Source organism: Mus caroli, unplaced genomic scaffold, assembly GCF_978045245.1.
Source record: "Mus caroli unplaced genomic scaffold, Mus_caroli_1 scaffold_14, whole genome shotgun sequence".
Classification (NCBI taxonomy): Eukaryota; Metazoa; Chordata; class Mammalia; order Rodentia; family Muridae; genus Mus; species Mus caroli.
In genome coordinates, this window is record NW_028227269.1 from 18,322,734 (window position 1) to 18,466,912 (window position 144,179).

The window sequence follows — 144,179 nt, forward strand, 5'->3', positions numbered from 1 at the left end:
ACCCCAGCAGTCAGCAGACACTTGAGTGGAGCAAAGCCATACATGCAAGCAAGACACCCATCCACAAAAAAATAAATAAAATCTATGTAAATTTTTATCCCTCAGGTACAGTTAGAGCAGTGGCTCTCAACCTTCCTAATGCTGCCATCCTTAAATATAGTTCATCCCTTAAATACAGTTCCTTATATGGTGGTGACTCCCAACTATATTTGTTACGATTTCATAAATAATTTTTTCTACTGTTCCAAATTGTAGTGTAAATATTTTTGGAGATAGAGGTTTGCCAAATGGGTAATGACCTGACCCACAAGTTGAGACCTGCTACTCTAGATAGACACTGCATCTTGCTGCCTGGTTGTCCCCACAGAGATATCCTCTATGTGACCCTGTCAAGTCTCTAACCCTTTCTGAGCCCTGGTTCTTCCTTTGGGAGGCTAGGAAACTTGGTTGTACAACACACAGAACTGTGTTGTACATATAGTAAATGTTTCATAAGGGGACTCAGGATTATCTATTATACTGGTACAGAAAGTGATTTGCCTAGAAGCACAGCAGACTGTAGACACAGCATCTTTTCTAAATAGCCCTGGGAAAGCTCTTTCCCTTTCCCACCAGGGCCAGGCTCTTTACCACCCACCCTCACTCTGGGCCCAGGACCATGACACAAGATGCTAATGGGAAGATCAACTGGGAGCTTTGGGTGTGTTTCCCCTCATTGGCTTAAGTTAGATGGGCTGATGGCTGTTTGAGAACATAACAGCTGCATTCTTCATGTGTTTTCCCCATCAAAACACGTCTGTTTCTTTCTCTTTTAAAGGACACCCATGAGTCATTTAACAGGAACAAAGATGTCTCAGTCTGCGAATTCCCAGGCGATTAACCTTCAACAGTGTGTGTGCATAGAATCTTTTAAGATTTGAAAACATGCCCCAGAGATTCCCACAGGCACCTGAGAGCAGGGGATGTCCTAACAGACCATTACAAAGGTGACATCAGAATTCTCAGCATCCTTTACTCACAGATGTTGTCTGGCAGGGAAGCAGTCACAGGCAGCCTGCTTATTCTGTCAGGGAAGAAAGACAGACACAATGTGTTTCCCCAGGCTAGCTTGCTGGGTAAATGTATTAAGCCGGGCAGTGGTGGCACACACCTTTAATCCTACTACTGGGGAGGCAGAGGCATGCTGATTTCTGAGTTCAAGGCCAGCCTGGTCTACAAAGTGAGTTGTAGGACAGCCTGGACTATACAGCAAAACCCTGTCTCAAAAAAAAAAAAAAAAAAAGGACACAATGTGTTTCCCCAGGCTAGCTCACTGTTGGAGCATCATGCTCTCAGGATGGTCTCCACTCTTTTGGGGGAAAACTCTCCACTCAGTCCCCAGGATTAATAAAGACACCTAAGGCAGATGGAATGAGAGGAGATAGAATAAAATCCAGACTGTTCCCTGGGCCTCTGATACCTTCACCCTATATATCTCAAGCAGGCTTCCAGTTGAGGGTTCCCTGGACACCTGTTCCATACTCCACTCGATCATGTATTGGCTGGGAGAGCCCAGAGGTCAAGAGCACAAGTTGGATGCTGGTTTTCCTCACTGACCTTATGATCAGACCCCGTTTCAGGGTTTCAAGAAAAGCACGGTCCCTTATCTGATACAGAAGAACCTCAGAACAGAGGTTACATGCTGTTCTCAAGAGCATGTTGTCCTGACTGCCTCTAACACCACCACCACCAACAACAACACCATCAACACCACTAACACCACCACCAACACCCAAGTTCTTCCTCCTCTTCTCAGCAATTGGAACTCATTCTCTGCTCCCTAAGGTCATGTGTATGCTGGTGACCTTATGTCAACTTGACACAGGGTAGAGTCATCCTTGGGCATGGGGTAACCTCCATTGAGAAAATGCCTCCATCTGTAAGGCAGTTTCTTAATTAATGATTGATAGAGAAGGGCCCAGCCCATTGTAAGTGGTAGCTTTCCCACAAGCTGGTGGTCTTGGGATCTATAAGAAAGCAGGCTGAGCAAGCCATGAGAAGCAAGCAAGAAAGCAGCATTCTTTCATGGCTGCTGCATCAGGCCCTGCCTCCAGGGTCCAGATTGGTTTTTGAGTTCCTGTCTTGAATTCCTCTGATGATGAACTAACTACATGTGCAAGTGTAAGCCAAACAAACTCTTTCCTCCCCAAATTGCTTTTAGTCATGGTGTCCTAACCAGGACCATGTGTGATCTCATCTCCCTAAAACCATCACGACAATAACACAAGCGTCTGTGCATGGCTTACTGCACCTTCTATTCTCTGACCCACTTGCTCATTCTTTCACTTACTTACACATTTGTTCACAAAACTCCAGAACACGGTGAGGCACTGTGTTCATCCAAGGCAACAGAGCTATAGAATGTCCCTATCTGCCTCTTCGAGCTGAGGTGACACATTCTAAAGAACAAACTGTTATCAGTAGGATAGGTGATGGAGGGAGCAGGGCAGTAACCAGCAAAAGGGACCTGGATGGAGACTGAGCCTGGATCCCAGGAATCTCCTAGAGAGTGTCCTGAAGTTCTGCGGATGCCCATTGACTCCCTCAATCTTCTATACCTTATCCAAGGACTAAAGAACTATAATCTGTGCTCTTTATTTGGCACAAGCATCTTCCCTATTGAATCTTGCTGGCTCTTCCAGCCTCCCTGGCCTTTGCTCCTTCATACTCACCATGGTCCATGCCCTCTGAAGCTCACCAAACCTACTCTAGAATCTTTCATTGCTTGCTTCCTTATGTTTCCTTGGTCCCTTGTCTGTCTCCACCAGACTATGAAATCCCTGGGGGAAGGGACTGTCTCACTGGTGTCTGGATCCTGATAGCTATACAGCCATTGTAAGGAGAGTTCTGTTCTCAGGAATTACTGACCCAATGGCTAAGTGGTCTGGGGGCAACAAGATTATTCACTGCAGGTTACACAGTTTGTTCTGGCTAAACCTAATTTTAAAGAGCAAATAATACAGTCTTGGACTCAGTTTTTGTTAATGTCCCTGGATCCCTCTTGAGAAATGAAGTATGTTGGGGATTTGTTGTTAGGCAAACCAGTGTGATTTTCTAACTATTCTGTAGCCAGGAAGCCTAGGCACAAATACCTCAATGAACAAGTCCTGATGAGAAAGGGACTTCTGGAATCACCTCTATTTGAAGATATATCTGCAGTCAATCCTAGTATGGTGGATTGAATGAAAATGGCTCCTATAGTCTCATATATTTAAATTCTGGGGCTCCAATTGATGTAACTGCTTGGGAAGGATTAGGAGGTGTGGATTTGTTGGATGAACTGTGTTTATGGGGTTGGTCTTAAAGCTTCAGAAGTCTCCTGCCATTCCCAGTGTTTCTTCTCTGCCTCTTACTTGCAAAATCAAGATGCAATCTTCCAGCAGCTGTCTCAGTGTCCTGTTGCCATTCCTTCACTCTACCAGCATAGCTTCCAACCCTCTATTAGTTGTCTTGGTCATGGTATTTAGCACAGTGATAGAAAGGTAACTAAGGCCCTTTAACAGCCAGCAGTGACATGGCTGCCAGGCCCAGTGACTTGCACCTGCAGACTCAAAACTTGGGAACCTGAAGCAGAAACATTGTCACAAGTTGAACGCCAGCCTAGGCTACATGAGGAAGTCCCACACCAGCCTAGCCTGGCTGCAGAGTGTAACTGTCTCAAGCAAAAACAAAAAGATGAAGCCTGGAGATTCTGTTGGTATTGATGAGACACTGCACAAATTCTGGGGCCTCTCTGCTTTCATCTCTGCAGAATAGGAGGCCCCAGCGAAGGATAAAATCTAAAATTAACTAAAGATCCTAGGAATCCTTGCCCACCACATATCCCTGTGCTCTGGAGCCACACACTTCACATTTTGGCATTTCCCCAGTCTAGGGTACGCTTGTTATGCCAACTACACGGGATGCTGATGCAGGAGGATTGCAATTTCAAGGCATGTCTAGGCAACATAGTGAGCCTTATTTGTCTTATTTATCTCAAGATAAATAAAAATGAGCACAAGGGTATAGCTCAGGGGTAGTGTACTTGCAGAGTGCACATGAGGCCATGCGTTCATTTCCTGATACCACCAAAAGACAAACAGTGCCTGGATTTCAATTTCCTTTTCTGTAGCATGGATCAAGAGTCCTTTGAAGTGAGAGAAATCATCCATGCAAAGTGTATGTAATGACAACAGCTTGCTTTCCCTTGGGCTGCTGTGGCAGACAGGCCCTGGTTCCTCTAGCAAATGGCCTGTTCCCCAGGCTACTGTCACTCAGCTACTGAGAGCCGAGCATGGTGCTCACCAAGGGTCTCTGCTTACTCTAAGCCACTTTACATCCTCGTGATTATGACTGTAAGTCCATGATTTGATTATGTATCTGGAGGCAGTAAACCCGTGGTGTAAATAGTGTTATACAGAAGCAGGAAATTCATCTTAGAGCAGAGGTTCTCAATGCTGCGACCCTTTGATGCAGCTCCTCACATTGCAGTGACCCCCCACCCACCCACCATCAAATTATTTTGTTGCTGCTTCATAATTGTTATTTTGCTATGTTATGAGTTTGTTTGTTTGTTTGTTTGTTTGTTTGTTTGTTTCGAGACAGGGTTTCTTTGTATAGCCCTGGCTGTCCTGGAACTAACTTTGTAGACCAGGCTGGCCTGGCACTCAGAAATCAGACTGCCTCTGCCTCCTAAGTGCTGGGATTAAAGGCATGCGCCACCATGCCTGGCTTATGTTATGAATCTTGATGCAAGTATCTGATAGGCAGGATATCTGATTGGGGGTCATGACCCACAGTTTGAGCACCACTGCCTTAGATGAAAGAATGTGGACAGCTGCCTTTGAGCACTGATCAACCCAGCCACCTCTCCAGCCATCTCTCAAGCCGTATCTCCATCCACCTCTTCAGCCATCTCCCCCTGTTCTTAGACATTTATTTTAACTGTAAATGCACATTTACTCATCTGGTCAGTGTATTACCATGGCACTAGCAAAGTAACTATGGCACTGTCTTCTTCCCACAAGTGGTCATGGCCCTGGTTCCCCATTCGAAACTCCAGAGTGCTCACAGTGAGGAACACTTCCTTTTTGTCCCTACGAGGGATTCTCCTATGCTGACAACATTCAGATGACTGAGATGAGAGTATACTTTTGAAGTGAAAGATAATGTTGAAGACAGGTAGAGAGGACTGGAGCTATGGCTTAGCAGTGAGAAGACATTTTTTTTTTCTGCTCTTGTAGAGGAACCAGGTTCAGTTCCCACATCCATATGGCAGCTCACAACTATTGGCCATTCCAGCTTCGATGAGCAGATGTACTCTTCTGGCCTCCACAGGCACCAAGCACACACATGGTGCACATACATACATGTATCAAGACACACAGACACATAAAGGATTTTTCCTTTAAAAGAGAGAGAGAGAAGAAAAGAAAATTAGCAGCTTCAGTCTCATATTTTTGTCTCTGTCTTCCATTGAGGAAACACACTAGGGAACAAAGCATGGCTCCACCAGTATCCAGATGCTAACTAGATGCTAACTAGCTGTCATGGCTGGCCTAATACAGTGTATGCACTTGGCTACTGATGAGTCATATGTCTCTTGGGGTATCTGCATGGCTGCAGTATGGAAGCCCATCCTCCCCAATGCTGAATTAAGAGCTCCAAGATGGATCTAGGTCCTATTTATCCATGGCAGGTTTTCAATTAGTTTCCATTTTTGAAAAATGGTCATAGCAGCTTGGGTCATTATCTTGATATGAAGCTTCAGAACACTTCCTTTCTAAAAGGAAGACTTGTCAAAGGAAAGTATCTGTGAAGATGGTTATGGATGTTGTCAGCATAGGAGAGTCCTTTGTGGGGAGGAGAAGGAAGTGGTCTTCAACTGGAGTGTCAAATGATGGAAAGATGTCATGACCTAAGAAGACAATGTCTGAGTTACATTTCCATTGCTGTGATAAAACATGGAACAAAAACAACTTAGGGAGGAAAGGGTTCATCCAGTCTACCGTTTATTCTCCATCTTGAAGGGCAGTCAGGGCAAGAACTCAAGGCAGGAACTTGGGGGAAGAACTGAAGTGGAGTCCATGGAGGAATGATGTTACTGACATTCTCCCTTTGGTGGTAGTTTGCCTTCTTATACACCCCAGGGCCCTCTGTCTAGGGATGGGACTGTGGGGCCTTCCAATCAGTCACCAATCAAGAAAATGCCCCACAGACTTGCCACAGTTAATCTGATGTGGGCATCATGTCAACTGAGGTGCTGCTTCCCAGATAACTCTATCTTATGTCAATCAGAAAATTTGGCCCCTGTCAACTTGATACACCAACACACCACCATTAAGCCAGAACTCTTCCTTCCTTGTTTATCCTCAATATTTCATATATTAATGTCAATATTACAACATGACTAACTTTAAAAGTCCCACCATCTTTAACTTTTCCAAGACTTTTAGTCCAAAGTCTTTTTAAAAATACAGCATTTTTTAAAAGTTCAATGTCTTTAAACTGTAGACTCCTATGAAACAAAAAAAAATAATAATATTTTGTCATTTCATGAGGGAAGACCAAGTGTGTAGCCACAGTCTGATCAAAGCAAAGCTAAACTCCAACCATGCAAATAACTCATGATCTTCTGGGCTCAAGAGATCCTATGCAACTCCACTTCTTGGGTTCTGACATTTCTAACACACACAATTCAACTCAACTTATAGGCTCAGGCCAGCTCCACTCTACAGCCTCTGCTCTTACAGGCAGGGCCTAACCTTCCTTACATATCCATCTGCTGGGGCCTCCAAAAGCTGCAACTTCACATAGCCTCCTGGTCTCTCTTCAGGGACCCTGACCCTGACATATGGAGCCAAGCCTCAGACTCCCTCCATGGCTCCTTCAGTCTTTGTGTTCCCCCCATAGCTGAGGCTTCACTTTCACAGATGACCTCTGCTGGCCTCTCAGAGTGCCAAGCTTCAGCTGTTTCCATGACCACACTGTGTCTTCAAATCCAGTTAGATGTGAGAGACTCTGAATCATTACTGAGTTTGGCTAGCAGCATGACCTAAGGGCTTGGCTCCCTCTCAACAACAGCTTTAGTGTGCTTACTCTAAGGAAACACTCCCAAACCTCACCTCAACGATGATGGTCTCTTCTTAATCACCACTAATTTCTCAGTTCCAGCTACTTTTGTTCAGTTCTCTATTTTCCCAGTAAAGCAAAAGTTTCAGTTTAGTGGTACTGGTTTCTTATTAATCACACCAGATTTTTCAACTCCAATTGACAAGACCCACAGATTCATGAATGAAATATATCATACAAACTACTCTGATAGAATCTTCAAGGGATTCTCAAATATCTCTCTGAAACCCCACAAGCCAGGCCTCCATTGTCTGCATTGCTCTCAGTATTCCCTTCCAAGCTCCCACAGGACATCTCACTAAGTCCCTACTACTTGATGGCTCTATTAAAAATACATTTTTATACATTTATTATTAGTGCAAGATGTGTGATAGAAACCCTGCCTGCTGTTTGTTTTTCATCTACTTGACACAAGCTAGAGTCTTCTTGAGAAGAGGGAACTTCAACTGAAAAAAAATGCCTCTATCAGACTGCCTATAAGCAAGACCATCGAGCATGTGCTTGATTTCAATTGATGTGATGCTGGGGGATATAAAGAAGAAAACTGAGCGACCCAGGGGGAGCAAGCCAGGAAGCAGTCCACAAACCCCAGGTTCCTGCCTTGGGTTGGTGGCCTGACTTCCCTTCCAGATGGCCCATAAACTGTAAGCTGAAATAAACACTCTGTCTTCACATTGGTTTTGGTCAGTGTTTTATCACACTAACAGAAAAGTAACTAAGATAGAAACTGAAATTGGTATCAGAGTAGGGTATTGTTAAGAACTGGCCCCAAGTTTTGGGAAGGATTGTGGAAGGATTTTGAAACACTGGGATAGAAAAGCTACTGGGTATGTAATGGGGCTTACTGAGCTGTTATCTGGGACCTGTTATGTGAGATAGAGAATGGTCCTGGGCTGGGATCATTCACTGATTGAGCTTGGATGACATGTACTGCTGCTTCTCATGGTTGTCACACCAGAACTCTGAGGCTGGGTCTCCTCTCCCTGCTTAATGTTTCTATGTTTTGCCTTAAGAAAATAAATGGCCCTGTAGAGCCTGTGAGACTTCCCAGAGATAAAGATACTTGCTGCACAGACCTGACACCCGAGTTCCATCTCAGAACTCACATGGTAGAAGGAGGGAACCTACTCCTGAAAGTTGTCCTCTTACTTCAATGTACCATAGTACATGCATACACACATGTGCACATGCATGCAAAATGAAAACAAACAAACAAACACACAAATAGTAATAAAACAAATTTTTAAATGGCCTTGAAAACTCAGAGGTAGGGAAAGGATGCTCATTTGATACTTTTTTTTTCTTTCCGAGACAGGTTTCTCTTTCCAAGACAGACTTCTCTATGTAGCCCTGGCTGTCCTGGAGCTCACTGTGAAATCCAGGCTGGCTTTGACCTCACAATATGGCTGCCTCTGCCTCCCAAGTGCTGTTATTAAAGGCATGCGCCACCAGTGCCCGGCTCATTTGATAATTATTGATAATAATAGAAACATTCACATATTTTAAATTCAATTCTTGGGCCACATATCATGACATGTGCTTTTAATCCCAGCACTTGAGAAGCAGACACAGGCAGATTTCTGTGAGTTCCAGGCTAGTCAATGTTCTATAGAGAGAACCTGTCTCAGAAAGAAATAAAATCAATTATTGAAAGGGAGTCAGGGTGTAGCTCAATGGAGTGAATGCTAAGCATACCTGAGGCCCTGACCTCTACCCTCAGCACTGTATCTATAAGGCATAGTGGCCAGACTGGGTTATATAGACCCTGTCTCACTATAGATAGATAGATAGATAGATAGATAGATAGATAGATAGATAGATAGATAGATAGATGGATGGATGGATGGATGGATGGATGGATGGATGGATGGATGGATGGATGGATAGATAGATAGATAGATAGATAGATAGATAGATAGATAGATAGATAGATAGATAGATAGATAGATAGTTGGATATATACCTGCCACCTGTGTCTCCTACACAAACTCTAGGAAACCTTCAACTCAGAAGACAGTAACCAACAACCAGTGAGTGCAGGTCCCGGTTCCCCTTGTCAGCAGCTTGTTCAAACAGTACAGAGCTGAAACTTAGAACCTAGGCTGGTCACTGTAATCCTGGACTCCCTGCATGCACTCTGTGCTTACACCCGGAAATCATTTAACATCCTGTATTCCCCAGAGAAGAGCTATGAAGAAGTTGGCCCCAGTGCCTCAGTGTGTGGCCTTATTTAGAAATAAGATCTTGGCTGAAGTGAGCACCGTGTGTCTGTCCTAATAGTATCCGTGCCTTTCTGAGAAGAAAAATTTGCCTTTCTTCTTTTTCATTTTCAGTTTTGTTTAAAAGCCATTTCAATCAAGGACTTCTAAAAATTAGTTTTTAATGAATGAGGCGGGGGTTATCTCACTGAAGTTGGTGCTAGGCAGGTGGACCGTGCTCTCAGTGATCCTCCTGTCTCCACCCACCACAGTGCTGGGCTTACAGGGCCACTCCTGGCTTCTTATGCTGGTCCTGGGAAAAGAATCACTGACCTTAAGCTCCCACACCAAGCATTCCGTCCACCATGTCATCACTTCAGCCTGCTCCATTTGTTTCATAGGAAAGGCAATTTGGACTCAGAAGCAAATAGGGATAGAAGAAGGAAGACACAGGAAGATGGCTAAACACAAGCCAAAGAAAGGCTTAGGCAGTTTGGCCTCCAGGCTTGTCTTAGTTAGGGTTTCTATTCCTGCCCAAAACGTCATGACCAAGAAGCAAGTTGGGGAGTTCAGGGTTTATTCAGCTTACACTTCCACATTGCTGTTCATCACCAAGGAAGTTAGGACTGGAACTCAAGCAGGTCAGGAAGCAGGAGTTGATGCAGAGGCCATGGAGGGGTGGTACTTACTGGCTTGCTTCCATGGCTTGCTCAGCTTCCTTTCTTATAGAACCCGAGACCAACAGCCCAGGGATGGCATCACCCACAGTGGATCCTCTCAACTTGATCCTCAACTGAGAAAATGCCACACAGCTGGATCTCATGGAGGCACTTTCCCAAGTGAATCTCCTTTCTCTGTGATAACCCTAGCCAAGTTGACAACACAAAACCAGCCAGTACATGGCCTCACATGGAATCAACCCCTTCAGCACATTGCTCTTGGCCCTTAGCGTCTAGAATGCTAAGATGATACATTACCATGTGAGTCATCCTAACTGTTGACATTATTTTTCTTTTTTTTAAAATAGCCGCAGGAAGTGAAGAAGACACTGATGAATGGTACAGTCATCTTAAACTAACTACTGTTCTGGGAGACGCTGGGGCTTTGTGTTTGTTTTTTGTATTTGAAACAGAGTCTTATGCATCCCAGGCTGGTCTGATATAAAGATAATCTTGAGCTGGACAGTGATGGTGCAGGACTTTAATCCCAACACTCAGGAGGCAGAGGCAGCTGAATCTCTGATTTGCAGGCCAGCCTGGTCTACAGAGTGAGTTCCAGGATAGCCATTGCTACATAGAGAAACCTTGTCTTGAAAAACAAACAATAACAAACTGCTTGCAAGTACTAGCATCACAGGCATGTCCCTCCAAACCCATTTTATATGGTGCTGGAACCCAGGGCTAAGCAAGAAGGACAGCAGAGTCTGGCTGTTCCCCACAAGCGTGACTACCAGCAAGGCCATTGCAAGAACAAGGTCCCTTGACTGCACGTCCAGTGCTCCCACTAACGAGGATCACCACCTACTCACTGATGGCTCTGTGACGGTGGATAATGATTGTCAACTTGATGGAATCTAGAATTGCCTAGACTATAAACCTGTGGACACATCTGCAGGAGAATTTCTAGGTAGCACCATATAAAAGGAAAAACTCACCCTAAGTGTTGGTAGCACCCTTCTGAGGTTTGGATTCTTGGGCTGAATAAAATGGAGAAAGCAACTGAGCACCAGGATACATCTCTCTCTGCTCCTGACTACAGATGGGTTTAGGTTTGGAGGTCATGGTCAAGATTCAGCCCGTGGTCGACCCATCCTTGTCTCTTCTCAGCACACAACCCTTCCCCATATTTGTCCTGCAGTCTGGCAGCACTAGAGACAGAGTCCTGTTCTGGCTAGTGTCAGGGTCCCAGCACTTTCCCTATGTCGACTTGAAATTCCTGGTGAAAATTCCAGTTCTTTGGGGGTCCATTGTCACAGTCCTCAGAAAGCTGAAGGGAGGGCACAAGTGTGTCTTTAGAACAACCTTGGTATTGCCACGACAGTCACAGTTTCTTCCTGGTTTCCAATCTGATAACTCCCACAGAGTTTGCATCTCCAACCTGCCCTATCTACACAATGAACTCTGTGCTTTTCTAGTGGGGTGCAATCTAGAGTAATTGCGGTGGGCTCCCTCTTCTCAGAACAATGCTCCTGTCCTCTAGTATCCTATGGTCTCCACTCCCATCCTCACAAATCAATGGCTCTTGAAAAACCACTTGGCTATCCAGCTTCAGTTTTCTCATTGAAAAATGAATTTTTTTATGTTGGGAGACTTCAGTCTCTTTTCATTAGGAGAGCCCTGCCTACTCAAGGACTGCTCTAGGCTTGCATTGAAGGCTAAGACCAGGGCTCTCAAGATTCAGCTCCCAAAGGAATTGCCGCAGGATTGCTGTAGGAATCCAGGTGCCACTCCAGTACTGTGATGCTGTGGCCTGGGGCCAGGCCCAAGGAGCTCCATTCCAGGAGATCCAACCTCAGGCACATTGCTGCCTCTCTGGCTACTGAAGACTGACAAGCCTACAGGCCAGGAGATGGCTTGAAGAACACCCAGAACTGTAAGGAGCCGTCCTCACATTCGCCATTACAAGATGGCACTGATGGCACTGACACCCGTGTTCTAAATAGTAAACAAGCAAGCTGCGCATGTGCCGGGGTAGCTTTCCACGCCATGTGCTCTGCCTTTCCCATGACGACAACTCCGGCCGATGGGCTGCAGCCAATCAGGGAGCGACACATCCGAGGCGCAGGACAGTCCTCCATAAAAGGGAGAGGGCTCCGCCATTTCTCTCTCTCTCTCTGGCTCTCTCTCTGGCTCTCTTCTCCACTGGCTCCTGATGGGGTAAGCAATAAAGCTTGTGCTGCAGAAGATTCCGGTTGCCCTGAGCGTGTTCTTACCAGGGGGAACAAAAGCTCGCAATAAATGGCACCGAAACCCGCGAGCTACTGCATCACGGGGAAGGAGCAGTTAATGAAGTGTTCCCGCAAAACAGACTGTTGAGAAGGATCCGGTGTGGATTCAGAACTCTTCAGCTGGGGAACTGTGGTAATGAAGTGTTCCCACAAAAGAGACTGTTGAGAAGGATCCGGCGTGGGTTCAGAACTCTTCAGCTGGGGAACGGAGCAGAACCAGAACTGTGGGGATGGGACGCGCGTTACAGCTTTACAAGGTATGTCTGGTCTTGAACTTTCTCTAGTGTTAAAAGTCCTTTTATTTCTTTTCACATGTCAACAAGTGGTTAAGGCAGGGTGGAGAATTCTGGACAAAATTCAAGACAGTCTATCGGAAGTAAAGCGGAGAGAGAGAGCAGGAGCAAAGAGGAAACATGGTGCACCAAATAAGTATACAGGCCTTTCCACGGGTCTTGAACCCAAGGAAAAGTTAATGTCAGGGAAAAATACCTGGGGAGAGATTAGAAGGAAAGAGGAGAAAAGAGATGAGTTTAAAGAGCCAGTTCTTAGTAGCTGTAAATCAGATAAAGAAATTAGCTCTTTTGAGAAAACAGACTTGGAGGAGGGAGCAGCTCGTTATGAGAGAGAAATGCGAGCTTATAGGTCAAGAAAAAAGCCAAAAGCGGCTGGCAAAGGCCAGCTTGCTGCTCGGCCTCAGGGCAGTCAGCTTCAAGGTCATAGTGCACCTCCACCCTATGCGGAGTCCCCGCCCTTCGTAGTGTGTCAGCCCTGCACAGAGAGGCAGTGCACAGACTCGTTCATTTCAAGAGAGGAACAAAGGAAGATGCAACAGGCATTTCCGGTCTTTGAAGGAGCCAAGGGTGGGCATGTTCATGCTCCGGTAGAGTACAGGTTTGCTGGCATGGCACTAACTCCTGCCGACTGGCAAATGATTGCAAAAGCCGCTCTCCCCAATATGGGCAAATATACGGAATGGAGAGCTCTATGGCAAGAGGCTGCACAAACGCAGGCCCGAGCAAACGCTGCTGCTTTGACTCTAGAGCAGAGAGATTGGACTTTTGACAGGTTCAAACCTTGGCAGCCACATCCAATGATTGGGCAGTTTTAGTTACCTCCTTTTCAGGACAAATAGATAACCATTATCCAAAATATCCAATTTTACAGTTCGCCCAAAATCAATCTGTTGTGTTTCCACAAATAACAGTAAGAAACCCACTTAAAAATGGGGTTGTGGTATATACTGATGGATCAAAAACTGGCATAGGTGCCTATGTGGCTAATGGTAAAGTAGTATCCAAACAACATAATGAAAATTCACCTCAAGTGGTAGAATGTTTAGTGGTTTTAAAAGTTTTAAAAACCTTTTTAGAACCCATTAATTTTTTAGAAATGGCTGGAGTGATTAAGCCTTCCAGTTGCCAATATTTTTCAGTAGATACAATTAGTTTTGTTTGCCTCTCCTTTAACCGGAGAAAAGGCCTCACATGTGATTCAACATTGCCTTGAGGCATGGAGTGCTTGGGGGAAACCCAAACTCCTTAAGACTGATAATGGACCAGCTTATACATCTCAAAAATTCCAACAGTTCTGCCGTCAGATGGATGTGATCCACCTGACTGGACTTCCATCTAATAAAACAGAAAGGGGGAGTCAAGGAGGCTCTACCCCGAGTACCAAGAGTGTCTGTGTCTATGGCACTCTTTACACTCAATTTTTTAAATCTTGATGCTCATGGCCATACAGCGGCTGAACGACATTGTTCAGAGCCAGATAGGCTCAAAGAAATGGTTAAATGGAAAGATGTTTTAAGTAACAAATGGAAAGGCCCGGATCCTATTTTGATGAGATCCAGGGGAGCTGTTTGTGTTTTTTCACAGAATGAAGACAACCCATTTTGGATACCAGAAAGACTCACCCGAAAAATCCAGACTGACCAAGGGAATACTGATGTCCCTCATCTTGGTGATGTCCAGGGCGACAACAACAAAGGGAGAGCAGCGTTGGGAGATACAAAATTGGACGGCTAAATTTGAACAGACCCTTCGAAAATTGAGACTTGCCCCATGCACTTGGACCTGTCCCTGACCTAAGGACTATCTTCTCAACATTTTCCTTTAAAGAATGGGTGGGGGTGAGATTATTTGGAGCTGTTCTTTGCTGTGGATTAGTGTTGCTTCTCTGATTGGTCTGTAAGCTTAAGGCCCAAACTAGGAGAGACAAGGTGGTTATTTCCCAGGTGCTTACAGCACTAGAACATGGTGCTTCCCCTGATATATGGTTATCTATGCTTAAGCAATAGGTCGCTGGCCACTCAGCTCTTGCACCCCACGAGGCTAGTCTCATTGCACAGGATAGAGTGAGTGTGCTTCAGCAGCCCGAGAGAGTTGCACGGCTAAGCACTGCAGTAGAAGGGCTCTGTGGCATATATGAGCCTATTCTAGGGAGACATGTCATCTTTCAAGAAGGTTGAGTGTCCAAGTGTCCTTCCCCCAGGAAAAACGACACGGGAGCGGACCAAGACCCCTTCGGGTGATGAGCCTGGGAGGAGGTTTTGTGTAAAGCCCCTATTTTACACACTGGGGATTTGACCTCTATCTCCACTCTCATTAAAATGGGTGGCCTATTGCTCTTAAATAAAAGAAAAGGGGGAGATGTAAGGAGCCGTCCTCACATTCGCCATTACAAGATGGCGCTGATGGCACTGACACCCGTGTTCTAAGTAGTAAACAAGCAAGCTGCACATGTGCCGGGGTAGCTTTCCACGCCATGTGCTCTGCCTTTCCTGTGACGACAACTCCGGCCGATGGGCTGCAGCCAATCAGGGAGCGACACGTCCGAGGCGGAGGACAGTCCTCCATAAAAGGGAGAGGGCTCCGCCATTTCTCTCTCTCTCTCTGGCTCTCTTCTCTACTGGCTCCTGATGGGGTAAGCAATAAAGCTTGTGCTGCAGAAGATTCCGGTTGCCCTGAGCGTGTTCTTAACAGGGGGAACAAAAGCACGGGCAATACAGAACCCTCCCTAGATCTGAGCATGCTCTTAAGACTGGCTGGTCCCATGAAGGACAAGTGTTTTGTTTTGCTTTGTTATTTTGCTGCTTCCTCTGACTTCACAGCCAACGGGCTCTCTGTTTCAAGGAAGCAGCATCCTTTTTGGCTAATGGAAGTAGTATGGGAGTTTATTTGTGAGGTCTGGGTGACTCCCAGATCTCCAGAGGGGCCCAGACTAGGTCAGACACTACACAGCCAGAACCACGTGTCCACTGTGTACAGAGGTGTTTGTCCTCTCAGGACCCTGCTGCCCAGCTGTGGCTTCTGAACATTCTCTGATGGTAGACGGGGGTAGTTAAATCTTTCTGCAGATGTCTGCCACCCCAGGGAGGATTCTTGCCTCCTTTTTACAATAAAATCCCAGTTCAGGACCAGTGCCAAGACCTAGGCACTGTACAAGGTGGCTGGGCCCGTAGTTCTGGGATTCCAGTCTAAAACCCAGAAGGGTTTTTGCTTGAAGAAAGAATCAGTGGCAGACAGATACAGGTACAGAAACGTCTGCTTTATAGGGCAGAAGAAAGCTTGTCACTAGCCCTGCTGCCTCCCTTGACAGCAGAATCTACCTTCCAGAGTCCAGGCCCCCCTGCTCAGGGGGAAGACATGAGCACACCATCCAAGAACAGACTTAGGGTCTCTAGGAGACCAGGGAGGAGTGTTGTGCAGTGCCTGTGGCTCCTCCCAGCTCTCCCAGCATCCCTCAGTACTTATGGCTCCTCCCAGCTCTCCTAGCATCCCTCAGTACCTATGGCTCCTCCCAGATCTCCCAGCATCTCTCAGTACCTATGGTTCCTCCTAGCACTTCTCATCTCATCCCCTACCCTAAACTTCTCTTTCCTGGAAGCTAGACCTTAGAATCCCTTCCCCAAGCCTGATTCCTGTATAACTCAGCCATTTGGTTTATGCTGTTCTCTTGGCCCTGGCCACCTCTCTTGGTCAGTGATTCTCTCTCTCTCTCTCTCTCTCTCTCTCTCTCTCTCTCTCTCTCTCTCTCTCTCTCTCTCTCTCTCTCCTCACATGGTTTAGTCTGTCGGCAAGTTCACTCTGTCCTCTTTCCTCTGTCTTCTTTCTTCCTTATAGCTACAATAAAAACCTTCCCAATGCTTTAGGAGTCATTAGGCCCCCTATACTATTTAATTTTTCATTCAGATTGTGAAGTTGATTTTCATCCTTGAAGCCATACTAGAATTACCCAGATGATTTAAACATTCCCAGCATGTGGGGATTGGACCAGAACCTTGGGACCTGGAACCTGCCCACGGTTATGTCTTTTTTTTTTTTTAACATTTTGCTTATGTATTTGTATACATGGGTGGTGTGCATGGTCAGAGGACATCTTGCTAGAGTCCGTTCTTTCTTTCCTGTACATTTGTCCACAGGATCAATTAAGCTTGGTAATAAGCTCCTTTGCCCACTAAAGCCATCTTGCCAGGCCTCATGAATATTCTTCAACATTCTACTTAACTGATCTTAGCTCACATCAGGGCTGGGAGTCATGTGTCTGAGTGTGAAAATCTATGTTGACTGTGTTCACTAGGGAAGGAAGATTAGAAAAGTAAGGGACTGGGGAGCAATGCTCCAGAGTTAGAAGGAAGAAAACAGCTGGGTAGGGCACCTGAGAAGGGGCATTGGGGTGGGCCTGTCTTTGCATTCCTATGCCCGAGCCCCAGGTCCAAATAGGCGCCAGTGAGAGCTATTTAGTTTCCCACTAGGTGGATCTGACTCAGCTTACAGAGTTTATACATCCTCAGGCACAGGGAACAGTCAAAGGTTTTAACTTGTTTGACAGAGACAGATTCAGTCTGGATACTCAAATCAGTGATCAGAGAGAGTCCTTGTAGCCTGAAAGAAACTTGTGATTTGCACCTTAGAAAGGGTGGCCAGATAGACCGGACAGACAACTGGACAGATAGAAGACATCAGCTGTACAACAGACACACATTCTGGGATTCTGACATCCATCGATATTTAGTCTGTGGTGAGTTGCAACACCCTGTATGGGTTCCAGCTTGCTCACCTGTAAAACAAGACGGATTCTCTTACCTATTCGATAGGGGGTATGCTGGTTAGTGGTTTTGACAGCTTAACATGTGTTAGAGTCATCTAAGAATCAAGAACTTGAATTAAGAAAATGCCTTTATCAGATGTCCTGTAGGCAAGTCTGTGAGACATTCTACTGATTAATGGTTGATGTGTGGGAAGGCCCAGCCACTGTGATTAGTGGGCCTGGCTTGTATAAAAAAATGCTATCTGAGGAGATGGAGAGATGGCTCAGTGGTTAACACTGGCTGCTCCTCTAAAGGACCAGGTTTCAACTCCCAGAATCCACACAATCTAACCTGAAATGGTGGCTCACAAAGATTTGTTGTTCCAGTTTCAGGGGATCTGGAGACCTCTCATGGCTGCTTTGGACATAGCATGTACATCTTATGCAGAGAAGCAATAAGTAAGTAAATAAATAAATAAATAAATGCGCTAAAATAAATAAGTCTCAAAAAAAAAAAAAAAAAGCAAGCTGAGCACATTGTGAGGAGCAAGACCATAAGCAGCCCTCCTCCATGGTCTCTGCTTCAGTTCCTGCCTCTTGGTCCCCGCCTTGTTTGAGTTTCTGCCTTCTTTTCCTTCATAATGGACTGTGAGCTGCCAAATGAAATGAAATTATGCCTCCCCATGTTGCTTCTGATCATAGCGTTTAACGCAGCAACACTAAGAAAAGTAGTTCAGTGAGTTAGATGTTGCTTTTATTGGCATTTGGGGACCATGAAGAGCTGTGTTCAGTTAATACTGGAGGGAGGTTATCCTCCGTAGATCCACACATGACTGTGTGAGTGTCAGGGAGATCAGCAATAACTCGAGGAGGTGGGGAGGAGATGAACAGAGATGGTTTAGTTTTATCATGAATCAACTGAAAAATGTCTTGCATTGGCAGGGCTTTACACCCGGCACCTCAGGAGACTGGACCCTAAAGACAGAAAGTTAAGTCTAACCTGAAAACGAAAGAACCTAAAGAAAACTAAATAAACTAAGAAAACTAAAGAATGCACCTGAGCATGCAGATAAAAGACAAGCTTTTTCAGCCAGGCTGTGGTGATGGTTGTGGCTGCCCTCTCACCTTTATTCCTAGTACTTGGAGTGTGGGGAAGAGGCAGACAGATCTCTGAGTTCACGGCCAGCCTGGTCTACAGAGCGAGTTTCAAGACAGCCAGGGCTACACAGAAAAACCCTGTGGATTTTGAAAAACCAAAATCCAACCAACTAACCACACACACAACCAAAAAACAAACACAAAAACTACCACAAGAAATCCAGACAAACATACAAAAACCAACAAGCTCTCCAGGACAAGAGAGATGGATCAATGAAAGTCCTTGTTTTTCTTACAGAGGACCCAGGTTTGATTCCCAGCACCTGCTCATAACCACAGTAACTCCAGTTCCAGATGAGGGGGGTGGGGTTTATGCTCTCTTCTGACCTCCACAGGCAGCAGACACACATGCACTGTACACCTCTAGCATGAATGCATAAAAAGTGTTTCCCTGGACACTTTACATCAGTGAATGTTTTATTTAAATTTTCCCCGATATTTAATTATGTAGAGATGTGTGTTTGTGTGTGTGTTTGTGTGTGTGTGTGTGTGTGTGTGTGTGTGTGTGTGTGTGTGCGCGCGCGTGTGTGTAGATGCACGCAATTGAATGGAGTGAATGGAAGGTAAAGAGGCAGTTGGTTTCCTGGAGCTGGCCTTACACTTGGTTGGGAGCTACCTGATGGAGGTGTTGGGAACTGAACTCCTGTCCTCTGGAAGAGCATAAAATGCTGTTAACCACTGAGCCATCTCTCTAGCCCCTTCTCTTTATATTTAATCAAATAAAGCCCATAGTGAACTATCATTGCTTATCTGTCAAAATGGTTAAAATAAAAACAGTGACACACCAAACACTGGCAAAGGTTCACAGTGACTGAATTTCGCATAAATTGTGGGTGTGGATGTACAATGTCTCAGCTACCTGTAATGGCAACTTTTGGTTGTCAACTTGACTTCATCTGGAATGAAATAAAACCCAAGCTGCTGGGAACATCTATGAGAACTTTTTTTCTTTTGAAGTGGGAAGTCCCTCTTTTAATTCAGGTTTTCCAAGGTGGGAAGACCAACCTGTACTCTAGATCCTTTGAGATGGGAAGGTCCACCTTTAATCTGGCTACGCCTTCCCGTGGCAGCCTATAGAAAGAACATGGAAAAGGGAAGCTTTTGCTCTTTGCCTGCTTACCCTTGCTCTCACTGTCAAGCTCATTCCTTCACTGGCTTTCTATGTCTTTGGGATTCCAGGGTCTACTGAAGACCAGCAGAGATGCCCATCTTCATGAACTGGAAAACTACTGGATTCCTGGACCGGTAGACAGCCATTGTTGGACTAACTAGACCACAGCCTGGAAGACACTATAATAAATCCCCCTTTTATGTCTCTGTATAGATTCGCTATCTGTTCAGGTCTCCTAATTCACCTTCCTAGAAAACAGTTCAGCTGTTTTGTAAGAAACAAAACATAGCACACTGCTGTTACTAAAGGTGGACAAGAGAAGGAGGGGAAAGTGAGGGAGTGAGTAAGAGATGTGAGAGAGAGAGAGAGAGAGAGAGAGAGAGAGAGAGAGAGAGAGAGAGAGAGAGAGAGAGAGAGAGGAGAGGAGAGGAGAGGAGAGGAGAGGAGAGGAGAGGAGAGGAGAGGAGAGGAGAGGAGAGGAGAGGAGAGGAGAGGAGAGGAGAGGAGAGGAGAGGAGAGGAGAGGAGAGGAGAGGAGAGGAGAGGAGAGAGTAAGTGTAAGGGGAGTAAGAGCAAGAGAGCAAGAGAATGGGGAAGGGCCAAATAGCCCCTCTTATGGTATGCTGTTATCTTTACTGTTGCTAGGTAACTGGGGAGGAGTTTAACCTAAAGGTCAGAAGCTTGGGGCATTGCCTATGTGACTAAAGCCATGCTTCTTTTTTGAGGGCTGTGGGGGTGGTAACTTTGAAAGGATCCAGAGTTCCAGGAGACATGAGAGAACTTCTGTCCCATGTAGGTGAATTATCACCACTGGGTCCCGGGGTTACACCTCAGCTTGACTGGAGACCAGACTGTCTGTGTATAGCCCAATGTCCAACAGCACACAGGCTGGTAAGATGGCTAAGTGGGTAATGGTGCTTGATAACCTGAGGCTAAAACCCAGGATCAATGTAGCAAAACTGACTCCTTCAATTTGTCTTCTGACCTCCACATTCATACACTCCACATATGAAAGAAGTAAATGAATAAAATTTTAAAACAAACAATTGAGCTGAGCATACAATTGCTGTGAGGTCCAACCATCGTGCTCCCAGGCAGTTATCCCAGAGACATGGAAACTCGTGTTCACAGATACACCTTTTTGTAAGTGTTCAAAATGACTGTGTGTAATGGCCATCTTTCAATAGTGACTTGGTAATTCAGCTGCCATGCACTGGTGCTGTGGAATGGAGCTTAGCCATAAAGGGTCTCTAGGGAATTCTATGGAGTGAAAAAATATCCCAAAAAGGAAGTGAGGAAGAGGGAGAGGGAGAGAGAGAGGTATATGATTATTAAAAAGCAATGGGAGGCTCCTGAGGGGGTTGGAACCATCTGGAGAATTTTTTTGGAGTGGGGGGGTTGAGACAGGGTTTCTCTGTATAGCTCTGGCTATCCTGGAACTCACTCTGAAGACCAGGCTGGCCTAAAACTCAGAAATCCACCTTCCTCTGCCTCCCAAGTTCTGGGATTCAAGGTGTGAACCACTACTGCTTGGCTTATTTGAATTTTTACAAGTGTCATTTGTTTGTTTGTTTGTTTGTTTGTTTGTTTCCAGGATTGGGTGTATATAGCCCAAAGTGGACCCAAGCTTCATGCTTGCTGTTCAGAGGATGACGATGACCTTAAATTTATGATCCTCCTGCCTCCACCTCTGAGTTCTGGGACTATAGATGTGTGCAACCATACCTAGTTTTATGTAGCACTGAGCACCCAACCCAGAGTGTCATGAAAGTTAGGCAAGCCCTTGACCAACTTTGCTACATGCAAACCTAAATATGATTTATTTTTGTAGCTACAAGGGAGATTTTGTTTTAAAAATAAATCTCTTCATATTAGTAGCAGTTGCTTAAGCCTTGCTAAGCTGGAGCCTGAAGTACTTTCTTGGGCTGCTGAGGGATGGTGAGAAGGCAGACACTACTATTACAAATGAAGACTTCTTAATTTCTACCCAACAACTTCCATCTCCACCTGGGTTGGTGACACATGTTTTCTGAGAGTCAGCCTCAAAAGCTCCAAGGATGCCGGTACCTCACGAACCATAGGCACTGGTTCTTGTTCTTTGCCCTCACCTCTTTCTGAAATCCCTGGCTGCTGGAAGATGTATTAACTGCTGGAAGATGTATCAGTTCCTTACAGATATATCTGCTGCTGGTGTTCCTGTTCATACCCATCTACAGGTCTCTTTATTATCTTCTCTGTCACTCTCCTATTTAAAACATCCTCTTTGGCTCTTTCAGGGCCAGGTCTCTCCTTGCTGCATAAGCATGCCATGTTTGTTCTTCAGAGGTTGCCTTTCCTGAGTATTGTAACCAGCTCCCTCAGGAAGGATAGGACCCATCTCATTGCTAACAGTTTTCCCTCTGAATTCCCATGAGCATGTCTGTTCTGCCCAGGACTGAGCTGTATCTGTGAGTAAGGAAGAGAGTTAGTTAATACTTAGTTGAACTCAGGCTCTTGGGTGAGGCTCTGTGGGGCTTGTGTCTTCTGGGGCAAAGTCAAGAAGCAGCCCCACAAGACAGTGTCTACACATGCTGCCATGAGTGTGCTTTGAAATTCTATTCATCAGTCTAGCCTAGACAGACAGTACCTACTCTCCTGCCTCCTCACTTGGAAAATGTCACTGAGATCGCTTTGTGGGGAAAGCAGGAGCTGGGAATTTCCTAGGTCTGTGCCACTTTGTGCGGTTGAAGGGGACCTGGCTCTTTTCTTATGATGGCAATAAGGACATGTTGCTGTCTTGGATTACTCACTTCTGGGTCTTGTTACTATGGAAGAAAGGTTCTTTCTCAGCTGCAAGTGAGTATCTCAAAAGAGAAAACTGTCCAACAGAAACCCCCAAAAGGAGGAAGGAGAGGACACTCAGGACTTAATATGGAGGTGCCAATTGCGCTGTGGAAGACAGGTGATGAAAGTGCTTCACATCAATTCTGGTTTCTGTTTTAAAACATTTGGTTTGTTGCTATGAAAACAAATATATAGAAAGAATGCAGGTCGGTGACACGAAAGTCATTTCTTCTTCCTAACTTCAGATGCTGTTTCCCTCTACCCTTTGACAAGTCGCTGACCAGCAGAGGAGACAGACGTGGGAAGGGCAGCCAATGCTCTTTCTGGAGAAGTGGCCTCAGCCCAAGCTCACAAGGTGTGTGTGGGTGGGTTGGGTGCAATTTGAAACTAATTGATGAACTGCTGTGGGGACTCTATTCATTAAAACACACTCTTGGTACTGATGAAACCCTAAGCTACAGGGGCCAGTAGGAGGCATGGAGATGCTGGCCAAGGGGATAGTGTTCATGGTTCTGTGTGACTCACCAAGTTGTCTTCTGGAGACAGGGGACAGCACTGTCTTGGTGGCAGGGAGAGTCTCACTGTGACTGGCCGTCTATTTAAAGCTCATGAGGAAACACAAAGAGGAAACAATTGTCCCATAGGATAGTCTTCTGTAATGTCACTGCTACAGACCCTTCTACATGGGACTCATTAAAGGTCTGGCTCTGAGGACCAAAATGGGGCAAGGGGGTCTGGGATGGAGTAGAAGTGCAGGAACAGCGTGGCCCTTCTAAGTCCCTCCCTTGGTAAAGAGAAGGTTTAACTTACATTGATGTATTAGGTCTATATTTTGCTATGAGAAAAGATATCCCATACAAATCAGAGACCTTTTAAAGCAGGTGAACTGTGGGTTAGACTCTCCTAGGTTCCAAACTGGCCTCAGATCACAAAGCAGAGGGTCAACTGCAGTCCCAGGTGAGCTCCCTAAGGGCTCTCTCCCCACCCTGAGGGAGGTGACTTCCTCATAGTCCCTGCCATGATGGGAACCCACCCCACCCCACCGCACCCCACCCCAGTACTCCTAGCAATGCCATCCTTTCTGAGACCAAAAGTTTCTCTTTTCTCATACAAAACCATAGACAGTCAATTGCTGTGCTTCCTCTACTGATTCCAGCTCTCAGATGGGCAGGTCAACCTCACTAACAAATCTGGAGTAGGCGAGTGGGCAGAGGAGGCAGTGAGATGTACTCGTGTGTGTGTGTGTGTGTGTGTTTGTGTGAGTGTGTGAGAGAGACAGAGACAGACAGACAAACAGACAGAGAGCTGAGAGCACTGAGCACCTATCTCAGTGTGTCTTGAGAAACTCTTGGGACTGATTCTCCCTCTGTTACTTGTTGACCAGTCTGTGTTGGAGACCAGCAGTTGGCATGGTGGGAAATAGGATGGGATGAGTGGGCCATTTCTTTACTTAAGCCCAATGCTTTCTCCCTCCCTCTCCCTCCTCCCCTCCCTCCTCCCTCTCCCTCCCTCCTCCCTCTCCCTCCCTCCTCCCTCTCCCTCTCCCTCTCCCTCTCCCTCTCCCTCTCCCTCTCCCTCTCCCTCGCCCTCGCCCTCGCCCTCTCCCTCGCCCTCGCCCTCTCTCTCTGTCTCTCTCTCTCTCTCTGTCTCTCTCTCTCTCTCTCTCTCTCTCTCAAAACGCAGACCAGGTCTCTCTATTATGTAACTTTGGCTGACCTAGAACTCGCTATGTAGATACAGGCTGTCGTCGATCAGGCTGTATCTTTGTGTGCTGGGATTAAAGGTATATGCCACCGTGCCTGGCTTCTGCTTTTTTTTTTTTTTAAGGGGTTGTTTAATATTATGTGTATAAGCATTGGTCCGCATGTATGTAGGTGTGCCACATGAGTGCAGTACCTCTGAAAGGCACAAGAGGGAGTCACTGGAGAAACTGACAGTTGTGAGGTTCTGTGTGAGTGCTGGGAACCAAATGGGTTGTCTGAAAGAGCAGCCAGTGCTCTGAATCACTGAGCCATCTCTCCAGCCTGTTTTATTTTTGTTTTAAATGTTGTCTGTAACTGTTGAAGAGCTCTTAGTGACTGTCAGCAGCCCAGGACTTCTCAGGAAGCAGTCACATTCCCCACAGGTCCCCACTGGTGTGCCTTCAGACAGTGGACCTCCTCCCAAGCTTACCCTTAAACTCATGTTTGCTCTCCCAGCATTCCTGTCGCTCAGGAACGCAGTTGATCAGCTGGCCCAGAATCTGGGCTGTGGCCAGGGCAGCTTTCTCTGTGTGTTTTCAGGTGGCAGCTGGCAGGCCCTGGTTCTTGTGGGCTGTTGCTACCTGGGCCCTCTATATAGGGCTCCTAACACTGGCAGGTAGCCTCCCTCCTCATAATGAGTGGGCAATAAGTTGATAGAGACCAACTCAGGGGCCTGTTTTATCACCAGATCTTAGAAGTCACCTGTAGCTTGAGGTTGGAACTCTTGGGGACCCCTAAAGAGGTTGCCTCTCATCTCTCTCCTATATTTCTATTATTTATTTATTTATTTATTTATTTATTTATTTATTTATTTATTCATTTATTTATTTGAGATAGGCTTTCTCTGGATAGCCTTGGCTGTTTGGGAACTCAGTCTGTAGCCAGGCTGGCCTCAAACTCAGAGATTCAGCTATTGCTGCCTCCTGTTGGGATTAAAGCCATGCTCCACTACTGCCTGGTGCCTTATTCTTATATACAGAAGCATGCCAAGCTTTTTCATGTCGCTATTTAGATATATCTTAGTCTTGTGAATGTATGTACCTATGTCTGTGTATCACACATTCTGCATACTGCTCTCCATACCCCAAAATTGCTTGACTGCATCTCTCGGGATTGATGTTCAGTTCTTATGACAAAGAATGCTCTAGGGAGTGTTTGCCAGTCATGTCTGTGTGGCTGAGGGAGAAAGCTCTGATGTCAGTCTAGTCTCCTTCCTTCCTCCCTCTGACCTCTAACTGACCTGCACCCTGGCTCATCTCATAGCTTCTTAACAAGTACCAGCAAGGCCCAGGCAGTTGTCTCTCCTCCCCTCTCCTCTCCTCCCCTCCTCTCCCCTCCCCTCCCTTCTCCCTCCCCTCTCTCTCCCCTCCCCTCTCCCTCCCCTCTCCCTGTTTTCCCCTTCCCTCCTCTCTTCCTAACCTTCCCCTCCCCTTTCCCTCCCCTTCTCTCCCCTACCTTCCCACTGATCATCTTTCCTCTATCTTATGCTTTTGTTCTTCCCCAGGTGTCCCTGCTTGCAGCCTAAGCTCCATAACTCCCCTTACCAGCTTCAGGTAACCTGTATGAACATTCCAGGTCAGACTAGGCATCTCTCCTCCAGGTCCCACAGTGAGCTAAGCAGGGTTCCATTCAGAACTTGGAGGCTACCTCAGGACTATCTGGCATGTCTGTCTTTCTGGGCCTGGGAGATCTCCACTAGCAGGTATCAGCTGAAACTCCAAATGGAAGCCTTGTACAGTCCTGGCCTTAGCTGCCACGCTCTGACAGCTAGTGCAGGAATAATGGATTAACCACACCTTGAACATGAACACCATTGTTAACAGAGTTGCCTTTCAAGGCTGGAGACAAACATAGGGAACAGTCAGTTCTAAGTACTTGTGCAGTGTAATTGCATCTCTGGACTGTTGCTCTCTGATCTCCATTCCTTCCATGCAGCCCTGAGCATGATAGAATTTTCTTCTTCCTTTGATCCTCTGACATTGATTTCTGCTCAGCCCCAAGACCTGAAGGGGCCTTCATCTCCATGCTGAGTTACAGTGCCTAATGTTGGCCTTTTTCACTCCAAGGCCCCTGACAAGCCATGCTCACAGTGGTTACTGGAGGTCAGGAAAGGCATTTTTATCTCCCTGTCGTTAGTCTGTGCCCACTGGGGAGACACATTGGTGGCAACTTTTCTTCTACCCAAATTATAAGAATCAGCTCAGTGAGACTCAGTGGGCCAGGTATGGATGGATTTCCATTGGAAGAGATTTGTGATTGACCCTCTGTGGTTGCTTAATATTCATTGTTAATTTGACAGGATCTAGAGTAGCGATTCTCTTCTCATCGTTCCTAACACTGCAATCCTTTGATACAGTTCCTTGTGCTGTGGTGACCAGAACCACAAAGTTATTTGTTGCTACTTCAAAACTTTATGTTTCTACTGTTATAAATCGGATTGTAAATATCTGATAGATGACCCCACCCCACCCCCAAAGGGGTTGAGAACCACAGGTCGAGACCCACTGACCTAGAATCACCATAGAGATATGCCTCAGGGTATGTCTTCAGGGGATTATCTGTCAGGTTAATTGAAATGGGAAGAGCCACCTACCTTAAATATGGGCAGCAGTATTCCCCCAGCTAGCGTTCCAGAGAGCATAAAAAGAAGAAAGCCATCTGAGTCCCAGTATTCATCTCTCTTTGCTTCCTGCTGCTATGATAGACTGCATCCTTTTAAACCATCTGCCATAGAAACCCTTTCTCCCATGAGTTGATTTTTGAAGATATTTGGTCACAGACACCAGAGAAGAAACCAGCACACCCTGCCAGCTCTGGCTGCATTGCTCAGCCACTCTGAGCTGAGGAACTGTCTCTAAGAGATCTGCCCTAGGTGATGTCAGATGTGGCTCAGTGAAGGACTGAGTGTGAAGTCTCCATTAGAGTGAGGGGCCCACCCCAATGCATCATTCCTCAAGACTTTGTTCTACCCCTTCAGAGACCATATCCCCACAGGCTATAGTTTCATATTACAGCCGACCCCCAATATCCATTTCCAAAGTGGAGCCTGAAATCCTGACAAGAGCCACCATTGTGACACGGATCTGGCCCCTGAGCACAGTGTCTGTTGAATGGACTGACTGTCTTCACTGCTGACCTCCTACCCAAGCTCCGTGCCACAGTTAACCCTCACTGTGCACCTCTTCCATGCCAGCACCGTTCCAGGCTTAACAAAATCCATCCTAGTTAGTATCCAACTGGCCCCAGTGAAGAAAGTGCTGCCCAGCCTCTCTTTACCCCCATAACCACTGATCTTGGCCAGTTATCTTGACTGTATCTGGCATCAATTAAAATCCAAACTTGTTGGCTATCTCTGTGCACCAGTAGATTATACAACTGCAAACACAGATGAGAGGAGTTAGGGTGTGGTTGGTCCCTGCTTGTTCTTTATCTCCTGCATCCTAGCAGGCACATCTGTGGGTTTGAGGTAGACTGCCCCATCCTGGCTTAAACAAACACCCTCCAAGATGGCCAGGACATCTGGGAAGACTAGGGGCGGGGCTCCGTCATCCATATGGCTATGGAGAAGAACTGGTCCCTGCAAGATAAAGGCTTTCTATGAGCAGCCTTTTGGGTGAGGAGCACCCACACTACTGCAAACACCTCCACCTTATGTTCTCTATGGAAGCTCAATAAACTCATTGGTTTTACAGAATGAACTTTGGCAAATCTTGTTTCCGTTTGATGTTGAGACCTTAGAGGGAACTGTACCATTTTGTCTCCCCAGAGGAGGAATTTTAGTACTGCATGTGTTTAGTTAGTCTCTCTTCACAAAGGAAGGAGCAGAGGTTTGGGAAGTTGTGTGACTTGTGGGCTCACACATATGTCACACAGGTCCTAGTTGTGGGTGAGAAGAGCAGCTGAGGTACAAAATGTCCTTAAACTCCAAACTCCCCTATCACATGGCCAACTGCTCCCTTGGAAGTTGCTCCAGGCCTCTTGTCTGGTGCCTAATGCCTGAGAGGTGCTGAGTGGACTTTTGGAGCCAGCCCTGGCTCTGGAACTAGGGGATCAGATTTGGCTAGTTGGTTCTGACCAGATAGAACCTGGTCTCTCTAGAGACTGCTTGTCTTTCAGCCTGAAACTCTCCTTAAATCTTCATGTCTTTTGCTTCAGACACTGAGTTTATCTAAAATTTCCATAAAGAGGAGGACATTATCTACGAAGACAAACCTTGTGTCCACCATAGGGCTACCCTGTAAGGCAGGTACCCAGCCCACAGGGTACAATGCCAGGTGACTTTTGTGCTGGGAAAGGCTCCTGGACAGGGTGATGGGTCTGGACTTTGGGTCTATTCTCAGTGTCAATTGCTCAAGATGAAAATTGTCAAGAGCCTGAACTCTTGTCACGTCTAAAGATGGAGAAACAAGCCCCAACTGCAGCAAGGCAAATTTATTAGTTCTCCACCTGAGGGTTATGACCTTTTTGTCACACCTCTATCTCCAAAAATATTTATATTCGAATTCATAATAGCAGCAAAATTACAGTTATGAAGTAGCAAGTTAAATAATTTTTTTTGGCTGGAGGTCACCACAACATGAGGAACTGTATTAAAGGGTGGCAGCATTTGGAAGGTTGAGAATCATTGTTTTAAGTGGACATAGAAGGAGATGCTAAGGAGGACCCCAGTTTCTAGCATGGAGTGGCCCTGGAATTCAGGACCACTGCAGTGATGGGTTTCCTTCAGGCCAAGCTAGTTTGAGAAAGCTGGGTGATATGTAGAGAGGAAAGGGCCGGATTTACAAACCTCAGGTGAGGTCAGAAGAATGGACTGGTCACAGACACACGGGCCTACAGATTTCTTTACATTTCTGATTTTAATGTTTTTGCATGTGTATGCATATGCACTGTGCATGTGTGTTTCCATATGTATAGGCACATGTGCATGTGTGGACAGCTCAAGGTAGACATTGGGTGTCTCCCTACCCCACTCTCCACTGTATTTATTGCGGCCAGGTCTCCTGAACTGTAGCTTGCTGATTCCAGGTAAGCTGGCCAGACAGCTGGCCCTGATGATGTCCCGTCTGTCTCTCAGATGCTGGGATTACAGGTAACTGCCATACCTGCCCAGCTATTACATGCTTCTAGAGATCTGCATTCCGGTCTTCATGCCTAAACTGTGCATATTTTATGCACTAAGCCATTGTCTCCCCACAGCCCTGTTTAAAAAATAAAATAAAACTTTTGATATTTGAGTAATGACAGACCCAAGGGAAGCTGCAGCTGGGTAAAAAATAAAATAAAAGTTTTGATGTTTGAGTAATGACAGACCCAAGGGAAGCTGCAGCTGGGTCCATGCATCTGTCCTTCAGGTTCAGCCCCTGGTCCTGTCCTGCACAGCTACAGTGACATTAAAGTCAGGGATAGGGACACTGCTACCATCCACACAGCTTTGTCATATCGTGTGTGTGTGTGTGTGTGTGTGTGTGTGTGTGTGTGCGCGCGCGCGTGCGCGAGTGCCCGCAGGCATGTACATGCTGTGTGCATGGTATCTGATGCAGTTTCAGGGCATGTGTAGATCTGCATTGTCACTGTCACTGATGGCTCTTCCTATGGTTAGAAAATTGCAGAGAAGATTCTGTGGGGAGGCGATCCTAGGGTCTCCTAATAATGAACCTTCCTGCCCCATCCTGGACTCTGTACCCTTCTTTCCTGACCCATCCTCGGCTCTGCATCCTTCCTTCCTGCCCCATCCTCTGCTGTGCACGCTTCTTTCCTGCGCCATCCTCGGCTCTGTACCCTTCCTTCCTGCCCCATCCTCCTCTCTGTACCCTTTGTCCAGGCGGCTTTCTGCTCATGCTCACTTCTGAGTACCCTCCCGCTGTGGTCCATCCTGTGGTAAATAACCAGCTTAGAAAGGACAATGGACTAGTTTCTAGGCTGCATTTCCAAAAAAGGCTACATGTCTCGAAGACTTTGTAGGGCCTTGTGTTAATTTTAGATTGAATCAAAGAAAATACACTTTCATGACTTGTCGATTACATTTAACAGCTACAGGTGACGCTGGAGTGACCCTGAAGTCTGTGTCATGAGTTTAAAGCATAGCTTTGTGCACAAGTGACACTTTTGGGGGTGCTTCTGTTTTTTGGCTAAATTCTACACTTTGAGGGGTCTTTCCTTACTGAGACAGTCTCTGGGAAACCTAGCAAGTGAACTCCCATGGAAACAAGGGGGAGGGAAACACCCTATCTTCTTGATATCAATTTTCTGCTCCACATATTTTCGGTCACTCACTTGCATATGAATTCTTCCATCTATGAACTCTGATGTTGGAGGTCTGTGAACAGAAGTCCCAGACTCATCCAGTAGAAAAATAGTCCTTCAGGCTGCAGAAGCAGCAATTGAGTAGTGTGCCACTGCCATCTAGGGCTCACATTTAGTGTTGCACCATAGGGTGGCTCTTGAGTATCTTGGAATTGAGCCTTGTTAGTCTGTTCCTTGGCCTTCCAATGGGAACAATTTAGTCAACTTCAATGGCTCCCAGAAAAAAGAAGTCTAGTGTAGAGAAGCTGGGTGTCAAGGGGACCCTGAGATGAAGCTGACAAGGCTTCCCACACCCTTTGGAAGGGGACAGAGCCAAGCAGTGGTGACAGTATCTAGGAGATCTGGGTCAGGCAGAACAGGGTTTGAGTCCTGAATCTGTCATTTGTCAGGTACTGGACCTAGAACAAGCTACTTAGGCCTCTTCATTCATTCTATGAGACAGGGCGGTCCTGGGGAGGCAAACATGGACTCAAATTTGAGATTCTTCTGCCTTAGCTCCTCTAGTGCTAGGATTGGAAGGGTGAACCATCATGACTGGACCACTTAAACTTTTGGAGACTGGTGTTTTTAATACATAGTGGGAAACAGTACTAGTGATCTGACCCTAATTAGGCCAGCATGGCCATTAAAAATATGTGAACCAGCCGGGCGTGGTGGCGCACGCCTTTAATCCCAGCACTTGGAAGGCAGAGGCAGGCGGATTTCTGAGTTTGAGGCCAGCCTGGTCTACAAAGTGAGTTCCAGGACAGCCAGGGCTATACAGAGAAACCCTGTCTCGAAAAACAAAACAAACAAAAAAAATGTGAACCACGAGGAACATAATAGAGCCTCCAAATGGAAGGTATATATAGTTCTTACTGACTGGTCGCTAGTGAGACTAAGAAGGACGTATGGGGGACAGGGAAGGCTACACAAATGAGACAGAGAGACAAGGTTTCACAGGGTCAGTAGGCGTTTTCCATTCAAAGAGGGGAAGGGCAGTCCAGATGCAGGAACTGTGTGTACAAAGGCATTTTAGTAAGAATTGTCCCACGTGCTGAGTGCATTTCATTGAGTTTGGCCTGGTCTAAGCTCAAAGTGGATGAGGTGTGGCTGGAGAGAAGCTCAATGGTTAGAGCACTTACCGCTTCTGCTGGGATCAGAGTTTGGTTCCCAGCACCCATGTACCAGGGCTTACAACTGCCAGTAACTCCAGCTTCAGGAGATCCAATATCTTGCTCTGGGCCTCCACAGGTCTGTGTATGTGTCTGTGTGTATGTATGTGCCTGAGTGTGTGTTTCTGTGTGTTTGTCTGTGTGTCTGTGTATGTGCCTGTGTGTGTCAGTGTGGGTGTCTGTGTCTGTTTGTGTGTGTCTCTGTGTGTCTGTCTGTGTGTATATGTGTCTATGTGTACATGTCTGTGTGTGTGTGTCTTGTGTGTCTGTGTGTGTATGTGTGTCTCTGTGTGTGTGTGTCTGTGTGTGTTTGTCTGTGTGTGTGTGTCTGTGTGTGTGTGTCTGTGGGTGTGTTTGACACATTGATCGTTTGACTGGTACTATATTATGTCAAGGAAAAACACTACTTTCTTTTAACTTCCCAAGGCATCACAGAGACCAGGTTTCCAAAAATAAAACCTTGAGAAGTTACAGGGAATATTCTTCAATTTCAGAGAAGAACAAAAGGACTTATAGGTGGGAAGAGGGGCAGAGAGATCAGAAAATTCCCTTGTGAAGGAGAGCCTGTACTATAACACAATACCCTCGAGTTATACATGCTGAGATAGGTGTGTCCCTGAGACACTAAATGGAAGGATGTTCACAACGGTGGAAAGTGGCAGAGAGTTGCAGAGTTTTGGGTTTTACAGTTTATTGCCTAATGCAGGAATAAAAGCTACCCAGTGACACAGCTATTTTTGAAGGCTGAACTTATTCACAGGCAGTGCTGGTAAAATACCAGAAGCCATACATAATGTCTGACCCCAGCTGCCACCTCATACAGCAGATTTGTACATGGGAGCCTTAAAAAGATTGACTGGTCTACTGTCCTATGGCAGCAGGAGACCACTTTTATTTCCCATGTTGGGTTTACAATGTCCCTCACATTCCCTCCTTTTCAGACACACAAAAGGTTTTTGTAAAGTTTCTCTAGGCTGTGTTGTTGGCAGTAGCAGCAACCATGCCTCTTGCCTCGGGGAGTTAGAGGGTGTGATTTTTGACTAGTGTCTTCAGAACCTCTGGGTTTTTAAAATACAGCTGAGAATTTCTGAATGAGATATAGATGAAAATGTCCTAATTCAGATGATTTATTGGCCCAGTTTTGTCTGTGATCAGTCAGCTGTGGGTTGGAGTACTCTCTGAGAACCATCAGGTACAATACCCCCCCCCCCCATGCTCTACCTCTGGTTCTCTTTGGGTATCCCCCACTTCGCACAGCACATCAGTGCATTCTATGATTTTTCTCAGGGTGAAGCCTGCCCTACCACCCTAAAACTGTCTTCAAGTAACTGGGAGTGTCCCTAATTGTAGAAGCTTAGGGAACACGATGCTTACTAGGGGTTGGAGTATTCTTCCAAGTTGAAGGTCATGGGTTTGAATTCCCAGGCTGCTTGTACCATGGTCAACTCCCTATGCAAAATACCTGCCTTTACCCCTGGCTCCTTAAGGCTGTGAGAAGGTGCACACACAGAACATGGGTAATATCGCTAGAGGTCATGGCGGGTGCGAGGTGGAAGTCCGGCACTGCAGCCCAGGAGAGGGCGCGCCCTCAAACCACAGCATGTAGATAAGGGAGACACAATGCGGCGGCCCACAGGCATGGACAGTCCCGGAGCACACTTCGCCCTCTGTCCTGCGGGCTCCGCTTCCGGACTGCGAGGTCGCGGCGAGCGCCCCGATTGGCGGCCAGGCCTTTGCCCCGCCCCGCCTGGCCGGCCACCGCCCCCTCCCAAGCGCGTCCCGCCCCACTCCGCAGAAGGCGCCGGGGCAAGCGGCAGGTTGGCGCGCAGTTCCAGCTGGCTGTGCGCGGTAGCGTCAGAGCTCGATCGTAGAGGACGCGGCAGCCTCAGCTCCCGGAGAACAGCAGGCAGAGCTGCGGGCTGCACGCGCCCCTGCAGCCACCGGGCGTCCCGCGGAGGCTCCCGCGCCCTGCGGCGACTTCTGCGCCCGCGCTCCCCTTTGTCCGAGTCCCCAAGCGGCGGCGGCGGCGGGGTCGGAGCCCGCGCCGTGGGCGACCTAGGCGGCGGCAGTCCGCGCCCTGGCGCCCCGGCGATGCCGGACCAGATCTCCGTGTCGGAATTCGTGGCCGAGACCCATGAGGACTACAAGGCGCCCACCGCCTCTAGCTTCACCACGCGCACGGCCCAGTGCCGGAACACCGTGGCGGCCATCGAGGAGGTGAGCGGTAGCTTCGCCGGCGCGGGGCGGGAGGCTAGGGCCGCGGGGATCGCGCTGCGCCCTGGGGACCCGCTAGGCTTCCGCGCCTGGTGCCAGATACCCAGTGCCCTCCGCCTGCGCCTTCACCCGGGAAAAGTTTCTGGTCCCCCAAAGCCGGACGCAGCCGGACCAGCAGTGCCCGACACAGAAGCCCTTTGTTCCCTGCTCTAGGGAGAGGCTGCTTGGCCACCTTGGGGCTTTTTGGGGAACGCTCCTGTCTGTTCCCATTTTCCTCGCAGGGTTTCAGGTTCTTTGCTCCCATCCTCAGAGAGGTCAACTTCGGCTGCAGAATCCGTGGCGGATGCGAGCCGGGGACCCCTGCGAGCTCCGCGGTCCCGGAGTGATGGGTCTCCCTGCGCGGACCTCTCCGACTCGTTCCAGAAGTAGCCTGGCGGGGGCAGCTATGCTTTCTGAGCCAACATGCAGAGCAGATCCAGGGGAACCCAAGCTGCTTAGGCAGGGGTGCCCATCCCATCTTGGGAGGCCTGGCAGTTCCCACTACGTGCAGCAGAGGAGGACCGGCCCTTTGAGGTCCAAAAGGTCTTTGGTGGCCACTTCTGGACTACCTGTGTGGTGCCTGTTGATAGTATGGTCAGCTCCTTTGCACGGTGCATGGTGATTGTATTGAGTGGCTAAGCAGCGAGCTCGCCAGATCCTGGGGAAGAGGGACTGCGAGAAGGAAGCAGTTTGGGTTGAAAATTGAAGCAGGCTTGGAAGAGGCTGTGTGAGTCCAGAGACCGCGGCTGTCCATAGCTTGGGAAAGCCTCACTTACATCATTTTCTTTACCTCCCCAATAGAATTTAGAGTTTCGTGTTTTCGGCTCTGTGGGCTTTGTGCGTCCAGCCGGACTCACAATAGGTAGCTGGAGAACGACACACACACGTGTAGCAGTAGTGAACCGATTACTACATTTCCTTTGCTCAGAATTTTAAGATGTGGTAGATATTTTAAAATACTTGTGCTGGAGGTTGGTATTCAGAGAGCTTTTAAATTAAGCTATGTCATTACATCCTTTCCCCTTGCTTGAACAAAGCATTCGCTATTAGGTTTCGCCTGGAAAAAAAAAAAAAACAAGACTATTTTTCGTTCGTGTAAAATATTTGTCAGTGTAGACTTACACAGTCAGGACTAGACTCAATGAAAAATACTAGGTTCAGCATCCTGCTCTTGGAAGTGAGCTAGGGTATCGGTTCTTCTCCTTCATTCCCCCCCCACCCCCCTTTCTTTTCTCTCACCTCTCTTCCAAAAGATCTTGTAAATCTTTTCTAGGGAGTTCAGTGAGAGCAGATTGCTTTAGTCCACTTTTCTCAGCCTGGCCTTTAGGTGCCACTGATGCCTTTAATGAGGCAGGTGGGGGATGAGGGGGATGAGAGCCCCTCCCCCATGAGGGCCCTTGAAAAGCACTAGGAAGATCGTCACAGTGTTTCTAAAATACATCATTAATGCTTATGAAAATGAATGCATACAAAAGGGTAGGATTCCCTCTGTAAAGAACACTTGTGTGTGATGTCCTTAAAAGAAAGCCCATGTTTATAAAGTTAGGACGCTTCTCTCATTGTATTGAATCAGTTAGGTATCAGTAATACTGGCAGATGTTGGAAAGCCAGGAAAATACAAGTTGCAATTAAAGTAGGCATGGCCTCTCTCTGATTAATTTTAGTTTATTTTGGATGAACCCAAAGCTGCTTTTCCATGCAGTGCAGGAGATTACCCAAGAGCTCAGTTACTGGGTAGATTAAAGAGAGACTGGATTTGGTCATTCTGTTAAATTGCAGGCTGGCTTCACTCAGCCTCCTAAGCAGAAAATGGATTTGAGTTGGAAACAGGGAAAACCTGAACTCTTTGCAGGCTTATCTCATTTTAAGTAAAGCCAGCACCGCTCTAAGATAATAGTGTATATGAACTAATTTGAAGGGTGAAAGGACTCAGTGTGGATTACTTAAAATAATGCTTTCTTTCTCCTCCTACATTATTTAATGTTCACTTCCAATACAAAATGTTGTTCTCTCTCTAGTGTAGTAAGTAACACACCATGTTCACAATACTTGGACTTTAAGCAAATGTCTTTTTATGGTCAGATGAGACATTAGAGTAGATTTTGTGACATACAAAATGTTATGAATTTCATAGAAATACGACTAAATAAACTAGTCCCTGGTCTTCTACTTAAATGAGTTATGGAATTAGTAAACTTATCTGATTAACTTTGGCAAACCTGATTGCTCCCAATGGAGGATATGTCTAGCCGTTGTAATTTTTCTGACTGAAATAGGCTTTCTTGGCTTGCACACCTGTAGCTAGAATGTCAGTGGTTCGCCAGTGCCTGGCCTGTATTACAGGTATCAGACTGTTGTGTTTAATATCTATCCCTGATGTGCAGATGAGGAATTTGAGGCTAAGAGATTAGTTCAGGTTATAGACACAGCAAGTGGAGTTTGAACTTGGCTGGATGCTGCATACTCAAACTGCATGGCTTTTTCTAATGCTTAGTGATGGTGCATTCTCAAAACTGCCCATTGCTAGATCAGCCACCTCCAAGTCAGGCTCCATCACTTTCCAGGTGTATGAATTGGGATGAGACCCTCCCTGCCCACACACACTTTTACCGTTTTCAGTCCAGTTCACAATCTAGATAATCATGTCTATTTCTGAAGGTTCTGGTACAGTACCCAGTAGACTTAATAAATGGTAGCTGCTTTGCCAGATTTCACTGTAGTTAATATATAGATCTTGGAATGAGAATGGAGCAGGGGAGAAGGAAATGGATGAATGGATAAAGGTGTGTATATAAATGGAAATTGTCCCTTCCCCTAGATGTGCCTCTGTGTGTGTGTGTGTGTGTGTGTGTGTGTGTGTGTGTGTGTGTGTGTGTGTGTGAGATGGCTCCTGTGCTGACTGAGCACAGAGGCTGAACTTGCGAAGCTTTCCTGAATCAGTTCCCCACTGCCTGTTTCTGCTTCCCCTGAATTCTGGGGATCCCCATGCAGGTTCACAAGCTTGTGTAGCAAGCACCAGACCCCCTAAGCTGCCTTCCCAGCCCCCATGCAATCTCTCTAAGGAGCTTATTGTCTTGGTAACAGGTGAGAGTGTAGCTGGTTTGAAACTTTTCACTTCCTGATGACTTTCTCTGGGTGACTTACTTTGCACAGTTTGCAAAGTGCAGAAGCGCAACTGGTGTCAGCTTTGTGCTTTGGAAATAAGGGAGAAAATAAGTAGTTGTGGCATAAATCTGAAAACTGAGCTGCGCCACCCTCCACTTCCCAGCTTTGACTTTTGTATCTTAGTTTATTTAAGCCTCTGGTTACTTCAAAATACTCTGGAAATAGAGAAACATTGTGTGCATTCTTGGGACACTCCTGCTGTTAGGGCTTCTTCATAGCTCTATTCATTCCTACCCTGCTTATTTGGCATTGATGTAGTTTTAAAAATAAAATTGACATTGACTCTTAAGTATTAAAATTTAACTTTTTCCTTCCATGGCCATGAGTCTCTTCTTCTGTTGTCCTTGGTTACCTTGGAAATCGCTTTGCTGTTTTAACTGCAAAAGGAGAATGAACATCTAGACTGTACAGACTCCCAGGGGATGCTGTTCATGGGGCCAGGCTGCGCCCAGCAGTTCCAGTGGGAACTGGCCTTGCATTTGATTCTGAGTTGTAGTCCTTTGTGACTTGTTTGTAAACCAGTTCCTTCAGAATCCCAGGCTAACAGATTTTGAATCTATGGTCAGAAGGATGCCCCCTTTTTCTCAGTGTATCCTTGGAAGGGAGTAGGTTAACAGGCCATCATTTTATGCTGCCCTGAAATCTGAATTGGTGTCTCTGGAATGTCTTGAATCAGTTAGGGTGGAATTGGTTTCCCTCCAGCTGAATTCAGTTTCTCTTTTATGATTAGTAGTGCAGTTACTATACCACTCCTTGTGCATCCCAGCTCTTGCTGTGGTTCATTTGGGACCTGCTGCTGTGTGTTAGGTGAAGGGATTAGACATCTCTTCTCTTTGAAAGAATCTGTGGTTCCGTGGGGAGAAACCAGTTCTCCAGGCAGATCAGTGACGTGAGGCCATGTCTGCCAGAGCATCTATGGCGATGATGTAGAGAACAGGAAGACTGGGACCACTTACATGTGATCAGAGCATCTATGGCAATGATATAGAGAACAGGAAGACCGGGACTGTTTACATGTGGTCAGGGATGTGGATCAAAGGGTCTTGAATGGAAGCCTGGTGTAAGAGGCTCCAAGGTGGTTTAATCCAGTCTTCCATATCTGTGTCCCTACCTTAGGGAAATATTTATCCACTCTTGGGCTGGTGATCAACTAGGCCTTTGGTGGAATTTTCCTATCCATCCAGGCTGTAGAAGGCTGCTTAGGCCAAGAATTTACAGAGGCCTTTCATGGTGGGGAACAGCGCTTTTGGCTTTTGGTCAGAGTTGTAGCCCAAGAATGAAGTCAGCTCTTTGCTAACATTACTATGTCTCAGATGCTTGGTGGCCACATGGGTTGGTGTCCACTCTGTTGCATGATGTTGATTCAGGACTTTATTCTACATACTTGTAGGAAGTCCTGTTGATGTGCACAGTTTTAGGCCCTTGCAACTGCAAAATGCTTCACCTAACAGCACCAGTCAGTGTGGTGTGGAACTTGCAGAGCCTCAGGTTCCATGGCAGAGCTGTGGAAATAGAGTGTGCATTTTAACAGCACTCTCACGAGTAGTGTGTGCACCAGGGTTTGAAAGTACTGTTGTAGGCTGCCCTGAGTCCTGGCTGTGTTTAGAGTTGTCTGGTGGGGGAGGGGGTGTCTGTGAACTGGAAGAACCTGGTTCTGCTCTCCTGAATTCTGGATTTGGGTGAGGTCTGGAGCTTTTATATTTGTAAAAAGCTCCTCCCTAGTTGATAATCACTGATAGACAGGTGATTATGTCATGTTGTGTGCCAGGTAGTGATAAGTCAAGGTTATGCATAACTTGGGGATAGGATGTGGTTTTGGAAGGGAGGAAACTGAAGTCAAGACAGGCATCTCTGCAGAGGTGACCTTTGAGCAGTCTGGAATGTAGAGGCTGCCTGCTTGCAAAGACCTAGGCATAGAGGAGTCCTGGAAATGGGCTGAGATGTGAGTGTCAGGGCAGACAGAAGGCCTGTGATCAGAGGTGAGGGAGAGCAATGGGGCCTGTGTGGAGGGGTGGCTTAGGTCCAGATAGCACTGGGCTTTACCTTGGGGAGAGAATTTGCACTTTGGCTGTGGAGTGGTGCAAAGCTGTTAGAGGGTTTGGGGCTCAGACTCCCATGGTCTGATTTCCTCTTTAGGATTTACTTTTTATTGATTTGTATCTGTGTGTGACACTCGGAGTGCAGATGCCCTTAGAGCTTATGTAGCCAGAGTTGTACGCAGCTGTGAATTGCTTGGTTGTGGGTGCTCGAATGAAACTTGGAACCTCCAGAAGAGCAGGAAGTTCTCTTACAATAAACCATTTCTCCAGCCACTGCTTCACAGTTTAAAGACATTTCAGTGCTTGTTCCTAGGCCTAGGAGAAAAGTGGGGAGACCAGCAAAGGAGTAGGGGTTCATTTGGGTGCTTCGGTGGTGGCAGTGCAGAAGTGTTCTTTGAACTGGGGGTCATTCCCTGATACTTGACGCATGGGTCTCCTATCATCCCCAAGTTAAAAGTGGCACTGTCCACCATGTCTTATTGGTAGAGACCAGGTTAAGATTGTCTGGCTGCAGTCTTTTTTTTTGTTTGTTTTTGTTTGTTTGTTTCCAGACAGGGTTTCTCGGTATAGCCCTGCTGTCCTGGAACTCACTTTGTAGACCAGGCTGGCCTCGAACCCAGAAATCTGCCTGCCTCTCCTCCCAAGTGCTGGTATTAAAGGCGTGCACCACCACCCAGCTGAAAGCAGTCTAATTGCAGACTCTGAGCAAGGTATGGATGGCCTTTTCTGCTGCTGTCCTTTTGGGTAGATGTTAACTGGTGATACTTGTTCCTTGGCGCATGCTCTTCTTTACAGCTCCCCAAACTCTCCTCTCTGTACTGAAATGAGATGAGCTCATATAGACAGGATTCCCTAATTTGATTCCTTGACTGGGGCTTCAAAGTAGACGGCTTGCTGCTTTTCTGCCTGTGTGGTTTTAGCGTGTCTGTGATGCTGCGGGATAAAGGGATCACCGCTCTGAACTGGAATGCTGAGCCAGTGTCTTTATGATGGTGCTTGTTCTTCCAAAAGAATTTGGGTGACTCTTTCTCTTCATATATATATTTAGGTACCTGTCATGTAGTATCCCTGTCAAGTGCCTGGGCTGTGAAAGAGGACAGGCCTGCTGAAGACTGACCCGCAGGTTGTGTATGAGTTTTAACTTTTTCTATTCTGTGCATGGACCTCTTTGACAACATACCTCTTTTTAGAAGGACTGTGTACTTCTCTTGTTCTTTCCGTCAGCTTGCCATGTAGCCCAGGCTGGCCTTTGGTGCTCCCTTTCCCTCTGAGCGCTGGGAGTATTATTCCAGGTACCCGGCAGAAAGAGGTTAACATGTAGAATAAAGATTTCAAATGGAACCAATTATGCTGAATTCAGTTTGTAAAACATTAAAAGGAGATATGCATACTGATATGTCAGTTTTTAAAAATGATGCCAGGATTTATTATTGGGTTGGATAGGTACTTCAGTTGTGGAGTACTATGAGTGTAAATAATACGGTGTGACATTGCTAATAATTACAATGTAGGGCTGTGGCACCTTTTATCTGAGGCCCGGATAACAGTAACACTATTTGGGATGTGCTGCTTTCATTCCCAGTTGAAGAAAGGCTGGATTTCAGTTAGATGCTAATGATGTGTCCACACATCCATTTCCCCCCTCATCCAAGTAGTATATGGACCTCCTAAATTCACGCTAAAGATTCCAGGTTTGATGGGACGATGTCTCGAATTTGGATGGCTAGTTCTTTGCAAACTCCATAAACCAGACCGTATAACTATCGTCACTGTCATGAACTGGTTCTAGGAGTCTAGCTGAGAACAGTCACAGGCTGAGCCAGTGTTACCTGGTGACATAGTAGAGGTGTTTAGAAGAGCTCTAGGGGAGTGGGGCACTGCCTAACTTTGATGTCACCAGGAACTCACTTTGTAGATCAGGCTGGCCTAGAACTCAGAAATCCATCTGCCTCTGCCTCCCAAGTGCTGGGATTAAAGGCGTGCACCACCACGCTCAGCTATAACCAGTATTTTTGTGAGGTTTAATTCTACGTTAAGAAAATGTGCTTTTGCCAGTTGGTTGCCTAATACCAAATGGTCAGCACCGAAGCCAGACATATAAATAATTTTATACAGATTGTGCAGGCTGTGTTTATATGTTTACGGAATATACATATATGTATAAAATAACAAATTAAAAGAGAGGTTATGAATTTGAAAGAGAGCAAGCAGGGATATGTGGGTTGGTTTGGAGGATAGAAACAATGAGATTATATTACAATTTCAAAAAATAAAGAAAAGTAATTGTAAAGTAAGAAAGCATTAAATGGGCTTATTTAAGGTTATTTCTTTTTGAGAGAGGTCATATAGGCACCATGGAGTCATGTGACTCTGGGTTTCAGCAGTTGACAAAACAGGAGTTCTGACCACTCTGGTTGGTTCTTCTATGTCCTTTCACTGTACAGAGGTGGGTTTCCTTAGTGCAAGCTAGTGTCCATTGAGTCTTTGCAGGCCAGCTTCCATTGTTGTCAACTTAGAGGAGCCAAGACTGACAAATCCATTGATATCAAGTGCTAACCCCTGGGGAGACAGGTAGCATTAGAGGCCCTTTTTTAGAGGCTTTTCTTTTCTTGTTTTACTTTTGAGTCAGGGCCTCAGGGTGGCCTTTAACTCTATGTACCAAATATAACTTTGGATTTCAGATCCTCCTGCCTCTGCCTCCACCTTTGAAGGCTGAAATTACAGCATGGTAACACATGCTTATTTTATGTGGTGCCAGGGATCAAACCCTGGGCCTCTTGAATGCCAGGCAAGCATTCTACCAACTGAGCTGCCTCTGTAACCTCTAGAGGCGTTTACTGAGAGGCCTTCACTGCCACAGAGTGAGTTGTCTAATAATACACCTGGTCCCTTAGGGCTGTGGGTTCCAGAAAACCATCTGGGTTGTGTACATAAAGGTCTCATAGTGAACGGACTCAGGGTGTGTCTTCGAGGCCAGGAGATCTGTGTGTGGTGGCTGCTGCTTCTTAGAGGGGCACAAGCTAAACCATGCCAATTAAGGTAACTGTTAGGAACAGACCTTCCAATTAGGGCTGTCCTAATCATCAGGATACATTCTTCTCAGATCAAAGAAAAAGTCTCCAAAACTAATACCCACAGGAACATGGCAGAAGAGGGAGTACAAAGAGCATCAAGGGACAAATTTGGTAAACACTTGCTTTCTGGATATAATGTGACCATTGCACCCTGGGCAGTGCCATTCCATTTATATGCACAAGATCCAGCCTAACAGATATTGAGTAATATTCCATCAGGAAGCACAAAGTGACCTTAGTAATGATGGTGATGGTGATGAAGAAGAAGAAAGAGAAGAAGAAGGAGGAGAAGGAAGAGGGGGATGAGCGATGGAGGGGGAGGAGAAATGTGGAAAGTAGGAGGAAAAAGAAGACACAATGAAGACACGAATGTGGAAGTGTGAGAAAGCATGTAGGTAGGGGGAGGAACGAGAGATAGAAACAATCAAGATATTGTGTATGCACATATGAAATTGTCAAAGAATAAATTAATGACAAATAAATAATAAACCTTCCAGTCCAGCTCACCCCCGCTTCCTGACCATTGCCTTGCCTCTAACAACCCTAACACTAAGAACCCTAATCTTAACCATAACCCTCTAATAGCCTAACCCTAAGTCTAACCCTGCTTACTGTGAGGGAAATGTGTTCATTATACCATTTGAAGTGAGAAAACATTTCTTAATCTTGATCTTTTGAGATCGTCAGATCCACCTTTAATCTAGGCAGTAGATTCTTTTGGCATCCCAAATACATAAAAGACAATGAACAGGGTTATATTTTCATTTTTTTATACTTGCCCTATTTTTGTATTTTAGAAAAGGCGATTTGCTTGTTTGAGTTTTAAAATTGGCATTGGAAAGTACTTATTTCTTCAGAATTCTGGTACATACTGAATATCAGCTGCAATATCCTGCAACATGAGATAACCCGTCCTTGATTTTTCTAAGTTCCCTTGGCCGAGAGCCTTTCTACAATAGTCACTAGAGAGAGATTCTATTAAATTTCCTTTCTGTATCCCCAGAGAAATTCATTCTGATTTGAGATATGTTTACCTAGAGAACCTGTCCTAATACAACTGTGGCTTTTCTCTACTTTGCCACTGATGGCGATGTGCTGGCTACCAAGAAGGCTCAACAGTGTTTCCCTTACATTTCTGGCTTTCCTCCCAGGGTTGTTTGGTATCATCTGTTGAAAGGGAGCTGCAGTCTCCCTGAGCCCAGCACTGAGCCACAAACAAAACTCTTGTTTCCGAAAATCCCTCTTTAATGTTCATTGCCTGAGCTCCCTCCCACTCAGATTGATAACCCCACTGCACCTTGGGTAATGGGCTATGAAAGCTCTTCTCCTGGATTTCAGGAAGAGGAAGGCAAGTGCTGTGAGGCAAGCTCAGGCAAGGTCTGAAGTCAGGTCCTGGTAATGCAGGATCATTGCTCACAGAGGGCAGGACAGGCAGCTGACGCCTGAGCTGGAATGTGTTGGGAACTAAAAGGGGGCCCTGGGGAAGAAAGGAAAGGGGGGAAGGCCCACGCCCTGCCAGAGTTCCACCTATGCTCTGGACAGAGATGTGGGAGAGCTGCCATACACTCTTTGCTCAGCCCCGGGTGTGCATCTAAGCCTTTGACCCACTCTTCAGGTCTGAACAAGGGGCAGCCCAACCTGGGAACCCCGGGGCTACTTTCCTAAAGCCCTGGGGTTATGGGAGAGAGGAATGAGGGATGAGAGGTTCCCACACCTGTGAGAGTGAGCACAGTGGATCTGGAGTGGAGCCCATGAAGGCCTTCCATGGGGAGATTAGAAAGGGCTCATTAGGAGAAAGCCGATCCCATCCTCCAATTGCAGTGGGCCTTGATGAGCAGAGACATTCTATGGTTTTAGAGCTTTATTATAGAAAGGCAGGGAGAAAGACAGAAGGTAGAAGAGAGAGAGAGAGCCCCCCCCCAGAAGGCTAGAAGGGGGAAGGCTAGATAGAAAGAGAGTAAGAGGGAGAGAGGAGAGGAGAGGAGAGGAGAGGAGAGGAGAGGAGAGGAGAGGAGAGGAGAGGAGAGGAGAGGAGAGGAGAGGAGAGGAGAGGAGAGGAGAGGAGAGGAGAGGTCAAAGAGAAAGGAAAGAGGAGAGAGGAGTGTAAGAAGTGAGAGGTAAGAGATCAAAGGAGTGAGAGCAAGAGAGATAGGCGGGGCTGAACATCCCTTTTTATGGTCTTTACTGTTGCTAGGTAACTGGGGAGGAGTTTAGCCTGAAGGTCAGAAGCTTGGGACTTTGCCTACATGACTTTTAGCCAGGCTTCTCTTGTGGTGGCTGGGGTGGGGGTGGGGGACTGTAACTTAGGCAGGAGCCTGAGTTCCAGAAGCATGAGGGAATTGATGCCTTCCTTGTCAAGTAAGTGAATTATCACCCTTCAGGTGTTCAGACCTCTGGTCAACTGGAGACCACCCTGTCCATGCTTAGCCCAGTGCCCCACATGAATGTTGAGTTCTCCCCCAGGGCTGGGAGGGGTGAGTCCTCTTGGGGACTGGCTCAAATGCTAATGTAGTGCAAACCACACCTGAGATCTGGAAAAGGTGTGGCCATGGACATGAAGCACACTTTAACCTTGAGGAAGGGTGAGGCCCACTGGCCAATCAAGGTCTCCACAGGCAGGCCAGCTAGTCAGTCAGGAGGCGGGATCTTATGGGTGCCTTTCCCCAAGTTCACTGTGGCTGTGCAGGCTTGAATGGTTCTCTGTGTCCTGTTCTGAGCTCTGCTGTTGGGTGCTGTGAGAGGACCTCAGGGAAGCTCTGAATTCCAGGCATGGTGAGCACAGGGTTACTGCCCACAGAGGGTAGGGGCAGGGTGCTGAGCATTGGAAGCTGGGGTGGTGAGTCCTCTCTGGGGCTGGATGGGAAGTATAAGCCATATGTGAGCACCTGTGAGGTCTCTCGTGTTGCTCCTCACTTGCTCCATCGTGGGTGTCCTCTAATAACTTCCCCATCATTGCCCAAATCGTTGGACCTTAGTTAGGCTGGCTTGTGAAAACAAGGGTGGTTTCTTTGAGTCTGTAGCACACATGTCCAAACCCCTTTGTCTTTTAGTATACATTAAGAAAACAGATAAAAATCTAATAGGTCTGATTTCATACATTATACTTGTTTTTATTTTGTTTAGGTTTTGTTAATTTTTTTCTGTTGCAGTTTTTTCATATTTTTTTTTGTTTTTTCGAGACAGGGTTTCTCTGTATAGCCCTGGCTGTCCTGGAACTCACTTTTTAGACCAGGCTGGCCTCGAACTCAGAAATCCGCCTGCCTCTGCCTCCCAAGTGCTGGGATTAAAGGCGTGTGCCACCACCGCCCGGCTAGTTTTTGTCATATTTTTTACTTCATATGTTTAGTGATTTGGTTATTATTTGGCAAAGCGCTTTAATAATTTCAGAATTTTTTTATGGTTTTATTGAAAAATGATAGACCTCTGAGAGGATATTCTTCTATTCCAATCGTTTGTAATTTTCGCCTGCACATATTTTGCTGAAGTCCCGGTTGTTTATTGCCATGAACTTTTTAGAATCCACATTTTTTGACTGAGATATCAATTTTTTCTCTTCATCTTGAATCCCTGAGTTCTGTCTTCCTTTCCTGTTCTGTGGGTGAACCCTGCCTCTGTAGTTGTGAGTGTACACGTCCTGCTCTTAGGGACTTAGCAACGCTTATGTCATTTCCTGCCTCCATCCCCTGTGTCTGTTGTCAGGGGTGCTTTATATACATGGACCACCAGCTATAGCAGCTCTCTATTTTTGTTCCCTGTCTCTGTTCTCTGCACATGCACACTCTCTGTCATCTCTCCGCTCATGGCTCTCTTTCTCCTCCCTGTCTGTGTGTCTGTCTGCAGGTCCTCTTGTGTATTTCTATCCCTTCCCCAGGTTCTCACTCCTCTCCCTTCCCCCAAACAACCTCTTTTGCACTTTATCTGTTGCATGCTTTAATTTCTCAGACCTGCTGTGATGGGATAGCTTGGATTTCTTGGTTGCAATTGTTCCTGGCTGTTACTCTCTATGTTGCTATGCTGGTGTGTAGCCATCTCTGTTTGGGTGATTATTGACCTAGGTACTGTCCTCTGGGTTTGTCTTTTTGGTGGGAGTTTTTTTCCTGGGTTACTGTTTGATGCATGGATTTGAAGAGAGTGTTCACTGACAGTTTCCTATTTTACTGACCTGTTTGGTGGGTATGGTCAATGAAGGAGGAAAATTACTGACCACCTGAACTCTTCACCTCAGAGTCCTACCCCTCCCATCTGGAGATTGTTCCCGGAACACACCTGAACTCTTCACCCCAGAGTACATTCCTGAACTCTTCAACTCAGAGTTCGATCCCCTCCCAACTGAGGACTGTTCCAAGAACATTTTTGAGATAGGGGCTTCCTGGAACAACCCCCAGAACATTTTTGAGATAAGGGCCTCCTGGAACCACCTCAAAATGTTCCAATAGATCGGGTACATGGCCAAAAATATAGGACACGACCCCTTGGTTACGTAAAGACCCTTGGCAAAACCCCTCAATTACGTAAATTTGTACTTTCCCCACCCTACTCCTCTACTTGGCTTTTTTCCTATAAAAGCCTGTGAAAAATTCTGGGCTGTAGTCGATTCTCCTCTACACCATGCTGGGTGTATGAGTTTCGACCCCAGAGCTCTGGTTTATGTGCTTTTTATGTGCTTTCTTGTTGTTGCTTTATTAAATCTTACTCTCTACATCTTAAGTTCGGTCTCAGTGTCTTCTTGGGTACGCGGCTGTCCCGAGGCTTGAGTGAGTGTCTCCCTTTGGGAGTCTTAGAGTCTTTCATTTGGTGCATTGGCCGGGAATCATCGCGACCACCCAGAAGTCCTGGACCCACTCAGAGGTAAGATTTTCTGTTCTGTCTTGGTCTGGTGTCTGTGTTCTGTTTCTGGAGGCCAGGAAGGCCATTCTGTATCTGGTGCGATCGCAGTTTCGGTTTTGCGGACGTACCGCGCTCCGAGAGGGAGCGCTGGGACCGCGCTCCGGGAGGGAGCGCGGGGTGGATAGGGATAGACGTGTCCGGTGTCCACCGTCCGCTCGCCCTGGGAGACGTCCCAGGAGGAACAGGGGAGGACTGGGGACGCCTGGTGAACCCCTCTGAGGGCCAAGAGACCATCACTTTGGTGGAAGGTCTCAGTCGGCCGGCCTTGGAGAGGCCATCTGATTCTGTAAGTTGCCTGTGGTCGACGGGAAGTCGCAGCTGTTTTTGGTTTCTTTTTTGTCTCAGTCTCGTGTCCGCTCTTGTTGTGTCTACTAGGGAGTCGATGTGGAATCCGACCCGTCAGAAAATAGCGTTTGGCTGGTTGTGTAAGTCCAGGCGTAGACGAGTGTGCTTGTTTGTGGCCACGTGACAGACTCTGTGTGTCTGTGTGTGTGTGTGTGTGTGTGTGTGTGTGTGTGTGTGTATGTTAACCCTTTGTTGACTGTAGACTTGGACTGATGTCAGGACAGAATTTGTCAGCAATGGTTTAAAAAAAAAAAAAAAAAACTCAGTGCTGGTGAGTCCCGGACTGCTCAAAAGAGCTCTGAGATGCAGAGCTGGGCTAAAAACTTCCGGCTTTGGCGGCGCAGTTAGGGCTTTGATAGCAGCAGTGGCACTGAGGTTCTGGGTTCTGCAGGCACGGCCCCGGGAGCGAGTTGTGAGATGCTGGTGGCGAGTGCGGCGGCCTGCCGGTCCCGCCTGGCGCCCTGGAGTGGCCGTGAAGCCTGCCACAGCTGGGGAGGGGCCAACTGCGGCCGCCGTCCCTCCTTTGGCTTCCCCCCTGGAGTCTGCCCGCACTCCCTTGTGTCTGCCTGGCTACTTGCTCCCTCACCAAGGACAGTGCAGAGAGCACGGGGGTGTCTCAAGTGGTTGAGTTGCCCCTCATTTGGCTCCTCCCAGAGTCTGCGCACAGGTGTCTGCCCGCACTCCCTTTTGTCCGCCTGGCCCACCGCCGCCTCCAAGGGCTCAAGCCATGCGGGAAGACAGTGCAGAGAGCACCGGGTGTCTATCAAGTGGTTAAATTGCTGCCTCTGCCACCTTCCCCCCTCCCTGCCAGTGTTTGTTTGCCACTCCCAGGAGTTTACGCCACATTTTCCGCGCCGCGGCGTGCGGCGGAGATTCGGAGCTTGGCTCTTCCCTGTTCACTCGCCGTTACTGAGAGAATCCTGGTTAGTTTCTTTTCCTCCACTGACTAATATGCTTAAATTCAGCGGGTCGCCACGTCTGATCTGAGGTCGCCACAAGGTTCCCTGGTTGCTTCTCATTCCCCTGTCCCCTGTATCCTGTCTCTTGTTAACAGAAAAAAAATTGCGTTCATTTTGAGATATCAGTGGTCTGGTGCAGCCAGATGTGAGAGCTGCACTCCCTTCTCTGCCCCACGTGTTTTCTCTTCTCAGGCACCGCCCTGACCTGCTGGCAGTGAGTCTGTTCTAAGCTCTGGTGAGGGAGACATCCACCTACTTGGGACTTCTTCTGTCCAAGGTAAGGAGCACCTGCGAGTCTAACTGCCAGGCTCTGATGAGGGTCTCGTCTCTGTGGGACTAGAAAGTGCCCCAACAATCTGACCGAGGTAATAGAAAGTTACAAAAGTTAAAAATAGAAATAAAAGAAATTAGAGAGGCCTGAAATGAGAGAGATACTCTAAATAAAAAATATTTAAAAGAGGAACCAGTAAAATGAGGCTGACAAGTACAGAGACCAGAGTCAGAATCAGAAATGTGCTGTAAGACAGAAAGATAAACCAGGGTAGAGGCAAACTATGAAAAAAAATATATAAATGTGATAATTAAATAACATTCAAAGAAAGCAAAGACAAGGAAGAGGAACAAAAAGATATATGTAAAAAATAGAGAGCCAGAAAAAATTTTTTTGAACAAAAAGATAAGAAAAATGAAATGCTGGCCACAAAAGTCAGGGAAACTAGAAAACTTAGTACCTGGCAACATAAAAAAGCTTTTGGCTAAAGATCAAAGTGTTTACTGTTAAAAAAGAGCACTGGGTGAGAGACTGTCCTAACAAAAAGAAGAGGAGCCCCCCTCATGACCAAACCCTTCACCTGTTTGTGGCTAAAAGTAAAGAGACCGGTGGCCTACCTGTTGAAGCAGCTAAAAAGAAACTGTGTTTCATATTCCTCCACTGACCAGTGCAAAGCAAGTTTAAAAGGTTCCTGGACACTGCGGGCCTTTGCAGACTGTGGATTCCAGGTTTTGCTGAATTAAAAAGATAAACAGCCCTTCGTATAAGAAATAAAGAACAACCTTGGAGAGTCTTCACCTACCTAAGACAGCATAAAGGCAGCCCTGCTTGCAGCCCCCCGCTCTGGCCTTGCCAGATTTGACTAAGCCTTTTACCCTATATGTTGATGAGCGGGCTAGAATAGCCCGTGGGGTTTTGACTCAGACTCTGGGGCCCTGGAAGCGGCCAGTGGCCTACCTATCTAAAAAGCTTGACCCAGTTGCCAACAGTTGGCCCTCCTGCCTGAAAGCCATTACTGCAGTAGCCCTGCTTGTTAAAGACGCTGACAAGCTTACTCTGGGTCAGCATGTGACTGTAATCGCCCCCCCATGTTCTCTAGAGTATTGTACGTCAGCCCCCTGACCGGTGGATGACTAATGCCCGGATGACCCACTACCAGAGTTTGTTGCTAAATGATCGAGTAACTTTTGCTCCACCTGCCATCCTCAATCCTGCCACCCTCCTCCCCTTGGCGGATGACTCCACTCCTGTACATCAATGTGCTGATGTCCTGGCTGAAAAAACTGGAACAAGGAGGGATCTGACTGATCAGCCTTGGCCAGGTGTGCCTGCCTGGTACACAGATGGTAGCAGCTTTGTGGTAGAGGGAAAAAGAAGAGCAGGAGCGGCAGTGGTAGATGGAAAACAATTTGGGCGAGTGGTCTTCCAAAAGGAACTTTGGCTCAGAAGGCTAAACTCCTGGCGCTAACCCAAGCCCTGCGGTTGGCTGAAGGTAAGGCAATCAACATTTACACTGACAGCCACTATGCTTTCGCTACAGCTCATATCCATGGGGCCATCTACCAACAGAGGGGGCTACTTACCTCGGCAGGTAAAGATCAAATCAGCCTTGGCCTGAAAGTTTGAACTGGTACATGGATGGCAGTGGCCTCATGGTTAAAGGTAAGCGGAAGGCGGGGACAGCAGTGCAGCGGTAGACAAAAAGCAAGTGATCCAGGCCAGCAGCCTCCCTAAAGGGACTTCAGCCCAGAAAGCTAAACTTGTGGTTTTGATACAAGCTCTATAAATGACAAAAAAAAAAAAAAAAAAAAAAAAAAAGTCTACACTGACAGTAGGTATGCTTTTGCCACTGTATGGAACAATATACAGACAAAAAAAGCTGTTGACATCTGCAAAAAAAGACCTAAGATGCTGTGAACAAAAGAAATCAGATGACAGATCTAACCGCCAAACAGGCATCCCAAAGAGCAATAATCCTGGCAGTCTGAAGACTAAACTGAAAAAAGAAAACTAGTCCTCCCTTGGAAAGACAGACCTGACATCAACTGAAAAATAGACTTTACTGAGAAAAAATATGTGTATGAATACCTTCTGGTTTTTGTGAACGTTCTCAAAATGGATAAAAGCTTTTCCCTGTAAAAATGAGACTGCTCACATAGTCATCAAGAAAATTATTAAAGAAAAATTTTCCAAGGTTCAGAGTGCCAAAAGCAATAGTGTCAGATAATGGCTCTGCCTTTGTTGCCCAGGTAAGTCAGGGTGTGGCCAAGTATTTAGAGGTCAAATAAAAATTACATTGTGTGTACAGACCTCAGAGCTCAGGACAGATAAAAAAATTAGTTTAAAACTCTAAAACAGACCTTGACAAAATTAATCGTGGAGACTGGCATAGACTTGGTGTTCCTTCCCTATGCCCTATTTAAACGTACTAGAAAATACTCCCTCTTGATTCAGTTTTACTCTTTTTAAGATCCTTTATGAGACTCCTATGCCCATCATAGTCTCAAATAATGTGTTTAAACCTATGTTGTTATAATAATGATCTGTATGCTAAGTTAAAAGGCTTGCAGGTGGTCTGGTCACAACTGGAAAGGATCGGACTGAGTACGCGGACGACATCGCGCCAGGGATCCCAACAGCCGAGACAGTGAACGAGCTGGGTACCCCAAGGACATCTCACCAGTTCCAGCCAGAGATCTGATCTACGTGCACCTACATCATGCCCAGACCCTCAAGCCTCGCTAAAAGGGCCCCTGCCTAGTTCTGTTTACTAATGCTTCTTATTCTGTTTTTGTTCCCATGTTAAAAATAGAGTAAATACAGTATTCTCCGCATAAAAATATAGACTTCTGAAATTCTAAGATTAGAATTACTCACTAGAAGGAGTGGGGAATGAAGGAGGAAAATTACTGACCACCTGAACTCTTCACCTCAGAGTCCTACCCCTCCCATCTGGAGATTGTTCCCGGAACACACCTGAACTCTTCACCCCAGAGTACATTCCTGAACTCTTCAACTCAGAGTTCGATCCCCTCCCAACTGAGGACTGTTCCAAGAACATTTTTGAGATAGGGGCTTCCTGGAACAACCCCCAGAACATTTTTGAGATAAGGGCCTCCTGGAACCACCTCAAAATGTTCCAATAGATCGGGTACATGGCCAAAAATATAGGACACGACCCCTTGGTTACGTAAAGACCCTTGGCAAAACCCCACAATTACGTAAATTTGTACTTTCCCCACCCTACTCCTCTACTTGGCTTTTTTCCTATAAAAGCCTGTGAAAAATTCTGGGCTGTAGTCGATTCTCCTCTACACCATGCTGGGTGTATGAGTTTCGACCCCAGAGCTCTGGTTTATGTGCTTTTTATGTGCTTTCTTGTTGTTGCTTTATTAAATCTTACTCTCTACATCTTAAGTTCGGTCTCAGTGTCTTCTTGGGTACGCGGCTGTCCCGAGGCTTGAGTGAGTGTCTCCCTTTGGGAGTCTTAGAGTCTTTCAGTCAACATGGGATGCTTTGTGATATAAAAGCTGTTAGAAGAGACTGGCAGGAACAGAAGATCTTAGTAATCCACAAAGAGACATAGTTAGGAGAGAGGTCAAGCAGCCCATGGTGTTTAATACAATGTTGGAACAACTGGGATAATTGAATCTGGGGTAAGAAATCAATCATGAAGTTGATCTATGGAAGCTTACCTGGTGTCCTTTCAGGCATGGAATGTGGTTGAACAGGGAGTATCTGCCCAAGTGGGGGCTGAGACACAGGGATGAGGCAGGAATGGATGGGCAGGTGGGGATTGTCTATGGTGTCTATAGGAGGCTTGCACAGGAGGAGAGGAAATTTCCAGTGGTATTCTGTTCCAGTGGTAAGGGCAGCTGATATTAGTGTCTGCAATAACAGATAGTGAGGTAGGTCTTTGGACAAAGTCTAGTCTACAGACAGGCATGGTTGTGGTTAACCATGAGTTTCTGTCGATAATCAGGGGCTCAGGAACAGAGATGAGTTTGTAAAGCCCAAACAGTTTGCTTTTTAAGAATGTACATTTGTACATTCCATCCAAAATCCCATGACAAAATCCCCTTATCAACAGCCAGTTAAGGTACATCAGCAGGGTCAAGCTACCTAGAGATAACTAAGACCTCCTATAGAAAACAAAAACAGAAACAGCTTACCCATCATGGTTGTCAGATTTTTTTTTTTTTTTGCCCCCCTTGCTTGGTTTCTGCACATTATACCAGATATACAGTTTTTAAAATATTACAATGCGGATTTCTTTGCAAGGTAATTTCATGTCCTGCTCTTTGGGACTTAGCAACTGCTTATGTCATTTCCTGCCTCCATCCCCTGTCTGTTGTCAGGTGTGCTGTATATACATGGACCACCAGCTATAGCAGCTGTCTATTTTTGTAAACCTCCCAATGTTGGTGTAACTACAATAAATACTCAAAACCTCTAGACTTGATCTCTCAGTTTGTACCTAATGGGAGTTTGACTGCTGAGAGTCCATGTTACTGAGCTCATAAAAAAAAGGCCTCTGTGTGTTTGCATTGCAATAGGCTCTGTGCTGGTCATTGCAGTTTCTGTGAGTTGGGCATAAAATCTTGATGCTTTGACTGGAACCCCAAGACCCTCAGGACTCCCATCTGAAGGGTTGAAAGACCGCTGTTAGGATGTGTCATTGCTGTTCTTTGTGTCAGTGACCTGTCTGTCAGAAATGTGTCTGTGTACCTTGGTTTTTTTATTTTTCTTGAGTACTCATGGAGGGAGATGAACAAAGCGAATGTGTAACTCCATTAAAGTGGAAATGCTGGAGAGTCATGACAAGAAAGGGCTAGGAAGATGTTCCAGGGCCTGGAACAGGGGTCGAGTGCCCCTGGTCTTAATTTGTGGGATGTTACAGCAGTCTTGGAACCCTGCTCCATGACTCACAGCAGCCATCCTGTTTTCATTTTCTCCCCTGTACAAGTGGAAGGAACTGCTGGGTAGCCTTCACCGCCCCTTCGTGGCCCTCTATTATGTGTGTGGCACTTTAGTATTCTGTGACTGAGAGATGAAATGAGACTGTTTCCATCCCAATTGATATAGTTAGTCACCCTCCACCTTGGGTTAAATCCCTCTTATCAAGAGGACCTGTACCCATTAAATTGCCCCTGACAGAGAGCTCTTTATGACCACATTCAGGGTAAAATCAGACTCTGCAAAACAGGGTGGAAAGGTCAAAGACCTCATTTTGCCCCCTTCTAAACAACCCTGTTCTCAGTCTATATGTGACTCTGCAGTTTTGAACTTGGAGCTGTCAGTATATGGGAGGTTGTTTTTCATCCCTTCCAGCAAATTTAGCATATCTTCCTTTGACCAGCAGTCTTATTTCTAGGTCTGTGGGGCAATCTGCTCCTCTATTCACCTTCCAGCTGTTTGGCCACCTCTTTGGCCTCCCTGGTCTGGGAATCCAGGGTTAAGGACACCTCACCTCAGGGCAGTGCAGCCTCTCTTCTCCCCATTCCACCATATCCTTCCATGCTCTGAGCCAGGAGCCCTTCCCATTTTATCCTGGCTCAGACACTACTCCAACTCCCTGATGTGGTGGCAGGGGTCCTGTAATGAGATGGTTAGATCATTGGTTTTGGAATTTTACAACTCTCTCATTTATTATTGTCTCTGTGTCGTAGTTGTTTTAACTCAACATTTCAGACTACAGTCATCTGAAGGAGCCTCAGTTGCAGGTGTGCCCTCATCAGAATGGCTGGTTTCTATGTCTCTGAGAGATAGTGTTGATAATTGATATAGGAAGACTCTTCCAGGAAGGGTGGCAATATTGGGAAGCAAGTGGTCGTGGGTTGGATGAGAGAGCTAGGTGAGCATTGTAGCCACCTGAGGCTATGTGAACTGGGTTCCCCTGAAAGGCAGCCCGGGGCTGAAAGAGATCAGACAGAAAGAACAAGGCCAAGACAAACCTTTCTGTTCAAAGCCTCTGAAGTTTACTGAGTGTCCATGCTTATAAAGAGGGTAGGCCCATTCCCCAACAGCCCATTCTTGGTGCCTGGAGCCAGTCCATAGGCGATCTACAGGGCTTGTCTCCAGAACATCTAAAGGACCTTTCAACAGTAAGTAGAGTCTTGGAGAAGAGCAAATAGAGCCATCAAGGTCAGAAGGCTCTACCCTAGGTGTACTGGCTGGTTTTATGTGTCAACTTGACCAGCTGGAGTTATCACAGAGAAAGGACCTTCAGATGAGGAATTGCCTCCATGAGATCCAACTGTAAGGCATTTTCTCAATTAATGATCAAGGAGGAAAGGCCCCTTGTGGGTGGGACCATCTCTGGGCTGGTAGTCTTGATTCTATAAGAGAGCAGGCTGAGCAAGGCAGGGGAGGCAAGCCAGTAATGAACAAACCGCCATGGCCTCTGCATCAGCTCCTGCTTTCTGACCTGCTTGAGTTCTAGTCCTGACTTCCTTGGTGATGAACAGCAGTATGGAAGTGTAAGTTGAATAAACCGTTGCCTCCCCAACTTGCTTCTTGGTCATGATGTTTGTTTAGGAATAGAAATCCTGACTAAGACACTAGGTAATATCCTTCTTAGTGGCAGCAAGGTCAAAGTCTGGATCAGCCTGCGTCAAGGCTGAGGGAGGCTACAGAGCATGAGAGAGTGACCAAGCAAAAAAGCAAAGCAGGAAGTAGTGTTTGTCAAATGTTTTTGCCTTCATTTTCTAGCTTCAGTTTCTAGTCTGAACTCCAAGTAGGATGGGCTGTGATCTGACAGAACCGTGTAAAACAAACATTTATTACCTGAGATGCTTCTGCTCAGAGGAAACCATCACAGCAGCAGAGTTGCAAGGTAGAACAACAACAACAACAACAGAAACAACAACAACAACAGCAACAACAGCAATTATTTCAAAAGCTGATTTTGCTGCTGGACAGAATGTATGGTCTCTTTTGAAGGAATATGGAAAATATCAGAAATTGACATGGCAAAAGTCATAGAAAGCTGTAGATGGAGCTTAATCGGTTGTTCCCGTAGGGTCTGGAAGATTGGAGTGTTGACAGTAATGCAGCCACAAGAAGTTGAGGTCATACTATTTCAGTGGAAAATAGACTGAAAAACTTCAGGAAGAGGTCATTTGTGTGATATTTTGGCCAGAAAAAAAAAATCTTTTGTACTTGGCCTATGCCCTGAGATATTGAGTATTGAGTAAAAATTATTGCCTGATTTGTATACTTTTATTCTATTGTTCAATCTTCCTATTTCTTTATTCAAGTTACATTCTAATCGGTACACCCATCCCATTCCACCTTCCACAGTCCTTCATCACTGACTCCCTTTTATCTCCCCAGGGAGGCTGGGAACCACTGGATAACCCCCAACTATGGCATGCCAAGTCTCTGCAGGGTTAGGTACATCCTTTCCCACTGAGGTCAGACAAGGCAGCCCAGTTAGGGAAACAGTTTGCACAGACAGAAACAGCTTAAGGGACATGTCCCGCTCTGGATGTTGGGACCCCATGAAGGCTGAGCAGCACATCCACTACATGTATGGTGTGGGCCTCCGTCCTGCCACGCACACTCCGGTGAAGTCTGCTTGGCAGGCCGAGAGGCCTGGAAGCACTCACGAGGCAAAGAGTACCATGGAAGCTCACCTCCTGGAGTTTTGGCGTTCTCATTAACCCATATACTCATACCCTATTCCCGAGTTAGTCTGGTGTATGGATCCACGTGCTCTCTTTTAGTATTATCTTATTATAAGTGCCTTTAAAGATTGAATTCTGACATAGCTAAGCCTTCACCAGTGTTCCAATGTCCTAGAAAGTCCTTGAGCTGACCATGGGCTTGGAATTCAGTAAGAATGTTGCCTATTCAGTGACATTCAGAATTACCTCTGGTATTACACTATCACTTAGAATAAAAGCCAAGTCGCTCCCATATACAGGAATTTACAATGGTTTAGGAAGTAGATCAGGCTGTGGTTTTAGAGTATTGCATTATTCATGAGATGGTTAGCTAGAACGGAACTCCCTAATTAGAACCATGACTTGGGTGTGAAAGCCCTTGCCCCTGATCTCACACCTGGCTTCTAAGACTATAGCTGACCTTAGATAGGGCTGACTTTGTCTGTTATTTTATTGCCCAGTTCCTGCCAGTATTTGTGTTTACATTCCTCTGTTTTGTGTAAGAGTCATTAAGCATCCAGTAACCTCATTTGCACCTTGCAGATGTGTCACGCAACTTCCCTATTTTCTTCTGTATAAAAAGTTTGATACTCAATTTGACAAATTACATTCAGATTCTCACAACCTTTCCTGTGTGAATCTGTCTGTCATTCAATTCCTGCCAACTCCTTGCCCACCTGTGACCAGAGACCCGTTCCACGCAGACAAAGGGACCCAGAGGGTCTGCGGGTGGCTCCATCTCTGAGAATCTCCTAGGTTCTGGGTTAGTTGACTCTGAGGGTCTTCTCATGGACTTCCTATTCCTTCAGAGGCTGTCAATTATTTCCCCAACTCTTTTAAAATACTCCCTGAGCCCTGTCCAATGTTAGGCTGTGGGTCTCTGCATATGTTTCAGTCAGATGCTGGATGGAGATGTTCAGAGGACAATGATGCTAAGCTACTATCTGCAAGTATAACAAATTATCCTCAGTAATGCCAGCCTTGGTGCTTGCCCATGGGATGGGTTACCAGTTGGGCAGGGTATAGTTTGGCCATTCCTTCAGTCTCTGTTTCTGCCTGCCTTACTTGCAGACAGAACAAATTTTGGGAGGAAAGGTATTTGGTTTTCTTGGTGTACTGAACACTTCACTGGTGGTTCTGCCTGACTGCAAGATGCCACTTCTTCTGGTCCATAACTCAATGCCATCTATCTCAGTTAAGATCACCTCCCTAGCCACATTTGTGCCCTCCCATTCATAGTCTCAGGCACATTCTACAGATGTTCCCACCCTAGCCCTGCTCCCTCCCAGCATGTGCTGATTTCATTTCATTTTCCTGGCTCTCTGGCCTTCTCTTGTCTCTTACCACACCTGTTCCTAACACTCCCCTTCTTCTTTCTTAACGACTATCCCATCCAGTTCTCTCCCTTCCATCTGCCTCTTCTGTGTCTTTCATACCCCCTTCTGAGTGAGATTCAACCATGCTCATTTGTACCTTGTCTTTTTTAGTGTCTTTCGGTCTATGAAGTGCACTGTGGATATTCTGTACTTTATGGTTATTATTCACTTGTAAGTGAGTACGTACATGCATGTCCTTTTGGGCCTGAGTTACCTCATTCCAGATATTAGTTTCTAATTGTACCCATTTCTTTGCAAAATTCATGATGTCCTTGCTTTTTATACCTGAATAGCATCCCATTTTGTAAATGAAACATGGTTTTTGTGTCCACATTTCAGTTGAGGAACATCTGCATTCTTTCCTGTTTCTAACTGTTATAAATAAAGTGGCTATGAACTTAGTGGAGCAAATGCCCTTGTGGGTATGTGCCTACAAAGGTACCCTAAGTAATTCCTCCTGCTTGTATGTTTTAAATTAATGGAAGGAGTATTAAAAGTTTTTTCTCATCCCAAGATGGAACCTTAAACAAAACCTGCTGCAAATGTGGTCCAAGCGAGGCAGGGTCCATTAATTTAGAAGCCAAACTTCACAGGATCATCCGCATTGTGCCGCTTCTGGAAACTGAAAGATGAAAATACCATCGTCATAGATTCTTTCTCTATGGTTTAAGTTTAGCACCACTCCAGCCATCTTTTGACAAAGTCAGGATCCCAGGGAAGATTCTGTGAGAGTTCCTTGCCTTTAAGTGGTGAGGTTGATCCCTGAGTTGCATTTTGTGACCACAGATTGTGGAGAAAACTAACGCATTGAGAAATCTGCCTTGGAGAGATGCTACAGGGAGATGAAGTACCCAAACTGAGAGATGTATGAGAAGTTACTGGAAGAGCACCATCTATGCCTTTAGGAATAGAAGTCCAATGTGTTTGAGACAAAACTAGGATTTGTTGTTTGCCCTGCTGTTTTTCTTGCCTTTGTCCAAATTCTCTCCCTATGTGCACATTCCTATCGATTGGAATGGGAAGGCGTATTCAGTGCCATTTTATGTTGGAAAGATATAACTTGCTTTCTGATTTTGTAAGATTTGGCTGTCAAGATATTGTCTGGAGTGTCAGCAGAGACTTTAGACATTTGAACAGTGCAGGAGCCTTTCTAGATTCATCTTGGGGAAGATGAAAGTGTATATTCACTCAAAAGTTTCCTTTTTCTTTCTTTCCTTTTTTTTTTTTTGTTTATCTTATATTTTAGATATTCATTATCACCTTAATCACTGTCTCTACTCTAGGTCCCTGCCCTCACAGACTCCCTCCTCCCAATCTCTTCTGTTTCTCCTTTGAGCAGGGTTGGGGCCCTCTGTCTACCCCCTGGGCACATAGGTTATAGTCTGTTTTTTAGCATGGCATATGCTCATGACATCAATACTGCCTGAGGCTTCAGAGTCATTGGATTCTGGGTGTTGATGTTTCCCCAAACTCTTGTGTTTGTTTTGAAATTTTTGAATAAATAGGAGTGTTTTGCTTGTGTGTGTGAATATGAATATCATGTGTGCCACATCGTTAGTGTTGTTGGAAGGTGGACTCAGAACTCCTGTTCATAAAGCCATGTGTCAAGTGAATGCTAGTAATTGACCACTGTTATCTGGAAGACCAGCAACGCTTTCCTCGGCTGAGTTATCGCTCTCTCCTGCCTTATGCTGCTTTTTATGTTCAAAACTTATATTAATAATATTTTCATCTGACCATTGGTCCACTAAATGTGCTTTGATTGCCAGTAAAGTTTTACTAATGGTGCAGTTTAAAGCGGTACACTTCTTGTTTCTGCTAGATGAGTACAGAAGTGCAGGGAATGTATACTTCTTTGTAGGAACTGTAGTAAACAACTGAGTTCTTTCTATCATTTTTGTCTCCGTGGTTGATTTTTGCAGTGGAGTAAGGGTCTTAATATGTAACCTTTGCTGCCCTGGAATGTGTTACATAGAACAGACTAGGATCCAGCTCAATGACGTATACCTGCCCGTGACTCTGGGATTAAAGACATGAACACATACACCCTGCTTGTCCGTGATTTTTCTCGTTAGTGATTCTTCTTTGAATTTCTGGGATGTGTCCTCAGAACTGTTGATCTGTTTCACCCTACATCTCCCTCTCATTGGAATTCTGCTCGAAAGACTTTACACTATTTATTTAAAATTTTCATAAGCAACACAAATGAACCTTCAACTCAATTTCCTTTAAAATGTTATGGTACTTAGATTATAACTTCTGTGTCTGGAAGTCAGTGGAGGAAACACCAGAATTACATAAATATATGATCAAGGAAGCATACATTTACTTTACAGTGATGTCAGTACCATGCTTTGTGATGTACACATGTATGGGATATTTTAGGATGCAGTGACTTATGATGATGTGCACGTGAACTTCACTGGGGAAGAGTGGAATTTTCTGGATCCTTCCCAGAAGAGTCTCTACAAAGATGTGATGCTGGAGACCTACTGGAACCTCACTGTTATAGGTATGACTGTGAGTTTTCTTTTGCTTTTCAAAATAGTGGGCAGACATATCTCTTGGTTAGTGATGGTGCTCAGTTATTTCAATTGAGAACAAGGAAGACTGAGCTGAATAAATAGTGTCCAGTGATGTGAAAATTCACAGTACCTTGAATTTTGCCTTATTTCCAATACTGTATCATTCATTTTTCTGGTACTGTCTTTTAGGCTACACTTGGGAAAATCATCATATTGAAGGACATTGTCAAAGTTCAAGAAGAAATGAAAGGTAATTTTCATGTGCAAGCTGATGCAATTATGCCTCTGAAGAAATTTTACTATGTTATGGAAGCTCTAAAGAAAAGCAGGAGTGTAAAATGTCAATGCTTCAAGTGTAACTATAATTACAATATTCTTTTTTTTTTAAGATTTATCTATTTATTATATGTAAGTACACTCTAGCTGTCCTCAGATTCTCCAGAAGAGGGCATCAGATTTTGTTATGGATGGTTGTGAGCCACCATGTGGTTGACAGGATTTGAACTCAGGACCTTCGGAACAGCCTTCTCTGCTCTTAACCACTGAACCATTTTGCTGGCCCTAATTATAATATTCTTAAAAAAATGTTCTGCCTCAATGTAGTTATCTGATTTATCTATCAAAGCATTCGTCAAGATGAGGAAACATTGTCTTAAGAGATACCTTTATTCAATTTGTAGCTCTATTAGACCTATACTGATCTGACAATGTGTATAGACTTACAAGACTTAGATATTGCACATCGAATAGTGATAAATATATATCCCAAACCTTCAGATAAGCAAATAATCCATGGGAAAGTTGGTGATACTCATATTCTTATAGTGAAATTGATCATTGTTTAGGGTACAGTTTATGAGAGTCAAGAGTATTGTCATAGGAGAAACCTTAATTCATATATTACATGTCTATGAGGAACAAAAAGTCAAACAGTGTGAATGCAATGTGGAAACCTTTCATCTGTTATTTTTCTTTTAATGTATATATCATGTGTCACAATGGATGAAAGCCATGTGAGCATAGGGATATTGAAAGAAGCAATGTACTGCTTTCTATCCCAGAGCAGTGAGAAAATATGTCAGATTCTGCCTTTGGTAGACATTCTGAATATGATAAACGTTTGCAATCAATTGGTTTTCTAATTTTACTGGGAATTTCTCCAAGCTCACACTGTACAAAATCTTTATGGGTACTAGGAATTTGGAAATTCTTTTGTTTGTCCTGGTTCACAGTCAAATGTGGTATAATTACGCTACAGGAAAAATTATGAAAGCAATTAGTGTTATAAAGCTTTGAGTTGTTCCATTTTCCTCATATAGATGAAATACATCATGTAAATATCCCATATAAAAAGGATGTTATAAATATCAGCCATGTAATAACCATCACAGATATCTCGAAAGATGCAAAACAACCCATAATGAGGGAAAACACCATGAACATATGAAGTGATAAAACCAGATGATCTGGTCCACCTTTATCCTTAGACCAATTTGTAAAATTTATTCATCTTGATGAAATGATTGAACAGGGAAATTAATGTAGTAAACATATCACATGTGTCAATTTTCATTGCAGGTATGTAAGTAATCATAGTGGAGAGAAACTCTATGAATGTAATGAACGTTCTAAAGCCTTTTCATGTCCCAGTCATCTCCAATGTCATAAAAGAAGACAAATTGGAGAGAAAACACATGAACATAACCAATGTGGTAAAGCCTTTCCAACACTCAGTCATCTTCAATATCATAAAAGAACCCATACTGGAGAGAAACCATATGAATGCCATCAATGTGGTCAAGCCTTTAAAAAATGCAGTCATCTCCAATGTCATAAAAGAACACATACTCGAGAGAAACCTCATGAATGTCATCAATGTGGTCAAGCCTTTAAAAAATGCAGTCATCTCCAACATTATAAAAAAACACGTACTGGAGAGAATTCTTATGAATGTCATCAATGTGGTAAAGCGTTTTCAAAACACAGTCTTCTCCAACGTCATAAAAGAACACATACTGGAGAGAAACCCTATGAATGTAATCAATGTGGTAAAGCCTTTTCAAAACACAGTCATCTCCAATATCATAAAAGAACACATACTGGGGAGAAACCCTATGAATGTAATCAATGTGGTAAAGCGTTTTCACAACTCAGTACTCTCCAACGTCATAAAAGAACACATACTGGAGAGAAACCCTATGAATGTAATCAATGTGGTAAAGCGTTTTCACAACACAGTATTCTCCAACGTCATCACAGAACACATACTGGAGAGAAACCCTATGAATGTAATCAATGTGGTAAAGCTTTTGCACTACTCAGTAGTCTCCAATATCATAAAAGAACACATACTGGAGAGAAACCCTATGAATGTAATCAATGTGGTAAAGCCTTTGCACGTCACAGTTATCTCCAATGTCATCAAAGAACACATACTGGAGAGAAACCCTATGAATGTAATCAATGTGGTAAAGCCTTTGCAGGTCACAGTCATCTCCAATATCATAAAAGAACACATACTTTCCTGATATAGCTGTCTCTTGTTAGGCTATTCCAATACCTGGCAAACACAGAAGTGGATGCTCACAGTCATCCATTGGATGGAACACAGGGCCCTCAATGGAGGAGCCTGAGAAAGTACCCAAGGAGCTGAAGGTGTCTACAACACTGTAGGCAGAACAATAATATAAACTAACCAGTATCCCCCAGAGCGCATGTCTCTAGCTGAATATGTAGCAGAAGATGGCCTAGTCTGCCATCATTGGGAAGAGAGGCCCCTTGGTCTTGCAAACTCTATAAGCCCCAGTACAGGGGAATGTCAGGGCTCAGAAGTGGGAGTGGGTGGGTAGTGGATCAGTGCTGGGGGAGTATATAGGGGGACTTTCGGGATAGCTTTTTAAATGTAAATGAAGAAAATATCTAATAAATTTAAATGTAAAAAAAAACCATACTGGATAGAAACTCTATGAATTTAATCAATGTGGTAAAGCCTTTTCACAATTCAGTCATCTCCTATATCATAAAAGTACACATACTGGAGAGAAACCCTATGAGTGTAATCAATGTGGTAAAACCTTTGCACAAAGTTATTGTCTCTATAATCATAAAGGTGGCACACGCCTTTAATCCCAGCACTCGGGAGGCAGAGGCAGGCGGATTTCTGAGTTCGAGGCCAGCCTGGTCTATAGAGTGAGTTCCAGGACAGCCAGGGCTACACAGAAACCCTGTCTCGGGAAAAAAAAAAAAAAAAAAGAACCCATATTCGATAGAAACCTCATGAATGTAGTCAGTGTGCTAAAGCCTGTGCATATCCCACTCGTCTTCAAAACGTAAAAGATTCCACACTGGAAAGAAACCTCATAAAAGCAATCAATGTGGTAAAGACTCTTTACAACTCTATAGTCTCCATTATTTTTAAAGAACACATAGAAGACAGAAACCTTAGGAAGGTAATCAGTTTTATAAAGCATTTGATGTCATGGTCCTCTACAATGACATAAAAGGTCACATACAAGTGAGAACCCATGTGAATTTTATGAACGTAGTAAAGCCTTTGTCATAGTTCTTTAGGCATACACAAGACAAACCGCATGGCAGAGAAACCCCAATTTAAATGTTTGCTTTTCTCAGAGTTTGTTCGGTCATGAGATCTGTTCCTAGCCATTGAAAGGCTGAGGGAGAAACCCTCTGAGTACAGTTACTGTGGCAAAGCCTTAGCACAATTTTTTAGTCATCTTCATCATGGAAGAATTTGACCTGGGTCGAAACATTGTGAATCTATTTAGTATGGTAAAGCTTTTTAATTGAGCTTCTTTTTATGTATATTCTTCTTTTTATGAGACTATTCATACTGGAGACAGATGCTATGAATGTCAGCAGTGTGGTAAAGCCTTTAAGTTGTTGGGAACACTGAGGTTCAACACAACTCACACTCCAGGACAATGCAAAGGATAAGAATTTATTGGGCTGGTGATGGTGGTGCACTCCTTTAATCCTAGCACTCGGGAGTCAGATGCAGGCAGATTGCTGAGTTAGATGCCCAACTAGTCTACAGTGTGTTCCAGGACAGCCAGGGCTACATAGAGAAACCTTGTCTGGGGAAAAAAAAAGGAAAAAAAATAAGAATTTATTGGGATTAAGTCACTACTGATCAGTGAGAATCACAAAAGTATACTCAGAAGTTTATCTTCAAACCCTCACCGCCCACACCCAACCTGAGACAGAAAGTTGTATAGCTTTCAAACACAAAAACCTCAAAGTCCTGGGCCAACTTAACAACTACATTTTCTCCCAAATCAAAACTTATTTCTATTGAATGAGTCAATAAATGGTGATTGCTAACTCCTTGTATTTTGTTGTTGTTGTTGCAGCTGCGGGTGGTGTTGGTTTGGGCTGTGTGTGTGCTTTCCATTCTTTTGTAGACAGTAGATTATTTACTACCCATGTTTTCATGTGTATCCTTAACTTCCTCGGGTTAGATTCTACCTCTATCTCTTTGTGTAGGTCTGTATGTTTGCTTAAATTTGAGTTTATCGTGGACTATCTTAATTTTTTCCATTTACGGTGTAGTCATTTTTTTTACATATCAAAATCCAGACATCTGTTGTTTCTGTGGCACGTGTGTACAAACCCTTCTGGCATCTACAGACTCCAAGGAGAAGACATCTGTGATCTTAATAGATCTTCCTTTATGTTTTTCCTGGCTTTTTACCTTTGCAGCTCTTAGTATTCTTTCCTTGAACTGTATGTTTTGATTATTACACAGGGAAGAGACTTTATTCTTTTGGTCCCTTCTGTTTGGTGTTTTGATGATTCTTGTGCTTTCTTTAGGTTAGGAAGTTTTTCTTCTAGGATTTGGTTGTCAATACTTTCTGAGACTTTGAGGAGGATTTTCCTTCCTCTCTTCCTAAGTATTCTTATGTTTAGTCCTTTTACAGTGTCCTGGATTTCCATGATATTTTATATCAGGAAGATTTAGACTTAACATTTTCACTGTCTGATTTACCCATTCCTTCTATTGCTTATTCAATGATTGAGATATTTCTTCCATGTCTGTGTTCTGTGGGTGAACCTTACCTCTGTAGTTCCTTTTTGCAGTCCTAAATTTTATTTCCACTATTTCCTAAGTTTTAGTTTTCTTTTTTGCTTCTATTTCCACTTTTATGTATTGAATAGTTTTGTTTACTTCACCCGTTGGTGTGTTCTTTCTTGGCTTTATTTATAGGAATTTTGGCTTCCTCTACTTTTTGGTTTGTGTTATCCTGGCCTTCTTTTTGGCATTCATTGATTTTTCTACATTTTTTTTTGTGTGTTTTCCTGGATTTCTCTAAGTGATTTGGTCATTTCCTCTTTAAGGAACTCTGTCATCTCCATACATTTGGGGTTAGAGTGTTTTTCTTGTAATTTAGCTTTGTTGGAATATTTAAGACCTTCTTTGACAATATAAATGAGCTCAGAGTCATTAGCCAGAGAGTGATAAATGTTGGTCCTTATTACATTATTGAGTACCAACGTCATGGAATGGAATGGCGCTATATAAGCTAAGTATTCAGCTTAGATTTAACCCGATGTGTGATTTATCCCAAGGTTGTTCTTTCTCCTTACACTGGACGGGTAGCCAAGTGAGGCACTTTTTGTGAGACACCTGGTTTTTTTTTTTTTTTTTGGTTTTTTTTTTTGTTTTTTTTGTTTTTCGAGACAGGGTTTCTCTGTGTAGCTCTGGCTGTCCTGGAACTCACTTTGTAGACCAGGCTGGCCTCGAACTCAGAGATCCGCCTGCCTCTGCCTCCCAAGTGCTGGGATTAAAGGCATGCGCCACCATGCCCGGCTGAGACACCTGTTATCACTAACCTTGGAGTCACCATTAAAAAAAAAGACCTGATGGTGATAGGGTAAGCGACTTTGTAATTTTCCAGCATGTATTTATTCATGTTTTCTGAATGAAGACAGACCAGATTGATAGATATGTAAATTGGGGACTTTAGCTTGGCCCAAGCAATATTGAATTTCTTACTTTGGAGATATGTCCAATGCTCTTTCAGGGTTTAGTCAGCTCAGATGATTGTGACACAGGCCATTGGCTGTAGTTGTGTGTCATGTTACAGATCACAGCAACTGATATTGCACACAGGAGCAAGGTCAAAGAGTAATGTATTAATGCCATTTTTTTTCTGCCAGATAACATATATATATATATATGTATGTATATTCAATTACGTTTCATTTTTCCTTCTTTAATTAATTAATTAATTTATTATTATTATTTATTATTATTTATTATTATTAATAATAATATTTATTATTATTAAGTACATTCTGCTTCTGTCCCATTGTGGACAGAGAGACAAGGCAGTCCTCTGCTACATATGTGCCTGGGGCAATGAGCCAGACTCTGGATGCTCCTTGGTTTTTGGCTGGGATGTCTGAAGTGTCCAGGTTAGCTCACAGTTTTGTTCTTATTGGGTTGCCATCTTCCTCACTCCCTTAAGTCAGTACAGTGACCTGTCCTTATGTAACATTTCAACCTACAACAATATATTGATATATCGATCTACATATTTTTATATCTATTCATCTATATATGTATATACCATCTATATATCTTAATCAGTACAGTCAATACAGTGACCTGTCCTTATGTAACATTTCAACCTACAACAATATATCGATATAGCGATCTACATATTTCTATATCTATCTATTCATCTATATATCCATATAACATCTATATATCTTCAATCTATACATCTATATATCTCTATATCACCTATTAATCTACATAAGTACATATCTATATGTATATATCTATACACCTATACATCTATCTATATATCAATAAATATATATATCAATATATTATCTATAAATCTATATATCTATAAATCTTTATATAAAATGTATATTTCTAAAATTTATATATATATACATAGTATTATTATTTCATTTTATTTCTTATTATTAGATTATTATCATTTATTTTTCTCTTATTCATATTATTATTATTTCATACATCTATAATTTATGTGGTGGTAAGAAATCCACAAGTAATATTTACCACAACAAGTTGGCTGTAAAAACGCTTGTGCCCAATGACTGAAATGCAATTGAAAGTAAGATGTGGTTTTACACACTTGTAACCTCAGAACCCAACAGACAAAACAGAAACATGGCCAACAGTCATTTTCTTGGGATACAGGAAGAACGTCCTCTTGGGTCTCTGCTAATAAGGTCACACATACTACATAAGTACATTAACACATACACACACACCACACATATAAACATACATGTACCACACATACACCAAGCACACACACATAAACACAATATACACACCATACACATGCCCCCACAAAAACACGCACACGCACATAATACCATATACTTATATTCACACACATACACCACACATACACATGCACACACACCATGTACAATAACACACATACACACACCACACATACCCCCACACAGTCACATACATACCACATAGATACATTCACACATATACACATACACCACACATACACATGCACACATACCACATACTTACAATCACACACATACACACACACACACATACACCACACAGCACATGCACACACACACCATATACATACATTCACAGGCATACATACAAACACACCACACATACCTCCCTTTTTGATTCTGCTTCATTTTGCTTAACAATGATTTCTAGTTCCTTCTGTTTCTGTGCAAGTATCATGATTTCACTTTTCTTCCTGACTGCATGAAATCATGTCATGTGTACTCTGTAATCAATTTGGTTAACAAGGGTTAACACATAAAGCAGGGCCTGGGCTGAGGAATTTGCATTGTGGGTGTTCCACTTAGCCAAGAGTGACATGGCATGTTCCAGAGTCTCTTCTCCCTCAGTGAGCCCCTTGGAGCATGGCTCTTGACCAAGGTTGTGGGGAAGGCAGGATGAGGAAATCAGTAGCTGACATTGTTTGTATACCTACTTGTCTGGTGATTTCTGCTGCAACCACCAGGTTGTGTGTCTGATGACCTTCCACAGGTTCCACCATCTGCCTGCACTTTGACCCCATGAATGTCAAATCAAAACTCCTGGAACCTATTGAATCTGGGGGCTTTGAAACACTTTGAGAAAATATGGACAAGGTGGAGCACGGGGTATCTGAGGTCAGTGAAGCTGGTCTGTATACATTGTAGAAGACATGCATCTGTGAACCCAGAACATGCAGCTCAAAGCATGAATGCTGTGTAGGCTGTAGACCGAGTGAGGACAATGATTGTCCATGCTACAGATGCCCCATTCTGGTGGAGGGTGTTGACCAGATGGGCCCAGGGAATGTCTCTGTGCCTGTCTCTCAATGTTTCTATGAACCTAAAACTGCTCTAAAATAAAGTCAGTTAAAAATACATATGGGACCCAAGGAGCTGAAGGGGTTTGAAGCCCCATAGGAGAAACACCAATATGAACCAACCAGTACCCCCCAGAGCTCCCTGGGACTAAACCACCAACCAAAAAGAATCCCAAGGCTCCAGTTGCATATGTAGCAGAGGATGGCCTAGTCAGTCATCAATGGGAGGAGAGGCCCTTGGTCCTGTGATGGTGCTATGCCCTAGTATAGGGGAATGCCTGGACCAGGAAGCTGGAGTGTGTAGGTGGGGAGCATAGGGAGTAGGGGAAGTGATAGGTGATTTTCAAAGGGGAAACGTGAAAGGTGATAATATTTGAAATGTAAATAGTGAAAATATCTAATAAAAAATACATATGGGGACTGGTGTGGTGGCTCCGTGCTTAAGTGTTCTTACTGTTCTTTGAGCAGACCCTAGTTCAGTTCCTCCCATGTTGAGAGGATCACAATCACTGATAACTCCAGCTCTGGGGGATCGGGTGCCCTCTTCAGGCCTCCACGGGTACCTGTACTAACGTGCATATTCCCACCCTAATGTGCACATATCTGTTAGGGAAGTGCATGGCTTTTCTAGTCTAGATCTTGGATTTTTGGTCTGAGTCTGAATTCAGGGGTAGTCCTTTGTAAAGCACTGAGTATTGAGTGCCTGCTTTGTTTATAGCTCCTGGCTACGCATTGATGCGAGGTAATGAATGAAGTGATGCCCTCTTGACTTCATGGTGTCCAGTCAACCTGGCTGGGTGGGAGGAGGGCAGACACAGTCCCCACCCCTACCCCCAGTCTGCAGAGCAAGGGAAGTCCTAGGTCCTCCTGCTCTTTAGAACAGGCTCTGGGGCAAACCAGTGCTTGGTTCAGTAAGAACATTGCAAGTATGATCATTGCTGTGAATGGAGAGACTCTGCACCATAAGGAGAAACTGAGACAGTGCTGTAGCCTAGGAAGAGAAGTTGTGCTCGGGTGACAGGACTTTCAGGTCCCATACTGACTTCCACTTAGCTCTTGAGTCAATTACTAGCCTCCCTGTGAGCCCCATTTTCCCTCTCAAGGAAATGGAGGTAACAGAGGGCCTCCTTCCTTGGTCTGTCCTCAGGATCTCAGGGGACAATAACAGTTCTGAGTAAGGTACAAGACTATTTAGGAACAGTCCCATAATACTGTTCACTGGGAAGAGGCCTCCAGTCCCCATGTGGGCAGCAGACAGGGATGTAAGAGATGGCCTTCAGAGCTGGCTCTACAGGGGGCTAAGTTATATTCATGATGCTGACTGTGTGTATCTTTGCCCAGATTGGTGATGGCTTGTGTGCTGTCTGTGTTGGGATATATTTTTACTCCATGTGTACATTTTCTATGTGCCATTTTCTGAGCCAGGGAAGCATGTCTGGACAATATGGGCTTTGAGGAAAAGGTCTGGCTGGGATCAGCCCCAGTAAGGTCCAGAGCAGGACCTTGGATGCTCCTTGGAGTCTTCCCAAGCCCAGCCAGGATGCTCCACCAAGTTTCCTAATGACCAGAAGGAAAAAAGGTCCAGGAGTCACACACAGCTGCATCTGGATAGCCCAGTCACCAGTTGAGTTTTAATTAATGTTATGAGTCCAGAGAGCCATGGCTATGACCGTCACCCACACTGGCTTTGTGACAATGTTATTGCAGCTGAGGGTGACCAGTATCTCACCAGTCTTCTGTTAATGGGGGATCATAGGAATTATATGCACACACACACACATAGAACATGCATACACAAATGCACACATGGTACACACGTGCATACACATGTAAACACACACACAATCAGCTTTGTTTGGGTACTTGGGACAAGTGAAGGGATGTTGTGAGCTCATCCAGGTGCCAGTGCCCTATGTGACCTGTGGTCTTCTTTTCCACGGGCATGGTCTAACAGCTTGTCGAGCCTGTGCATCATCCCCCAGTGGTTCTGATCCCTGTTCTGCCTTGGCCTCCACTTGACCCTAGATAAGTCACCTCAAAGCCAATAGGCCTGCAGAGCATTAGAGCTATGGATTAAAGGGATTCCATTTGTAGATACTGTGGGGACAGCCTCTTCAGTGATCTCAGAGGAGGTCTGGAAACTGAGGCTGAGAGGTAAGAAGAACCCTGTAAGTACCAGGATGAACCATGAGGCCAGCATCACCACCATTGTTTCAGAGATTGTGCATGTGTCATGGTTCTTTCTAATCCTAATGGCTACTACCTCAAGAGGTCTGCAAGATGCAGAGGCAAATGCCAAGCAGTACTTCTCTCCCTGGCTTCTGGTAAATGCAGCTAATTCCCTAGAGACTTAGACCAGCAGTTCCCAGCAGACTGGGAGTGGCTGGGTCTCCCTCACCCCTACCCCCAGCCCAAGACACCCAAGCTCCTACAGCATTCATAGAGGGAATTTCATGGCACAGGGTGTCCTCAGGACTTCCTGTGGGTGGAGTTCCTTTCTGGCCTTCATCTCCTGGAGGGAGAGGATATCTCCTGCTGCCTTTTTCTTCACTCCCCCACATTCCATAGACACTCTGTCCAGGTTGTCAGGGAGTCTGAAGGAGATACCCAGAAAGAGGCCCTTGTCCTTGGAAAGAGGGTCTTTGGGTCTCCTCAATCAAAAATAGACACAATGGAATATCGTGTGCAGTGCTGGGGATAAAGAGAGCAGTTCCTGAGTCTATATGACTGAATGTCACCTGCATACATGCCTCCAGGCCCCAGGGTCCTCGACTCCAGATGCCATCCATGCACAAGTGTATGGTAGGGTCCATTCAAGCCTGGAAACTGATGTCTGGAAGCTGGAGCAGACAAAGAGGTCAGAGGAGTACAAGGTCTAGCCTATAGTGCCTCTTCTCATCCTGAGGCCCTTGGATGCTTTGGTGTACACAAAGTGACTCCTCTGTAGCCACACACACCTCGGCACTGAATGAGGAGAGTCTGGGTCAGACAGTTCTTAATCTTATGTCAGAACTTTGCTATGGGGTCAGAAGTCAGAGGATGATCAGTAGAAAGATCTCTCTGATGATGGGCACCTCCTCTATTCCCACCCACCTGCCTGTGCATGAAAGCATGTATAAGTCTGGGGCACAGCCTTCCTGCTAGCTGTCTACCTCGGCAGGCAGTATGGCTGTGCTCAGCATGTATTGAGAATATGCTCTGTCCCCAGTGAGCTTGAGGGCTCTGGCTTCTAATGGCAAAGAAAAGCAAAGTAAAGCCTGGGCCTTGAACTCATTATAATATTGGGAAAAGTAAAGCTGGAGAGAGGTTAGGCTTAGAAGGTTGTGTGTAGAGGCTTCCCTTTTTGACAAAGTATTCCAGGAGGTAAGAGATGTGAGCTCGGAGAGAGCCTGAAGAAGGTGTGGGAGCAAAGGCCCAGTGGCAGCCATCAGGATGGAAACAGAAGCAGTGGAGATATTCGTAGCCAGAGAAGATGGGAAGATGGGTCAGACTGATGGGGTTGCAATGAGTCACAGCCTATAGCTCACAGCTCAGCATATACTGAGTGACAACTCAGTGGTTGTAGGTAATGACCTGTTCCCTCCCTAATTTCCCCACATGTTCCTGCTCTCTCTGTGTCATAGTGACTCACCTCTGAGCACACTGAGGCTTCCTCTGAGCATCCATCTTTCCTGTCCACCAGTCAGCATCTTCTCCATCTGCCCAAGGTTAGGGTCATTCGCTCAGCACACCTTCAGGCCAAGTCCATGCATAGTTGGTAAAGGTGGCTGGATGGATGAATGAGCAAAGGACTCATATTCCTGTGTGTAAGAATAGCGAGCTCCCAGTGGGGATATCTACCGGAGTCCTATGTGGTACTCTAAGGAGTCCTCCTTCTAACAGCTTTTCCTCCTGGGCTCTCACTGGAGCCAGGAGGGATGGGAGCCTCTGAGTAGTCAGTGAGGTAACACATCTCTGTGTTGGGGGAGGGTTCTTGGTGTGTGTGTGTCTGTAAACTTTGCAATATGTATGGTATGAAGTGTGAGCCACTGCCTGAGGGTCCCTAACCCTCACACTCCTATTCCCAAACAGTAGGCATGGACTTCCCAGGATACCTGCTGCCATGAGAGAAGGGGCCTTCCTCCTCCTGAAACCCAACCCCTGTGTCTGGCAAGCCCTTGGTTCTTGGACCCCTGTACTAGACCTGCCCCTCAGAAACAGGAGCCTCTGTGCTCCCTGCCCTGATGTTTGCCTGGCTACATCCTTCCTTCCCTCCCCTCATTTCCTCTTTGAAGTATAGGAGTAAGACATCACTGGTCCTACCCAGGGATGCTTCCAGATCACAGTGACCCTAGGCTCTTTACCAGCGCAGAACACGGTTTTTAATGCCACTGCGCTAGGTGTGACCTGCAAGAGAAGCCTTTCAGGTCATTGGCTTCCCTCCTCACAGGGTGCTGTACTCAGATGGAGCTCATTGAGAAAGCCTGTGGTCTTAAACAATAAAAGTCCTCCAATGTGCCCACCGAGCATTTGCCTGGTGGTTCAGTTTGTCTCTGTCTCCTCATAGCTTCTGTTTCCCTTCCTTTCATAGAAATAGGCTGTAAACGCCACACACAGGGACCTTCACTCTTGGTTTACAGCTAAGGAGACAGGACTCAAAGAAATCAAGGTAGCAAGAACATATGGCTAGAAGGGAAGGCTGTAGGCAGGGATTGACCCAGGGACCACCAAATCTGCATGTCCCATTGAAGCCTGACACAGTAAACTACAGCTCCTTTTAGAGAGGGACACACATAGGCTCAGTCAGGAGCATTGAGAGATATTCTACCCTGTTCTATGCTAGGCCTGGCTCATCACCTTGGGTTACTGCTGGACCCTCCAAGGAGTGTTGGGTGCTGGCCACTGGCCAGGGCAGCCTGAGTCATTGACCACGCAGAACCAGTCCTAGAGGCCCCATGCCATTCCCCTGGCTACTGTGGGAAAGGCCATTCCTGGCTTCTTGGCCTGCAGCATCAGAACACAGTTGATATGACCTGTCATCCCAGCCAATCAGGAGTCCATGTGTGAGTCATTTCATAGCTGTCTCAGGGATCCCAAAAAACCTGCTGCATCAAGCCTGGGGCCAATGTGCTAACCTGAGCCTGGGTGCTGAGCAGCAAGGCAGAGAAGCCTATTCTGACTCCATCCCACCAGGACTGACTGCACAAGACGTCCATCTGTAGAGGGACTTGGGGAACGAATTGGAGGCCTCTGCCCTCTCCTGCTTGTAGCAATGTCTTACATATCCTTCAAAAGAGCACTTAAGGCATGCTGTGCTCCAGTAATTTCAGCAGACTGAGGAGTGTCTTGAGTTCAAGGCTGGCCTGGGCTGAATAGAAAGACTCTATCATAGGTGGTGAGGCTCTCCTTTAATCCCAGTACTCATGAGGCAGAGGTAGATGGATCTGTGTGAGTTCCAAGCCAGCCTGGTCTACAGAGCAAGTTTCAGGACAGCCAGGGCTACACAGAAAAACCTTGTTTCAAAAAGAAAAAGACTCTGTCACAGGAAAACGGGAGGGGGAGGGAGAGGAGGGAAGATAGGCTGGAGTTGGCTACAACTGTTGGTAGAATGCTTGCCAAAGATTCACTGAAGTCTAAAGTCTATCCCTAAGTGCACCACAAAATGCATGCAGTGGTGCATGGCTCTAACCCCAGCCCTTGGGAAACCGAGGCAGGAGGATCAGGAGTTCAAGTCATCGTCCTTTACATAATGAGTTCAGTGTTCAGCCTGGGATACATGAGACCCTGTCTCAAAACCACAGGGTGTGGACTCAGCCCACAGGAAGAAGACTATTTGTATAACACAGGTGTCTGTTCCTCTGGATCAGCCTTGAGCTTCTACTGTGAAGTCGAGCATCGATTGTGTCCTGAGATTTTTGACTTGCTAATTCCTCAAGATTTCCGTAAAGCTGGACATTAGGTGAGGACCGTGAGGGCCTGGATCTGCCCTGCCTTTCATGTCTTTCCAGCTATCCCCATTGCCACTTCCTAGTCTGCTTGGGTTGGTCATCTTGGTTGTGCTCCATGTTAGCTGGCCCACCTCTGTCCCTGTGGGGATACTATCACTTCGTCATTGGGCAGCTGTTGTGTGCTGCAGGGCAGTGAGTTCTCCTTAGCTCTGGCCCTGGCACAAACCCACACATTGCTTTTTGTTTTCCCCTCCTCCACCACAGGGAACTAGCTGCACAGATGTCCTGCTGGTCCCATACAGATGCAGAGGCCTGTAAAAGGTCTGGTCTGGTGATGAGCATCTTTGATGATAATGACCTCTTGGGAAGGAACAAGAAGCCTTACTTGGGACCCCATAGCTGGTTTGTTGTCCAAAAGGAGGGACATCAGCATCTGGGAAGTGAACAGCCCCTAGTGTGACACATTCCTGCGTGTCCATTCTACTGTCACTATTGTGCCAGAATGGAGCTTTCTAGAAGACTAATTCACCCATATCCATCACATTCCTTCCTGAGTCCCTAACCCTGGAGGTCACAAAGTGTTTGAATCTTCAGGATAGGAAGAGTCTCTTGGGCCTCATGCTGAGCCTCTGAAATGTCATGCAGCCCTGACTCACAGTTATAAACAGTGTGTGTACCCTGCCTTGTTTGGGGGCACTGTGGGGGTTCATGGTGGCAAAGTATTAAATATAGAAATGCAGTGCCCAACAGTCTGAGAGGTGGAGTGTTCCCTGTGTGTAAGTATGAGGACCTGGGTTCAGATCCCCAGCATCCAAGTAAAGAGACACATATGTCCTTGTTTGCTGTGACCCTGGCACTGTGGGATAGAGACAACAGGAACCAATTCTAGGGTAGTTCTGGCTGGCTAGTCTACACAAAATGGTGAATAGTACTCTCTGGGTTCATTGAGAGGCCCTGACTCAAAAACAGGGGCAGGACTCTGAGGCCTGTAGACCTGGCTCTGCGCTTACAAACAAGTAGTACTGTGAATTCACTTCACAGCGCCCACATCTGGTTCTGTGAGTCACCAGTAACTTCAGTTGCAGAGCCCTGACTTCTTCCCACCTCTCTAAGCATACATACACACAGACATACAAGTGAATAGAAATTTAAAAATCTTTTTTAAAACGAAAATATAGCTGGGCAGTGGCAGCACACAATTTCAATCACAGCATTCATGAAGCAGAGGCAGGTGGGTCTCTGTGAGTTTGAGGCCAGCCTTGTCTACAGAGTGAGTTCCAGGATAGCCAGGGCTACACAGAGAAACCCTGTCTTGGGAGAAGTGCAGAGTAAAGAAAAGCAAAAAGAAGGAAAAAACATTCTCTTGTCAACCTCTGTATCCTGCATGGGAAAGCATGCATGTGTGTATGTGTATAAGGGTGCATGTGTATGTGTATAAAGGTGCATATGTGTGTGTGCATGAGGGTGCATGTGTGTGTGCATGAGGGTGTGTGTGATGGTTTGTATATGCTCAGCCCAGGGATTGGCACTATTAGAAGGTGTGGCACTTTTGGAGTAAGTGTGGCCTTGTGGGAGTAGGCATGTCACTGTGGGTGTGGGCTTTAAGACCCTCGTCCTAGCTGCCTGGAAGTCAGTATTCTGCTAGCAGCTTTCAGATGAAGATGTAGAACTCTCAGTTCCTCCTGCGCCATGCCTGCCTGGATGATGCCATGTTCCCTCCTTGATGATAATGGACTGAACCTCTGAACCTGTAAGCTAGCCCCAATGAAATGCTGTTCTTTGTAAGAGTTGCCGTGCTCATGGTGTCTGTTCATAGCAGGAAAAATCTAACTAATATAGTTTGTAACATACACACACACATGCCTGCACACACACACACACACACACACACACACACACACACACACACAAGAGAAGAGAAGAGAAGAAAAGAAAAGAGAAGAAAAGAGAAAAAAAGAGAAAAAAAGAGAAGAAAAGAGAAGAGGAGAAGGGAATTCAGTACCTGGTCTGAGAAAGTGCTCTAAACAAAACAGGACCAGAGTCTGAAGGTAGATGAGAATTGATGCTAATCCTAGAGGCCTCTTCCAAGAGAAGCACATACACCCAAGGACTGACCCTCTCTGAAACAGACAGCAAGAAGGGCTGAGAGGTGGAGGATCTGCAGATGCAGAGACCCTGGGGCTGAAACATATTTACCAGGGCCCAAAGAGGGGAAAAACACAGTAATGATGTCCCAAAAGTGTAAGTCTTAAGAGAAGGTCAGAAATTCCATTCGGGATGTTGGGGAGAGTGACCATGGAGTCTGGGAAATCCACCCCCAAGGAGTGGTGGGATGTTTGTGTCTGAGTAGCCTGCAGGGTGTGAGTAGGAGCTTCCTGGGTGACTGGAGTTGGTGTGACCCAGATGAGCCTAGCTTGGTGAGGAGAGTCACCCACATGGCTCCCATCCTGTTACAGTAGCTTTTTCTGTTAATAAAAAGTTCTTGGGGATTTCCTGTTCTTTTCTCCACCTTCTCTGGTTCCCCAACTCTTGTGGGGCCTCTCGTGCTTGGGAAAGAGCAGAGGGAGAGAGGTCTGTCAGTGTAGGGTGAGGCTTTCCATGCAGCCTTGCCAGCTGCCCCTCTTTCTCCTTTTACATTGCACTTTTACCTTGTTGCTTAAGTTTTATGCATATGGATTAGTTTGTGTGTGGTGGGCAAGTGATCCAGTGAATGTAGGTCAGAGGACACAACCTCTGGGATTCAGTTCTCTCCTCCTACCACGTGAGTTCTCAGGCTTAAACTCAAGTCATCAGGCTTGGTGCCTGGTGCCTTTTCCCAGGGAGTTATTTCAATGGCTCTGCTGCCTTTTTTTTTAAACAGTCATTTAGGCTCTGGGGAATTGGGAGTGTGCGCTCCTGGAATGTGGCTTGGGAGTCAGGATGGTTTTGCAGTGACTAGTACTGTGACATGGGATCTATGGTTCAGATGGCAGGCTGAGGTTGCAGTAACACTCTAGTCTCCCTCCCATAGATCTCACTGGGTGGCTGGCTGTTGTCCCACTCAGAAGAGGAGAGTACCTCTCTCACTGTAGCCTCTGCCTCCCTGGCTGGACTCAGGCTTCTGGTCCCTTATAGCTGGCTTCTCCAGAGAGGTCCAAGGTAGCCCTTGCAGGATAGGTCTGTGGACCTGAGGAGGACTGTGGGATGGGAACACATTATCTCTTTCTCCTGGTATCAGTGAGTAAAGTGATGTCATAGGATGCTAATTGCTGTGAATAGGATCCCTGTGTGGTGGCATCAGCTCCAGAGTCCTTGGTATTGCCCAGCGCTGTCCAAGAAATATGATGACAGTCATATATAATATGAGATTTTCCTACAACCACATGGAAAGAGATAAGAGAAACGGGGTGAACAATGTCCACAGCCTTTGAATTTAACCCATTGTATTCCAAGCAGGCCCAATAACTGTGTATTTTACCCTAAGGACTTACTTAGTTTGGACTAGTGGTTCTCAAACTTCTAATGCTGTGACCCTTTAATGCAGTTCCTCATGTCATGGTCACCCCACCCAAAAAATTATTTTTATTGCTACTTCATAACTGTAAATTTTGTTATTGTTACAAATTGTAATATAGATATGTGCTTTCTGATAGTTTTAGGCAACCCCTATGAAGAGTCCTGCAATCCCCAAGGAGTTGGGACCCACCCATTGAGAAGCTCTGGTTTAGACCTACTATGGTTTCTTGCCTAGTTTAGAAATTGAAAGGGGTGTGTGCAGAGGGCTAGGGAATCTGCCAGCCTTTGCCCTCTAGTGTCTGTCCAGCCTCAGTGCAGCTTGTGTGGCTCCAGGTGCATCTCCTTCAGGTGATGGCCTTCTGCAGAGGGCTGCACTGAAGTGGAGGCTAAGGCTGTTTGAGTTTCACCTACAGCAGGGTGGAGGAGGACGAGGACAAGGAAGACGAAAATGAGGATGAGGAGGACGAGGAAGAGGAACAATATTCTGCCGGTCACTGTAAGGAAGAGCACAGTTGAGGCTGATTTTCCCCTGCCACCTTCCGTTCCACCTGACATGGAACAGGCTCTCCATAAGCCAAGTCCAGATGGTCTGTTGAAGTTCAACTTCAGAGAGGATGCGCCCAGTCTCTCCTGAGTCCAGGACTTCATAGGGTTTTGGTACCCACGTCTCCCATCACCTTCCCTCCAGGGTCTATGTCTAGCAGTCCTTGCAGTTTGGCAGTCTGACTGATGAGATTGCTGTGTGGTGGGATGAACTGTACCATGCGTGTTTCTAGCCAGCACTGAGCTGTCGTTAATGGGACATTGGAGCTCCCAAGAGCCTTTCCCAGCGACAGAACAACTGTGCTGTTAGCAAAGCTTTTTACTAGCAGTACAATGCTCAGGTTAAATATTTTCACAGAGTTTCCCAGGTACTTGTTTGCTCTTTCCTTAATTTACAATTCAGTGTGTTAAGGACAATAAGAGCATAACAGACCCTGGGAGAAGGGGTAGGAGCTGTTAGCTCCCTTCCCCAATTCCCATTACTGTGAAATAACATGTCCTTGATGCTCCAAGGCTGTTGTATGTCAGATGTAATCCCTGCTAGAATGTGAAGTGCTTTAAACAAGTGGGAGGTAGCTGTGTGATCCATGGACCCTCATTCCTCCCCCATAAAAAGATGAAAGTAGGGCTGTCTGATCAATGAAGCCTGGGTTAGTTTCATGGCCAGGGCTAGGTAGGTATTTCTTCAGGGGAGCTGGCACAGTGATTTTTCTGTAACTGCATTCCTTTTTTTGGTCAGGTTTTTTTTCCCCCAGACAAATAAACATCACTAAGGCTGGCTCAGTTGCTTAATGAATGACAGAGGGATAATGGGGTGTGTACCACTGAGTCCATCACACATCTTTGCTGCTGTCTCAGTGCCTCCAGGAGAGCTAAAATGAGGTCCCTCATATTAAATATTTTATCCAGGTCTCTGTTAGGCATCTATGGCCAAGTGCCAGGAAGCATCTATGAGGCCGCCAGCATTTGTGGGCTCCACTTAGCAGGTTCATGAAAGTGAGCATTAAGAGATCATGGCTTTGACAGCCACAGTATTGGCCAGGAGCTTCTTTGGGTACCAGATAAACGTACCTTGGAAACTCATTGCCTCTCAGGATGTTAGCAGGGAAGGGGCCCAGGATAGATCAAAACCCAAAGGACAGAGCCCAGCTCTAACCTAGGTCTTTTCTTTCTCGATGAGACTCATTCTGCTAACTCCTAGCTGAACCACGTGAGACCGCTTACCACTCCCTGGAGGCTCTGTCTTCTTCCAACATCCCCTCCGGGCCTACAGTTTTGACTCTAAATTCCATCTATTGGCCAGAGCACCTAGTTCTCCTGCCTAGAAATGTGCCATTGTAGTGCAGGGCATTTGAGAGTAGGGACCACAATCCAGCATGACTCAAGCATCTATACTTCAAGAACCCAAGAGACTGGAAAACACTGGAGCAGGTCCTGACTGCCTGCTCAAGTATGGGCTTCTCTGGTGATCTATTCTCCCAGGTGACGGAGTGTATCTGTCAAGAAGGAGGCTAAGGTGGGGGTGGGGGGCTTTCTGCTGCTGGGAGCCTGCTTTCTTGTCCTCCCTGGGGGTTCTTTGGCTAGATTGCTCTATGACTGTTGGTTCTCTGTCCCAAGCATCTGTACTGAATCCTTGTCCCCTTTGGAGAGGAAGGGGGTTCACTGTCACTGACTGCACTGTCTGAGAGTTCCTATGGCTCAGGGATAGCTGCTGGATATTCAAGAGTCTCAGCAGCACTTAGCATTGTATAGGTGTGTTTTCCCATCTGGGTGTAGTGGAACGTGGCAGGGCAGGAGGACTATGCTCCATGGAGTCCCTCCAGGACTGAGGCTTCTTTACATAGAGCCCTTCTTTTTTTTTTTTTTTTTTTTTTTTTGAGACAGGGTTTCTCTGTATAGTCCTGGCTGTCCTGGAACTCACTTTGTAGACCAGGCTGGCCTCGAACTCAGAAATCCGCCTGCCTCTGCCTCCCGGGTGCTGGGATTAAAGGTGTGCGCCACCACGTCCGGCCATAGAGCCCTTCTTTACTGGAGTTTCAGAAAAGGGTCAATCCTACTCTCTCTTCCTCCTTATCTCATACTTCTTATGCCATTGGTCCCAGGTGCTTAAGATGGCCAGACACATTCCTATTGTCACCACCCTTTGTTTGAATGACATTGCATGCAGGAACAGATCTTCAAGCCATTGCTCCTCAGAACCAGGTCCTGAGGCTCAGACCCTTCCTTTTCCCTTTTCTACATCCCATGAACCCCCACACCTCGGGGGTAGCCGTGAAACATGGATTGAAGGTTCCCGGGTGGTCTCCATCCTCCTGATGCTTATGCCTTGTACTTTGCATCCACAGAGAGTCACTCGGGATCTGCTTGGATGCTAGCTATGTCAAAGTTCTTCCTGCCTCCAAATTAGTATTAGTACATCCTGAGAACAAGGCCATCTGTGTGTGTGTGTGTGTGTGTGTGTGTGTGTACTATAACCACAACAGCAAGAATGCCATAAACAGATGCAAAGCATGCATTCTAATTAGCAGCCTGATACCAGGGAGGAGGCAAAGGCTGGGCAGAGGCACAGCCCTGTGTTCTGTAGCTCCCTCCTTTGAAATATTTGGTAATGAGCAGATCTTCAAGCCATTGGGAAGGGAATGGGAAATAAGGGAAATGAAGCCTCTCCTCCAACACCTCCAAGGCTGTCTGCACTGCAGCCTCCTCCCTGCAGATATCTGCAGAGCAGGTACAAGGAGTTTGGCATTCTAGTAGCATCCGTTAGATGATAAATCACAGACACAGCAGTGATGTGTGTTCAATGAGGTGAGTGGATGCTGCATGTGTGAGCTGGAAACCAAGGGTCTGTGGCAAGGCTGTGGGGTGCAGGGCTGTTGATCATGAAGAGGAGCTACAAGCACAGGGCTAGCTATGGTGGCAATGCAGCTGTTTCCACATTGCCCTCTCTGGGACTGTCATACCAGTACAATCCCATAGCCGGGTAACCTGGAGTCAGGTCCTGGCTCACTTAGGAGAGGTTCTGCAGCACTCTGATGGTCAGTTCTCTGGTTAGCAAGATATATCTGATGGGTGACATTTCTAAGTGAACTACAGGCCAGAGACATGTTGTAAGTTTGCCTGTGTGAATGGTTCAGTGGTGAGGGCCTTGGAGCTACATGGCTTCACCGGGTCTAGGTCTTTTCTCTCCAATACTACCACCCCAAATTCTGCCCTCTTTTCTGGGGTTTCTTGCTCACCTTGTTTCACAGTTTTTTCTCCTGCCTGAGGGCCTCCTGAGGGCCTGCCTCTGACAGTAACATCCTAGTAGCCACATCCTGGGCGCAGCTCATTGTCCCTTCCTCTAGGTTCTCCAGTTCCCTTCTCCTTCCCCTGGCCTCCTTTTCCCTCTCCCTCATTTCTTCCTTCCTTCATTCCTTCCTTCCTTCCTTCCTTCCTTCCTTCCTTCCTTCCTCCCTCCCTCCCTCCCTCCCTCCCTCCTTCCCTCCCTTCCTCCTTCCTTCTTCATTCCTTCCTTCCTCCTCCCCTCCTTTCTCCCTTCCTTCTCCATCAATATTACTGGATTGTCCCCAGACATCTCTTTTTGCATCTCCTGTCCTTCTCTACTAAGGGATTCTTTGGACCAAACATGACCAGGTGTACCACCTTCCCACTGTTGGCTACCCTATTCTTACCTCCACTTCCGTGTTCCCAGTGGGGCTTCAATTTTAAATGTGTCTTGTTAATTGAGTTTCCAAAATGAATTACCTACAATAAAACTAGGGTATTTATATCCCTTCCCAAAGAGTCATGATATGCTCCTACGCTGTGTTGGGGTGTGAATTAGAGCCCTGGGTAGTGGGCTCCATGGAGAGCTCTTCATCTGTGTGCTTATCCTAGGCCTGTGGTGACCCCTCAGCCACCAGCAGTCGCATTTGTCCTCTTAGGGCAGACTCTGTGGCTGGAGAAGTTTTCAAGACACTAAACCTTGGTAGAAGCAAGGCTGTGAGGTAGGAAGTGCGTGTAGCAAGAAAAGAGAGGATCTGGCAGTCCGTCATCACTGGGGGGGGGGGGCAGTCTTGAGAGGGCCTGCATCCCTCTATGCAGGCCCTCCAGGACCGTAGTTCTGCCTTTTCAGTTTTGTTTCTTGTTTTTGAGGCAGGGTACTCTTTCTGTAGACAGGGCTGGCCTGGAGCTCAAAGTTATTTGGTTGCCAATGCCTTCTGACTGCTGGGATGAGAGCTATGTGCCAGGGCCAAGGCTTGTTTCCATTTCTTGTTCCTGAAGCCCCTCCCAGACAGGGCTTAGCCTATAGTGTTCTATCAACTCAGAGGTTCTTAGACATGCCACCAGTCAAGAGATTGAGGCTGGACCACTGTGAATTGGGGATGCTTCTTCTTTGAGTAGAAAATAAAATCTAAGGGGACTGGGATCCTGGAGAGAGGGCTCTTGCTGTTCTTGCAGAGGACCTCAGTTCAGTCCTGTTCCCTACACCCACATGGTGGCTCACAACTTCTGTAACTCCAGTTCCAGGGATCTGACATACTATTCAGGCCTCTGCAGGTACCAGGCAATCTCACAATGTATTATATAAGAAGAAAAACATTTGTTACATACTATATAAATAAATATTCTTAAAGCTTTGAAAGAGAAAAAAGGAAAAGAACACATGGACAATTTTTGACATTTTTAAACTGCAAATGACCTTTAATCCCAGCACTGGGGAGGAAGACTCAGGAGAATTTCTGAGTTCGAGGCCAGCCTGGTCTACAAAGTGAGTTCCAGGACAGCCAGGGCTACACAGAGAAACCCTGTCTCTAAAACAACAACAACAACAACAACAAAAAGCCTGCAGATGAGCCAGGCTTTGTGGCTCACACCTGTGACTGCTAGACAGGGGAGGCAGGAAGGTAAGGGTGCAGGTCGTCCTCAGCTACATAGTAAGTTTGAAGCCAGCCTGAGCTACATGAGACCCTATCTCAGAAAACAAATAAATAAAATTACAAAGGAAAACAAGACAAAAGGTCCTACAAGGTACCTGTCCATCCAGCCAATTCCCCACTTCAGTCAACTTTACCTTTCCAGTAAGTTCTTCCACGGGAGGCCTCCACTCACAAACCCATCTGACCTGCTCTAACAGATGGCAGCAATCACCACATGCCCTTGTGCATAATCTTCTATCATTTGTAGATCTCTCTGTGTCTCTCTCTGTCTCTATCTCTCTCAGTCTCTCTGTGTGTGTGTGTGTGTCTGTGTGTATGTCTATTAGAGAGAGACAGGGTTTCTATGTGTAGTCCTGGCTATCCTACAACTTGCTCTGTAGCCCAGGGTAGCCTTCCTTGAACTCCTATCTGTCTTCACTGTCACTGAGTGCTGGGGTTAAAGGCATGCACCACTACTGGCCTTCCTGCTCTCTCTTTTGATATAACTTTTTTAGACAGGGTCTCATGTAGCTCAGGCTGGCCATGAACTTGCTATATAGTCATAGATGACCTTGAACTCCTGATAATCCTGCCTCCACCCTCCGGTTCTGGAATTACAGATGTGTGGCACCCAGCTACCTGAGTTGATGATTATTTCTGATCAAGATACTGTGGACATTTGAGTTGGTTGTTTGTACAGGGGAGGACGTGTTTAGATAAGTAAATGTGTGCATTGAAAGGCAATATCAAGCTGCCATATGTCTGTGTTGGACAAGGAACTTTAAATATCTCCTAGTCGTGTAGATAAGTAAATAAAATCTGTACATAGAAAGCTAACAGCCTGGAAAAGAGGTGAAGAAGACAGGGGCGGTAGCAGGTAATACTGAGTGCATATCTCATCTTCCTTAACAGGACCTAGCACCTAGTGCATAGAATTCATAAGCCTCTGAGAAGTTCAGAGTGATTTCCTTTGGGACTTGGATAGAGGAGACTCACCCACACTAGTTCTTCTACACATTTCAAAAATAACTGAGCTATGCAGGTGTGTTACTGTGAAAGAAAGAAACCAAATTGAGGTAGCGAAGTGAACGAGTACTAATGTCCAGTGGCCAATCACTGCAGGATCCCACACTTGGGCCTTGCAGTGGGGTGTGCTGGCCAGTGAAGCACAGTCCTGAATTTCCATGGGGGCTGTTTCGGCTGTTAACATTCACATGGACATTCACCAACCAATTGATGCCAATTCTAGATCTCCCTGGCAGAACAATATCTCATAGGCATAATAAAGAGTGGGGACTCTCATAATGTTCTCAGGTGTCTCTTCTAGGGTTAAAACAGCATGGCACGTGCTTGTAACTTGTCCCAGTATTATATGGAGGGGGACAGGGAGGTCTTGGGGGGGTCTAAAAGCCTACTGTCAACATGCTTCAAAGCTTTAATACCTGGGTCCCCATGAAACCCTACTTACCCAGATTAACCCAGAAATCTTGGTAGGAATGGGGTTTTTAAATGTCATTTATAAAATTAGGGTTGCATGAAGTTGAACTTTGAAGGGCCAAAGCCATGTTTCCGTTTTCTGGTATCATTCCTGAGTCCACTCAGGATGGGTGTCAACCTAGTTCCAAATTTACCCTAGCTGTGTTAGGTAGGAATGTGAACCACTAACATCTGTCTATGCAGGCAGGATTTATTTACTATGCAGCATCAGCAATTGTATCTGTGTAAAGGAAACAAACGCACCGGGTCCCCCACGAGAAAAAGAACGAGCTGTTCAAAGTGAAGAGTCAGGATTGGGTCCATGAGACCCCTTTGCCCCAAGCTTATGAGCTCAGGGTTTGTCTCAATCCTGCCTCTTGTTTAACCCTTACAGGACATTTGACAAAGCTTCCTTCCATTGATTTTAGCTTGCCTCTCCCTGTCCCCTTATACTATGATTCTGCATGCATGCTCCAAGTAGACTGTATTTAGCCATAAAAAGATATCCTTTCTGTCTTTCCTAGAGTGTTCTGGGCTTTGCCCTGTTATATAGAACCATTTTGTACCTCCTGAGGAGAGCCATCCTGGAAATGCTAAAAGTCAGAACTTGCACTATCATGGTCTTGAGTTCTTCTGGCCCAGAAGATCTCAACCTGTGTTATCATAACACCTTTGAGGATCAAATGGCACTTTCACAGGGAGTCACCTAAGACCCTCTGGCATATCAGATATTTACATTATAATTCATAACTATAGCAAAATTACATTTTTGAATTAGCAACGAAAATGACTTTATAACTTGGGTTTCACCACAACATGAGGAACTATATTAAGGGGTTGCAGCTTTAGGAAGGCTGAGAACCACTGCTGTAATGGAAGTCACTGGACATACAGAGGATATTGCTTAGCCAGCATGGTCGTAGGGTGTGATAGGAAGCCAGACTTGGGTTTCAGGTACTCACAGCTCACTTTGTGTCTTGACCTTGCAGGTTTTGTCTCCACTGCCAGCTGCCATGGGCAAGCAGAACAGCAAGCTGGGTCCTGAGGTGCTGCAGGACCTGCGGAAACACAGGGAGTTCACCGACCATGAGCCTCAAGAGTGGTACAAGGACTTCCTCAATGACTGTCCCACTGGCCACCTGACCGTGGACAATTTCAAGATCTAGGCCAACTTCTTCCCCTACAGAGAAGCCTCCAAGTTCGCTGAACATGTCTTCCACACCTGTGACACCAACAGTGACAGCTCCATCGACTTCCGAGTATTCATCATTGCTCTGAGCATGACCTCTCGGGGCAAGCTGGAACAGAAGCTCAAGTGGGCCTTCAGCATGTACGACCTAGACAGCAATGGCTACATGAGCTGCAGCGAAATGCTGGAGATAGTGCAGGTACCTGCACTTGACAGGGCCTGACGCATGGGGAGTGCAGGCATCCAGGACCCGCATCCATGGCCCCATACACCAGGTCATTCCTCTGCCCACTTGCTACCTGGTGTACTAAAAAACTGCATCTTTGCAGAGAGTAACAATAAAAACCAAGCATCTATTGATTGCTTGCTGGACATCAGGCCCCAGCTGAGCTTATCCATCAGGTTTATTCACACAATTCTATAAAACGGGTCTTTTTTTATTTTCAACCTCTAATGAGATCTGAGGCTCAGATAGGTGATTAAGAATTGTCAAAGCAAGAACTGGGAAAATGGCTCAGTGGAGAAGAACACTTGATACCCACCATGAGGACATGAGTTCTGATCCCAATACCCATGGAAAAGTCAGGAGTGGCTGAGCATGCCTGAATCCCTAGAACTAGGGGACAAGTAAGTCCCAGAAGCTTGCTGAGCAGGCAGCCTAGCTACAGTGGTAAGCCCTGGCCGGGTTCAGTGAGAGAGAAAAGGGAATCTTGTGAACACCGGTATTCCTGTTTGGCCTTTGCACGGGTGGGTGTTCATCTGCACACACATGTATAACATACACACACATTAGCTGTCTATAGGGCTTCCTATAGAAATCAGAATGACACACTAAAGGATGAGTCAGCAGTCAATTCTTTACAGGAGTGATGCTTATGTGCACCCTGCATCAGTCCTGCTCCATGCTCTAAACCATCTCTGTATTTGGTCCAGTGAGCTGACTCTGTGGGTAAAGGTGCTTGCTACCAAGCCTGGCAGCCTGGGTTTGATCCCTAAGACCCACATGGTAGGAAAAGAGAACCAGCTTCCACAAGTTGTCCACTGGATTCCACATGAGATCACCTCCCCCAAATAAATAATTACATACATCCATAAAATAAGTAAAGTAGTTATATACAGTGCCTAATACAATGGCTATAGATGTTAATAATAATTTGTATTATTTGGGAAATAACAAGAAACTGTCTGTGTACCTCCAGTTTCATTTTCTAGACTATTTCCCACCTGTAGTTTTTTGAATCTGCAAATTCAGGACCCATGGGTGGGCAGGGCTCAATGTATTTCCCCTTTGACCTTCCCTCCAGGATTTCCCAGATCCCCACCAAAGATCCTCCTTTCAGACAGATGCTTTGCCACACAACCTCCCCTCTACTCTGAACCAAGGAGCCCTCCATTCTTCCACGCCCCAGCTGTATCCTGTGCTCTTGAAAGTCACTTAAACTTTCCTGGCTCCCTTTGCCTAGCACCTTGTCTGTGAGACTTGTTCTGATGAGAGAAGGGTCCTGACTCTGCCCTGTCCATGCTCCTTGGTTAGCTGAGCGAGGACCATAACCCACCTTCCATCCTCCAGAGCACAGTCACAGATGCCCCTTTGCAGGCCATCTACAAGATGGTGTCCTCCGTGATGAAGATGCCTGAGGACGAGTTCACGACAGAGAAGCAAACAGACAAGATACTCAGGCAGATGGACACAAACTATGAAGGTAGGAAACATGGCAGAAGTTAGAGTGTGGGGTGGGAGGAGGGGATTAGGAGAGGGGGTCGTGGTGGGGAGAGGGGAGTAGATGAGCCTGTGAAACTGTTGATGGCACAGAGGTGTTTGGGATATACCCTCAACCCTATTCAGTCCTGCCCTTTTCTAGCCCACTTCATTCAGCTTTGATTGAGGGAGGGAGAATAGAATTCAGGGTCAGGTAAACCTAGCCTGCATCCTGCACCCTTCCTAGGGTTCTATAACCATGGGCATGTCAGTAGACCCTCTGAGCTGTAGGCTTCATCCCTGTTGTCTGAGTTAGGGTTTCCATTGCTCTGATGACACACCATGGCCAAAAGCAACTTGGGGAGGAAAGGGTTTATTCACTCATAGTTTCCACATAACAGTTCATCATCAAAAGCAGTGAGGGCAGGACTCAAACAGGGCAGGAACCTGAAGGCAGGAGCTGATATAGAGATGATGAAAGGGTTGCTACCTCCTGGCTTGCTCCCCATGGCTTGCTTGGCCTACTTTCTTATAGAACTCAGGATCACTAGCCCAGAGTTGTACCACCTACAATGGGCTGGACTCTGCTCCATCAATCACTAGTTAAGAAAATACCCTCTGGTCAGGCATGGTGGCACATGTCTTTAATCGGAGCTCATAGGAGACAGGAGGCTCTCTGTGAGTTCAAGGCTAACTTGGTCTAAAAAATGAGTTCTAGGACAGCCAGGGCTGTTACACAGAGAAACCTTGTTTCAATAAACAAAACAAAACAAAAGGGAGGAAAGGAGGGAGAGAGGGAGAGATGTAGTAAGACAGAGAGAGAGAGAGAGAGAGAGAGAGAGAGAAACGCCCTACAGGTTTTCCAGCAGACACGTTCGCAACTGAGGCTCCCTCTTTCCTGATAACTATAACTTGTATCAAGCTGACATAAAATTAGCCAGCACACATGTTGACAGAAACAGTGGTCTTACTATTTCCACAAGTATATATGCGGAGGGGAGGAAGGTCATACTGGTGGCTGAGAGGTGAGACACTGAATCAAGTGGCATTGAGTCTTGGGATTCTGAGAGGCCGTCCAGGCCATCATCCTGAGATGTGAGGCACCCTGGATACTCATGGGGCTCATCAAACATAGAAGCCACTGAGCCTCATCTTACCTAGGACTCTGAGGTCTCAGGAGGAGGTGACGTGGTGAGAGGTCCTGCTGTGCCTTGGCTGAGTTTCTCACAGGACCTCAGCAAGGGTGAGGTAGCTGCATGCTGAGTTAATTCTGCCCCTCTGTGGCTTTGTAGAGCCAAGACTGGTTGGGTTTTGTTCCAACAGGAAATGCAGCATTAAGGCATGAAAGGCTCCCCAGGTCGCACTGAGATTGAATGTAAGCTAATGCATAGGGAAGAGCAGTGAACAGCCTCCAGTGCTCTGTGCAGGTGAGCTGAGGACCAGGCTCAGTGGGACTCAAGGCTCCAGGGAACTGTAGACAGCAAAAACTTTCCAGACAGCAAGGAAATGCTTTCAAAACATGTCCACACACAAAGCAATGCAGCCTATTGCCTGGTGCTGCCTTTCAGCCATTTTCTAAAGTGTTCTTACTCTCTGTGTACTATGACGCGGAGGCTTGTGTTCCAACAGACCAAACTGGGGCTTGCCCACTTCCCAGGTTTGGCTTTCTTCTCCGTGAAATGGGGATAAGCCCACTGGTGTGGATGTGAGTCTAAAGTAGCACTATGTTGGTGGCACACGTAACATGGAGGGCCATTGTTTCTGATTGTCAAAGCCAGGACCTTCACCAGTTTCAGAGTGGAGACCGTGTCCCCACTGTGCACTTGTCCAATTGTTTGTGTCTCACAATGGAGGCCACTGAGTGCATACTCTGCCCTGTAAGCCAGGGGCCACTTGCTAGCACTCAAGAGATGAGAAGTCTGGGCTGTCAGAGAAACTGGTACAGAATAGGACAAGAATAGGACAGCAAAGGTGGATAGCTCTCAACATCCGAAGCTGACAAGAGTCTACACTAGGGGGCGCTGTGATAGTTTTAACTGTCAACCTGACTCAGTTTAGAATCACCTCAGAATTCTTTTTTTTTTAATGATTTTAATTTTTATTTTATTTTAGATTTAGTATTTATTTTCTACATGAGCGTTTACCTGAATGTATGTTTGTGTAATATGTTAGAGGCCAGAAAAGGGCACTGGGTCGCCCTGGAACTGGAGTTACAAATGATTGGGAACCGCCCTATGGATGCTCTGGACTTTATCCAGGACCCTCTGAAAAAGCAGCAACTGCTCTTAACTGCTGAGCCATCTCCCAGCGCTAGAGGAGTCTTTTTTTGCTTGTCGATTTGTTTTTTAGAGTCAGGGTTTCTCTGTGTAGCCCTGGCTGTGATGGAACTTGCTGTTTAGACCATGTTGGATTTGAACCCAGAGATCCACTGGCCTCTGCCACCTGAGTACTGGGATTAAAGATGTGTGCCACCACTGCTCAGCTCAGAAGATTCTTTTTTTTTTTTTTTGATATCTCTTTTTTTCTTATTACGTATTTTCCTCAATTACATTTCCAATGCTGTCCCAAAAGTCCCCCATACCCCCCCCCACTTCCCTACCCACCCATTCCCATTCTTTTGGCCCTGGCATTCCCCTGTATTGGGGCATATAAAGTTTGCATGTCCAATGGGCCTTTCATTCCAGTGATGGCCGACTAGGCCATCTTTAGATACATATGCATCTAGAGACAAGAGCTCCGGGGTACTGGTTAGTTCATCATGTTGTTCCCCCTATAGGGTTGCATATCCCTTTAACTCCTTGGGTAATTTCTCTAGCTTCTCCATTGGGAGCCCTGTGATCCATCCAATAGCTGACAGTGAGCATCCACTTTTGTGTTTGTTTGGCCCCAGCATAGTTTCCAGAAGATTCTTAATGAATTATCTAAATCAGTGATTCTCAACCTACGGGTTCCAACCCCTTTGGGGGATCAAATGAACTTTCCCCAGAGGTGGCCTAAGACCAACAGAAAACACAAATTTTCCTATTCAGATTCATAACAATAGTGTAATCACAGTTATGAAGTAGCAGTGAAAATAATCTTATGGTTGAGGGTCACTACAACACAAGGAACTGCATTAAAGGGTCACAGCATTAGGAAGGCTGAGAACCACTCATCTAGATCATGGCAGTCTATGAGCATGCCTGTTGGGGGTTGTGCTGGTGGTTAATTGATGCGGGAAACCCCATTACTATTCTCTAGACAGGGGCCCTGAACAGTGTAATAAAGGGAAAAGAAGAGTATCAGAAAAGAAGTGCAGAGTCTCATTATGAGCCAGGTGCTCATACCTCTATTCTTTCTGCCCTGTGAGGTTTTAAAGCCTTGACTTCCTGAAGTGATGAATTGTAACCTAGAAGTAAACCAAGGAAAACTTCCTCCCTTAAGTTGCTTTTAGTCAGGGGATTTTTATCACAGTAACAGAAATGTAATTTGACCTGCAGCCATAATTTGTCCTGTCTCCCAGTTGCCCCAGATCGTGGTGGCTCTCCAGGCCTCTAGGTGGGGCTATCAGCTTACATCAGGCCCCAGAGTTCATTACCAAACCTAACCTCATGACTAGTGCTCAGTCCCCACTACCTATACCTTGAAAGGAGACCCAGCTCTTACAAGTTGTCCTCTGACCACATGTGTGCCTGAAAATGACATATGTCCCCATATGTGTGTGTGTGTGTGTGTGTGTGTGTGGCGGTGGTTGTGGAGACTAGACATTGTCCATTTTCCAGAGGGTTCCAGACTTTAACCAGAGCACTGGCTAATCCTAAGTCTCCCTCTTCCATTCCTCAGGCAAAATGTCCCTGGAAGAATTCGACAAAGGTGCCAAGAGTGACCATCCATTGTCCAGTTGCTGCAGTGTGATCCCAGCAGTGCTAGCCAGTTCTGAGGGGAATGGGCTTTACACAGTTATGAGAAACACAGGCTTGACCTGCCATCTTCAGCTTTGCTTGCAAAAGTGGATTTCTCCGTGATTTCTCCTGCTCTCTCGGGACCTGGGTCCAGGCAGCACATCACACTCACCTGGTCTGGCTGGATGCAGCTCCCTCCTCTATCAGATTTGATAGATGTCTCTCCCCATCCAGTCCAGGCTGGTTCCTTCCAAGGTTTCAAGTGTTCTCAGCTGTAGGGCTCCTTTCCTGCCCACAGAGGGCCTGGAGGCCCTTAAGGACACCAGACAGGACAATTCAGTATCTTACCGAGACCAGCTGATTTTGTGAGGATGAAGAACATGGAGAGCAGACAGGTAAGCCCTTCCTGTGCATGGCTCCACCTCCCTTGTTTACTTTCTCTGACCAAAGTTGCTTGCATGTATATACCATGGTATCCTTACTTTTAATATATATGTTTTGTATAAAGTGAGAAGGTTCAGCCCCTGTATTTAAAGCCTCTGACTGACCTTAAAGCATGGTCCTCTGTGGCTTGTGATTCTCCCCACCCCCAAGTCTGGCTGTGCTGTGGTATTTATGTATTCATTTGCCTAATTACACAGGAGATGCATGCATGCCCAGGGCTGTGGACATCTGCCCTCCGTCCTGCAAACACAGGTGTTCCTGTGTGCTCCGTCCTTCCTTTAGATTGGTCTGACATATTAAAATGATCAAATAAACCAAGGTCTGTTAGTGTCCTGTGTTTCCCCAAGCACCCTGTTTATGGTTCACTCTCCAGTGAGTGTGGGGATAAAGCAGATAAGTGGTAGACATGGGGAAAGTCCTTAAATGTCTGGAACAGCGAGAATTTAAGTCAGAGAGGAGTCCATGCCAGCCTTTCTCCACTCAGTGGGCTCCACACACAGCAAGGCCATTGGCCCTCCTGCTTAAAGCCACAGAACCTGTAGACTTAGCCCCAGACCGTCTGATGATGTTCAGGAAGCACCCACTGAGCACCTGTCCTGGGTGAGCACTGGAGACTCTGAGATTGGCCAGACATTGTCTTTGCTCCCACCTCACCTCAAGGAGAAAGGTGCTGTTGGCTATAAGGTGTTTTAGATATTAGACAGAAACAGTCCCTCAGGACAAAAAAGGGCATGTGCCTTGGTTAATGTCACCCAGCAATCTTGCAAGCCATCCAGCGGCTCACATGGACGGGGTACACCTGAGTGGCAGGCCAGCAATTAAGGAAAGGGAAACTAGGCGGATGAGAGAGAAATGGAGCCAAGACAGTGTTCTGATCAAGGCTCAAATATTTAATTGCGAATGCACTTATAAAGGTGGAGTGGGGGAGGCCCATTCCTGCCATTTCATCCTTGGAGGCTGGAACCAGCTGCAGGTGATTATGTGCAGGATAGGGCATACTCTCCAGAATAGCTCTGGGGTCTCCCAGCAAGTAGCAGTATCTTTTTAAAACATTTTTATTAGGTATTTTCCCTAATTACATTTCCAATGCTATCCCAAAAGTACCCCATACCCTCCCCTCCACTCCCCTAACCACCTACTCCCACGTTTTGGCCCTGGTGTTCCCCTGTACTGGGGCATATAAAGTTTGCATGTCCAATGGGCCTCTCTGTCCAGTTATGGCCGATTAGGCCATTTTTTGATACATATGCTGCTAGAGTCAAGAGCTCCGGGGTACTGGTTAGTTCATAATGTTGTTGCACCTATAGGGTTGCAGATCCCTTTAGCTCCTTGGATACTCTCTCTAGCTCCTCCATTGGGGGCCCTGTGATCCATCCAATGGCTGACTGTGAGCATCCATTTAAGTGTTTGCTAGGCCCCGGCATAGTCTCACAAGAGACAGCTATATATCAGGGTCCTTTCAGCAAAATCTTGCTAGTGTATGCAGTGGTGTCATCGTTTGGAGGCTGATTATGGGATGGATCCCTGGATATGGCAGTCTCTAGATGGTCCATCCTTTTGTCTCAGCTCCAAACTTTGTCTCTGTAATGCCTTCCATGGGTGTTTTGTTCCCAATTCTAAGAAGGGGCAAAGTGTCCACACTTTGGTCTTCGTTCTTCTTCAGTTTCATGTGTTTTGCAAATTGTATCTTATATCTCAGGCATACTAACTTTCTGGGCTAATATCCACTTATCAGTGAATACATATCATTTGAGTTCTTTTGTTATTGGGTTACCTCACTCAGGATGGTGCCCTCCAGGTCCAACCATTTGCTTAGGAATTTCATAAATTCATTGTTTTTAATAGCTGAGTAGTATTCCATTGTGTAAATGTACCACATTTTCTGTATCCATTTCTCTGTTGAGGGGCATCTGGGCTCTTTCCAGCTTCTGGCTATTATAAACAAGACTGCTATGAACATAGTGGATCATGTGTCCTTCTTACCTGTTGGAACATCTTCTGGATATATGCCCAGGAGAGGTATTGCGGGATGCTCTGGTAGTACTATGTCCAATTTTCTGAGGAACCGCCAGATTGATTTCCACAGTGGTTGTACAAGCTTGCAATTCCACCAACAATGGAGGAGTGTTCCTCTTTCTCCACATCCTCTCCAGCATCTGCTGTCACCTGAATTTTTGATCTTAGCCATTCTGACTGGTGTGAGATGGAATCTCAGGGTTGTTTTTATTTGCATTTCCCTGATGATTAAGGATGCTGAACATTTTTTCAGGTGCTTCTCAGCCATTCAGTATTCCTCAGGTGAGAATTCTTTGTTCAGCTCTGAGCCCCATTTTTTTAATGGGGTTATTTGATTTTCTGGAGTCCATATTCTTGCGTTCTTTATATATATTGGATATTAGTCCCCTACCTGATTTAGGATAGGTAAAGATCCTTTCCCAATCTGTTGGTGGCCTTTTTGTCTTATTGACGGTATCTTTTGCCTTACAGAAGCTTTACAGTTTCACGAGGTCCCATTTGTCAATTCTCGATCTTACAGCACAAGCCATTGCTGTTCTATTCAGGAATTTTCCCCCCTGTGCCCATATCTTTGAGGCTTTTCCCCACTTTCTCCTCTATAAGTTTCAGTGTCTCTTGTTTAATGTGGAGTTCATTGATCCATTTAGATTTGACTTAGTACAAGGAGATAGGAATGGATCAATTCGATTTCTTCTACATGATAACCACCAGTTGTGCCAGCACCATTTGTTGAAAATGCTGTCTTTTTTCCACTGGATGGTTTTAGCTCCCTTGTCGAAGATCAAGTGACCATAGGTGTGTGGGTTCATTTCTGGGTCTTCAATTCTATTCCATTGGTCTACTTGTCTGTCACTATACCAGTACCATGCAGTTTTTATCACAATTGCTCTGTAGTAAAGCTTTAGGTCAGGCATGGTGATTCCACCAGAGGTTCTTTTATCCTTGAGAAGAATTTTTGCTATCCTAGGGTTTTTGTTATTCCAGATGAATTTGCAAAAGGTCACAGCAAGAGTGAGGATCATCTCTACATGACAGGAGAGCCAGAAGGAGAGCAAACACTGAGCCTCCCCTCAGTTCCCTGGAGAGGGCACAAGCCAGGCTGTTGAAGGAGCCAAATACACTTGTGTGAGCACGGCATAGGTATGCAAGTTTGTGGGCCTCAGAGCCATGGAGATTCAGCATGAAAGAGCCTAGAACTGCAGAATTATTCAGAGACATATTTCCAGTTAGTGCTCCTTAAATCATGGCCAGTGTCACAGTAAGAGCATCACTGTGTGTGCCACACCAGAGCAGGTTGAAACATGAAACACACACCAGGCAGGGGTCCCCACTGGTTGGGAGCCAAGCTGTCCACATAGATTCATTCTGACTGTCTTCAACACATCATGGATGTTTCTATGGTTTGCAGCCTCTAGCCAGGCCCTTACTGCTACAGTTCTGTTATACCCAATCTTCATCTCTGGACCATAGTCATGGCCACATCTACCAGGATGCAAGGGCCGAGCCCAGGTGGGAACTGTAAGCCTCACTGCCAGGGTAAAAATGGGGGTAGGATGTGTGTAACTCCTGTTTCTGTAAGGGGGACTAGGCAGGCATTGCAGACAAAGGGGCCAATAATAAGAAATAGGACTTTTGCTAGTACTGGAATCTGGCTTTATTTATTCTGGTGAGATCACACCTTAGTGCTGTCTCTCAAAGGAGGAAAGGGTTTCCAGGCAACATAGCTGTTAAGAGACAGGCCTCAGTAACTCAAATGAGATCCCTGGCTTCTTGCTTTATACCATCTCTGACCCTTTCTCCTGTTTGTCCTCTGAGCTCAGCCATAGGAAGAAGGATGTCACAGGGAGAGATGGCCTTCTCAGACTGCATCTTAAGTGTCACCAAAGAGTCAAGCAAGTAAATGTAGTCATTCCAGATGGGAGGGAGTGACCAGTGAATAGGCCTGATGTTTAGTGTCTATGGTGGTTTGAATAAAATCAATCCCGATGGAGATTTTTGAATACTTAGTCACTAGACAGTGGCACTATTTGAAGGGATTAGAGGATTAATAGGTGTTGGAGGAAGTATGTTACTGGGGTTGGCTTTGAGGTTTCAAAACTCATGGCAAGCCAAGGATATCTCTCTAGACCAGTGGATCAGGATGGCCAGTGGAAAGCTGGGTGTGGTGGCGCACTCCTTTAATCCCAGCACTTGGGAGGCAGAGGCAGGCAGATTTCTGAGTTTGAGGTCAGCCTGATCTACAAAGTGAGTTCCAGGACAGCCAGGGCTATACAGAAAAACCCTGTCTTGAAAAACCAAAAAAAAAAAAAAAAAGGATGGCCAGTGGATCAGGACATAAATTTTCAGCTATTGCTCTGGTGTCACATCTGCCTGTGTGCTCTGTGTGCTGTTATGCTTCACCCCCTCCCTCCCCATCCTCCAATGATGATAATGGAGTAAACCTCTGAAGCTGTTAAATGCTTTCTTCTATAAGAGCTGCCTTGGTCATGGTGTCAATTCACAGCAATAGAACAATGACTAAGACAGCATTGATTATCAATGTGCTGTAATCTAGAATCACCTATACACAAACCTCTGGGCATATCTGTGAGGGGGTTTCTAGTTTTTGTTAATCTAGTGTGGGAAGACCCTAAAAGTGAACAGTAGCATTCTCTTTCTTCCTGATAAGAAACAGTGCCACCGGCTGTCTCATGCCTGTCACCAAGTCAGACTCTCAGACTATGAGCCAAAACAAATACTCCCTGCAGATGCTTTTGTCAAGTATTTGATCATAGCTAAGAGAAAAGTAACTGGGGCTGGGTGGTGGTTGCTGCGGCTGGGTGGTGGTTGCTGCGGCTGCAACACAGGCCTTTTATCCCATCACTCAGGAGGCAGAGGCAGAGGCAGGTGGATCTCTTTGTGGGTTTGGTGCCAGCCTGGTCTACAGAGCAAGTTCTACACAGAGAAACTTTGTCACAAAAAAAAAAAAAGAAAGAAAGAAAGAAAGAAAGAAAGAAAGAAAGAAAGAAAGAAAGAAAGAAAAGAAAAAGAAGCTTTTACCCTAGGTAACTTGGTGATTTTGTTGTTGTTTGTTTTGTGGTTGTTATTTTTGTTGTTTTAACTTGGTCTTTATTTTGTTGTAGCCTCCCCCTCACCCAGCCTGGAACCTGTTTGCTCAGGGGTGGAGCTTCCTGCTCATTCGTCCTGCCTCGCCTACTGCTGGACCGTGCGCTTTTTTTGTTTGGAGCGACACACGTGCTCACTCTGCTACTGGACCCTGAGATTGCTTGGCGGGAATCGGGTCCCCTCACCCTTCCTTTATAACTGAGTGTCTGAACAAGTAAAATAGAGCTTTGATCAGAACCTGTCTTGGCTCCGTTTCTTCTTTCTCCCCGTCTAGTTTCCTCTCTTTTCAGCTCGAGCTGCCATCTCAGTTGAACCGTTCACGTTGCGGGCTGCTGGCCAGCCCCCAACAGTTTGGCGCCAGAACTGGGACCTGAAGAATGGCAGAGGGATGCTAAGAGAAACGCTGCTGGTGTGGAGCTCCACAGGAAAGGATCTTCATATTGGGCACCAGAACAACAGACAGGTACATATGCTAGCGCTAGCTTAAAATTTCAGTTTTGTAAAGTGTTGCCTAGGATGCGGTAGGATACGAATTAAGCTTGGATCAGTGCTAACCCAATGCTGGTTCTGCTTGGGTCAGCAGTGTGTTAATCGGAACTAGAAATGGAAACAGGTGGTGTGCCGCAGCTTTTTAGGAAGCTGCTTAGGTGGAAGAAGAAAGGGTTTAAAGTTATGGATCAGGCGGATTGCCCCAGTTTAAAAATGTAAAAGAAAAAAAAATGCATCATGAGGGAGGAAAATGTCCCAAAAGGCAGAGAGAAATTTCAGGAGTGCCATACTTTGTTCTCTCTGGGCTTTATAGCAAGAGTACTGTGTCCCCTTTTGTGTCTTGCCTAATGTCTGGTGCACCAATCTGTTCTCGTGTTCAATTCATGTATGTTCGTGTCCAGTCTGTATGAATGAATGTTCTATGTTTTATGTTGGATAATAAAGATGGTATAAAAAACTTTATCTGCAAAGCCGAGAGCTGCCACGTGCTTCAGCCAGGAACCAGACACGTGGCAGGAGGGCCCCTGCTGGAAAAACTGTTCGTTTTAAGAAAAAGGAGCGAGTGCACAGCCTCTTAGTTTCGGAGTAAAAAATCTGATAAATGGTTCATGATTAATGTGTTTGACAATGGTAAAGTGCTTTTTTATTCTATGATTGTAGCTACAAAAATTAATATTCTCTGATTGGTTTAAAATTAACTGCTTCATTTGGTTCTTTTTTATTGATAATGTGCTCTACATGTTTTCACATTCAGCTCATAAGTTGTTGGTTAAGATTAATAATTGTTACATTGCTATGTAGAGATGGTTAGTATTAAATTTGATAACTCAAGTTTAGAGTCCTTCCGACACGTGGCCTAAGCCAGGCCAAGAGGCTGGGTCTCTAAAGATATTTCTAGTTTAGAAAATAATTAATGTGGTTCCTATCCTAAATAGTAAAATTTAAGATAAGATTTAAGGCAATGCCTCTTTATTGATTTTAAAAATGATAAATTGTTTTAAACTTAGGTTTTGCTTTCCCAAAGTTGTAGGTATTATCCTAACCTTGCACAAAAAACTTAAAAATTATGGTTAAAATTGCCATTGTTCCATTGACTACAGCTTGCAGTTTGATTGCAAATTTAAGATTGATGCTCAGATTAAAAAGTATTTTACGTTTGAGTCAATACAGGGCTCTGGGCAGCCCCAGAGCGGCTTGTGGCTTTCTTGTGTTTTGCAAACAGTGCCCGAGAAAGTTTTTCCCTGTGTTCAAGAAAATTTCCTTTTAACAGTGTTGCAGATCTATTCAGATGTTTAATAATGCTTAAATTCAAAGATTTTTGCTTCTAGTAAACTGGCAATCACTAGAAAATTTTGCCTCTAGGTATGGCTAATATAACTTTACATAATGTAAGAAAAATTTTTATTGTTTCTGCTTCTATACAAGAAGCCAAGAGTTTTAATCTTTCAGTGTATATTGTTTCCTAAGTGGAAAGTATTTTATTATTAACTAATGCTTCTCAAGGGAAGTTTACCTTAAATCCTTGCTCTCACCCAAAAGATTCAGAGACAATATCCTTTTATTACTTAGTGTTTTAGTTTACTACAAAAGATTTTACAAAAAATAAAGAAAGCTTTTATAATTGTTGTTAATTGGTAATTTAAAATTAGTTGTGCCCAAGACAATTCTTTGGCCAGAAAAAACATTATTGTAAAGTCATTTTTCTCATCCTCCCAGCTGATCGTTGGCCCACATGGGCCCAACTAGCTGCTGTGGGGCGGAGTCTTAAGACACACAGTTTCCCCTGTTCCAGCACAAATAATCTAGTTGTGTGCTGTAGATGGTGCTTTAAAATACTAACAATCAAACCTTAATTTGTATATTAATAGTCAATGCCATATCTCTGAACTCACAATTGCTTAAAATTGTTCATCCCTCAGATACTATTAATTCTCAAATTTGCAATTGCTTATGCGTATACAACTCATAGAAAAAATGCTGTCCTTTTAAGAAGGTAGTTTTTAGACATGTATTGAATTGTCCTAATTGCCTGGACATTTTTAATACAATGCCAAGATAAATTTATATCAGACAGTCCAAAGGTCATCCATATAAATAGGTTGGATATATAACCTCGTTCTTTATAGATTCATAACAGTTATGGTTTAAGATAATATTTTAGTATTCTTAAAGATTGTGCATGTATAATTCCTTTTAGTGTCCTCAGTTACTACTTGTTTCCACATAATGGTGTTAATTCTTGACGACTTTTTACTTAATAATTTGCTACAAATAAATGCTCTTATTTCTAGTTAATAAATAAATTATGCACATGTGACTCTTAATAACTTTTCAAGCTTTCTAGTTACAACCGTTCCTTAAGAAAAATGATTGAAAGTGCAATTAGTCACTGCCCCTTTACAGCCAAGTATTTAAAATGTTTTGTCCAACAAGTTATTAATTCAAAAGGTTAGATATTGTGAAATTTTAAAACTTTAAACTTCTTAAAAGACAAAAGAGAGAAACTGTATCCCCATATATACTATTTAGTGCATTCCTATGCACACTATTTAAATCATACCTTTATTTTCAAAATTTGAGATTAAAATGTCAAATTTAATAAATGCTTTTTAGTATCTTAAAAGAATCTACTTATCGGCTTATAGATTGATCCTAAAACAGCTACCTTATTAGGAAAGGGAAAAACAGGTTCTCTCCACAGAATGCTGCAGAAGGATATTAGTAATTCGTGTGCCGAGCTGGCAGGTAAGTTAACTCAGTGTCCTGATAGAAATAACTAAAAAACTAAATTAAATTCATGTCTTAGATCCATCCTTGCTTGTCATTTTTCCAGTATAGACTAGCTTCTAGCCTTTTAACTTTATGGCAATAGTTCATCAGAGACTGTATATTCAGACTTAGTAAAATTAGTCATTTAATAGAGTCATAATGATTTTTCTCTTTTCTTCAGTGTGACCAGCCATCCTAACTCAATCTTAGACTGGTCTAATATTCAGTCCAATATTAGAGATTCCTATATTCTAAATTACCTAGCAAAGTTAATTCAGAGCACATCCCCCACTTCCAGAGAGTCTCTGGCCTTTTTCCTATTCTAAAACCAGCCCAGAGACTGAGCTTGTGCCTTGTTAATTTGCAACTGAATAAAGTACCTGGACTTCTCCAAAAAGAAAATTTACATTGCTGCTTTCTCATTGTCTAGATCTCTTTCTTTTTTCAAGCAGGTCAATCTACATTCTCCAGCCGGACCAGCAGGCGTACTTTCCCCTCCCCCAAGAGCACACAGGTGGCAACTACTATCTTCCTTCCAAGGACATTCCAGCACGTGGCTTTTAGTATGAGTTAGAAATTGGCTTACCAAGAGGGCTAGGGAAGTAGAAATTTCAAATATTAATAGAGATTAGTTTTTATTTTGATAGAGACGGGCTTAGTCCCTTAGCTGGCCTCTGGCTTTTCACCCTTGCTGTTACTGCAAGGTGTCATTAGTTCCTCAGGCTATGGGAATAACAGGGATGAGGAGGAAAGACTTCCAGCTCCTATTTTAGCCACAAATCGTGGTGTTACTAATGACATAATTCTTGCCTAGGCCTTGCTAAATCTGAGGTTGACAATTCTCCTTTAGGAGCTGCACAGTACTCAGAACTGTGCATACTGGTTCGTGATCATATGAATACAGTATAGGTATCGCTTGGTGCAGAGAATTACTGCAGGGGAAGGTCCAGCTTGACTGTTTCTGAGTTCCCTGTGTGATATACTCGGTTTAAAATGGAGGTTGGTATCTATCTATCTATATCTATATCTAGCTATATCTATATCTCTCTATATATATATTTAAGGCTCTGCCTCCCCCTCCCCAAAAGGTACCAAGAGCCACAGGTGTGGGTCGTGATAGCACCCACAAGAGGAATCGGGTCAATATCCACCCAAGCCAAGGTTAAAAGCCCACTCATCTACGGATGAGAAAATCATTTGATCACCTCAGTTAAGCGTTGCCTTATTAAACTTAATTAATAGGGGGGAAAGAGGTTGGAGACCATACTGTTGAAAGGGCAAGCCCTTCACAGCCTCCCACCCTATAAATAAAAAAGCCAATTGGCCTTGTACTACAGAGCCGGTTGTCACCCCCTTTCTCCCTGTTTCCCACCTGTCATCCAAAATGCAGAGAAATATCAACTCAGTGTTATTCTTAATAGAGTACAGTTCAATTTTGTTTAGCCAGGGTTCCAACGCCCTACTTAAAAATTCAACTAGGAAGTTACCTATTCAGCACTAATTAGCATTATAAGTCAGACCCTACTGCTCAAGGCCTTTCTGTTGTTTACTAGGATAGAAAGGACAGTCTTAGCCAGATACAGTTTACCATTAGAAAGGTTAGGGAATCCCACGGAAACAGGTTTTTTTCTTTAGCCCTAAGAATTCAGGCAGAACTATTGAGCATAGATAAATTTTTTGCCTCAGGACAGCCTTTTCTCTTTTTTATTTTTATTTTTGTTAACAAAAGGGCAGAGATGTAGCCTTCCCCTCACCCAGCCTGGAACCTGTTTGCTCGGGGGTGGAGCTTCCTGCTCATTCGTCCTGCCTTGCCTACTGCTGGACCGTGCGCTTTTTTGTTTGGAGCGACACACGTGCTCACTCTGCTACTGGACCCTGAGATTGCTTGGCGGGAATCGGGTCCCCTCCCCCTTCCTTTAAAACTGAGTGTCTGAAGCCGGGCGTGGTGACACACGCCTTTAATCCCAGCACTTGGGAGGCAGAGGCAGGCGGATTTCTGAGTTCGAGGCCATCCTGGTCTACGAAGTGAGTTCCAGGACAGCCAGAGCTATACAGAGAAACCCTGTCTCGAAAAACCAAAAAAAAAAAGAAAAAAAAAAAAAACTGAGTGTCTGAACAAGTAAAATAGAGCTTTGATCAGAACCTGTCTTGGCTCCGTTTCTTTTTTCTCCCCGTCTAGTTTCCTCTCTTTTCAGCTTGAGCTGCCATCTCAGTTGAACCGTTCATGTTGCGGGCTGCTGGTCGGCCCCCAACATTTTGTCAGGACAGATTTTCTTTATTTGTAGTCCTGGGTGTCCTGGAACTTAAGCTGTAGACCAGGCTAGCCTTGAACTCACAGAGATCTGTCTACCTCTGCCTCCTGAGGGCTAGGAATTAAAGACACGTGCCACCATCACCCGGCTCTAACTTGTCTTTTAATCGGCTTATTGAGGATGGATATCTGACCCTGACTTGGAGCACTGATTGTGACCCTCAAGTTCAATAACACTGTCTCGAAAACAAACAAACAAACAAACAAACAATTTTAAAAAATGTTTTTAAACAGCAGACTCCTCCTCGTGCAGCCCTCATGGAATATAAAAAGAGAAGTGTACAGGAGAACATGGAAATCCTGTTTCAGGACACATTTCCTTTGGGATTTAAATACGCAGTATGTAGAGGAAGGGAACCAGCCCTGTATGCTAGACCTCAAAGCCAAAGCTGCCTTGCTTTCTACACAGGCACATGCATTTTTGGCAATAAAGGATGTGATAGGCCCCAGGGAGGCAGTGTTCCTGTTGATAGCTGTTTCCATGGTAACAACAGGCCTGGCTACAAATAGGTAGAAAAGGCTGATGTTACTAACCTTGGAACTCACCGGGAAGCTGATTATGTTCCCTCAGACTTGCAGGCTAGAGGGAGAAGCTTTATTCTCCTGACACAATTGACCTTCAAAGCTGCTCTGTTGGACTAGAGACTTAAGGTCTGGCTCTCCTGGCTGCACTGACATTATCGTGGTCTTCCTCAGGGATATCGAAAGAGGTTTCCCAGCTGCAATTGGAAGGGTTCATGGGAATCATGGGAAAGCCTTTCCAGGGCATCATATCGTGTCGTTCAGAGGGCTACTTGAGTATTCAGTTTACTTTGAGCCTTTTTCCCCCCAAAGGTGTTTGTGTGTGTGGGACTTTCATTTGGTGGGGTGCTTGCCTGGCATGCATAAAGCCATGTGTTCCATCCCTAGTACTGCATAAATGCAGCTGAGTGTGGGGCACAGTACTTGTTAGGTGAGATCAGGAGGGTCAGATACTCAAGGTCATTACTTCTGCATGTAGAGACTGAGGACAGCTTGGGCTGAGTCAGCAGACAGAAGGCATGAAAGTGTGGTGATCTCAGTTTGACCCCCAGAGCCCATGTAAAGGTGGAAGGAGAGAGCTAGCTCCACAGGGGTTGTCCTCTGACCTCTATCTACACAGGCTCTGTGGCCTGTGCAACCAACCACATATGCGGGCGCACGCTCAAGGGTGCTCTCTCTCTCTCTCTCTCTCTCTCTCACACACACACACACACACACACACACACACACACACACACACGTAAAATAAAGAGAAACCCATTACTTTGTATTTAATTAAAAAAAAAAAAACAGTAATACTGTTCTCTGTGTATCCCTGGATGTCCTGGAACTTACTCTGTAGACCAGGTTGGAATCTTTTTTTTTTTTTTTTTAAGTAAAAATATCATCTTGGTAAACACTAGCAAAATTCCTTCTGGTAAAGCGAAGGACAGCCTTTGTTTGAGAAAAGCCCCTGACTGCTGGTATGAGTGGCAGGCCAAGCCACCTAGGCACTTAGAGGGCTTTAAGAGGGACCTGGAAGTTACTCTTTGCTCAAAGGGGGCACTTATTATTTTATTCCTAATCAGAGGAGGGGAAAGGCAGCCTGATAAGCTTGGGGGCAGGGCAGAGTGAAAGGCTCCGGGCAGGGAATTCAAGAAAGTAAATGGAGGCAGCCGAATGGAAGACTGGAAACCCCCTTGATGCTGGGGGTGGCTGTGTCCACTCTCTGCTGTGCCAGGTCCATGCTACCCCAGGGAGTTTGCTTACTAGAGAGAGTTCCACACAGCAGCACATATTTGCACAGGGGTGGAATTCCCCAGGGCATGGGATCCCAGAAGTCTTGCAAACACAGATCTTAGATAAACCCTTCAGCTTCCCCAGGTCTTGGAGCAAAGCAGCCTGGTAAAGATGCCACCAAGGCTTTGAGAACATGGAAGGTCATCTGGCATCTGAGTCACACATGAAACTGTGGTGCTATCCCAGTGTCTGGGCTTGCCAAAGGATCATCCTTTCACAGAAGTTGCAGGAGGGACACTTTAGCCTGCTTTCAGGATATGTGGGGCATGGGGGAGCTGTTGATTTGTCCCACAAAGGGAAATCTGGCCCTCACCTGGGCACCTCCAGAGTGGAGGAGCAGGCCCACCTTCCACCAGAGGATTTCCTAGCTCTTCTGAGCCAGAGACTTAATTGATCATCTAGACTAGTGATTCTCAACCTTCTAAGGCAGTTCCTGATATTGTGGTGACCCCGAATCATAAAATTATTTTTGTGGCTACTTCATTACTGTAACCTTGCCACTGTTATGAGTCATAATATAAAAATCTGTGTTTTCCTGATAGTTTTAGGTGACCCCTGTGGAAGGGTTGTTTGACCCCCAGAGGGGTCATGACCTACAGCTTGAGAACCAGAACAGCACAAGTGTACTGAACTCAAAATAAACTTGCTGAAGGATGGTCGGAGCCTCCTCAGCTAAAAATAACCAGAACAGAGCAACAGGGGACCTGGGGGCCACTCATCCCACTCTGGGATAATACCTTAGAAGAGGTGGCAGTGGCTCAGAGAGGTTGACCAGCCAGCCCACAGCAAGGAGCAGCCGAGCTCAGGCTCCATCCTGAGAAGTCTGGCCCACTCCACTGTCCCAGATGACACCTGTTCTACTGGGAAAGTAGTGAGAGCTAAGCCCTTTGCCTCCAAGAAAGATCATAGCTGAAATGGCAGGGTTATATAAGAATGAGAAGCTGAGGGAAGGGAAGCCCATGAGCTGGAGAAGCTTAGGATGGGGGCAGGGCAAGAAGAGCTGAGAGGAGCCAGGATACTAGCATGGGCTCTGTGACAGATACCTGTGATACTGAGAGAGCCTTGGGGGCAAGCATGGGCTTTGGAATACTGTTTCCTTGGGACCTGACATGCAGGTTCTCATGTGCATGCCGGTGGAGGACAGAGGTCAGCCTCATGTGTCTTTCCTCAGGAGCCATCCACCTTGCTTTGTGGGATAGGCCTCTCACTGGTTGAAGCTCACTAAGTAGGTTAGGCTAGATGGCCAGTGAGCCCCAGGGGTTTGCCTGTCTCTGCCTCACAGGAATTACAAGTGTGCACTCCCATGACCAGCTTTTTTCCACACACATTTGGGGCATTGAACTCAAGTCCTCACATTCCTGTGGCAAGCACTTTACCAAACTGAGCAATCTCCCCATTTCCGCATTTGCTTTTCTTGAAGTTCTTAGATCCCAGACCTTCTCATTCTAGGCCCACACAGAGTCAGTCTCCTGATAAATGCAGGCAAATAAACATTTCTACAAGATTTCCCCGCGTAGACAGGGATGGAGCCCAGGACAATGAGGAATGACCTTCCAAGATGGAGCTGCCTCAGGATGCCTTCCTGTCTAATTGCAGCTATGATGACCAAGAACAAGTTTGGAGGAGATAGCCTTGGTCCAGCCCATCAGGTGGACCTCTAGTGGCCAGCCAAGACCAAGGTTAAAACTCTGCTTTTTAGCTTCTGAGTAAAACGATCTATAATAATCAAAACAGCCACAATCATCTACAGCTATTTAAAAATTACCACCCCATTGTAGTCAATCCTGTGATTTTTGTGGATTAGAAACTCAGGTGGGAATCAGTTGAGAAGCTTCAAGTAACTCAGCCTGTGACCAGGCCAGCAGGAGGATCCCAGACAGCTTCCTTCACAGCTGGCACCCTGCAGGGCGCCAATGTCACCAGACCCTTCTCCTCTTCATGGGCTCTTGTTGCCTTTCCACACTTGGTGGTTGGACTTGGCTTGGCCTTGGACTGATGTCTCTGGTTTTCATCAAATCTAACCCCAGGACTGGCACAGTGACTTTTGCCATCTGGATAAATCACAGCAACCCAGGCAAACCCCCCCACAAAACAAAAAACAAAAAAAACTAGACCCCCCACCTCCTAAGGCATATGTCACCCCCTTTGGACAGCTCAGAGACATGGGCCTTAGAAAAGATGAGACAGAACCAAGATTGGCCAGGACTACAGCTTGGAGCCCGAGTGTAAAGCCAGCACTCTCCCCACCCCTAACCCACCCCGCCTCAGCTGCTTCAGTACAAGTGGTAGCAGAGAGGACAAGGCAGGAACAGATGAGCCAGCCTCAACCTAGATCCCAGCTGAGGTGCATATTCCTTTGTGTAGCTGTGGCCCACAGTGCTTCCACTCCCTGCTTGCAGGGGGCAACTTTCCTCATTCATTAGACTCTGTTATTTTTAGGAGTTTGTAGGTGATTTTTCACTGTAGCCACAAGCCAGGACCCCTGATTTCAACCCAAAAGCAACAGTTCCCTTGCTTGTTCCTGCCTACTCCCTTATTGGCTGAGAGCATCTCACTCTGGGCCTTCCCCTACCCCCTTCCTCAGTCACTTAGGAGGGAGCACTGACCCCATCATGGGGGTTTCCCAGGCTGAGATAGAACACAGGGTGCTGGAGACAGATATTTCCTTTTTAGCTCCACCACTTATGGCCTGAGAACCCTTACGCTCCAGTTTTCTGATCCATAAAGCATGGCTTATAACCACCATGATACTCCACAGATGGTTTTTAGGACTTACAGAGGGAAAATGTATAAAATGCAAAGCTTTCGGGGTGGGGGTGGGGAGAATTGCTCAGTCAGTTAACACACTTGGAAGATGAGCACAAGGACCTGCTTCTGATGCCCAGTACCCACATAAAGAGCCAGGCACAGTGGCACACATTTGTAACCCCAGTGCAGACGTAGAGACAGGAGTGTTCCTGGCATTCACTAACCAGCCAACCTCGCCAGTCTGCCAAGTGCCAGATCCTATGAGAGACCCTGACTCAGAAGTCAAGGTGAACAGCTCCTGAAGGATGATACTTGAAGCTGATATGTGGCCTCCAAATGCTTGTGCACACACATGTACCTGAGAGTGTGCACACAGACATGCATGCACACACATGTACATGGAAGAGCCAAAAACATCATTGATGGAAATTAAGTAAATACCTAAACTAATAAAAATACATCTTGCCGGGCAGTGGTGGCACACACCTTTAATCCCAGCACTTGGGAGGCAGAGGCAGGCAGATTTCTGAGTTTGAGGCCATCCTGGTCTACAGAGTGAGTTCCAGGACAGCCAGGGATACTCACAGAAACCCTGTCTCGGAAAAAAAAAAAAAAAGACAACTTTTGTTCATGGATTGGATGATCTAGTACCATGAGGGGTTTATCCGTTTTTTAAAACCAAATTTATTTTATTTATTTAAGTACATAGTAGCTGTTTTCAGCCATACAAGAAGAGGGCATTGGATCCCATTACAGATGGTTGTAAGCCACCATGTGGTTGCAGGGAATTGAACTCAGGAACTCTGGAAGAACAGTGAGTACTCTTTGACCACTGAGCCATCATCTCTTCATTCTCGGTTTTATCCATTTTTTAAAAGTTCACTCTCTTTTTTTCTTTTCAAGACAGGAGTTCTCTGTGTAGCACTGGCTATCCTGGAACTTGCACTGTAGACCAGGCTAGCCTCAAACTCACAGATATCTGCCTGCCTCTGACTTCCTAGGACTGGCATTAAAGGCATGTGCCATCATTGCACAGCTAAAAAATACTCTTATTTATTATTATTTTTAATGACCATGAGTGTTTTGCTTACATGTATGTCTATGCCACGCAGAAGATTGCAAGCTTGTACTACCACTCTGGAAATTAGTCTGGCGGTTCCTCAGAAAATTGGACATAGTACTATCTGAGGATCCAGCTATACCACTGCTAGACCTATTTCCAATAGATGCTTCAATGTGTAACAAGGACACATGCTCCACTATGTTCATAGTAGCCTTATTTATAATAGCCAGAAGCTGGAAAGAACCCAGATGTCTTTCATCAGAGGAATGGATACAGAGCATGTGGTAAATTTACACAATGGAATAATACTGAGCTAGTAAAAACAATGGCTTGCATGGAGGTCAGAAGATGGGGTGTTGGATCTAGTCCTAGAACTGGACTTGCAGGAGATTGTGAGCCACCATGTGGGTACTGATACTAGGTCCTCTGTGAGCCACTGCATGGGTACTGATACTAGGTCCTCTGCAAGAATTACACATGCTCTTAACTATTGAGTCATCTGTAGCCCCAGGGCTTTAATGTCATCAATACACTCAAATTGTGACAGGGTCTCACTGCTGAGGCCTTCCCACGAGTAGAGGACTGTATTCTCCCAGGATCTCATCCCCTCTCCATTCCCAGGTCTTCCATAGACTTTTCCAAGGGTCTGTCTTCCTGACCTAGGGGCAGCATATATGGAGAATGAGCCAGTATAGCTTGTATACGTGCCTGATGTGCAAAGTGTAGGAGGTGTGTGTGTGTGCGTGCTGCATGTATGTATTATGTATGCACATACATATGTATGCATACATGCATATGTCCTCCTGGTATCTAACAATGTAGAGATGGGAAGAGACAGGGAACACATAGGAGCTGGCCACCCCCCACATCGCTATGGTACAGTGAAGAACATCCAGGAATCCAAATTCTAAACCCTAACCAGGTTCTCCAGTCCCCTTTGAAGATATATTTGTCAAGAAAAAAGATTGGAGCATATTTATTTCATAGTTTGAGTTTGATGTATCACTTTCAAATATTCAGACACACAGCATGTCAGCCTTGAACTATATGCTTGCTCCAAACCCTTGTCTCAGGAAGGATAACTATATTCTCACAAACTTCCTTCTTCCAAGGACACCCCATATGTCTACCTTCCTCAAATTCGGCTGAGATTCCCAATTTCCCTGGACAGATATAGGCCCTATAGTGCCTTCTTAACTCCATTACCCAGCAGGAACCAAGGGCTCCTTGGAGGCTCTGAGCTTCCCAGACTTGCTCCAGTCTCCCTTCAATGTTCCGCTATGAGGATGGAACTGGGTTGGCTTACACCCAAGGGTACCCAGTAAAGTACTGGGACCGATGGATACGCACTTCCAGATATGGCCACTAGGGGGCAGGAACACACAGCACCTGGAGTAGCTATTCTGCAGAAGAAGGTGGGGCTTTGTAGTCACTGGAGCATCTAGTTCCAGTGCATGTGTGGGCCAGGAGGAGAAGAGAAAGGAGTAGAGGACTCTGGTAGCTTCTGCAGGCCCCATGAGGCTCCAACTTGAGCCTGAGAGTACTTCTTTCTTCTTGCCTTTCTATGCCTTTCCCGTCTTCTTCCCTTCCTGCTGTTCAGAGGCTGAGATCTAGGTTCAATCTTGACTTTGCTAGTCTAGGATACCTTTTCTCTCAAACCTTAGATACCCATCTACAAAGTGGGAAGAATAATATATCCAATTTAGTGCACATTCCCTTTACCTTTTCCTTGGGGGGGGGGCATTTTATATAGGACAACCCGTTCAGGCTGTCAGAAAGGAGCTCCAGGCTATATCCTGGGCAAAACTAGTCCCTCCCTCTACCCCAGTGTGAGCTGGCTCATCAGGCCTCCGTTCCTGGTAGAGGATGCCATGAGATTCTGTTCAGTGGTGCTGGGCAGGCTGGCTGAACTAGTCAGACTGTAGTGACTTCTACCCCAGGCTGGGAACTTTAGCAATGTTGGAATGTATTCCGAACCTCAGCCGGTCCTGCTGCATGTCAGAATAAGCAGGTGTACAGGAAGGATGGAGGGGTGGATAGGCGAAGTGGAGGGGGAGAGAGGATGGAAGGAACAAGGGGAGGATGGATGGATGGGAGGGAGGGAGGAAGGGAGGAAAGAATAGATTAGTTCATGCATTACTTCAGAGTACTTGTAGCAAAGAGATTTCCATGCATGGTTCTAGCAGAACCCTAAGGACTTCTTAAGAGAACCAAGGTCTAGGCAGTCAATTGAGGGGTGTCCCATTTTGAGGCTCCCTGCCTCTTAGAGTCAGCACAGATAGTAGCCATAGGGTGCCGCGTCCACTCTAGACCAGCAAGAAAGACATGACCACCAGTCCTTCTAACAGCAGTTTATTCAGTCTTCATCTTTCTTCTTGTTTATATCTACCCCCCCCCAACCCTGGGCCTTTCATTCTTATATACTCTCAGTTCCCATCCACTCACAGCAGGCGACGTCACCTCACCAGGTACGCAGCTTCAGCTAATCAGGGCAGCAGGGGCATATCTCCATCAAAATGGATTCACCAGTATCCTGGTACACCTGCGCAGCTCTCATGATGTTTGTGGCTTATATTCAGGTGAGGAAGTCAGGTGCAAGTCATAAGACTTAGCTGCAGTCCCTGGCGCCTTTGGGACTGCCGCCACACCCGCTCCTCACAATAGGGGTTTTGGTCTACATTTTCAGATTCTTCCAGAATGCCGGGCTTGGTTAATGTTTGCATTTCTTTCTTTATTCAGTAAATACTTCCCAGGCCCTTCTCGCTAGGGGTCCCATCGACCGAGGTAAGCACCCCAGGAATGACTGAGCAGGGTGCTCTGAGGAAATGGTTTTAAGCATGAAGCTGCACCCACAGGGGCTCCCAGACAGAGAAATCACTATCTCAAATCAGAGCCAGAGACCCAGGGTAAAGTAAAGACACATTTGCATAGAGCTAAGTCCAGACCTGGGATCCTAAGTTCCTGTTATCCCCCATTGCAAAGCTTCCAGGGAAAGGGTTTCTGGGAGAGCCCGGAAGTGGGGAATGTGTCATAAGCGTGGGCGCTCTCTCCCCAGCTGGCCTTGCCTTCTCTCCTGGCACTGGGTCACACCTGCAGGGCCTCACCCACTACTGACCTAGATTTCCTTGCCACTCTGTCAACAGTTCCAGGGTGGAGCAAAGCGCAGCTTCAGGGGCCCAAACAAAGTCATCACAGAAACCTAACCCCGCCTTCCCCCCCACAGGGTGGAGCTAGTGCCTGCATTTGTCAGGGTTGGAGTGAGTCTTCCTGCAGGCTTCTTGGACCTGGCTGTAGCTCTGACCTCTCCAGCTAGGCCATGCTCTGGTTGACAGGGCCTCCCAGTGGGGGTGGGTGGAACCTACTGGCATTTAGGGACAGGGACCACTAAGCGGCAAGAGCAAAGGTACTGTGTAATTGAGGTCATTGCTTCTTTAGAACGCTTCTAGTTTGCTGCTTAGAGACTCACAAATCTGCTCAGGCCAGGCTCACAGCAGGATTCTCTAGAGACGCCCAGACCCCTGTCTGCTAGAGTCTGGCCCTTAAGATCTGATCCCCGCCCTCAGCACCCAAAGTGTTCTTGGGATGGTTGATCTTGTGGTCACATAGCCTAGAAAATTCTGCTGTGAGGCCTGGGTCTCTATCTTTGGGACCAAGAGGACCTGTGAAACGCGTGAAACGCTGGCTGTGGCAAAGAACCACAAGCGGGTGGGATCCTGTAGGCCTTAAAACCTCCATCCAGGCTGAGCCTTCCTCCATTTCTCTGTCAGGCTCTTAGGGGTGAGAACATCGCCATCGCCTTCTCTTGGTTCTTCTCTTTGTAGCCTGCAATAGTTAAAACAACCCTAGCTGGGATGTCAGAGCTCAACTAGACCGAGAGCCCCAGCAGTTCCCAGGGATTAGGGGTTTATGATCATGAATAGAAAGTACTATTCTTTCTAGATTGTTCTCAGATTGAAACTCCTAGTTAAAGATCTTTCCTAGGACTTTTAGGGTGTTGTGGCGTGTTCCTGTCATCCTGACACTTGAGAGGGGGAGACTGGGGAGCGGGAATTCAAGGCTATGAGTAAGGTTGGCCTGGCCTACCTTGTCTTGAAAGAAAGAAAAGATGAAAGGAAAGAAGCAAAGAAAAATGCTACATCCACTCCAGTAGCGTTACAGGTTTAGAAACCTGGAAGCAGTCACGAGGCAAAGAATTTCAAGGAAACTATGCCTCCTGGAACCTTGGCATTCCCATAGCCTGTATACTCAAACCCTGTCCCCGAGGTAGTCTGATGTATGGATCTGTGTGCTTTCTTCTATTATAGGTGCTTCCAAGAAATGAATTTTACAAGTACTTAATCAGGTTAAATTTTACTCCCTGGTTTTCATCAATGTCCCAGACAGCCCTTGAGCTGACTTTGGGCTTGGAATTTCATAGGAATATCATTCATCCAGACGAAATGCCTCAGTGTTGACAGTTAGGAATCAGGCATCTCAGTTTGCCAGATAGAAATCTCAGGGCAAGCTTAGCAAAGTATGCTGAGAATCTTCATTACAGTCAGGTATGGCAGACTACATTGCATATTAGAAGAAAGTTGGTGAGTTCTTCTGACAAATGGAGAATCCCTACAGATACATAAAAGAGCAGCCAAGTTACTCCCAGATGAAAGAATTTACCATGGCCTAGGAAAAAGGAGGGTTGTGGTTTAAGGGGAAACTGCAGTATTGCATTATTCATGAAAAGGTCTGCTAGAGCAGAACCCCCTGGTGCTAGCTTTCACAAGGCTTAAAGGAATAGCATAAATTGTGACTAGGGTGTGAAATCCTCACCTGGACCCTGTCATGCTGACTCTAGGCAGGGCTGTTTTATCTTTGCTGTGAACATTACCTGGTTCCTGTAAGTCCTTTTGAAGTCATACCTCTGTTTTGTGTCAGATAACTTCTATGTACTTTGCCTGCTGTGATCCTAATATAATACAGTTTTCTGTTATTATATAAGACTGGTGTTCACTTTGTGACAATACATTCAGATACACACTCTCTTGTGTCGTGTCTGTTTGTCACCCCCTTCTCTCTGACTCCTTGCCCACCTGTAACCCAAACCCGAGTTTCACCCATGGATCGAGGACCCAAGTGAGGTTTGTCTGTGGCAGGAAAAGGGAAAGAAAGGAATCTCAGGACACTCAAATAATTGCTCCCTTACCTAGGGGAACACAATTTGATAACAGTCAAGAGCTGAAAGCACAGGGTAGGACCCACTTGCAGTCATTCTCCTGACCCCAGTGTGCAGGCCTACTGCCTGTGAGCCTTGCTTCCTAATCTGAGGTTCTTGGAAGTGCTGACATTTTTTTGCCTCTGGTTCTTTAGAGATAGCCCAGGCCTGTAGCCTGTCAAACATAGACCTCTGGGCACAGCTTGTATCTGAACTCATAGGACAGTGAGTGGCAATGTGAAGCACTGGCAACAAGCGGTTTTGAAGACCATGCTGGCTTCCCGTTAAGGACAGGACAGGGGTCTAAGTTGTAGAGGGTGTTTCACTGGGAGCCCTAGCCTGGGCTTCCAGGTACAAGAGCGTCCCGCTGTTTATAGAAAGATACCAGCTGGATCCTCTTGGTCCTGGCAGGGAATCCTAAACCTTGCAAATTTCCCTGGCACACCTGAAATTGTATCTGACTCCCTCTGAAGCCAAGGAGAGAACTGGCCTTGGTCCCCTCCCCCTGGGGAAGATGGATGGAGAGGAGAGGATGCTATAAGGAGATTTTGAACTGGATTTTGCACTTTGGAGGTCAAGTGCAGATTTCTCTCTGTGCTCTGCCAGTATGGACATCTGGACCAGAAGGACTGAGAGCACACCTGCTACAAATGCTCCAGGTAAAGAGGGCTGATCCACGCCCAGGACTTGACCGGAGGTGTCAGGAACACCTGGGCTTCCTGGATCCCTGCCAGACCTGGCAGCAGCTTCCATACCTGCGTAGCTGGTTGCTCCCAGCTGTGAAAAGTCTCCGGGAATTGGGTCAGGAGACCACACTTGACCTCCTGACAGGTGGGACAGCCACTTGGGAGGGAGCTGGGCACACTTTTCATTGACTTCCACTCCCTCTGTTCAACCATCTGCCAGTGTAGAGTCAACGTTTCCACACCATCTACCGGAATCATGGTTAAGGAAGCTCTGCTTTCCTTGTCTAGACTAAAAGACAGGCCCTAGGCTCAACTAGGCCAGATAAGGGCTCCCTCAGGCATGTGAACAATAGAGGGGATCAAGATATTAGCCATGCATGGCACCCCAGTCCTCTGAAGAAGTGAAGAGTCAGTTGCACTGGCAGCAAGCCTGAGGCTGTTTTTTCCAAGTTTCTAGACCCTCTGCTGGCTGACTGTAAACAAGCCTGTTTCTTCCCTCCTCTGAGCCCATGTCTGTTGTTAGCCTGCAAACTGTGTTCCTATTATAATCTGAATGGGTGCTTTTCTCCTTTATATGTTGAAACCCCAGCCCTCAGGTTAAAGACAGTTGAAGGCAGAACTTTGAGAATTAAAGATGGTGGCACCCTTATGATGGGGCCAGTAGCCCTGTGAAGCAGGGCATTGTAGTACAGACCTGTGATCCCAGCACACAAGAGGCAGAGGCAGGGAGATCATTGAGACCAGACTGGTCTACATAGTAAATTCCTAGCTAGTCAGATTTACAAAGGAAACTGTCTCAAAAACACCGAAAAGATCACTATATGAGCACACAGCAGGAAGACACCATGCAAGACACCCTGATTCTAAATTTCTCAGCCCCCAGAACTATGAGGAACAACTTCATTGTTTGCAGCCATCAAGTGTATGGAAACTCTTAAAGCAGCACCCCAGAAGGTGCCCTTACTTGGGAACGGACTCCCTGCAGGTAAGGCGTTCATAGCAGAGTGAGCTTCTGATCTGATGGGGCTGGCTTTCTGTTACAGATGGGAGATGTGGTCAGGGCATCCATCTCCTCAGGGCATCCATCTCCACAGCCTGTCACCTTTAGGCTTAAGCAGTCATGTCACCTGTTGCTCCCCTCTCCCCTCCTCGTCACTTGCCAGACTGCCTTGAAAATTACGGACTTGCCAACCACTGTCAAGTGAAACAATTCACTAAGATCATTCTGCCTTAGTCTCTGTTCCTCATGAGAGCTCTTAGCCGGTCTCCAAATAGCTTTCAACAACTAAACTTACCCTAAATTTTATCTGCTTGCCAAAAAGAAAAGAGAGAAAAAGAAGAAGTAAAAAAGTAAAAATGAAATTTTCTATTTTATTTTTAAAAAGACTTATTTTTATTGTTTTTAAAGTATAAGTAAGGTATATGTGTGTGCGTGTGTGTGTGTGTGTGTGTGTGTGTGTGTGTGTGGTGAATGAATGTGAATACAGGCTGCAGAGACCAGAATTGTTGGGTCTCCTGGAGCTGGAGGTTGTTGTGAGTCACCTAACATTGATTCTGGGAACCAACCTCAGGTCCTTTGTAAGAATAGTAAAGGTCATAACCACTGCGCCATCCCTCTAGCACAAAATTGTTTCTATTTTAATTGAATTTATTAACATAGCTTTAGAAGTACCAATTTAGAAGAGAGAGGTGCCTCATGGGAGTAAAAAAAAAAGAGGATATGGAGGCTGAGTCAGTGACACTGAAGGACAGTTGGTTGTCAAGGCAACCCACTGGCAATGACCAGAACAGTCTGATGCCTTAGATACCCAAGTGGTTCAATTCTAATATGCAGATTCATGTCACTAAGTAGATGTTGCTTCCTAGAAAGGAAAATGGACCACTGGATGCTAAATGTGGGTCCATATGACATATATTTCCCATTAGGAATCCATATGTTGACATTTTATAGCCCATGAGTCAGGGGGGTCCTTCCTAGACCAGTGGCTCCATCTTGTCAAGTTAACAGATCAGCATCTCAGGCTGCAAGGCTGACATGCAAGGCTCTGCTGATAATAACCCTTTAGGATTCAATGTGCTGGGCCTTATGCCAGCCTGTCCACTCCTGACTGACAACCAGCTCTCCCTGGCCTGCCTTGCTGGCCATTAGCCGAATGCTCCTCTCTGCTGAAGAAAGCATTAAGAATGTGTTGTAGTCTGGTGCACTACTGCCGCGATAACCAATTCTTGAGACTGAGCAATTGTTTTAGGATTACTATTGCTGCGATGAAACACCATGACCAAAGCAACCTGGGGAGGAAAGGGTTTATTTGGCTTACACTGCTACATTTTAATGCATCACTGAAGGAAGCCAGGACAGGAACTTAAATAGGGCAGGGACCTGGAGGCAGGAGCTGATGCAGAGGCCATGGAGGACTGCTGCTTACTGACTTGCTCCTCGTGGCTTGCTCAGCCTACTTTTGTATAGATCCCAGGACTGGCTACGATGGACTGGGCCCTCTCTCAGCAATCACTAATTAAAATTCTACAGCTGGATAAGACTAACTAGCATGCCAATAAACAGTGAGCAGAAACGTAATTGGCTCACAACTGTGGAACCTGAGAATTCAGGGACCACATCTGGTGAGAGCTCTTTTTGATGTAACATCCCATGGTGGGAAGCAGAGGGGTAAGATAGGCATAGGCACATACAAGAAGGGGAGGGGCAAATAAGGTAAAAAGCAAACTCTTATGATACCTAATCCACTCTACAGACAGCAGCATCAATCCACACGAAAGGGCAGGATCTTAAAAAGTCCCATGTATTATATAGTCCATGATTGGGCTAAGTAGATGTTGGTTCAGTGTCAAACCTGTTGACCTGGGTTTGGATCCCTAGAACCCACATCTACAATAGTGCAAGCATCTGCCATCCCAGGTTTTCCCTACAGGGATATGGGAGGCAGAGATCAAAGACTCTCTGGAAGCTCAAGGGCCAGGTAACCTGACATCCACGGTGACAAAGAGACCCAATTACAAACAAGGAAAGCTATCCTTTAACATCCACACACCCAACATCAAAGAACAAGCACCGATGCATTGAGTGTGAACTTTGTAGATGACAGTGTCAAGCTGCAGTGTCAGAAGGTTGGGCACCCTTAGTGCTCATTGGAAGCTGGGTGATTCAACAATGGTTGTCTGTACATTAGGAGCCTGATACCTTGTGGCTTCTGTATCTAAGAAGCTGGAAGCTTCAGAACAAGGGGCTCAAAGATGCAGCCCAAGTGTAAGGTTAAAAGCCTGCAGGCTTCCTAAAGGCCTGCTGGTATGAATCATGTTGAAAAGTTGAAGCAGATGGGGTCTGATGTCCCTTCGTAATGACAGTAGCAAGAAGGATTTGTGGAGAAGGATGATGGAGTTTGTGGGAGCTGGGAGCTCCCTCCTCCCACTTCAGATCCATCCAGGTCCCTAGCTTATTAAGATGGAGCTGCCTACACTCATGAGGGTCTTTCCTCACTCCGTTGCTATCACACATGTTAGTCATCTCTGGAAACACTCTTACAGACATTCGCAGACATGTGTCTCACTGGTCTCCCAACCATTTCTCAATCCAGTCAAGCTACCAATGGAGATTAGCCAGCACATTACTTTACTCCCTACTGACCCTTGTGGCTAGATCCATCAGTCATCCAGTAGATGGGAAGGAAATCCCACCTTCCACTGACTGCAGGTCTCAAGATCATCTGCTGAGGGTGGTGGCTCTTCCTCAGGGACACTGCTGGCTTCCAGGATATTCATGCTGCTGGTTTTCCTTCTGCATCAAGGATATTCACTCTCAGACCTTTTCCTGTCTGGATACCCCTACCCTAGTGTACTGGCTAGTTTTGTGTCAACTTTACACAGTTGGAGTTATCACAGAGAAAGGAGCTTCAGTTGAGGAAATGCCTCCATGAGATCCAACTGTAAGGCATTTTCTCAATTAGTGATCAAGGGGGAAAGGCCCCTTGTGGGTGGTGCCATCTCAGGGCTGGTAGTCTTGGGTTCTATAAGAGAGCAGGCTGAGCGAGCCAGGGGAGGCAAGCCAGTAAAGAACATCCCTCCATAGCCTCTGCATCAGCTCCTGCTTTCTGACCTGCTTGAGTTCCAGTCCTGACTTCCTTTGGTGATGAACAGCAGTATGGAAGTGTAAGCCGAATAAACCCTTTCCTCCCCAACTTGCTTCTTGGTCATGTTTGTGCAGGAATAGAAACCCTGACTAAGACACCTAGTGATCTCCTCCAGTCTTTATCCTCAAATTCATACCCACGGTTGTGCCTCTTCCCCTGAATATCCAACTCACCTATTCAGCATGGTATTCAGAGTCCCCACATGAACATGGGACAAGAACCACTAAGACATACACCCAAACGAAATCCTGTTTTCTCCTCCACTGTACTGTGTGTGGATGCTGAAGACTTTCTGCCTCAGTAAAGGCTAACCATCTTCTCACAACAGGCCAGATGCTGACAGGTACAGACCATCTTAACTCTTCTCTCACCCAACCTACCAGGTTTGCCTTTTGCTTATATCCAGAACTTACCCCTCTCTCTCCATCACTGCTCTTCCCCATGTGCATTTTGTTCTCCTTTTTTAAGGCAAGGTATCACTATGTAGCCTAGGTAACCCTCAAACTCATGATCCTCCTGCTTCAGCCTCCTGAGTGCTGAGATTAAAGATGAGTGCCACCACACCTGGCCTAACATTTGGTTTTACTTCATTTTTCCCCCCAAATTTTCTTTACCAATTACTCTTTGATCATAATACAGAAGAGAGCTAACTTAGCCATAGTCTTGGTATTATCAATTTTTTACATTGAGGTCACCTGGCTGGATTTGTGATAATTTCTCCTTTTGGTCCTTTTTAATTTGCATTTTTCTGATGAGTAATGACTATGAATACATTTGCATTGATTACTTATGAAAACCCTCTGCAATATTGGGATTAGGTTTAGAGCTTCTCGTTCTATTACTGAACTAAATCTGTTTTCTCTCTCTTTTTTAAAATCACATGTCATATAATGCAGCCTGGCCTTGAACTTATGATCCTCCTGCCCCAACCTCCAGAGGAGCTGTGATTAAGAGCTTCAGCACAATTATAATCTGCTGTCTTGTCTCTTGCCCATTTTTAACTGTTCATTATTGATTCATATAGAATTCTGGTTCTGTAAGTCCGTTCCTGAGCAGAGTAGTGTCAACAATTTTTGTCTTTTCTTTTCTTGCTGATGTTTCTATTATTCATGTATTTTCAGTCTCAGAGCTTGAGCTCATGGTCTTTCACATGATAGGCAAGCACACCACCAACGAGTGACGTCACAGCCCTAAGACAATTTCTGAAGTAGCTATCAGATTATTCAGATCATTCTATTTCTCCTTGTATATTTTAAAATAATGTTGTTTTCTTTTTTTAATTTTTAATATTTTTATTACATATTTTCCTCAATTACATTTCCAATGCTATCCCAAAAGTCCCCCATAGCGCCCCCCACTTCCCTACCCACCCATTCCCATTCTTTTGGCCCTGGCATTCCCCTATATTGGGGCATATAAAGTTTGCAAGTCCAATGGGCCTCTCTTTCCATTGATGGCCGACTAGGCCATCTTTCAATACATATGCAGCTAGAGACAAGAGCTCCGGGGTACTGGTTAGTTCATCATGTTGTTCCAACTATAGGGTTGCAGATCCCTTTAGCTCCTTGGGTACTTTCTCTAGCTTCTCCATTGGGAGCCCTGTGATACATCCAATAGCTGACTGTGAGCATCCACTCCTGTGTTTGCTAGGCCCCGGCATTGTCTCACAAGAGACAGCTATATTTGGGTCCTTTCAGCAAAATCTTGCTAGTGTATGCAATGGTGTCAGCGTTTAGAAGCTGATTATGGGATGGATCCCTGGATACGGCAGTCTCTAGATGGTACATCCTTTCATCACAGCTCCAAACTTTGTCTCTGTAACTCCTTCCATGGGTGTTTTGTTCCCAATTCTAAGAAGGGGCACAGTGTCCACACTTTGGTCTTCATTCTTCTTGAGTTCCATGCGTTTAGCAAATTGTATCTTATATCTTGGGTATCCTAAGTTTTGGGCTAATATCCACTTATCAGTGAATACATATTGTGTGAGTTCCTTTGTGATTGTGTTACCTCACTCAAGATGATGCCCTCCAGGTCCATCCATTTGGCTAGGAATTTCATAAATTCATTCTTTTTAATAGCTGAGTAGTACTCCATTGTGTAAATGTACCATAATTTCTGTATCCATTCCTCTGTTGAGGGACATCTGGGTTCTTTCCAGCTTCTGGCTATTATAAATAGGGCTGCTATGAACATAGTGGAGCATGTGTCCTTCTTACCGGTTGGGACATCAACTGGATATATGCCCAGGAGAGGTATTGCTGGATCCTCCGGTAGTACTATGTCCAATTTTTCTGAGGAACCGCCAAACTGATTTCCAGAGTGGTTGTACAAGCTTGCAATCCCACCAACAATGGAGGAGTGTTCCTCTTTCTCCACATCCTCGCCAGCATCTGCTGTCACCTGAATTTTTGATCTTAGCCATTCTGACTGGTGTGAGGTGGAATCTCAGGGTTGTTTTGATTTGCATTTCCCTGATGATTAAGGATGTTGAACATTTTTTCAGGTGCTTCTCTGCCATTCGGTATTCCTCAAGTGAGAAATCTTTGTTCAGTTCTGAGCCCCATTTTTTAATGAGGTTATTTGACTTTCTGGAGTCCACCTTCTTGAGTTCTTTATATATATTGGATATTAGTCCCTTATCTGATTTAGGATAGGTAAAGATCCTTTCCCAATCTGTTGGTGGTTTTTTTTGTCTTATTGATGGTGTCTTTTGCCTTGCAGAAGCTTTGCAGTTTCATGAGATCCCACTTGTCAATTCTCGATCTTACAGCACAAGCCATTGCTGTTCTATTCAAGAATTTTTCCCCTGTGCCCATATCTTCAAGGCGTTTCCCCACTTTCTCCTCTATAAGTTTCAGTGTCTCTGGTTTTATGTGAAGTTCCTTGATCCACTTAGACTTGACCTTAGTAAAAGGAGATAGGAATGGACCGATTCGCATTCTTCTACATGTTAACAACCAGTTGTGCCAGCACCATTTGTTGAAAATGCTGTCTTTCTTCCACTGGATGTTTTTAGCTCCCTTGTCGAAGATCAAGTGACCATAGGTGTGTGGGTTCATTTCTGGGTCTTCAATTCTATTCCATTGGTCTATTTGTCTGTCACTATACCAGTACCACGCAGTTTTTATCACAATTGCTCTGTAGTAAAGCTTTAGGTCCGGCATGGTGATTCCACCAGAGGTTCTTTTGTCCTTGAGAAGAGTTTTTGCTATCCTAGGTTTTTTGTTATTCCAGATGAATTTGCAGATTGCACTTTCTAATTTGTTGAAGAATTGATTTGGAATTTTGATGGGGATTGCATTGAATCTGTAGATTGCTTTTGGCAAGATAGCCATTTTTACAATGTTGATCCTGCCAATCCATGAGCATGGGAGATCTTTCCATCTTCTGAGATCTTCTATAATTTCTTTCTTCAGAGACTTGAAGTTTTTATTATACAGATCTTTCACTTCCTTAGTTAGAGTCACGCCAAGATATTTTATATTATTTGTGACTATTGAGAAGGGTGTTGTTTCCCTAATTTCTTTCTCAGCCTGTTTATTCTTTGTGTAGAGAAAGGCCATTGATTTGTTTGAGTTAATTTTATATCCAGCTACTTCACCGAAGTTGTTTATCAGGTTTAGGAGTTCTCTGGTGGAATTTTTAGGGTCACTTATATCATATCATCTGCAAAAAGTGATATTTTGACTTCATCTTTTCCAATTTGTATCCCTTTGATCTCCTTTTGTTGTCGAATTGCTCTGGCTAGGACTTCAAGTACAATGTTGAATAGGTATGGAGAAAGTGGACAGCCTTGTCTAGTCCCTGATTTTAGAGGGATTGCTTCAAGCTTCTCACCGTTTACTTTGATGTTGGCTACTGGTTTGCTGTAGATTGCTTTTATCATGTTTAGGTATGGGCCTTGAATTCCTGATCTTTCCAAGACTTTTATCATGAATGGGTGTTGGATCTTGTCAAATGCTTTTTCCGCATCTAACGAGATGACCATGTGGTTTTTGTCTTTGAGTTTGTTTATATACTGGATTACGTTGATGGATTTCCGTATATTGAACCATCCCTGCATCCCTGGGATGAAACCTACTTGGTCAGGATGGATGATTATTTTGATGTGTTCTTGGATTTGGTTAGCAAGAACTTTATTGAGGATTTTTGCATCAATATTCATAAGGGATATTGGTCTGAAGTTTTCTATCTTTGTTGGGTCTTTTTGTGGTTTAGGTATCAGAGTAATTGTGGCTTCATAGAATGAGTTGGGTGGAGTACCTTCTGTTTCTATTTTGTGGAATAGTTTGTGAAGAACTGGGATTAGATCTTCTTTGAAGGTCTGATAGAACTCTGCACTAAACCCATCTGGTCCTGGGCTTTTTTTGGTTGGGAGACTATTAATGACTGCTTCTATTTCTTTGGGGGATATAGGGCTGTTTAGATCATTAACCTGATCTTGATTCAACTTTTGTACCCGGTATCTGTCTAGGAATTTCTCCATTTCATCCAGGTTCTCCAGTTTTGTTGAGTACAGCCTTTGGTAGAAGGATCTGATGGCGTTTTGGATGTCTTCAGGATCTGTTGTTATATCTCCTTTTTCATTTCTGATTTTGTTAATTAGGATGCTTTCCCTGTGCCCTCTAGTGAGTCTGGCTAAGGGTTTATCTATCTTGTTGATTTTCTCAAAGAACCAGCTCCTCGATTGGTTGATTCTTTGAATAGTTCTTCTTGTTTCCACTTGGTTGATTTCACCCCTGAGTTTGATTATTTCCTGCCGTCTACTCCTCTTGGGTGAATTTGCTCCCTTTTGTTCTAGTGCTTTTAGGTGTGTTGTTAAGCTGCTAATGTGTGCTCTCTCTAGTTTCTTTTTGGAGGCACTCAGAGCTATGAGATTTCTTCTTAGAAATGCTTTCATTGCGTCCCATAAGTTTGGGTATGTTGTGGCTTCATTTTCATTGAACTCTAAAAAGTCCTTAATTTCTTTCTTTATTCCTTCCTTGACCAAGGTATCATTGAGAAGAGTGTTGTTCAGTTTCCACGTGAATGTTGGCTTTCTATTATTTATTTTGTTATTGAAGATCAGCCTTAGTCCATTGTGATCTGATAGGATGCATGGGACAATTTCAATATTTTTGTATCTGTTGAGGCCTGTTTTGTGACCAATTATGTGGTCAATTTTGGAGAAGGTACCATGAGGTGCTGAGAAGAAGGTATATCCTTTTGTTTTGGGATAGAATGTTCTGTAGATATCTGCCAGATCCATTTGATTCATAACTTCTGTTAGTTTCACTGTGTCCCTGTTTAGTTTCTGTTTCCATGATCTGTCCATTGGTGAAAGTGGTGTGTTGAAGTCTCCCACTATTATTGTATGAGGTGCAATGTGTGCTTTGAGATTTACTAAAGTTTCTTTAATGAATGTGGCTGCCTTTGTATTTGGAGCATAGATATTCAGGATTGATAGTTCCTCTTGGAGGATTTTACCTTTGATGAGTATGAAGTACCCCTCCCTGTCTTTTTTCATGACCTTGGGTTGGAAGTCAATCTTATCAGATATTAGAATGGCTACTCCAGCTTGTTTCTTCATACCATTTGCTTGGAAAATTGTTTTCCAGCCTTTCATTCTGAGGTAGTGTCTATCTTTTTCTCTGAGATGAGTTTCCTGTAAGCAGCAAAATGTTGGGTCTTGTTTGTGTAGCCAGTTTGTTAGTCTATGTCTTTTTATCGGGGAGTTGAGTCCATTGATATTAAGAGATATTAAGGAAAAGTAATTGTTGTTTCCTGTTATTTTTGTTGTTAAAGTTGGCATTCTGTTCTTGTGGCTGTCTTCTTTTAGGTTTGTTGAGGGATTACCTTCTTGTTGTTTCTAGGGCGTGGTTCCTGTCCTTGTATTGGTTTTTTCCTGTTATTATCCTTTGAAGGGCTGGATTCGTGGAGAGATAATGTGTGAATTTGGTTTTGTCATGGAATACTTTGGTTTCACCATCTATGTTAATTGAGAGTTTGGCTGGGTATAGTAGCCTGGGCTGGAATTTGTGTTCTTTTAGTGTCTGTATAACATCTGTCCAGGATCTTCTGGCTTTCATAGTCTCTGGTGAAAAATCTGGTGTAATTCTGATAGGCTTGCCTTTATATGTTACTTGGCCTTTTTCTCTTACTGCTTTTAGTATTCCATCTTTATTTAGTGCATTTGTTGTTCTGATTATTATGTGTCAGGAGGTATTTCTTTTCTGGTCCAGTCTATTTGGAGTTCTGTAGGCTTCTTGTATGTTCATGGGCATCTCTTTCTTTAGATTGGGGAAGTTTTCTTCTATAATTTTGTTGAAGATGTTTGCTGGTCCTTTGAGTTGAAAATCTTCATTCTCATCCACTCCTATTATCCGAAGGTTTGGTCTTCTCATTGTTTCCTGTATTTCTTGGATGTTTTGAGTTATGATCTTTTTGCGTTTTACATTTTCCTTGATTGTTGTGCCGATGTTCTCTATGGAATCTTCTGCAGCTGAGATTCTCTCTTCCATCTCTTGTATTCTGTTGCTGATGCTCGTATCTATGGTTCCAGATTTCTTTCCTAGGGTTTCTATCTCCAGTGTTGCCTCATTTTGGGTTTTCTTTATTGTGTCTACTTCCCTTTTTAGGTCTAGTATGGTTTTGTTCATTTCCATCATCTGTTTGGATGTGTTTTCCTGTTTTTCTTTAAGGACTTCTACCTGTTTGATTGTGTTATCCTGTTTTTCTTTAAGGACTTGTAACTCTTTAGCCATGTTCTCCTGTAATTCTTTAAGTGAGTTATTAAAGTCCTTCTTGATGTCCTCTACCATCATAATGAGATATGCTTTTAGATCCGTGTCTAGGTTTTCCGGTGTGTTGGGGTGCCCTGGACTGGGCAAAGTGGGCGTTCTGGGTTCTGATGATGGTGAGTGGTCTTGGTTTCTGTTAGTAAGATTATTACGTTTACCTTTCGCCATCTGGTAATCTCTGGGGTTAGTTGTTATCGTTGTCACTGTTTAAAGATTGGAGCAGACTCTGTGTTCCACTCACCCGAAGTCTCAAAATCCTGTGGCGGGTGTCGTGGGTAGCTGGCAGGTGTCAGCCGACCCTGCGCTCTAGCTACCCCTGTGCTGGTCAGACCGGATGAGGCTTGTGGCCCTACTCAGGCCGGATTTCTGCCTCCCCAACCAAAGCAGTCTCAGGTCCCGCGTGATTGGACTGGAGCAGAAGCTGTGTTCCACTCACCAGAAGTCTTAAGATCCTGTGGCGGGTGTTGTGGGTAGCTAGCGAGTGTCAGCCGACCCTGCGCCCTAGCTACCCCGGTGCTGTTCTGACCGGAAGAGGCTTGTGGCCCTACTCCTTGTTTTCTTAAAGAAAAAGAAGTAGCTTCCTTTGAAAAATTCAAATGTAGGCAGACAGTGGTGGCACAAGCCTTTAATCATTTGGGAGGCAGAGGCAGGCAGATCTCTGAGTTCAGCCTGGTGTACAGGTTGAGTTCCAGTACAGATGGGACTACACAGAGCAACCCTGTTTGGAAAGAAAATTTAAATGTACTGGCTTAGGGTTTTCCATAAAATAGATTTTCTCTCTCTCTTTCTCTTTTTGCCTATGGAAATTCTAGTGATAATAGACTGGTTCATATTTTATCCTATATTATTTTATTTTGGTGTTATTAATTCAACCCAGGGGCTCACAAATGTGCTTCTCTTCTTGAGCTGATATTGGTCTGTGGCAGCTTCCTGTTGAATGCTTGCTCTCCCTTTCTCTTATTGTTTTCTTTCTCAGTCTAACCTTTATCTTCTTTAAAAAATGTGTATCTGTATTAAAGATCCTTCTTCAGTGAGACCTTTCCAGACTACCCCATCTCCAACTGAAACCACCCTCTCACCACATTTAACATGACTTCCCTATTTCATTTTTATTTTATATGTATGGATGTTTTGCATGTATGTATGTGTACACCATGTTTGTGCCTGGTACCCAAGTCAGTAGATGATGGCACCTGGGATGCTGGGAGTCAAACTGAAATCTTACAAGAGATGCAGTGCTCTCTTAGCTGCTGAGCCATCTCTCCAACCCCATGATTTTTTTTCTTTTCTTTCTAAATATTTTTTATTAGGTATTTTCCTCATTTACATTTCCAATGCTATCCCGAAAGTCCCTCATACCATCCCCCCACTCCCCTACCCACCCACTCCCACTTTTTGGCCCTGGCTTTCCCCTGTACTGGGGCATATCAAGTTTGCATGTCCAATGGGCCTGTTTCCAGTGATGGCCGACTAGGCCATCTTTTGATACATATGCAGCTAGAGTCAAGAGCTCCGGGGTACTGGTTAGTTCATAATGTTTTTCCACCTATAGGGTTGCAGATTCCTTTAGCTCCTTGGGTAGTTTCTCTAGCTTCTCCATTGGGAGCCCTCTGATCCATCCAATAGCTGACTGTGAGCATCCATTTCTGTGTTTGCTAAGCCCCGGGAATAGTCTAACAAGAGACAGCTATATCAGGGTCCTTTCAGCAAAATCTTGCTAGTGTATGCAATGGTATCATCATTTGGAGGCTGATTATGGGATGGATCCCTGGATATGGCAGTCTCTAGATGGTCCATCCTTTTGTCTCAATTCCAAACTTTGTCTCTGTAACGCCTTCCATGGGTGCTTTGTTCCCAATTCTAAGAAGGGGCAAAGTGTCCACACTTTGGTCTTCATTCTTAAGTTTCATGTATTTTAGAAATTGTAACTTATATCTTGGTATACTAAGTTTCTGGGCTAATATCCACTTATCAGTGAATACATATCATTTGAGTTCTTTTGTGATTGGGTTACCTCACTCAGGATAATGCCCTCCAGGTCAAACCATTTGCCTAGGAATTTTGTAAATTCATTCTTTTTAATAGCTGAGTAGTACTCCATTGTGTAAATGTACCACAGTTTTTGTATTCATTCCTCTGTTGAGGGGCATCTGGGTTCTTTCCAGCTTCTGGCTATTATAAATAAGGCTGCTATGATCATAGTGGAGCATGTGTCCTTCTTACTAGTTGGGACATCTTCTGGATATATGCCCAGGAGAGGTATTGTGGGATGCTCCGGTAATACTATGTCCTATTTTCTGAGGAACCACCAGACTGATTTCCAGAGTGCTTGTACAAGCTTGCAATCCCACCAACAATGGAGGAGTGTTCCTCTTTCTCCACATCCTCACCAGCATCTGCTGTCACCTGATTTTTTTATCTTAGCCATTCTGACTGGTGTGAGATGGAATCTCAGGGTTGTTTTGATTTGCATTTCCCTGATGATTAAGGATGCTGAACATTTTTTTCAGGTGTTTCTCAGCCATTCAGTATTCCTCAGGTGAGAATTCTTTGTTCAGCTCTGAGCCCCATTTTTAAATGGGGTTATTTGATTTTCTGGAGTTCACCTTCTTGAGTTCTTTATATATATTGGATATTAGTCCCCTATCTGATTTAGGATAGGTAAAGATCCTTTCCCAATCTGTTGGTTGCCTTTTTGTCTTATTGACAGTGTCTTTTGCCTTACAGAAGCTTTGCAGTTTCATGAGGTTCCATTTGTCAATTCTTGATCTTACAGCACAAGCCATTGCTGTTCTATTCAGGAATTTTCCCCCTGTGCCCGTATCTTTGAGGCTTTTCCCCACTTTCTCCTCTATAAGTTTCAGTGTCTCTTGTTTTATGTGGAGCTCCTTGATCCACTTAGATTTGACCTTAGTACAAGGAGATGCGAATGGATCAATTCGCATTCTTCTACATGATAACCACCAGATGTTCAAGCACCATTTGTTGAAAATGCTGTCTTTTTCCCACTGGATGGTTTTAGCTCCCTTGTCGAAGATCAAGTGACCATAGGTGTGTGGGTTCATTTCTGGGTCTTCAATTCTATTCCATTCGTCTACTTGTCTGTCGCTATACCAGTACCATGCAGTTTTTACCACAATTGCTCTGTAGTAAAGCTTTAGGTCAGGCATGGTGATTCCACCAGAGGTTCTTTTATCCTTGAGAAGAGTTTTTGCTATCCTAGGTATTTTGTTTTTCCAGATGAATTTTCAGATTCTCTTTTCAATTCGTTGAAGAATTGAGTTGGAATTTTGATGGGGATTGCATTGAATCTGTAGATTGCTTTGGGCAAGATAGCCATTTTGTGGATAGTCTTTTTGTGGTTTAGGTATCAGAGTAATTGTGGCTTCATAAAATGAGTTGGGTAGAGTACCTTCTACTTCTATTTTGTGGAATAGTTTGTGCAGAACTGGAATTCGATCTTCTTTGATGGTCTGATAGAACTCTGCATTAAACCCATCTGGTCCTGGGCTTTTTTTGGTTGGGAGACTATTAATGACTGCTTCTATTTCTTTAGGGTATATGGGACTGTTCAGATCGTTAACTTGATTGTGATTTAACTTTGGTACCTGGTACCTGTCTAGAAATTTGTCCATTTCATCCATGTTTTCCAGTTTTGTTGAGTATAGCCTTTTGTAGAAGGATCTGATGGTGTTATGGATTTCTTCAGGATATGTTGTTATGTCTTCCTTTTCATTTCTGATTTTGTTAATTAGGATGCTTTCCCTGTGCCCTCTAGTGAGTCTGGCTAAATCTTTATCTATCTTGTTGATATTCTCAAAATACCAGCTCCTCATTTGGTTGAGTCTTTGAATAGTTCTTGTTTCCACTTGGTTGATTTCGCCCCTGAGTTTGATTATTTCCTTATGTTTACTCTTCTTGGGTAAATTTGCTTCCTTTTTTTCTAGAGCTTTTAGGTGTGTTGTCAAACTGGTAGTGTGTGCTCTCTCTAGTTTCTTTTTGGAGGCACTCAGAGCTATGAGTTTCCCTCTTAGAAATGCTTTCATTATGTCCCATAAGTTTGGGTATGTTGTGGCTTCATTTTCATTAAACTCTAAAAAGTCTTTAATTTTTTTCTTTATTTCTTCCTTGACCAAGGTATCTTTGAGAAGAGTGTTGTTCATTTTCCAAGTGAATGTTGGCGTTCCATTATTTATGTTGTTATTGAAAATCAGCCTTAGTCCATAGTGGTCTTATAGGATGCATGGGACAATTTCAATATTTTTTATCTGTTGAGGCCTGTTTGTGACCAATTATATGGTCAATTTTAGAGAAGGCCCCATGAGGTGCCAAGAAGAAAGTATATCCTTTTGTTTTAGGATAATATATTCTGCAAATATCTGTTAAATCTATTTGTTTCATAACTTCTGTTAGTTTCACTGTGTCTCTGTTTAGTTTCTGTTTCCACAATCAGTCCATTGATGAAAGTGGTGTGTTGAAGTCTCCCACTATTATTGTGTGAGGTGAAATGTGTGCTTTGAGCTTTACTAAAGTTTCTTTAATGAATGTGGCTGCCCTTACATATGGAACATAGATATTCAGAATTGAGAGTTCCTATGGGAGGATTTTACCTTTGATGAGTATGAAGTGTCCCTCCTTGTCTTTTTTGATAACTTTGGGTTGGAAGTCGATATTATTCAATATTAGAATGGCTACAACAGCTTGCTTCTTCAGACCATTTGCTTGGAAAATTGTTTTCCAGCCTTTCACTTTGAGGTAGTGTCTGTCTTTTCCCCTGAAATGGGTTTCCTGTAAGGAGCAGAATGTTGGGTCCTGTTTGTGTAGCCAGTCTGTTAGTCTATGTCTTTTTTATTGGGGAATTGAGTCCATTGATATTAAGAGATATTAAGGAAAAGTAATTGTTGCTTCCTATTTTTTTTGTTGTTAGAGTTAGCATTCTGTTCTTGTGGCTGTCTTCTTTTTGGTTTGTTGAGGGATTACCTTCTTGCTTTTTCTAGGGCGTGGTTTCTGTCCTTGTATTTTTTTTTTCTGTTATTATCCTTTGAAGGGCTGGATTTGTGGAAAGATAATCTGTGAATTTGGTTTTGTCATGGAATACTTTGGTTTCTCCATCTAATGTAATTGAGAGTTTGGTTGGGTATAGTAGCCTGGGCTGGCATTTGTGTTCTCTTAGTGTCTGTATAACATCTCTCCAGGATCTTCTGGCTTTCATAGTCTCTAGTGAAAAGTCTGGTGTAATTCTGATAGGGTTGCCTATACATGTTACTTAACCTTTCTCCCTTACTGCTTTTAATATTCTATCTTTATTTAGGGCATTTGTTGTTCTGATTATTATGTGTTGGGAGGAATTTCTTTTCTGGTCCAATCTATTTGGAGTTCTGTAGGCTTCTTGTATGTTCATGGGTAAATCTTTCTTTAGGTTTGGGAAGTTTTCTTCTATAATTTTGATGAAGATATTTGCTATCCCTTTAAGTTGAAAATCTTCATTTTTCTTCTACTCCTATTCGTAGTTTTGGTCTTCTCATTGTTTCCTGGATTTCCTGGATGTTTTGAGTTAGGATCTTTTTGCGTTTTGTATTTTCGTTGATTGTTGTGTCGATGTTCTCTTTGGAATCTTCTGCACCTGAGATTCTCTCTTCCTTCTCTTGTATTCTGTTTCTAATACTCACAACTATGGTTCCAGATTTCTTTCCTAGGGTTTCTATCTCCAGCGTTGCCTCACTTTGGGTTTTCTTTATTGTGTCTACTTCCCTATTTAGGTCTTGGATGGGTTTATTCAAGTCCATCACCTGTTTGGTTGTGTTTTCCTGCATTTTTAAAGGGATTTTTGTGCTTCCTCTTTAAGGTCTTCTACCTGTTTAGCTGTGTTCTCCTGTATTTCTTTAAGTGAGTTATTAAAGTCCTTCTTGATGTCCTCTACCATCATCATGAGATATGCTTTTAAATCCGGGTCTAGCTTTTCGGGTGTGTTCAGGTGCCCAGGACTGGGTGGGGTGGGAGTGCTGGGTTCTGATGATGGGGAGTGGACTTGGTTTCTGTAAGGAAGATTCTTACATTTGCCTTTCGCCATCTGGTAATCTCTGCAGTTACTTGTTATAGTTGTCTCTGGTTAGAGCTTGTTCCATGGTGATTATGTTAGCCTCTATCAGCAGACATGGGAGACTAGCTCTCTCCTTAATTTCAGTGGTCAGAGTACTCTCTGCAGGCAAGCTCTCCTCTTTCAGGGAAGGTGCCCAGATATCTGGTGTTTGAACCTGCCTCCTGGCAGAAGTTGTGTTCCACTAACCAGAGGTCTTAAGATCCCTTGTAGGTTCCTGTGGGGACCTTGCGGGTGACCACAGACACCAAACACAAGGTACACTGGTGCTGGTGTGGACCTGAAGGGACTTGTGACCCTGATCAGGCTGGGTTTTCAGCTTCCCTAATTAATGCAGTCTCAATCCAGAACCATTGGATTGGAGCAGATCCTGTGTTCTGCTCACAAGAGGTCTTAAGATCCCGTGGAGGGTCCTGTTGGGAGCATGCAGATGTCCGCAGATTCTGAGCCCAAGGTAGCCTGGTTCTAGTGTGGACTGAAAGGGACTTGTGACCCTCATCAGGCCGCATTTTCTGCTTCCCTAACTAATGCAGTCTTAGGTCCAACGCGATTGGATTGGAGCAATAGATGTGTTCCACTCACCAGAGGTCGTAAGATCCTGTGGAGAGTCCTGTGGGGACCTGGCAGGTGTCTGCAGACTCCTTTCCCAAGGTACCCCGGTGCTGGTGTGGACTGGAGGGACTGAAAACACTGATCAGGCCTGGCTTTCAGCTTCCCTAATTAATGCAGTCTCAGATAAGGGTGCGATTGGATTGGAGCAGAAGCTGTGTTGCACTCACCAGAGGTCTTAAGATCCCGTGGAGGGTCCTGTGGCTACCTTGGGGATTTCCACAGACTCCTTTCCCAAGGAAACCTGGGTCTGTTGTGGAACGGAAGAGACTTGTGACCCTGAGCAGGCCGGGTTTTAAGCTTCCCTAATTAATACAGTCTCAGGTCCCTTGCAATTGGATTGGAGCAGAAGTTGTGTTCCACTCACCAGAGGTCTTAAGATCCCGTGGAGGGTCCTGTGGGGACCTTGCGGGTATCCACAGCCTCTGCGCACAATGTTCCCCGGTGCTGGCGTAGACCTGAAGGGACTTGTGACCCTGATCAGGCAGGGCTTTCAGCTTCCCTAATTAATGCAGTCTCAGGTCCCATGAGATTGGATTGGAGCAGAAGCTGTGTTCCACTCACCAGAGGTTGTAAGATCTCGTGGAGGGTCCTGTGAGAACTTGTGGATATTCAAAGACTCGGCGCCCAAGGTAACCCGGTGCTGGCGTGGACGGGAGGGACTTAACACACTGATCAGGCCGGGTTTTCACCTTCCCTAATTAATGCAGTCTCAGGTCCCACGCGATTGGATTGGAGCAGAAGCTGTGTTCCACTCACCAGAGGTCTTACAATCCCATGGAGGGTCCTGTGGGGACCTTGCAGATTTCCACAGACTCTGTGCCCAGGGTAACGGGTCTGGCATAGACAGGAAGGGACTTGTGACCCAGATCAGGCTGGGTTTTCTGCTTCCCTAATTAATGCAGTCTCAGGTCCCATGTGATTGAATTGGAGCAGAAGTTGTGTTCCACTCACAAGAGGTCTTACAATCCCATGGAGGGTTCTGAGGGTACCCTGCAGATGTCCGCAGACTCCTTTCCCAAGGTAACCGGGGTTTGTCGTGGACCTGGAAGGGACTTCTGACCCTGATCAGGCCAGGCTTTCAGCTTCCCTAATTAACGCAGTCTCAGGTCCCGGGCGATTGGATTGGAGCAAAGTGTGTGTTCCACTCACCAGAGGTCTTAAGATCCCATGGAGGGTCCTGTGGGGACCTTGCAGGTGTCTGCAAACTCCGAGCGCATGATATCCCGGTGCTGCCTTGGACAGAGGGACTTAAGACACTGATCAGGCCAGGCTTTCAGCTTCCCTATTTAATGCAGTCTCAGGTCCCGTGTGATTGGATTGGAGCAGAAGCTGTGTTCCACTCACCAGAGGTCTTAAGATCCTATGGAGGGTCCTGATGGGACCTTGCAGGTGTCTGAAATCTTCGCGACCAAGTTACCCCGGTGCTGCCTTGGACCTGAGGGACTTAAGACACTGATCATGCCAGGCTTTCAGCTTCCCTAATTAATGCAGTCTCAGTTCCTGAGTGATTGGATTGGAGCAGAAGCCGTGTTCCACTCACCAGAGGTCTTAAGATCCCGGGGAGGGTCCTTTGTGGACTTTGCGGGTGTCTGAAAACTCCCCACCCAAGGTACCCCAGTGCTGGCGAGGACCGGACAGACTTAAGACCCTGATCAGGCCAGGCTATCAGCTTCCCTAATTAATGCAGTCTCAGGTCCCACGCGATTGGATTGGAGCAGAAGCTGTGTTCCACTCACCAGAGCTCTTAAGATCCTGTGGAGGGACCTGTGTGGACCTGACAGGTGTCTGCAGACTCCTTTCCCAAGGTACCCTGGTGATAGCATGCTCTGGAAAGGACTTGTGACCCTGATTAGGCCGGGTTTCAGCTTCCCTAATTAATGCAGTATCAGATCCCGTGTGATTGGATTAGAGCAGAAGCTGTGTTCCACTCACCAGAGGTCTTAAGATCCCATGGAGGGTTCTGATGGGACCTTGCAGGTGTCTGCAAACTCCGTGCCCAAGGTACCCCAGTGCTGGCGTGGTCTGGAAGGGACTTGTGACCCTGATCAGGCTCGGTTTCAGCTTCTCTAATTAATGCAGTATCAGGTCCCACGATATTGGATTGTAGCAGAAGCTGTGTTCCACTCACCAGAGGTCTTAAGATCCCATGGAGGGTCCCTTGAGGACCATGCAGATGTCCATAGACTCCGAGCCTAAGGTAAACATGTCTTGCATGGATCAAAAGGGACTTGTGACCCTGATCAGGCCGGGTTTTCTGCTTCCCTACTTAATGCAGTCTCAGGTCCCATGCGATTGGATTGGAGCAGAAGCTGTGTTCCACTCAGCAGAGGTCTTAAGATCCCGTGGAGGGTCCTGTGTGGACCTGGCAGGTGTCCACAGACTCCTTTCCCAAAGTACCCTGGTGCTGGCGTGGTTGGAAGGGACTTGTAACCCTGATCAGGCCGGGTTTTCTGCTTCCCTAATTAATGCAATCTCAGGTCTCACTCAATTGGATTGGAGCATAAGTTGTGTTCCACTCACCAGAGGTCTTAAGATCCCGTGGAGGGTCCTGTGGGGACCTTGAAGATTTCTGCAGACTCAGTGCCCAAGGTAACCCAGGTTTGGCATGGACCGGAAGGGACTTGTGACCCTGATCAGGCCAGGTTTTCTGCTTCCCTAGTTAATGCAGTCTCAGGTCCCACATGATTGAATTGGAGGAGAAGTTGTGTTCCACTCACCAGAGGTCTTAAGATCCCGTGGAGGGTTCTGTGGGTACTTGCAGATGTCTGCAGACACCTTTCCCAAGGTAACCCGGGTCTGTCGTGGACCGGAAGGGACTTGTGACCCTGATCAGGCCAGGCTTTCAGCTTCCCTAATGAATGCAGTCTCAGGTCCTGGGCGATTGGATTGGAACAGAAGCTGTGTTCCACCTCCCAGAGGTCTTAATATCCAGTGGAGGGTCGTGATGGGACCTTGCAGGGGTCTGCAAACTCCTTGCCCAAGGTACCTTAGTGCTGGTGTGGACCGGAGGGACTGAAAACACTGATCAGGCCTGGCTTTCAGCTTCCCTAATTAATGCACTCTCAGATCCCATGCAATTGGATTGGAGCAGAAGCTGTGTTGCACTCACCAGAGAGGTTAAGATCCTGTGTAGGGTCCTGTGGGGACCTTGAAGATTTCTGCAGACTCTGTGCCCAAGGTAACCCGGTTTGGCATGGACCGGAAGGACTTGTGACCCTGATCAGGCCAGGTTTTCTGCTTCCCTAATTAATGCAATCTCAGGTCCCACATGTTTGGAGTGGAGCAGAAGTTGTGTTCCACTCACCAGAGGTCTTAAGATCCCGTGGAGGGTTTGTGGGTAACTTGGGGATGTCCAGAGACTCCTTTCCCAAGGTAACTCAGGTATGCCTTGGACCGGAGGGCCTTGAGACACTGATCAGGCCAGGATTTCAGCTTCCCTATTTAATGCAGTCTCAGATCCCATGCGATTTGATTGGAGCAGAAGCTGTGTTCCACTCACCAGAGGTCTTAAGATACGGTGGAGGGTCCTGTGGGTACCTTGCAGATGTCCGCAGACTCCTTTCCCAAGGTAATCCGGGTCTGGCGTGGTCTGGAAGGGACTTGTGACCCTGATCAGGCTGGGTTTTCTGCTTCCCTAATTAATGCAGTCTCAGGTCCCACACGATTGGATTGGAGCAGAAGCTGTGTTCCACTCATAAGAGGTCTTAAGATCCCATGGAGGGTCCTGTGTGGACCTGGTGGGTGTCTTCAGACTCCTTTCCCAAAGTACCCGGTGCTGGCATGGTCTGGAAGGGACTTGTGACCCTGATCAGGCTGGGTTTCAGCTTCTCTAATTAATGCAGTATCAGGTCCCATGCGATTGGATTGTAGCAGAAGCTGTGTTCCACTCACCAGAGGTCTTAAGATCCCATGGAGGGTCCCTTGGGGACCATGCAGATGTCCATAGACTCTGTGCCTAAGGTAAACATGTCCTGCGTGGATCGAAAGGGACTTGTGACCCTGATCAGGCTGGGTTTTCTGATTCCCTAATTAATGCAGTCTCAGGTCGCATGCGATTGGATTGGAGCAGAAGCTGTGTTCCACTCACCAGAGGTCTTAAGATCCCGTGGAGGGTCCTGTGTGGACCTGGCAGGTGTCCGCAGACTCCTTTCCCATAGTACCCCGGTGCTGGCATGGTATGGAAGGGACTTGTAACCCTGATTGGCTGGGTTTTCTGCTTCCCTAATTAGTGCAATCTCAGGTCCAACTCAATTGGATTGGAGCATAAGTTGTGTTCCACTCACCAGAGGTCTTAAGATCCCTTGGGGACCATGCAGATGTCCATAGACTCCATGCCTTAGGTAAACTTATCTGGTGTGGACTGGAAGGGACTTGTAACCCTGATCAGGCTGGGTTTTTTGCGTCCCTAATTAATGCAATCTCAGGTCCCACTCAATTGGATTGGAGCATAAGTTGTGTTCCACTCACCAGGGGTCTTAAGATCCCGTGGAGGGTCCTGTGGGGACCTTGCAGATGTCTGCACACTCCTTTCCCAAGGTACCCCGGTGCTGGCATTGTCTGGAAGGGACTTGTGACCCTGATCAGGCCAGGTTTCAGCTTCCTTAATTAATGCAGTATCAGGTCCCACACGATTGGATTGGAGCAGAAGCTCTCTTCCACTCACAAGAGATCTAAAGGATCCGTGGATGGTCCTGAGGGGAACTTGCAGGAGTCCACAGTCTCCCCGCACAAGGTACACTGGTGCTGGCGTAGACCTTAATGGACTGGTGACCCTGAACCTGCCGGGCTTTCAGCGTCCCTAATTAATGGTGTCTCCGGTCCCGTGCGATTGGATTGGAACAGAAGCTGTGTTCCACTCACCAGAGGTCTTAATCCCGTGGAGGGTTATGTGGTAATCTTGCGGATGTTTAAAGACTCCACTCCCAATGTAACCTCGGTCTGGCATGGACCAGAAGGGACTTGTGACCCTGATCAGTCTGGGTTTTCACCTTCCCTAATTAGTGCAGTCTCAGGTCCCACGTGATTTAATTGGAGCAGAAGTTGTGTTCCACTCACCAGAGGTCTTTAGATCCCATGGTGGGTTCTGTGGATACCTTGCAGATGTCCAAAGACTCCTTTCCCAAGGTAATCCGATCTGTCGTGGACCGGAAAGGACTTGCGACCTGATCAGGCTAGGCTTTCAGCTTCCCTAATTAATGCAGTCTCAGGTCCCATGTGATTGAATTGGAAGAGAAGGTGTGTTACACTCACCAAAGGTCTTAAGATCCCTTGGAGGGTTCTGTGGGTACTTGCAGATGTCTGCAGACTCCTTTCTCAAGGTAACCCGGGTCTGTCGTGGACCGGAAGGGACTTGCGACCCTGATCAGGCCAGGCTTTCAGCTTCCCTAATGAATGCAGTCTCAGGTCCCGGGCGATTGGATTGGAACAGAAGCTGTGTTCCACTTACCAGAGGTCTTAATATCCCGTGGAGGGTCGTGATGGGACCTTGCAGGTGTCTGCACACTCCTTGCCCAAGGTACCCCGGTACTGGCGTGGACCAGAGGGACTGAAAAAACTGATCAGGCCTGGCTTTCAGCTTCCCTAATTAATGCAGTCTCAGATCCTGTGCAATTGGTTTGGAGCAGAAGCTGTGTTTCACTCATCAGAGGTCTTAAGATCCCGTGTAGGGTCCTCTGGGGACCTTGCGTATGTCCAAAGACTCTGGTCCCAATGTAACCCGGGTCTGGCATGGACTGGAAGGACTTGTGACCCTGATCAGGCCAGGTTTTCTGCTTCCCTAATTAATGCAGTCTCAGGTCCCACATGTTTGGATTGGAGCAGAAGTTGTGTTCCACTCAACAGTGGTCTTAAGATCCCATGGACGGTTCTGATGGGACCTTGCATGTTTCTGCAAACTCTGCGCCTAAGTTACCCTGGTGCTGCCTTGGACTGGAGGGCCTTAAGACACTAATCAGGCCAGGGTTTCAGCTTCCTTAATTAATGCAGTCTCAGATCCTGAGTGATTGGATTGGAGCAGAAGCTGTGTTCTACTCACCAGAGTTCTTAAGATACCATGGAGGGTCCTGAGTGGACCTTGCTGGTGTCCGCACCTACTACTCTGCTGACTCATAATCATGTGCAACCGCGCTAATTCCTCCCTGCTGATGTTTGAATGAACCAATCATGTGCAACTGCGCAAATTCCTCCCCCATCCCCAGCCCCTTTCCTATAAAAACCCCTCACTTCCAAGTCTTGTGGTTGATTCCTCTGTCTCTTGCGTGAGATACTTATTGACCAGGAGCTCTGCCATTAAAGCTACCTCGTGCTTTTGCAAAACGAAGGTCTCTCATGTTTTTTTGTGTAACCCCGCGTCCTGAGACTTGAGTGGTGGGCTCCTTCTTGGGGTCCTACATTATTAATATAAAAAAAAACTAGACCGAGGAATAAAATTTATTTATGCTCCATAGTCCTGCCTGGGAATTATGGTGGCTGGCAGCCAGCTGCGCCTGTCATAGAAAATCATAGATCTTCCCAAACCATCCAATTCCTTCTTTGAAGCTATGTGCGGCTAGTTTGTGTTATATTTCACACAAGCATGGTTCTGTGGTGTGTTATCAACAGCCAAGGGCTTTTGGCATGTACCCCTTTCTTAGATTGGTATGGTTCTGAGATCTGGGTGCCCGTCATTGACTGTCCGGCCCTCATTAGCAAAACTTATTCCCAATTCAGACCAATGCCACAATATGTATTTAGAATGCTTCTTGATATAAATTAATAACTGCCACCTGCACTGTTGGAGGCAAGGCTGTACACCTGCTGCACTCAGGCTGAATGGCGTGGCTGAACTGCTTGAGAAAAAAGGGTGGGACAGTAAAAAGGAACAGTATGAATCTACTTTGGAGAAATCCAGGTACTCCATTCAGTTGCAAATTAGCAAAGATCAAGCTCAGACTTAGAGCTCCATGTGTAGGGGAGGTGGCTTTGAGAATTGCAGAAAGGCTGCAGCTTCTCTGGGGGTGGAGGCTGTGCTCCAAATTAATTTTTGGGTAAAGAGGATTTTTAGTCATAATCAAGGTTACAGTCAAACTTACTAGAAGATGTAGGATCTGTGTCCAGTTGACGAACTAATCTCTCAGGCAGCCATCGCGTTCCATTTTCTTTTTGAGAAAAAAACACAGACCAAGACTTTTCCCTGGATTAGGACCAGGTCATTAGTTAATGGGTACCACCACTTTACCATGGCATAAGAACTAGAAGTAACTGGATGCCAGTGGCAATCGCTGCAGACTTACCTTTAACATCAGTTTGCAAAAAAATTTAGAACAAATAAAATAAAAGCAAGATGTGCCTTTGGTGACCTTGGGGGTATAACTACCCCTGTTTTGTCTTTAAAAGCCAATTTTTTAAAGTGTGATGAGAACGTTCAAATATTCCTTGTCCCATGGGGTTATAAGGAATTCCAGTTTTATGTTTGATGTCAAATTCTTTACAAAATGAAGTAAAATTTTTGCTAGAATAGGATGGCATATTATCTGTCTTAATAAGTTTAGGAAATCCCATGGCATTAAAGGCTTGTAGGCAATGATCAATTACATTCTTGGAGGCTTCTCCAGTATGCAGAGTTAGCAAAAAGAAATCCTGAACAAGTGTCAATACAAACATGTATATATTTTAATTTTCCAAATTCTGCATAATAAGTTACATCTATTTGCCAAAAATGATTAGGCATAAGACCTCATGGATTAACTCCTAAGTGTGACACTGGAGATAATGTAATATATTTAGGACATTGTTTTACAATCATTCTTGCCTACTCCTTAGTGATCTTATGTAGTAGCCTTAAGGTATGGTTACAGAGATGAAATTTTTCATGATCACGTTTGGCCAAAGCAACAGGATCTTAAATTAAGGCTTCTCCTATTAGAGCTCTGTTGATGCAATCATTACCTTCAGCTAAAGGTCCAGGAAGACCAGAAGGAGATTGTATGTGTCCCATATATAATGGGTGTTTTTGGGCAAGAATGATGTTTTGCAATTGTGAAAACAGGGATCTTGCTGGCGAATTAAAGTTAAACGTGCCACAGGTCTCCAATAAGGGTACCGATTGTGCAACATATAAACTATCAGTAAAAATGTTAAAAGCCTCATTAACAGACTGAAAGACATTCAGTACTGCTGTTAATTCTGATAATTGAGCTGAGAGGCCAGGAGTCTTTATGATTACCTGTTGATTATTTATATGAAATCCAGCTTGCCCTTTAGATGAGCCATCAGTAAACACCAGAACAGCATTGTGTAAGGGTTGTAAAGAGGTCATATTAGGAAATATCAACTAATGTACACTCAAAATTTTTATCAACCTATCTTGAGGGTAGTGACTCTCTATAGTTCCTTTAAACCCTATTTGAGCAAGCAACCAATCTGTACTGTGCTGTTTCAGCCAAGTGTCTTGACTTACGCTGTAAGGATGAACAATAATATCTGGCTCTTTGCAAAAAATTCGTTAGTGCCTGCTTCCTTCCAAGGATAATCATCTGAGCTACTGCTTCATAAAATGGCAAGATATTACATTTAGGAGAAATCCTCGAATGTATCCACATTAGAGGAGACTTTTGCAGTAACAATCCTATAGGCATATGAATTGTATTAAAAATTAACAGATGTAAAGGCAAAGAGTAATCTATATAAGTGACAAGTTGCTCTTCAATAGCTCCACTTGTTTTAAGGCCAGTAATCCTTCTGAGGTTAGAGATTTAGGGGAGGTAGGATCAGAACTCCCTTTTATAATATCAAATAAAGGTTTCAACTCACCTATAGTAATCTTTAAATAGGGGCGAATTTTTGAAAATCATTCAAAGTCCTTAAGTTGTGTCTGCGAATATCTTCTGTGGGAAAACAGTTTGATTAGTAAGTCTAAAGCCCAAATAATTATAAGGATTCTGAGTTTGTATCTTTTCAGGAGCTATCTGTAATCCTTTCTCAGCTAAAGCTTTTTGTAAATCTCTATAACACAAAAGCAAACCTTGGGGGTCTTTTTCTGCCATCAAAACATCATCTGTGAAATGAATGATGTAAATAATTGGCCATTGTTGTCTCACAGGCTGAATGGCTTGTGCCACAAATTTTGGCATAAGATAGGACTATCAGTCATGCCCTGTGGGAGAACTGTCCATTGATATCTTCATAGTTTCCTTAAATTTTATAGAAGGAACATTAAAAGAATATCTTTCACAATCATTTGGATGCAAAGGAATAGTAAGGAAACAAACCTTCAGATCTACCAAAATTTTATAATATCCTTTAGGAATGGCTACTGGGGACAGAAGCCCAGGGTGTAAAGCTCCCATAGATACCATGGTCTCATTAACTTTTCTTATATCTTGTAACAATCTCCATTTACCAGATTTTTTCTTGATAATGAAAATTGGTGTATTCCAAGGGGACTGAGATTCTACTAAATGCCCTGCCTTTAGTTGCTCCTGCACTAGCGAAGAAGTGGCTTTTAATTTTTTTCTTTAGGTAAAGACCACTGATCCACTGACACTGGAATATCATTAAGCCATTGAATTTTATCAGCGTGGGATGCAGGCAAGATAGTGGCCATTACCGAAAATACTCCAAACCTCTTGTGTTAGAGTGAGGTTTAGGATCTTCAAAAGTCTTACTTCCTTGTCCCTTCTTTTTTAGTCCATGACCAGACAAAAGTCCCTGTCTGAGTGTCTGCTTAGTCACCATCTCATTAGGACTGTACATTATAACGCCCATCTGTGACAAGAGATCTCTTCCCCACAGAGTTACAGGCAAATTTGATAAAACATACGGCTGAATTTGTCCTGATTTTTCTTCCCCATCTCTCCAGGTTAGAAATTTGGAGCTTTGTTTTGGGTTACTAGCATAACCAATTCCTTGAAGGTGAGTAAGCGTATCAGTCAAAGTCCAAGTTGAGGGCCAATCCTGTCCTCTAATAATTGTTACATCAGCTCCAGTATCTCTATCAATCCTTCAAAGCTTTTTCCATTAAATGTCAATTTAAGGTTAGGTCTCTGATTAGTAATAGATTGAACCCAATTCACACCAGAGGAGTTAAAACCACCTTGTCCTCTCTCATTCTTAACAAATCTGGACAGTGTTGGATGTAGAGGAATTAAAACAAGTTGAGCAATTCTTTGATTAGCGGGTACAGTTATAACACCATGAGGGGAAGCAGCTATGATTTTAATTTCTCCTTCATAATCATTATTTATAACACCTGGATAAAACTGCAGACCTTTTACGATAGAACTGCTTTGTCCTAAAAGAAATCCCCAAGTTTCTACAGGTCCAAAGACTCCAGTAGGCAGAGTTTGGACTCCCATTTCTGGGGTTAGTACTGTGTGGGTGGTGAAACAGAAGTCCAATCCTGCACCTCCTGATTTTGCCCTGACAAGCTGAAAAACTGATCTCTTTGGCTGGGCAGCAAGTTCATGGCCCCATAAGCTGTTTTCTGTGAGTAAGGCAGGGCCTTGGGCTGGCCCAGCCTCTCGTTTCCCAGCAACGGACAGCCCAGAGTACCTGGGTTGGATTTACACACTTTAGCCCAATGGTTGCCCTTCCTGCACTGGGGACAAAATCCTAGTGCATGGCCTGCTTGCCCACTCTTGGCACCTTTTTTTCTTAGCACTACCACTTTTAAAATGACCCAAACGTCCACACTTAAAACATGCATTATTCCCTCGTTTCCATGAGAACATTGCTTGTACGGTAGTCCCTTACAAAGTGGCACCAAAAGCCAAACCCTGATTATATGCTGGGCCGATCTCTGCATAAAGATGGACATGTCCCGTTAAATCTGTTTGTCCTTTGTGCATCTGGATAGAAGCACAACACATTAAGTTAGCGTTCTCATAAGGCAATTGCATAACAAAAGGACTTCCCATGTCAGATTTTCCAAGGATTCTACTAGCTGCTATTAATAGCCTATCCACAAAGTTCTGGTAAGGCTCATCAGGACTCTGCCGAATGCTGGCTAAACTCCCACCACCAACATCCCCTCTGACCGGTAACTGTCCCCAGGCACGGTGGGCAGCCACCACAATCTGTGTGTACACTCCAACAGGAAACCAATCTGATTAGCCTGGCCCTCATAAGGACCATCTCCAAGAAGCATGTTACTATCCCAGTCTGGATTACCTGTCTGATCATTTAAAGCGGCAGGTTTCTTACTGGTGTCTCGCCATTCAGAATCCCAAAGTAAGAAATCTCCTCCTGGGACTGGTGAGATGACTCAGTGGGTAAGAGCACCCGACTGCTCTTCCGAAGGTCCAGAGTTCAAATCCCAGCAACCACATGGTGGCTCACAACCATCCGTAACGAGATCTGGCGCCCTCTTCTGGAGTGTCTGAAGACAGCTACAGTGTACTTACATATAATAAATAAGTCTTTAAAAAAAAAAAAAAAGAAATCTCCTCCTGACAGGGTAGCCTTACATAAAGTCTTCCAATCTAGGGGGGTTAACTGTGACTCCAGGACCGGATCCAGTAATGCTTGTGTGAAAGGGGCTGAAGATCCGTATTGCACAACAGCTGTTTTTAACTCCTTTATCAACTTGAAATCCAAAGTCTGGTAATATCTGAGTATAGTATCTTGCTGGTCAATTACTTCCACAACAGGAAAGGCTAGCACATCCGATGTATTCTGTCTTCTCCCATGAGCATTACTCATAGCTCTTCCTAGCGGCACTTGGTACATTTCAGAAGAGTTACTCCTTCCTGTATCTGACATCCTTTTTAGCTCCCAAAGCTCATTAGTCAATTTCTGCAGCCTAACTTCAAACTCTAATTTGCTTAGTTGTGTGTCCCTATGAGTAGCATCTCCCACAGTAGAGGGTATAGGTGGAGCGGGAGACTTGCAAGGAGGCCAATCCTCTTCAAAATATTTGGCAGCTCCTCTTTATTATGGATCTTCTTTGTCTAAACTTAGCTCATCATCAGAGTCTCTATCAAATTTAGAGTTGAGAGGACCCTTTTCTGAGAAGACCCTCTCTGAAAGGCACTCTTCCTGAGATTCAACACTCTCTGCCTGGATACTATCTAACCCCTGCGAGATCACCTTTTCAATAGCATCTTTTATGAGCACCCAGAGGCAAAGGGTGAAATTATCTGCCTGAGTGATTTTCAAGGCTTTTCCAATTTTCTCCCAGGTTCTGATATCTAAACTTTCTTCTTCCTTGAACCATGGGCAACAAGAATCTATCCTATCTAAAAGATTTTCTATCAATTGTACTTCGATCCCTACTCCTCTTGCTCAAAGCAACTCTTGAAAACTGAGGACAATCACC

At 45.2% G+C, this 144,179-nt stretch overlaps 1 pseudogene; it reads left to right on the plus strand.

Moving 5' to 3' along the window:
- Positions 1-33,543: 33,543 nt before the first annotated feature.
- LOC147001151 (hippocalcin-like protein 1) lies at positions 33,544-91,850 on the plus strand (annotated as a pseudogene).
- The last annotated feature ends 52,329 nt before the right edge of the window (positions 91,851-144,179 follow it).